Source organism: Gopherus evgoodei, chromosome 5 (assembly GCF_007399415.2).
Source record: "Gopherus evgoodei ecotype Sinaloan lineage chromosome 5, rGopEvg1_v1.p, whole genome shotgun sequence".
NCBI classification, from domain to species: domain Eukaryota; kingdom Metazoa; phylum Chordata; order Testudines; family Testudinidae; genus Gopherus; species Gopherus evgoodei.
Window position 1 is genome coordinate 48,308,329 of NC_044326.1, and position 131,025 is coordinate 48,439,353.

The following is a 131,025-nucleotide window of genomic DNA, read 5'->3' on the forward strand; positions in this document are numbered from 1 at the left end:
TCTGTCTCACTGAAGGAATTTCAGTGAAAGTCTATTACTAAGTTATTTCAAACATACTGTACTATGTTATGTATAGTATAAAACCAGTGTAAAGTTCTCAAAAACACTGAAGGAAATATAATCAGAAGTGATCACAAGAACATATCTGTGGACAGCTCCAGAAGCTAAGAGAATCCTGGTAATAAAGAAAAGTATATTACTTTAATACATAGGAACAGAAAAAGTGCTTTCCTAGTTTTTTATATTATGCATTTTTATTTTTTGAAATTGAAAACAAAAACTATTTAGAATGTTGACTCACATTTACTCTACATTGCCTATATTTTCTTTGTGGTTAACAGATAAAGAAATGTTAAAAATTAATTAAATGTAATACTTTAAATGGATTTCTACCAAAGGAGATGGTCCATTATGCGTACCTTGTTTTGGAAGAATATGATGTCAGAGTAAGGAATTAACAGTTGGGTCAAGTTATCTTATTTCTCCATTTATATGTAGGAAAGTTTCTGTAGCAGAGAATTCCTTGTGACATAATCTTATGTATTATTAATAAACCTTATATTTCTTCATTACCTTCATCTGAAATGCTTTATAAAAATAGGCCCAAATCTTGAAAGGGGATCCACTTAATGGATCCTTATTCATGTATGTACCATTTGTGGATTAAGGCCAAAATAAGCTCGCTCTTGTATAGAAGAATTTCATTCTCATTGCTGCACTAAAAATTTTACTGATGAATTTAAAGTATGATTTAACAGAGTCAAGGCATCCAGTAACATTATAACTAAAGATAGCCACATTTACTTTAAATAAATTTGTATAGAAGAAGCCTTTAATCAGTTATTTAGATTAACATACGTTTATTCAAGTATCAGAGGGGTAGCCGTATTTGTTGCTTTTTACAGATCCAGACTAAGAGTCCTGTGGCACCTTATAGACTAACAGAAGTATTGGAGCATAAGCTTTCATGGGTGAATACCCACTTCGTCAGACGCATGTAATGGAAATTTTTCACCCATGAAAGCTTATGCTTCAATACTTCTGTTAGTCTATAAGGTGCCACAGGACTCTGTCGCTTTACACATTTATTCAGATTCTTCATTTTTACATTTTTATTATTTTAGTAACAGTGAAGGATGCATTTATTTAATAGATGATTAATTTGTGCTTGTGATTTGTGTCAAGCTGCATTAGGATGGAAATAGGCTTTCAATTAAAAGTGCCACAAAAATTGCATTTTTAAATTGTTTTTCATTAGTAAACAAATCCACCTTAAGTATGCTAAACATACTTGTTTTCTTTGTATTTATCAAAACATGTTTTGCATTTAAAAATACAGATTTACTAAAAGGAATATGATCTCTAGTCAGGGAATTGGATGGGAATCCACAAATGGACTGGAGGTGCCTAACTCTCATTTAAGGCACCACTATGGTCCACGAAACTCCCACTCAGCTGACACCAAACCCTGTAGGGGCCTATGATTTTGCCTCTGTACAGGCCATGGTTAGCCTCACTCTATTGGACCATCTTAGCATGCACACTACTGCCTCATGATAGGCATCCAGATACCTATCCCCTGCCTAAGACCCACGACTGGTTCCCAAACTGGAAAAGATAGGTGTTTGGCTGCCTAAATTACACGTGGGGGCCCAATCCAATAGGAAGCTTTGCCTCCCTTGAGAGACCTGCTGCATGACCCAGATGGGAGAAGCAGCAGGGACTAGTGAACGCGGCTATGATGCGCACAGCTCCATGAGGAAAGGGTGCATACGCAGAGCAGTTATCATTCAGCCGTGGTCTACACTGCAGTTAGTTCAATGCAAGTTAGCTTATGCTGACCTGTATCAGTGAACACGCTACAGCCTTGGTCCTGCTAATGTACGTGCCCTACGTACACTGACATAACTCCACCTCCAGGAGAGGTGCAGGGCTTATGTCAGTGTACTCAGGGCAATGCAGTGTCCATGTAAGGTGCCACAAGTATGCCTGTTCAATTTGGGGATAGAGACTAACAGGGCTGCTACTCTACAACCCCTAGACACTGTGTTACTTACACCAGCTGTTGGCTGTTATTCTTTCTTGACTTTCCTGTCCAATTCCATGGAGCCCTAAAATTAACAAAGTCCCCCTGCTCCCAGCCCGGTTACTAACAGGGCCTCCCATTTGGAAGAGGGCTGCTCCCGCCTCTCTGCTCCCCGCCTGGCTGCGGAGTTGGGCCACCTCCGAGAGCCGGGGGATGCCAGGATCCCAGCAGGGAATGGGGGGCGGAAAGCAGCGTGCAGCCAGGAGCGGCGCGGGGCAGCCAGGCTCTGAGGGGGTGGGGGAGGAGCTGCTACGGACTCGAGAGCTCAGGCTCTCAGCCCCCCACACGGGGCCTCTTAGGTCAGTCCCTGGTGAGCACACGCCACGCCACGCCCCGCTGGAGCAGGATCTGTACGTTGCCTTAACGCGGGTTGCCGGAAGGGCAGAGGCTAGAGCCACCCCCAGGGACGGGACCATGAGAAAAGAGCTGTCGCTCGCGTCGCCAACTGCCCTTAAATACGACTTAGCGCATGCGCAGTGCTACAGAGGCCGCTGTCCCTCCTACTACCAGTCCCGCCCTTGCGCTTCCGGGTCAGGCTCGCACCAGCGCGCGCTGGGGTCTGTTTGGGACTGGGGCCTTGGCCGCAGGCAGCGCCTGGCTCGTGCAGCTTGGCTGCGAGACCCGCCCGCCCCGCGCGGCTCCTGCTCCTGCGGGCGCAAGCCCCAGCCGTGAGCTCTGCGGCCCGCGCCGGCCGGGCTCCGGTGCAGGGGTCAGGCAGTAACAAGCCGGTGCGGCTGGCCCGGGGGCGGGCTCGCTCTCCTGGGCCCGCGTGTGACTCTGCTCCCATCTCTCCCGCCGCTGACCGTGCGCGGGGCAGGTCCCGCTGGAGTGTCCCTGGATGGATCCCGAAGCTCCCCTGGTCCGGAGCCGGCAGGAGCGGAGGCGGCTCTGCGGAGCCCGCGGCTGAGCCCCGCGTGGCCTCTGCCTTCGTGCGAGCTGCGTGTGATTCCGGCCCCTTGGGACAGCATGTTGTCGCGTGTGACCAAGGCAGTGGGGGTCGGAGTCGGGGTCAGGTTGCGGCGCGCCTGTAACGCTGCAGCTTTGTTATGCTCTCAGCCGTGCATGGAAAAATGCCCTGCGGCTCATGTTGTGTTCTCCAGACCCTACAGTTCCCAAAAGGTGATGAGATTTTGTTTGTTTGAAATAGATACAATATTTGAAAACTTGTACTACTGTCGGGTAGGGGATGGAAATCCCTTTTAAACCCAACTGGATGTCTCTTGGCCCTTCATCTTTTAATTGTACTCTAGCAAGAAGGCCTCACTCACCCTGTTTGATCCATATCAATCATTTCCCAAAATGTTGTTTTGGTGCTTGCCTATTTTCAGTCAGTTAGATTTTCATATTGTTGCTCTGGTTCAAAATAAAGTTTGAAACTCAACTATGTCTAATGGTCTGAGCTCAAATTGGGAGCCTAGGTACTTGAGTCCTAATTATGGCTCTGCCACTTGCTATTGGGCAGATCAGTGTAACCTCATCTACGTTTCCCCAGCTGTAGGATGGGAAATCTTACTGAACTTGTGGGTATTTGAGGTGTGATTTAGAAGTATGCAAATATTGATTAAACAAGCAGAGGTGCTTGTATTACCATAACTTAAAAGGCTCCAAAATCTTTGGTAATAGATGTGGAAGGATAGCTTATCTATTTACTGTTCTGAAGTTTTTTATGCACTTTTTCCCTTGTAAAGAAGAAACAGAAGACAGGTCCCATTGTTTCTGCTGATCATAAAGTGATAGCATATATTTACTGTGATAAAAATATTGCTTTTTTGCTTCTAACGGTACTCTAATTCAGTGCAATTGGAGACTAAGCAGTCCCTAAACCAGGGATTGGCAACCTTTGGTACCCAGCCCACCAGGGTAAGCCTCCTGGTGGGCTGGGCCAGTTTGTTTACCTGCCATGTCTGAACAGTCGCTGCTCCAGCCCAATGGGGGTGGCGGGAAGCAGTGGCCAGCACATCCCTCAGCCTACACTGCTTCCTGCAGCCCCCATTTAGGGTGACCAGATGTCCCGATTTTATAGAGACAGTCCTGACTTTTTGGTTTCTCTTATATAGGCTCCTATTACCCTCCATCCTTATTTTTCACACTTGCTGTCTGGTCACTCTACTCCCATTGGCTGGAAGCAGCCAGTGGGAGCTGCGATCAGTTGAACCTGTGGATATGGCAGGTAAACAAACCTGCTGGGCCTGCTAGGGGGCTTACCCTGGCAGGCTGAAGGTTGCCCAATCTCTGCCTTAAACAGTGTATGGTTTTGTTTTTTTGGGGGGAAAATGAGTTATAGCATGCATAATATAGTGCCTGTTACATGGCCCACAAAATGCAATATAGAGGAGTCATAGGGTCTGAACCTGCAGTCCTTATACAGATAGCACCCATGGAAGTCAGTGGAAGATTTTTGCCTAAAAATTTACATAATTTGGTTCTGAGACACAGTTGCACAATCTTTGTAGCTGAAGGAAAGCTAAAAGTCAGCCACAGAGCAAGGGTTGCTTCAGAAATGTTTAACATCCTACCAAAAAGGACTTGAATGACCACTTGATGTCCTTACCTAACTTGCTGCAGAGTCATATGCTGCAGAATTTAAACTTTTATTAAGGTTAAAATAAGTTTGTCATAGTTGTAAATGTATTTTACAATTGTAAACATTTATACATTGTTTTTCCTGAGTCTGCAGACAGTTCAAAATAGTAGCTGTTAGATATTAACACCCCACAACGTCAGTTAAGCTTATTGGGATGTTAATACCAAAGACTATAACTTTTAAAAGGCAGCATTATTTTATTTTGCATGTATTAGCAGATAGGATGGGGAAAGGGTTGGGTGGGGGTTAATTGCTGCAGAAAAGCAGATGTAGATGGGAGAAAGAAGCAGAGGAGGTAGTGAACCAAAGGAGTATGGGGAAGGAGACAAAAATAGGAGGGGTCATAAAGCTGAGCATATTTTCTTGCTGAATGGGCAATAAAATATTGACTAATTAATTACAATCTTAATACGTAGAGGTAGAGTCTTGCCAGAGTCTTTGCACCATACTTGCTGATATCAGTGGGTGTTCCACTTCGGATTGTTCATAGTATGTTGACCTCAATTTATACCCTGGTTCTGACTACAGCTAAAAGTGGAATTCAGTCTGCTCCAGAACAAGTTTGACACCCTTCGACTAAAATACACAGAGGGTCATAAGCAAGGACCATGTTCAGATTTATTTTATTTTGGTTTAGGTGACTTGGTCCTCTTCCATCTGTCTCCTCTTTCTAACTTTCTCCCTCCAGTGCCTGAACTGGCAAGTTGGTGACCAATCTGTCTTTGAAAATGTGTGTGTGTCTTTTCTTTGCCCTCTAACCTTCCTTCCTCTTGGTAGTTTCAATTAATACTTAGTAATTATTGGAGGAACTGTTCCCAAAAGACTAATTGTGTAGAGGAATTAATTTTTCTCAGGTTACACTTTTGCAGCTGGAAATGAAACTTGATAGAATGAAGAGGTGAGCCATAGCCTAATCTCAGCTACCTAGTGTCTGAAACACTTGCACTAGTTACCCTTTTCCCTAGCTTGTCCTCAGAATTATTTTAGAATGCTAAAACAACCTGCAAAGCTGCTTCAAAATACTCTAATGAATATTCTATCAGGGGTCAAAAATTTAAATAGATTTAATGGTAGCTGTTCATGTACTAATCTCGCAAATGTTTGTACAAGTTACGGAAACAGATATGAGTGGCAATGCAAACATTGAGGGGAAAACAAAGGAAGAGGAGATGGGGGCGAAATAAGGATGAAACTTTTTCAAGTTCCAAAGAAATGAGGAGTTACTAGTTACATGTATTAGGGTGACCAGATAGCAAGTGTGAAAAAAATTGGGACAGGCAGTAGGGGGAGTAATAGGAGCCTGTAGAAGGGAGACCCAAAAATCAGGACTGTGCCTATAAAATTGGGACATCTGGTCACCTTATTCATGTATACAGTTATTCTGCATCCTGATTTGTGAAATTACACCCTAATCGCTTTGTGAATAGGAATCTCTACATTTTATGTTTTTCAGGAAAAACTGGATATGTCTATATTTCCTGTTGAAAATATTAGAAATTTCAGTATCATAGCTCATGTAGACCATGGCAAAAGCACTCTAGCAGACAGGCTCTTGGAAATTACAGGTAAGCATTGTGATTTTAGATGTGTTTTTAGTTACCTTTACTTGTCATGTGAGCAGGTGCTGTGCAGACTTCCTAGTACAGTTCTACCACAGCATCTCTAATACCCATGCTATTCTAATCCTGGGCTTCTCATGCACATACACCATCACTTGTACAGCAATATAGATTTTGGTGTATTGCAAACAAATCTCAATTAGACAAAATAAAACAAAAGGGGAGGGTAGAAAGAACCAAGGAAGGGATGTGTTGGGGAATGGGATGAATAGATTGTATTTAGAAATGTAATGTTCTCTGTGCAACTCTTGATACACGATAAGTAGGTCAGTACCTACAATATTTATTGTACTTATAGTCAGAGTATGAAGGGCATAAAAAATTTTGGGCAGTCAGAAGGGGACTGTTGAAACCTGGAAACTTAAGACAATGGTTTTAGGGGGTAAAACTTAACACAGGTACTTCATGGTTAGTCCTCCCATTTCGATGGAGAGAGATAGAGCTGACTTACTTTGGAGCAAAAAATCTTTTGTATGGGCTTGGGAAAATGGAATGGTCAGGGGAATGTATGCATCATACACTTTATAGCTTGGTGTGCTGGGCTGGGATGTGGGAGATCCAGGTTAATCTTTCTGCTCTGTCTGATTTAGAGCAGAGTTCTTCTCTAAGTGCCCCAGGCTCAAAAACCTTCCTGGAAAAATTGTAGAAATGCTACATCTCTACAAAACATTTAGATGTTAACCATACAACACGTTACACAGAGATTTCATTTAGATGAAAATATTTCAACCTACTCTAGTTCACATCACTCTTAAGATGAAATAGTGGACCTTGTTTCATGACTATGGAGGTGTAGCTTGTATTGAAATCAGTATGGTTATATTATATTCTGGGTGAGTCTATGCTGGGAATGCACACCCATTTGTTGACCTGGCTCTGCCATGTGCATATTAAGAATTCAGTGTGGATCCTGTGGAGTCTCTGTTATGCAGATCTGCTGACTGTTTCATGCCTCAAGTAGAAAGAGTGCAAATAGCAGAGATGCTGCTTCATTTGTGAGGTTGGATTTCTAGTAGACATGGAGGAACTGTGCTGCTATTGAGTGATCCAAGGGGGAAGGATTCCTTCAACCCCGACCCCAAAGGAACTCTCAGGCTATGATCTGGAGTATGATTTATAGGTCTTAAGCCTCCCTCAGTGTGTCTGTAGATTCAGAAAGATATTACTGCATCATTTCACGTTACAAGAAGTTATTTTTGTAATCACCAGATCGTGCAACAATTTTATTTTAATTGAAAGCTTAGATTCTGCATAAACTGATAGATAAGCCCCATCTCATGAAGGAAAGTGCCCTGTGTGCCTTTGGAAAGTGAATTTGTCGAGCTTTGCTCTTATGTAAAAAGTCACCATTTAGATCTAGATTTAAATTTTGAGGGAAGGAATCCTTTCCCCTTGGATTATTTGATAGTTTGCAATGGTCTGTATTAGAAACTAAACAGAAGCTATCATACTCCTTTTGGACAATGCAAAATGATACTTGTGTAAAATTCAATTTTTAAAACGTGTTTTTAGGAACAATTGCTAAAACTGACCAAAATAAACAAGTGCTGGATAAACTGCAAGTGGAACGGGAAAGAGGGATCACAGTTAAGGCACAGACTGCATCTCTCTTTTACAGTTATGAAGGAATGAACTACCTCTTAAATCTCATTGACACACCCGTAAGTAAAGTATAAATATTGCTAAAAATCACATGAATCTAAATGTCTTCACTTTAAAATACTCACTCTTTTGAAATGTTAGGTTTGCCCATTATTCTGTGGTATTAAATTTGTAAGTTAATCCTCAATATTTTTCCTCCTCAGAAGCTTGAGCTGATGTGTTAATATCATACAGATGAAATCAACCAGAGATTGTTACTGCAAATGACTAGTTAAAGTTGTACTTGGAGTTCTAAATACCAATTTTTCTTCACAGGGTCATGTAGATTTTAGCTATGAAGTATCACGGTCACTATCTGCCTGTCAAGGTGTCATTCTTGTAGTGGATGCAAATGAGGTAGAGTTCCAAATTCTCCTGTTCTATATAGTAAAAAGTATTACCTTACGAAGTTTCCTAAGTCATTTAAACTTGCACTTTGTTACCCTTTTACCCTTTGGAAAAAGCGCTATTGTCACCTCAGACAAAGAATAAGAAAGCGACTTGGGAAGTACCAATTAGATGTGTCTGTGGATACGCTCGTCCTCTGAAATGAACGTGAAATAAGCTTAACCAGTAATATTGCAAGATTAGTGCCCTGCTTCCTACAAAGTGCTGAACTCATCCTCTGGGCTGATGAAGGCCTTCAACTCCACAGACTTTACTGGAGTTGAAGGCACTCAGCTTCTTCCAGGAAGTGCTCAGCAGCTCACAGGATAAAGCCCTCAGAGCGAAGTTGATTCTGGAATTCTGATGCAGTAACAATGCAAATCAGACCAGTGTTAAGACGAGTATACTCATTTTGTTTAGTTTTGTGATACAGTCAGCAGCACTTCAAAATGTTGGACATTTTGAATTTAAAATTTTGCTTTGAGGAGACATTCCTCACTCTAGCTATAGTATAGTATTACTAAAAACATAAGCACAAATGTCATTAAAAGTTGTGCCTATTTAGAGGGACAGAATAGATATCTAGCAAACAGTTATTTACAGGAAAATTAATCTTGTTAAAGCAACAGGATATCAGAGAACATTAGATCTTGCTATATTTCTGAAAGTGCACCTAAGTCAGTAGTTGTAGGCAGGTAAATAGTGTTAAACTGTGTTTAATTAAACTTTAATTTCAAATAAGATGTGCAGTTGAAATCTGAAGCGCTTCCCAATAATGGAGCTATAGAACACTGAAATGAGATTGATTTGTACAAGTATGTCACACTTTATATTAAGGTTTAATTTATAAGTAGTTTATAAGGAATTAAACGATTATTAGCGGTTATAGACTCAGACTCTAGGACTGGAAGGGACCTCAAGAGGTCATCGAGTCCAGTCCCCTGCCCTCATGGCAGGACCAAATACTGTCTAGACCATCCCTGATAGATATTTATCTAACCTACTCATGGTTATAACCATGTTTCAAACACTAATATCATCTGCAAACTTTAAATGTATTCCCTATGCCATGATCCAAAACATTTATGAATATATTGCATATGTTTCCCTTCTCTTACCATTCTGTTAGCTTTTTTGACTGCATCTGAGTGGATGTTTTCAGAGAACTATCCACGATGATTCCAAGATCTTTCTTGAGTGGTTACAGCTAATTTAGACTGCATCACTTTGTATGGATAGTTGGGATTATTTTTTCCCCGTGCACATTAATTCATACTTAACACTGAATTTCATCTGCCATTTTGTTACCCAGTCACTTAGTTTAATGAAATCTCTTTTTAGGTCTTTGCAGTCAGATTTGGTCTTAACTATTTTGAGTAATTTTGTATTGTTTAATAACATTGCCACCTCACCGTTCATCTCATTTTCCAGATCATTTTTCAATATGTTGACCAACACAGGTCCCAATACAGATCCTTGGAGTACCCTGGTACTTACCTCCCTTCATTGTGAAAGCTGACCATTTATTCCTATTCTTTGTTTCCTAACTTTTAGGCAGTTTGCTAATTCATAAAAGGACCTTTCCCCTTATCACATAACTGCTTACTTTGCTTACGAGCGTTTGGTGAGGGACCTTGTCAAAAGCTATCTGAAAGTCCAAGTATGCTATATCCACTGGATCACCTTTAGCCACATATTTGTTGATCCCGCTCAAAGAATTATACAAGATTTGTAAAGCATGATTTCCCTTTATAAAAGCCATATTGACCCTTTCCCAACATATGTTCATCTAAAGTGTCTGATAATTCTGTTTTTTACTATAGTTACAATCAATTTGCCTGATGCTGAAGTTAAGCTTACCAGCCTGTAATTACCAGGATCCCCTCTGGAGCTTTTTTAAAAATAAAAATTGTGACTTAGCAACAGGGTCACTCACCACACTGGCGCCTCTTGCTGGGCATCTCAGGAATTAGCTCAGTCCCAGTGGGTACACTGTCAGGTGGCGGCAGCAGCGGCTCTCGCCTCTGCACCCATTATAGCGCCTTTCTCTTGTCATCTGCTTCATGGCACAGCCCTCCAGCCATGTCAACATCTGGTCCCCTCAGGGGGACTCCTCCAACAAGAGCTGAGCCACTTCCCACAGCAGCTTGGCAGTCCACAGCTGGGCCACTCCTTCCCTGCTAGCACCTGCCCATCCTCTGGTACTGAAGCCCTGGAGGATGCCAGTCTTCTCCGTAGGGCTCCCTGCAGTAGACTAACTCACTCTGGTCTGCCGCTTCCTTTTATATTGGCCGGCTGGGCCCTGACTGGCTGGTCCAGCCACCACCTTAATTGTCTGCAGCCACTGCCCTAATTGGCTGTTTTGCCTGCAGCCACTCCTTTGGCTGGCAGCTGCTCAGCCTGGGTATCTGGCTGGTCACAGAAGCTCATTTAAGTGATAGGCTATGTAACACAATTAGTACTTCTGCAGTATCCTATTAGTGTTCCTTCAGAGCTCTTCAGTGAATATCATCTGGTGCTAATGTCTTATTATTGTTTAAGTTATCAATTTGTTCCCACACCACCTGTATTGACACCTCAATCTATGACTGTTCCTCAGATGTGTCACCCAGGACATCAAATGGCTCGTCTGTGGGGATCTCCCCCACTTCCTTTCAGTGAAGACTGATGTAAAGAAATCATTTAACTTCTTTGCAGTGGCCTTGTCTTCCTTGAGTGCTCCTTTTGCACCTCCATCATTTGGTGACCCCACTGATTTTTGGGCAGGCTTCCTGTACTTAAAAAAAAAAATTCTGCTCTTCATTTTTCTGTCCTTAGCCAGCTGCCTCTTCAAATCCTTTCTTGGCCTGTTACCTTATACTTTTACGCTTGATTTGCCTGAGTTTATGCTCCTTTCTATTTTCCTGAGTAAAATTTGATTTCCAATTTTGAAAGGATGCCTTTTTGCCTCAGACTGCCTCTTTTAATTTGCTGTTCAACCATGGTGGCCTTTTTTGGTTATCTGACTGGGTTTTTTGTTTGGGGTATACGTTTAGTTTGAGCCTCTATTACAGTGTTTTTAAATAGTTTCCGTGCAGTTTGCTGGCATTTCACCCTTATGACTTACTTTTAATTTCTGTCTATGTAGCTTCCTCGTTTTTGTGTAATCCCCCTTTTTGAAGTTAAATGCTTCTGTGGTGAGGGTTTTTTCATCCCCTTCCTCTCCTCCCCCCCCCCCCGCCCCCAAGTATGTTTAAATTTAATTACATTATAGATGCTGTTACTGAGCAGTTCAGCTATATTCACCTTTGGATCAGATTCTCTGCTCCATTTAGGATTAAATCAGGAATTGCTGCTCCTTTTGTGGGTTGCAGGACAAGCTGTTCCAGGAAGCAGTCATTTATGGGGTCAGTATCCCTTCCTTAGGTGACATATACGGAGTCGATATGAAGATAGTTGAAATCCGTTACTGGGAAGGTTTCTGTTTTTGTAGCCCTTTGAATCTCCCTGAGCATTTTGCAGTCAGTCAGTCATCCTGGTCAAGTGGTAGGTAATATATTCCTATTGCTATGCTGTTAGTGTTCAAGCATGGAATTTCTATCCTTGGAGATGCTATGGTACAGTTTGAGTCATTTAAGATTTTTAGTTTGACTCTGTGCTTTCTTTCATACACAGTGCCACTCCTCCCCCACTCTGTCATTCATGTATATTTGGTATTTTGGGATTACCGTATGCCATAGATTATCTTCATTCCACCAAGTGTCCGGGATTCTTATTACATCAATTATTTTCATTTAATGCTAGGCACTCCAATTCACCCACTTTAGTACTTAGACTTTTAGCGTTTGTATATTATTAGTCAAATTGGAAAAGATGGGGATCAATATGAGAATTGAAAAGGGGATAAAGAACTGGTTAAAGGGGAGACTACAAGGGGTCGTACTGAAGAGTGAACTGTCAGGCTGGAAGGAGGTTACTAGTGGAGTTCCTCAAGGATCGGTTCTGGGACCAATCTTATTTAACCTTTTTATTACTGACCTTGGCACAAAAAGCAGAAATGGGCTAATAAAGGTCACGGATAACACAAAGCTGGGGGGTATTGCTAACACGGAGAAAGACCGCAATATCATACAGGAAGATCTGGATGACCTTGTAAACTGAAGTAATAGTAATAGGATGAAATTTAATAGTGAAAAGTGCAAGGTCATGCACTTAGGGATTAATAATAAGAACTTTAGATATAGATTGGGGACGCATCAGTTGGAAGCAATAGAGGAGGAGAAGGACCTTGGGGTATTGGTAGATCGCAGGATGACTATGAGCCGCCAATGTGATAAGGCCGTTAAAAAAGCTAATGCGGTTTTAGGATGCATCAGGCGAGGTATTTCCAGCAAAGATAAGGAGGTACCGTTATATAAGGCGCTGGTGAGACCCCACCTGGAATACTGTGTGCAGTTCTGGTCTCCCATGTTTAAGAAGAATGAATTCAAACTGGAACAGGTTCAGAGACGGGCTACTAGGATGATCCAAGGAATGGAAAACCTGTCATATGAAAGGAGACTCAAAGAGCTTGGCTTGTTTAGTCTAGCCAAAAGAAGGCTGAGGGGGGATATGCTTGCTCTTTATAAATATATCAGAGGGATTAATATTAGGGAGGGAGAGGAATTATTTAAGCTTAGTACCAATGTAGGTACAAGAACAAATGGGTATAAACTGGACATTAGGAAGTTTAGACTTGAAATTAGACGAAAGTTTCTAACCATTAGAGGAGTGAAGTTCTGGAACAGCCTTCCAAGGGGAGTAGTGGGGGCAAAAGACATATCTGGCTTTAAGATTAAGCTTGATAAGTTTATGGAAGGGATGGTATGATGGGATAGCCTAATTTTGGCAATTGATCTTTGATTATCGCCAGATAAGTATGCCCAGTGGTTGGTGATGGGATATTGGATGGGATGGGATCTGAGTTACTGCAGAGAATTCTGAGTGCTGGCTGGTGAGTCTTGCCTACGTGCTCAGGGTTTAGCTGATCACCATATTTGGGGTTGGGAGGGAATTTTCCTCCAGGGCAGATTGGCAGAGGCCCTGGAGGTTTTTCGCTTTCCCCTGCAGTGTGGGGCATGGGTCACTTGCTGGTGGATTCTCTGCAGCTTGAGGTCTAATTTGAAGACTTCAATAACTCAGGCATAGGTTAGGGGTTTGTTATAGAAGTGGATGGGTAGGGTTCTGTGGCCTGCTTGGTGCAAGGGGTCGGACTAGATGATCACATTGGTCCCTTCTGACCCTAGAATCTATGAATCTATATAGGCATGTAAATGGGCGTCACTCACCACCGCAGCGCATCCTACTGGTCGTCCTGGGAATTAGCTCAAATTCCAGCCCGGAGTGCCCTCTGCAGGCCAGTGATCTGCCTTTTGGCTACTGGCCCCGTGTCCCTTTTATGTGGGGTTCTGCCCCCTGGCAGTAACCCCTTCCTCTTTCTTAGGGGTTTCCCCTCCCTGGGAACCCCCCCACCCTCTATCTCCACTTTGCCTCAGTGTCTTGGCAACTGCCCAGTCATTAGCTAGCCCCACGCCCTGGGGAAGACTGCAGTATTAGCCTCTCATCATCGGCAAAGGGGGTTGGACCTGCTGCCTTGGCCTACCTCTGGGTTATAGACTCATAGACTTTAGGGTCAGAAGGGACCAATATGATCATCTAATCTGACCTCCTGCACAAAGCAGGCCACAGAACCCTACCCGTCCACTTCTATAACACACCCCTAACCTACGTCCGAGTTATTGAAGTCTTCAAATTGTGGTTTGAAGACCTCAAGCTGCAGAGAATCCACCAGCAAGTGACCCATGCCCCACGCTGCAGAGGAAGGCGAAAAACCCCCAGGGCCTCTGCCAATCTGCCCCGGAGGAAAATTCCTTCCCGACCCCAAATATGGTGATCAGCAAAACCCCGAGCATGTGGGCAAGACTCACCAGCCAGCACTCAGGAAAGAATTCTCTGTAGTAACTCAGATCCCATCCCATCCAACATCCCATCACAGACCACTGGGCATACTTATCTGCTGATAATACTGCAACCCCAGTACCTTCTGGCCTAATCCTAGGCTGCAGCCTGGGGCTTTCCAGGCAGGAGCTCACCAGCTCCTCTGCCTTTTTCCAGCTCTGCTTCACCCTAGGTCCTTATTTGGTTCTCTGCAGCCAGGCCCTTCTCTCTCTGAATCCAGAGAGAGACTGTCTGGGCACCTGGCTTCTCTGCCCTTATGTAAGGGCCTGTTGCTCTGTTTGGGGCATGGCCCCCGCTGCTGCCACTTCCCCAATCAGCCCAGCCTAAAAGGCTGCTTTCTCCAGCCCCAGCCCTTATCCAGGGCTGTTTTAACCCCTTCCGGGCTGGAGCAGAGATCCACTCTGCTACAAGGCACTTGTACATTTTGTCAATATTCAATTGCTTGCCTTCATGTGTGATGTTTAAATGGAACTGTGTTTCATTTGACTGTTCCACACTAGCACCTGTCTCTCCTTTATTAACATCTTACCTATCCTCTTTACTTGGATATAGAGTTCCCCCTTTAATAAATTCATTCTTAAGGGATGTCTTTGCCCAAATTGTACTTCTGCACCAACTAACAGATCAGTTATTTGTACAGCTCTAGTTATAAGTACATCAGTAGAAGGTGTTATAGGTGATTATTAGCAACCTATTGACCTACTGGATTCTATAACAATTGCTTTATTAAAATATCTATTACTTTTTAACCTTTTTATAAACAGAACCTTAATATTAAGTGTCATCCAATTATCTTTTAAACAAGACTAGGTTCATATAGTACTGTAGAAGGGAATTATTTTTGAGCATTAATACGTTTACTATTACATTATTTCCATGTTTTTTATATTACCATTATCTAAAAGTATATTATTGAAAGCCAATTAAAGAGAATAATACCTCCCCAAAAGAAGGGATATGTGTAATAGGAAAATAGGCTTCTTATCTGTTAATACCCTAAACACAGAACATAGTAGTAGTGGGTGATAAAATGTTGTTTATGAATGCTTTCCAGGGTATTCAAGCACAAACGATGGCTAACTTCTATCTTGCTTTTGAAGCACAACTGGCAATAATTCCTGTTGTAAACAAGGTAATAATGTTTTAGACTTATATATAGCAATTTTTACATAACCATGACAAAATTATGAAATACAAGAAATGTATCACCAAACTGAAGGATGCAACAAAAGATGGAGTGAAGTTTACTTTTGTTTTAAGCTGCCAATCTGTAATAAATATGGTATATTAGTATTTTAAGCTATTTGCAGTGAATTTTAGACACTGTGAAAGGTGTCAATTTACACAGTATGATAGGTAGAAACTTTACTTGGGTGACAGCAGTGAAAGAGTCCCCACACAGTGGGTGTTAAGTTTATACAGCCTTGTCTATGCTAGATTTTTAGGACATATCAGAGTTTTAGCTAATGTGTTTGAACAACACACCTTAAATCCTAGTCAAGGCAAAACCAAACTGAAGGGTGTACATTAAACTGTCCCCTCACCTCGTTTACTGTGCATCTTTAGCTCATTGGAGTGTAAGTTATGTTAAAGTAGGGTACTTGGGAACATGGAACTTGCATCACTTCTGAGCTTGACTCACTCTGAATCTTAGTCTGGAGAAACAAGAAAACAGCATTGTGAGTGAGATGATGTTCCCTTGCTCTATTCAGTCCTTTACCTCTGCTGAAATGATGAAGACAGGTAAAATGAATGTTAAATGTGATGGTACTTTTTCTTGATAGATTTGCTTAATAACATTGCAGCCCATCGTGATGATTTAAAACACTGTATGTCAGTCTGCTACAAAATTCTCTATCTTTATTTTAATTTCTGGTATATCACACAGCCAGCTTTCTACAAAGATCACTTAACTTCCACCGTGGTGTTCATTGTATTTGAGCATGCTTTTCATTCCCGCCCCGCCCCCCTTCTGTTTTCAAAGGTGATACATGCGTGAGAGTATTTGGCTTGTCACCTAATCAGTATTCAAGAAATATACTTTAATGAGCTTTTAAGAAAAAGACTCCACAAATGACAAGCTCTACCTGTAGGGTTGTGTGAGTGGAAAAGCAGGAGACAGGTTATTGATTATCTAGTTAAGTGAACTGAAATATGTAGATGTAAATTTTCTCAATATCTGTGCTGTAAATAAGGCTGAGTAGTGTTTTACCCTTGTGCTAGATGCAGACTTGCAATATCACATGAATTTTTCCAACTGAGGTACAAAATCTACCTCCCTTCTTTTTATTAATCATTTTTTGTTATAGTAAAGCATCCCCTTCAAAGGCACCAAAGGGAAAAAGTAAAGTCTTGCCAGAGGTTAATAAGCAAATAGAACTTTACAGTGCTGGGCTATAGCATAGTTTATAAAGCTGTTTTGAAACTTGTAACCTGTCTATATCTTACTAGCAATCTTGTTAGCAGTATTCTACAAGAATTGTTGTTATAAGCAGGTCTCTAAAAGATTCATAGACTCTAGGACTGGAAGGGACTTTGAGAGTCTAGTCCCTTGCCCTCATGACAGGATCACATACTGTCAAGACCATCCTTAATAGACATTTATCTAACCTACTCTTAAATATCTCCAGAGATGGAGATTCCACAACCTCTCTAGGCAATTTATTCCAGTGTTTAACCACCCTGACAGTTAGGAACTTTTTCCTAATGTCCAACCTAAATCTCCCTTGCTGCAGTTTAAGCCCATTGCTTCTTGTTCTATCATTAGAGGCTAAGGTGAACAAGTTTTCTCCCTCCTCCTTATGGCACCCTTTTAGATACCTGAAAACTGCTATCATGTCCCCTCTCAGTCTTCTCTTTTCCAAACTAAACAAACCCAGTTCTTTCAGCCTTCCTTCATAGGTCATGTTCTCAAGACCTTGAATCATTCTTGTTGCTCTTCTCTGGACCCTCTCCAATTTCTCCACATCTTTCTTGAAATGCGGTGCCCAGAACTGGACACAATACTCCAGTTGAGGCTGAACCAGCGCAGAGTAGAGCAGAAGAATGACTTCTCATGTCTTGCTCACAACACACCTGTTAATACATCCTAGAATTGCATTTGCTTTTTTTTGCAACAGGATCACACTGACTCATATTTAGCTTGTGGTCCACTATAACCCCTAGATCCCTTTCTGCCGTACTCCTTCCTAGACAGTTTCTTCCCATTCTGTATGTGTGAAACTGATTGTTCCTTCCTAAGTGGAGCACTTTGCATTTGTCTTTATTGAACTTCATCCGGTTTACCTCAGACCATTTCTCCAATTTGTCCAGATCATTTTGAATTATGACCCTGTCCTCCAAAGCAGTTGCAATCCCTCCCAGTTTGGTATCGTCTGCAAACTTAATAAGCATACTTTCTATGCCAACATCTAAGTCGTTGATGAAGATATTGAACAGAGCCGGTCCCAAAACAAACCCTGCGGAACCCCACTTGTTATACCTTTCCAGCATGATTGGGAACCATTAATAACTACTCTCTGAGTATGGTTATCCAGCCGGTTGTGCACCCACCTTATGGTAGCCCCATCTAAATTGTATTTGCCTAGTTTATTGATAAGAATATCATGCGAGACTGTATCAAATGCCTTACTAAAGTCTAGGTATACCAGATCCACCACTTCTCCCTTATCCACAAGACTCGTTATCCTATCAAAGAAAGCTATCAGATTGGTTTGACACGATTTGTTTTTTGCAGATCCATGCTGGCTATTCCCTATCACCTTATCACCTTCCAAGTGTTTGCAGATGATTTCTTTAATTACTTGCTCCATTATCTTCCCTGGCACAGAAGTTAAACTAACTGGTCTGTAGTTTCCTGGGTTGTTTTTTATTTCCCTTTTTATAGATGGGCACTATATTTGCCCTTTTCCAGTCTTCTGGAATCTCTCCCATCTCCCATGATTTTCCAAAGATAATAGCTAGAAGCTCAGATACCTCCTTTATTAGCTCCTTGCGTACTTTAGGATGCATTTCATCAGGCTCTGGTGACTTGCAGGCATCAACTTTTCTAAGTGATTTTTAACTTGTTCTTTTTTTATTTTATCTTCTAAACCTACCCCCTTCCCATAAGCATTCACTATGTTAGGCATTCCTTCAGACTTCTCAGTGAAGACCGAAACAAAGAAGTCAATAAGTATCTCTGCCATTTCCAAGTTTCCTGTTACTGTTTCTCCCCCTCCTCACTGAGCAGTGGGCCTACCCTGTCCTTGGTCTTCCTCTTGCTTCTAATGTATTGAGAAAAAAGTCTTCCTGTTTCCCTTTATTCCCATAGCTCGTTTGAGCTCATTTTGTGCCTTTTGCCTTTCAAATCTTGCCCCTGCACTCCTGTGTTGTTTGCCTATATTCATCCTGTGTAATCTGACCTAATTCCCATATTTTATGACTCCTTTTTATTTTGTAGGTCATGCAAGATCCCGTGGTTAAGCCAAGGTGGTCTTTTGCCACATTTTCTATCTTTCCTACCCAGCAGAATAGCTTGCTTTTGGGCCCTTAATAGTGTCCCTTTGACAAACTGCCAACTCTCCTCAGTTGTTTTTTCTCTCTGTCTTGATTCCCATGGGACCTTACCTATCATCTCTCTGAGCTTACCAAAATCCGCCTTCGTGAAATCCATTGTCTCTATTTTGCTGTACTCCCTTCTACCCTTCCTTAGAATTGCAAACTCTATGATTTCATGATCACTTTCACCCAAGCTGCCTTCTACTTTCAAATTCTCAACAAGTTCCTCCCTATTTGTTAAAATCAAGTCTAGAACTGCTTCCCCCCAATAGCTTTTTCAACCTTCTGAAATAAAAAGTTGTCCGCAGTGCAGTCCAAAAACTTATTGGATAGTCTGTGCCCTGCGGTGTTATTTTCCCAACATATATCTGGATAGTTGAAGTCCCTCATCACCACCAAGTCTTGGGCTTTGGATGATTTTGTTTAAAAAAAGCCTCATCCACCTTTTCCACCTGGTTTGGTGGCCTGTAGTAGACTCCTAGCACAACATTACTCTTGTTTTTTACCCCTTTCAGCCTAACCTAGAGACTCTCAACACTTTCGTCTCCTATGTCCATCTCCACCTCAGTCCAAGTGTGTACATTTTTTATATATAAGGCAACACCTCCTCCCTTTTTCCCCTGTCTATCCTTCTTGAGCAAGCTGTACCCATCCACAGAAACATTCCAATCGTGTATTATCCCACCAAGTTTCAGTGATGCCAACAATGTCATAGTTGTATTTATTTATTAGAATTTCCAGTTCTTCTTCGAGTGCTTGCTCATATCCATTCCAGTTAGGTGTGCAAGCACCGCGTGCACGTTCATCGGAGATTTTTACCCTAGCAACACTCGGTGGGCCGGCAGGGCGCCCCCTGGAGCGGCACCACTATGGTGCCGGATATATACCCCTGCCGGCCCCTCCGCTCCTCAGTTCCTTCTTACTGCCCGTGTCAGTCGTTGGAACAGTGGAGTGCAGTTTGCCTGACCTCCACCTCCTTAGCGATTCGCTCGTTTCTTTTCTAATTGTGTATATAGTTCGATTGCTTCTAGTATAGTTAGTGTTAGTTATTAGTTCTGTAATAGTTATTGTAGATAGTTTGGAGGGATCGGGGATTAGCCCCTTCCCTTTCCCCTGTACCGGGGCTCATGCCCGGCTCACCGGGCTTCAAACCGTGCTCGGCCTGCCATAGACCGATGCCCACAGGAGACCCGCACGACTCCTGTCTTAGGTGCTTGGGTGAGTCTCATCTTACGGACAAGTGCCGCATCTGTAAGGCGTTCAAGCCCCGGACTAAAAAAGAGTGGGACATTCGCCTAAAGCAACTGCTGATGGAGGCAGCGTTGACTCCCCAGTCCTCGGCACCGTCAGCGGCACCGGGAACAAGTATCTCCTCGGCACCGGAGCACACGCCAACGGTGAAGGCTCCTCGACATCAGCCTTCGTCGGCCCAAGCTCCCACCCGGCACCGTTCGCTCTCACCAAGGAGCAAGAAGCACAAGCCTCCTGTGGCGGCTATATCCACACTGCAGTCCGAGCGCTTAGCCAAGTCAGATCGCCCGGCACCGTCAACTGCTGCGGCACCGACGTCCTCCGCACTGTTGATTCCGACCTCGCAGGAGCTGTTGAGTCCAGTGCTTACCAGCTCCCTGGCACGCGCTGTAGTTGATCTTACCGTGCCATCCACTCCGGAGACGTTCTCCGCGGCACGAGACTTGATCGCTCTGACGGAGCCTGAGCTGCCTCGATCCCTGGTACCGCCGGTGCGGGTCCCTCAGTTTATGGGCAAGCCGGCCCTCGTGAGACCTTCTTTGCCCGGTACCACGGAGCTTCGCCGGTCCTGGTCCAGGTCCTGCAGGCACTCCCGGTCCCGCCATCGATCCCGGTCCCACGGCTGCTCGCAATCCCGGTACCGTTCTCCATCGAGGTACCGGTCGTACTCGCGGTACCACTCGAGGTCCCGGTCGCCATCCAGATACTACCAGCACCTCTCCAGATCTCGACACCACTCTCGGCACCGGGTTTCTCGCAGCCGATCTTGGCACGGCGATTCCAGGCACTGGTTGACCTCCTGGCACCACGCTAGTCGCAGGTCCCGGTCCCACTCCCAGCACCGTCATGACTCTCGGTACCGTCCTCCGGCACCGCGTAGAGACGGTCCGAATGGATGCAGAGACCCACATCAGATGGTCTCCGTCCCACTGTGGCCATCCCGCCATCCGTCAATCTCCTCTCATGCAGAATCTGCATTATGGGGATTCAGATAACCACCAGGGTCCTCATCAGTGGCCTTTTTGGACACCTTGGGCCTACCATCAGAACCATGGTGATCCGCATATTCCACCGCGCTCCTCCCCTTCTGAACATCGGGCACCAGAATCCACTGTGAGCAGACCCCCCCCCCGGCGGGTACGGAGGAATCTACAATCCACGTACCAGATCCACAAGATCCGCAGGACATCCTCCAAGACCAGGAGTCGCTCCAAGACCCGCTGGTCCCCGGGGTTTCATCCTCTTCTTCACCGGATGAAGCGGTGGCTGGGACAGCTACATCTGGACCACCCCCCATTGACCTCAGGTCGCACCAGGACCTCTTGCGTCGCGTCGCCCTCAACATTAACTTACCCGTTGAGGAAGTTCCTGAGGTGGACGACCCGGTTGTAAGCATACTGTCAGCGGAGGCTCCAATCAGGGTAGCCCTCCCCTTCATCTGCTCAATACAGGCGCGAGCGGATACCATCTGGCAATCCCCAGCATCCTTACCACCCACAGCCAAGGGGGTTGAACGCAAATATATGGTACCATCCAAGGGGTACGAGTACGTGTATGTACACCCTCCTCCTTGTTCATTGGTGGTTCAGTCCATCAATGAACGGGAGCGCCATGGCCAGCAAGCCCCTGCGCCTAAATCATGGGAGGCCAGGCACATGGATTTGCTGGGTAGGAAGATCTGTTTTGCGGGAGGCCTCCAACTCAGGGTGGCAAACCAGCAAGCCCTCCTGAGTCAGTACAACTATAACACCTGGGAGGCAGTAGGGAAGTTTGTAGAGCTCGTCCCGTAGCACTCCCGCCAGGAATTCACAGCTCTCCTGGAGAAAAGGAAGAAAGTTGCGCGGACCTCCTTCCAGACCTCGCTGGATGCCGCCGATTCGGCAGCTAGAACCATCGCCTCAGGGATTGCCATGCGGCGTATATCGTGGCTGCAGGCGTCAGGCCTACTACCTGAACTCCAGTATACCATACAGGACCTACCCTTTGATGGCCAAGGTCTCTTCTCCCAGAAGACGGACCCTCGCTTCCAGAGTCTGAAGGACAAGCGCGTAATTATGCATTTGCTGGGAATGCATACGCCACAGACTCAGAGACGATCTTTCCGGTCGCAACCTCAGCGCCCCTATCCCCCACCTCGACCAAGGCAGGACTTCATCAGAAGGCGAGGTTGTACCTCTCGCAGACGACAGTCTGGACCTCAGGGGGGTACCAACTCTGGTCCTACCAAGCCACTGGCGGGACCGAAGCCAAACTTTTGAGGGTGCGCCCGAGAGCGCCGTACCAGTTACCTCCCAGGATCCTTTTCAATTTGCCAACCGCCTTGCCGCATTCCTCCCTGCATGGTCCCAGCTGACTTCGGACCATTGGGTCCTCTGCACAATGGAGTATAGCTACCGTCTTCAGTTTATTTCAACCCCTCCTTCCCACCCTCCCTCCTCGTCCCTCTTCAGGGACCCCTCTCACGAGCAACTCCTTCTGCAGGAGGTGTTGAGGCTCCTTGCCATGGGAGCTATAGAGGAGGTTCCAGAGGAGTTCTATTCCAGATATTTCCTAATTCCCAAGTCGAAAGGAGGCCTCTGGCCTATCCCGGACCTGTGAGGACTGAACAAATTCATGCGAAAGTTTAAGTTCCACATGGTGTCCCTGGGAACCATCATCCCTTCCCTGGATCCAGGAGATTGGTACGCTGCTCTCGACATGAGGGATGCATATTTCCACAGTGCGATTTACCCTCCGCACAGAAGATTCCTACACTTTGTGGTGAATCGTCAACATTATCAATTTGCGGTCCTTCCCTTTGGCCTCTCCTCGGCCCCTCGGGTGTTCACGAAATGTATGGTGGTAGTCGCCGCCTTCCGCCGCCATCGTCGAGTACACGTCTTCCCATACCTCGACGACTGGCTCATATGAGGGACCTCCGAGGCTCAGGTCACCGCCCATGTGAACGTCATCAAGGACCTATTCACCCATTTAGGCCTGATTATCAACCTGGACAAATCCATTCTGCTTCCCATGCAGAGGTTAGAATTCATAGGGGCCTTGCTGGACTCCAATCTTGCAACAGCCAGCTTACCCCCACAGCGGTTTCAGGCTATAGTCTCCCTCATACAGAGGATACAAAGCTTCCCAACAACCTCTGTTCGCAGCTGTCTCATCCTCCTCGGGCACATGGCTGCGTGCACTTTCATTACGAAGCACGGAAGACTGCGCATGCGTCCTCTTCAGACTTGGCTCGCCTCAGCTTATCGTCCTCACAGAGATGCCCTAGACATGATAATTACGGTTCCACCAAGTGTTCTGGGCTCCCTCAACTGGTGGCTGACGCCTTCCCTGGTGTGTGCCGGTCGTCCGTTCCACCCGGCACAGCCCTCGGTGTCTCTGACAAGAGACGCTTCCTCTCTCGGCTGGGGTGAACACTTAGGGCACCTTCGTACCGAGGGCCTTTGATCCTCTCAGGAGCTGGGGCTTCACATCAATGTCTGAGAGCTGAGAGCGGTCCGACTGGCATACCAGACCTTCCAGCAAATACCTACAGGGCTGTTGTGTTGCAGTCTTCACAGACAACACAACGGCCATGTATTACATAAATAAGCAAGGAGGGACACGGTCTTCCCCCCTTTGTCTAGAGGCGATGCGACTGTGGGACTTCTGTATAGCCCACTTGATAGAACTGGTAACCTCCTTTCTCCCAGGAGTCCGGAACTCTCTCACGGATCACCTGAGCAGATCCTTCCTGTCCCACGAATGGTCCATCCGTCCGGACGTCCTCCTTTCAGTATTCCGGAACTGGGGCTTTCCCCAGATAGACCTTTTTGCCTCCAGGGAGAACAGGAAATGCCAGGTGTTCTGCTCCCTGCAGGGTCGCTCCCCAGGCTCCCTCTCGGACGCCTTCCTAATTCCCTGGGAAGGTTGTCTACTTTATCCCTTTCCGCCCTTTCCCCTTGTTCACAGAGTCCTGCTCAAGCTCCGCAGGGACAGGGCCAGGCTAATACTGATTGCTCCGGCGTGGCCAAGGCAGCACTGGTACACCATGCTGCTTGACCTATCTCTGGCGAACCCGATACCTCTGCCACTCTACCCTTACCTGATAACGCAGGACTTCGGCAGACTTCACCACCCAGACCTGCAGTCCCTCCACCTGACAGCATGGCTGCTGTCTGGCTACACCAATCCGAATTGCACTGTTCCACCTCGGTGCAACAGGTCCTCCTAGGAAGCAGGAAGCCTTCCACGCATGCGACATATCTCGCCAAATGGAAGCGCTTCTCCCATTGGTGCGCCCAGCGTAACCTTGCTCCCACAGGTGTATCGGTCCCCATTATCTTAGACTACTTATGGTACCTCAAGGAGCAGGACCTGGCGCTCTCTTCGATAAGGGTACATCTGGCCGCGATTTCCACCTTCCATCCTGGGGAATCCGGCAGTTCGATCTTCTCTCACCCGATAGTTTCCAGGTTTCTTAAGGGCTTGGAGCGGCTCTGCCCTCCAGTTAATCGCCCTTCCCCTATGTGGGATCTCAACCTTGTTCTAGCTAGGCTCACGGCCCCTCCCTTTGAGCCGTTAGCCACCTGTTCGCTGCTGTATCTGTCCTGGAAGACGGCCTTCCTCGTCGCTATCACCTCGGCCAGACGAGTATCGAAGCTTCGTGCTTTGATGGTGGACCCCCCCATCACGATCTTCCACAAGGACAAGGTACAGCTGCGACCGCACCCAGCTTTCCTCCCCAAGGTGGTCTCTGCCTTCCACGTCAATCAAGACATTTTTCTACCGGTCTTCTTCCCGAAGCCGCACGCATCACGCCGGGAACAACAACTGCATACCCTGGATGTCCGCCGGGCTCTTGCCTTTTACATTTAGAGAACCAAACCATTTAGACATTCACCTCAGCTATTTATAGCGGTCACGGAGCGTATGAAAGGCATGCCTATCTCCTCCCAGAGGCTATCATCATGGGTGACATCCTGTATCCGGACGTGCTACGACTTGGCTCGCGTCCTGATTGGCCATCTCACTGCCCACTCTACTCGGGCTCATGCCTCGTCTGCCGCTTTCCTGGCCCATGTTCGCATCCAGGAAATATGTCGTGCTGTTACCTGGTCTTCCATCCATACTTTTGCATTCCACTATGCACTGGTCGAGCAGTCTAGAGACGATGCCGCCTTTGGCTCAGCGATCTTACATTCCGCAACGTCTCGCTCCGACCCCACCACCTAGGTAAGGCTTGGGAATCACCTAACTGGAATGGATATGAGCAAGCACTCGAAGAAGAAAAGACGGTTACTCACCTTTGTAACTGTTGTTCTTCGAGATGTGTTGCTCATATCCATTCCAAACCCGCCCTCCTTCCCCACTGTCAGAGTAGCCGACAAGAAGGAGCTGAGGAGCGGAGGGGCCGGCAGGGGTATATATCCGGCACCATAGCAGCGCCACTCCAGGGCCCCACCGAGTGTTGCTAGGGTAAAAATCTCTGACGAACGTGCACGCGGCGTGTGCACACCTAACTGGAATGGATATGAGCAACACATCTCGAAGAACAACAGTTACAAAGGTGAGTAACCGTCTTTTCTTCCTGCTTATTACCCATACTTCTCGCATTTGTATATAGGCATCTAAGATACTGGTTTGATCTTGCCTCCCAGTTTTGCCCTGACCCTCCTTTCTCTCTGCCATTATAGCCCATGCTCTCTCTTGTTTCCAACCTATCTCCCAGGTCTCCATGTTCCCCACTTGCCTGTGGGCTTTGCTCACCTGTCTCCGTCGTACCTAGTTTAAAGCCCTCCTCACTAGGTTAGCCAGTCTGTGTGCAAATAGGGTCTTTCCCCGCCTCAAAAGGTGAACGCCATCTCTGCCTAGCAGTCCTTCCTCGAATAGCGTCCCGTCATCGAGGAAGCCAAAGCCCTCTTGGCGACACCATCTTCGCAACCAGGCATTCACCTCCATGATGCATCTGTCTCTGCCCGGGCCCCTTCCTTTGACAGGAAGAATCAAAGAGAATACCACCTGCGCAGCAAACTCCTTCACCCGTACTCCCAGAGCCCTGTAGTCACTCTTGATCTGCTCAGTGTCACACCTCACAGTATCATTTGTGCCCACGTGGATGAGTAGCATGGGGTAGTAGTCAGAGGGCTGGATAATTCTCGACAATGCCTCTGTAACATCTCGGATACGGGCCCCCGGCAGGCTGCATACCTCCTGAGATGAAATGTCAAGGTGACAGATGGGCACCTCCTTCCCCCTCAGCAGAGAGTCTCCGACCACCACTGCCCTACGTTTCCTGTTTGCAGTGGTGGCAGCAGACCTCCCAGCCTTAGGGGTATGAGGCTTCTTCTCCTTTACTGTAGGGGGTGATTCCTTCTCTCCTGTATTAGGTAACCGTTATGCTCTTATTACCATGGCGGGAGGGTTCGGAGCAGGGTGGAGCACTGCCCGCTGCCAGAAGTAACCAGCTGCCAGTGTCCACCCTGATCCATCTCCTCCTCCACCAGTGGTGTGTCAGCAGTCCTGTGTATTGGGACAACTACCTCAGTTGTCTGCACATGGACACTGTCCAGGAATCGCTCGTGGATTCGGATGCTCCTCAATCTAGCCACCTCCTCCTGTAGCTCTCCGACCTGCTGTCTGAGAGATTCCACCAGTAGGCACCTTTCACATTGGATGCCACCCCCCAGCCTGCATATCAGTAAGTGGAAATTGCAAGTTACAGTATCTGCAAAACCACACCAGGATCTGGGTAGAAGCATCCATGCTCAGGTGCTCTGTCTGGCTACAGGCGCACATGGAAGAGACAGAAGCAGTGCTGGCACAGGTGTTGCGAGTCTTCCTAACCATCGTAAGCCTCCCTCTGTCAAACTCCCCTGTCTGCAGCTCCCCTGGTCGCTCTGCCTCTGGCTTATAAAGCCTGCTTGCCTAGATCAGTCCCTCCCCCTCATGGGAGGACTGTTTTAAGACTCATTTTAGGGAATGCTTTAATAGGGTCCTTCTGATAAAGACAGCTGTTTATTTACTTGCTGTATTCATGATCCCTTTTTTTTTTAAATTTTTATTTCGGTGATCTAGAATTCTGATATGCAAGAAGTGTGTGTGTGTGTGTGTGAGAGAGACTTGTGTTTCAAATGTGTAACAAGAATATTGTTTTGTAGATTGACTTGAAGAATGCAGACCCTGAAAGGGTTGAGAAACAAATTGAAAAGCTATTTGATATCTCTAAGGATGAATGTATTAGGGTAAGATCTTTTAAAAAAAAATTAAAAATCTGGATGTTTAACAACTGATTGATTATTAGACTTTTTAAAATCCTGTTTGGAGCTCAAATGAAAAATGTGCACACTTCAAATAAGTAACAGACTAACACGGCTACCCCTCTGATATCTTAAAAAAGTAAATCAATTCCTGAAGTTTGTTTGTTTGATTTATTTATTTATTTATTTATTGACATGCAGTGTATAATTCTTCTTACTCTGTTAAGAAGAGGGAAAAGGTCCTTTTTGAAATTAACGTCCATCTGGAAAACAGAAGAGTAATGAAGACACTTTCAAATAAAGTATCAGATTTTTTCGGACTAATGGATAGAGGCATCACCGAAAATTTTGAAATTATTTCCTGTACTGTGTATATGCCAGATTCTGTCTTGTTCTGTTTCCCTGATGTCTTTGCCTCTGCATGAGATGTGTCTGTTTCTCTACTATGGAATGTTTGTGACACATCAGGTTTCTTTAATAGTTTAACAAAGGCTTGAGTTAATATGCCCAAAAGCTTGCCTGTTGAGTCTGTAGCTAAGCATCATACTTTTAACATGTCAAAATTAAGATGGCTTTCATTTTCAGTGTAATAGCTAATGTATATCAGCAGACTTATTCCCAATAAAACTTTTTTCTGAACTTGTTCTAGATTTCTGCTAAACTAGGAACGAATGTGGAAAAGGTGCTTCAGGAAGTTATTGAAAAGGTTCCACCGTAAGTTTTACTGTTTTATGAGTTTTATGGAGCCAGTGGTAGAGTTTTTGCTTATTTATGATGGTAACTAGCTAGATTTTTGAGCTGCCCTTTTAAATTCTTTATACCAAATCCATTCTGCATGAAATTTCTCACGTGTGATTTCCTGTTACTGGATTGGGAGGGCAGGATTCCTATTTTTGAGGTGACTAGGACAAGATTTCATTTCATTTTGACAAATGAAATTTGGGGAGAAGAGATTTTTCATTGCTTGGTAAATCCTTTCAACCATGTGTGTATTCCTCCCCTCCCATTATATGGTAATTATTAAAGATGAATATAACACAAAAAACATCAACATAGGTGATATTATATGAAGTGGAGAGAGAGAGAAAATCCATTACATTCGAACACTACTGGTGTAAGCCTACAAACAGGGCAGCAGAGAGAAAGCAAGGCAGTTTTTGTGATTGGTTATTTAAATTTCCTTTTTAGAAATGATGTACTTTCCCCAGATATTATTTTGTAAGTAACTGGAGATAAATCCAGGGAAGCACAAATATCTGAAATACTTATATTTAATCAAATGTTTTTTAGATTTTCACTCTCTCATCTGAGCATTACATTGTTTAGTTAAAATTGTTCCAGGGCCCCGAGTTACCAATACACATTTTCAACTTTTACAGCCTGAATTGCAGTTTAATCAAGACGTTTATTTGGGAATTTTGACCATTGTCAGCATGACAAGAATGGCTGCTAAATCCCAGTTCAACTTTAAATCAGCATTTTGCTTTTAATTCTATTTGTTTCTTATTAGGTAATATCTACAGTGATAAATGCCAAACAGAACCTAAATGATAATGAAGTCAGTGGGGGATAGAAGAACTGTATCAGTATGATATTCTTGATGATGAGAGAACTTTAGTGGGGAAAAAACACTTTAATGGTTTAAAATTAATTTCTGCCATCATGAAATAAAGCTCAACGACAAGAACAAAATATACGGTTAATTTGGAACATTAATATTATTAGGAGATCAGTCTTCTGGCATAGGTTTATGATCAGAAATGGAAGTGTGGAACGGCTTAAAAATCTTCTCATAATAGTCTGTATGCCCGGAATAGCAAATCTATTTCACACAGCTTCAATATTTTTGTTTTCTGCACTTAGGCTAGCATCTATTTTTGTATGAATATTTTGTTTGAACGTTTTGAAACAGATGAATTTACATTTGACTTTCAATGAAAAATAGCGTACAGTTTATCTTCTCATTTAATATATATTAAATGTATTTTTTACATTTTTCTTAATAGACCCAGTGTTAACATTAGTGACCCATTGAAAGCCTTGGTGTTTGACTCCACCTTCGACCACTACAGGGGTGTCATAGCAAACATTGCGCTCTTTGGTGGAGAGGTTCAGAAAGGACATAAGATTGTGTTTGCTTACACAAGGAAGACCTATGAAGTTAACGAAGTAGGAATTCTGACACCAAATGAACAGCCAACTCATAAATTGTAAGTAAGAAGTTCTTTGGGGGAAAAACCATAATAAATAAGTATTAGAATAATCAGATATAATATCTTGAATCTCTAGATCATCTGTTCAGTTTTAGCCTTGGATGGTTGAGACGGGGTTGGGGTACATTTTTGAAAGCACTCAGCATTGTTTCTCACTGTTCCATTTAAATTTAGGCCAATGCTGAGCATTTTGAAAATCCCACTCTGAAATTCTTTGTCTAGGAGCTTCATGGCTTGAGTTGCTATTCTCAGTCAATTCTAGTAAGCAAGTGTCCACAACACATCCATGCAGACCACCAACTTCACTGTTGGGACCCTTCTTTGCAGCGTGAGCAAAAAGAAATCAAGGACTGAATGGGTTTGGTGACAGAACTACCTTTTCATCTATAGAGTTGGTCTCCTTACCAATATAACTTAGGCACAAGTTTAGGTTAGGCGCTTACTGCATAGCTGCTGCTCATTGTATATCAGTTCTTCAACTAAAAAGATAATTTAAAAATGCTTAAGTGACTTAGGAATGAAAGGTTTCAGAGTAGCAGCCATGTTAGTCTGTATCCGTGAAAAGAACAGGAGTACTGGTGGCACCTTAGAGACTAACAAATTTATTTCAGCATAAGCTTTCGTGGGCTACAGCTGTAGCTCACAAAAGCTTATGCCGAAATAAATTTGTTAGTCTCTAAGGTGCCACAAGTACTCCTGTTCTTTTTAGGAGTGAAAAACATTGTTGACTTTCAATGGGACTTATGATCAGAAGTCAGTTAGGCACTTTTGGAAAAACACCCTCAGCCTCCTGAATTATCAATCCTGCACCTTTAATGATCAATCTGTTCACACATGGGTTGAGTGTGTAATAGATGATAAAAGCTTTACTTTCAAGGACACACTGTGCCTCTCATTTGACAACACAATGCATTGCCATCAAACCAAGAGGTTTGGCAATGTGATATCACATTAATGTAATAAAACTGGAAGAACAAAATGAAATGAGCCACCCTCTAAAAATCCTGAAGTCTGATTAATATTTTAAAATCATAAATATAGTTTTAAAAGGTTTTCAGAATGCATAACTACACCTGTGTGTGAATGACAACCCTTGAGATAAAATAATGAGAAGAGAATAAAGGCCATTTGGCTTGGGAGCCTCCTGCTAGCTTCTTTAACAATCATGGGCATCTGCTTGGTGTTAGAGACTATATACTAGGGGAAGAGAGAGTTAGAGGAATGGGCATTTTAGGTGTAAAAATAGGTAGAGGTTTTATTTATTTAAGATAGGGAAACATGATTTCTTTTTAAAGGGTGTCTAGAGCTAAATGGCCAGCCTGAGTGCTGATGGTATTTTAATTATTGTGAAAGCACTCATAACTTTGGTGCTCACACTTATTATGGAGCACAAGTAAATTGTACACTGGGTTTTTCAGGGTTTTTTTTATTTTATTTTCCTGGGGGCATTGATCTGATATCTTGGCACAAAAGCCATCAGAACAGTGTTTGAATAGCATGCTGAACATGTAGTCTGAGCCTCCAATTCACCCATGGAGGCTATCTTGGGTAAGAGTGGAAGGTGGGGACATCATCTTATAGTTGGTGCTGGGACACCCATTGAAGTTCTGTGCATAAGTGCAATGCAGAACAGCATGGAGAGTGGTCTATGATTTATGGTCAAAGCAAGTGAGGCAGGAAGCTATTTATCTACCCAAACAGGGAAGGCCTTTAGTGTAAGTCTCCAGGTGCAACTGCTGTTGGAAGCTAGTTCATCTCCCCTGCAGTGTGAGGGAAAGCAGGTAGCCGTAGTCAAAGAGTGGAGGTAAGTTCTGACAAAATTTGCAGCTGAATGCTGATTAAAGGCCCTTCTCAGAGGTTTTCAGTGAAGCTGGGGAAGGCTGAACTACCTGCTTTGCTGACTGCACAACTCTACATTTAACCATCTACCTTGGATTCCCATACTACCAGCAGCGTACGATGGTGATCCACCTGCTTCCACAACCCAAGTAGTTACTGGGATATGAGGTCAAACAGAGGGTGACATTGCTCCTTGCCCAAGCAGTCCTTTCCTTGTATCTGGAACTGGCTTTGTAGTGTGTGGATACTACTTTGCCTTCTGTGTCCTACATGTCAGAAAAGTACCTCCCAGCCCCTGCCTTGAAACAGTGTAGGACTGGAAATCCAAAAACTCAGCCTCAAATAGACATTTAACCTCGAATAGTAACTAGGTCTTAGATCCATCTGTAAAGAGAGTCTTTAGAGATGGAACAATTTGGGTTGAGTATGTGCACTTTGGGGGAGAACATGTGCTTATATTCCTGAGGGTGCTAACTGCAGAGGCAGAAACTTGAAATGTTGTTAAACAAGATAAATATTTCCACATAATGCCAATTTTATTTAGATATGCTGGACAGGTGGGCTATCTGATTGCTGGGATGAAAGAGGTTACGGAAGCCCAAATAGGAGACACGCTGTATTTACATAAGCAGCCAGTGGAGCCTTTGCCTGGCTTTAAATCAGCGAAACCAATGGTCTTTGCAGGTGAGGAGTATATTGATTCAAAAACTGGAAGCAGTTTTATGTTACATATAGGAGTAGGAGAGCTACTCAGGCAACTGAAATTTAAGAACATGCATCCACATTAAGAAAACACACTAGCAGAGTTACTCTAGAGTGGTATGTGATGCCTATATAACCTTGTAAAACTTTCCTGTATTTGACTTAAACAAGACTAAGAAAACTTGCAGATTGCTTTTAAATAAGAGGCTGACACTTATTTTCGTTATGGGAGGATCATCTTTGCTCACATAGGCCTGTCATGGCTGAAAATAGACTTGTACATCTTCAAGAATCATGTCACTAATTTGGACTTGTTCCTCCTGATAAGCAATTTCTGCAGTCTGTTGAGAACCATTTTCCATGGGAAAAGCCTTATTTTATCATTAGCAGCCCTTGTTTCACACCTTTAAAAAAAAAAAAAAAATGTGTGACCAAAATTGCTTGTCAAAATGATCCTGCAAAACATTTAAGTGTGTGCTTAACTTCAAGCATGTGAGTAGTGACGTTGACTTTCTGTCGCTGCCTGCTCTAGTAGGTTCACAGGAGGCAATATTTCTGTCTACAGAAGATGGGGAAATAATTGTAAGGAAAGGCAGCAGAAGAAAAGAGCCACATTAATTATCTTCTGAACCTGTGTTGAGAGAATGGAAAAAGTTCACGTACTTCCTCAGATGCATGATCATGTTGGAGGCTATAAAAGAAGATAATTATCTTGGGATAATTTGCAGTGTGCTTCTGCAGTCCAGATCTTGTTTGCCAAGATATGAAGCTAAAATATATCTTTATGAAATGACTGTGGATCTAATGTAAAAATAATAAAAAACAAAAAAAACCCCACAATTTCAGGGATAGGTAGTTCTCATACAAGTCTTCCTTTCTTTAAAAGCTTCAGATCAGTCTTACCTTTGTGACAATTGTTTTCCTTTGAAGTTGGAAAAAATCTGAGTGTCTTCTATTCTCACAGGCCCTTAGGCTTTTGCTAGGTTGCTGCCGCGGCAGCGCTTTGAAGTGTGTGTGTGATCAAAGCGCCAGCGCTGGGAGAGAGCTGTCCCAGCGCTGCATGTAAACCACATCCCTTATGGGTGTACCTTGCAGCGCTGGGAGCCGCGCTTCTAGCGCTGCGGCACTGATTACACTGAGGCTTTACAGCGCTGTATCTTGCAGCGCTCAGGGGGGTGTTTTTTCACACCCCTGAGCGCGAAAGTTGCAGCGCTGTAAAGCGCCAGTGTAGCCATCGCCTAAACTTTTGAGGGTTTAACTTTGAAACCTTAATGTCCTTCTAACATTTTTTTAATGGCATAATGTATAGAGTCATAGAGTTTAATGGCAAAAGGGATCACTAGATCATCTAGTCCAGGGGTTCTCAAACATCATTGCACCGCAACCCCCTTCGGACAACAAAAATTACTTCACACACCTAGGAGGGGGGACTGAAGCCTGAGCCCGCCCAAGCCCCACTACTCCGTTTGGGGGACCAAAGCCTGAACCTCGTCGCTTTGGGCACAGGGGCCAAAGCCTGAACCTCAAGGGCTTCAGCCCCAGGCAGGGGACCTGCAGCCTGAGCCACACCACACAGTGCTGAAGCCCTCGAGCTTTGGCTTCAGCTCTGGGCCCCAGCAAGTCTAGGCCAGTCCTGGTGACCCCATTTGGGGTCCTGACCCACAGTTTGAGAATTGCTGATCTAGTTTGATCTCCGGCATATCATAGGCCACCACCACCACCCAGGACCCACACATTAAATCCAACAGTGGAAATGAGACCAAAATAAATGAGACCCACAGGAAACTAGACTATTAAGTGCCAGAGGCAAGAGAATAGGACAAACCGAGTTGTACCAGTGCGTGAGGCCCCTACAGTGGCAGGGAAACAATTAAATGAGATATACCCAAATAATCCTGGTACGTGATCCACACCCACATGCTTCTGTGGAAGGCAAAAATCCCAAGGGTGCTGCCAGTCTGACCTGGGGATGGGGATTCCTTCTTGACTCCACTTCTGGTGATCAGTTAAACTGAGTATATGAGCAGGAACCAGCCAACCAAGCACCTGAGAGAGACAGAGAGAGAGAATTCTTGGTGCCACCTCAGAGCCCGGGCCCACCCTGCCAAGTATCCTGTCTCCAGCTGTGATCATCCTTGATGCTTCAGGGGAAGAAGATTAAAAATTGTCCCAGAATTTATGGACATGAGGGGCGGGGGTGGGGGGAAAAGAGGTGTTGCTTCCTGACCTGCAAGTGGCTGGCTGAATCCTGAAGCATGAGCTTTCGGAACATAAACTGGAAGTGAGCACCAGGGCTGCTGTTCTCTATTCCCCCACCATCACAGGCAAACCTGTCATACAACTGCACTCATAAATGTGTCCTGCTCTCTCAGAACTAAAGTGTTTGCCCCCACAGCTACTACTGGGAGGCTGTTCCAAAATCTCACCCTTCTGATGGTTAGAAACCTTCTAATTTCCAGTCTGAATTTGTTCATGGCCATTTTATATCATTTGTTCTTGTGCCAACGTTATCCTGTAGCTTAAATAGCTCTTCATTGTCCATAGTACTTACCCTCTTAATGTATTTATAGAGAACAATCATATACACTCTCAGCCTTCTTTCTGCGAGACTGAACAAGCCATGCTCTTTTAGTCCCATCTCATAAAATAGGCCTTCCATTTCTCTGTTCATCCTAGTAGCTCTTGTCTATATCTGTTTCAGTTTGAATTAATCTTTCTTGAGCATGGGTGACAAGAATTATACACAGTATTCCAGATAAGGTCTGACCAATGCCTTTTACAATGGCATTAATACTTCTCTATCTCTGCTGGAAATGCCTCATCTAATATGCCCTAGAATTGCATTTACCTTTTTCACAGATTCATCATGTTGGTTGCTCATCCTCTGATCAACCTACACCAGGTCTCTCCTCTGTCATTTCCAACTGATGAGCCACCAGGTTGTAGCATAAATTCTGATTATCAGACCTCAAATGCATGACCTTGCACTTTGTACTATTGAATTTCATCCCATTTCTGTCACTCCAGTCTTCAAGGTCATTCAGATAATCTTGTGTAATAATCTGATCCTCCTCTGTATGATGATGTCTCCAAACTTTATATCAACAGCAGATTTTATTAGTGCACACCTACTTTTTGTGCCAAGGTTATTAAAATTTTTTTTGAATAAGATTGGTCCCTAGACTGATCCTTGAGGAACTCCACTAGTATCGTCTCTCCAGTCCAATAATTCACCTTTCAGCACAACCCAGTGCTATTTCCACTTTGGCCAATTTCTTATTCACCTTACAATGCTTGTATCAATCCCTAGCTTGCCTAATTTAACTAATAATTTTATGTGTAGTCAAATGCTTTACTGAAGTCTAATTATTTTCAATCTTTTAGATAATCAAAATGCAGTAAAAGTTGTTATTTTCTCAAAAGATGAAATTAGGTTAGTCCAGCAATGATCTACCATTGGTAAACCCTTTACCATTAGCCTGTATAAGTTTAATTCTTCTTTCCTTCCTGATTTGTTCTGACCATTGAGGTCAGTCTAGCAGGTTTGTAATTGCTGGATCACTTTTTTCCCCCCTTTCTTAAAAATAAGTACAGTATTAGCTGTTCTCAAGTCGTGGTTCTACCCCTGAGTAGATAGATTTATTTCCTTAAATCCTTGCTACTGGACTGTCAGTCTCACGTGCCAGTTCTTTCAGTATTCTGGGAGGAAAATTACCTGTTTTTCCCTGCTCCCCTTTCACCCAACTTGAACGCATCAAGCTCTTAAGTTTTTCTTCCATCTCAATTGTGGTAATTTCCATTTCTGGACATTCATTTTCATCAGTCATGGTGCCTTCATGCACATGTTCTATATGATCATAATAATTGAAAACTGAGGCAAAGAATTCATTTAGGTTTTGGACCGTACCTAGATTATCTTCAGTCTCCTTCCTATCTACACTGCATAGCTGCCAACATCATCCTTCCTTTCTCTTTTTTTTTATTTATATAACTAAAAACCCTCTTATTTTAATTTTTTTGGCAAGAGCTAATTCAGCTTGACTTTTAGAAATTCTCACTTTATTCCTGCATTTTCTAACCTCCATTATGTATCTTTCTGTGCTGGTAATCCCTTTTCCTATCCCTATAGGCCTCCCCTTATTCTTAGTAACCTTTTTGAGGTGGTTATTCATCTAGCTGGACCTGGAGCCTTTCTCCTACAAGTTTTTTCCCCTTCCTTGGGATGCAGATTTCTCAGATAGTTTTTGTATAGTTCATTTGAAGAAATTCCAAGCCTCCATAAGTCATTGAGCTTTTCAGTCCAGTTGGCTTCTTTGGAAAATTAAGGTTATTAGTTAAAATCTGTCCTTTTACAATAAAAAAACATTGTTGACAACCTGGTTTTGATTATCCTTCTATTTAATATATCAATTTGTGATCACTTGATCCAAAGCTATTTCCTACAACCAGCTCTTCTACTTACTAAAACTAAGTCTAAATTTGCATCACCTCTTGCTGGTCCAGTGACAGTTTGATGAAGAAAACTGTAATCTATCACATCCAGGAATAACTGGTCCCTAAGAGCATTACTAGTATTTATTCTCCAATCTGTATCGGGGAAGTTAGTCTCCCATTATGATATAATTTCCAAAACTGTCGCTGATACTAAAGAGAGAGCTATCCATATCCGAGTCTGACCCTTGGTGGAGAGGAGGCTATAAAGGACCCATAACACTATACCAACACACCTCTTTTACAATCCTTTCTCAAACTGATAGATTTTGTTTTTTCCATACTATCACTTGTATTTCTTTACGGTTTATAGCTTCATTGGTGTACAGTTCCCATCATGTTTACCTTTCTTTCGTTCATTCTTTAGTTCGTTTGTTCTTTCTTTCTTTCTCTTTCTAACAGCACATTCTCTTCAATACCTATATTCCAGTCATGAATGCTATTCCACCATGTGTCTGTAATCCCTATAATTTCTGGTTTGACCTCCTGCAACAGTAGTACCAATTCCTCCATTTTATTCCCCAAACTCCTTGCATTCTTGAACAAGCATTTCAGTTGTTTCCCTTGGACCTCACCTAATTTTCTAGCTTGTGGCGTTCCATTATCCCTTACCGTGTCTTCATTTAGCTGATTTTCCTGCTTCTGTGTATTGATGCCAGACGTGGAGATTTTACGAGTCTCTCCCAGCCTTCTTCCCACATCTAATTTAAACCCAGGTAATCAAGTGGATTCCATTAGTTGAGAAGTCTTGTTTCCCTAAATGCATCCCAATGGTAGATCATCCCAAAACATTCCTTGTTGCACCAATACTTGAGCTATTTGTTGATCTTAATTGTCTTGTCATGCCTTCTCCCTCCTCTAGGGACCAGAAGTATCCCACTGAAAATCACCCAAGGTTAAACTTCTTTTAGCATCTTACTCAGCTGAGCATAGTCATACTTGATCTATTTTGATGAGAATCTAGCAGTGTCCTTCATCTTGACTTGCAGTACAGCTAGTGGATTTTTACCCACGTCTATCAGGATCCTCTTCGGCTCACAACCACATATTGTATCCTGGCTTCTGGGACATAGCACACTCTTCTGTTCTCTGGATCTGTTCTAGTTATAGGCCTGTCAATTCTTCTGAGTATAGGGACCCTGATCACATAGACCTGTCTGTTCCTGATATTAGTGTGAATACTTGTATGTTATCCTCCATTTTCCTTAGGCTCAGGTCCATCATCTCTTCCTCTTTTCTACAGGAACTGGTTACCTTTCTTTTCTTTCTTGCCACCACGTCTTCTGCCTGTTTTTAATTGTCATTCTCCAGTGCAGCAAAACTGTTACTCGACTCAATTTCACCACCTCTAGGTGGTCTCTTCCTCTGCTTTGTTTTTATAGTTACATTTTTCCATGTGTCAAAGTTAGAATCGGGACTCACAATTTGTCAGACCACTCTGTTTTATTAGCGCAGCGCTCCGGCAATATCACCCAGATAATGTGAGTGGCCATGCAAGACCCAAACAGTCTTATTTATACAGATAAAAGAGCGGCAATTAGACAAAGGGACAAAGAAAGCAAAACAGTAAAATTCACCTGGGGCACAGCGTGCATATCCTACTTCCTTACTAACTCTTATCGATCTAAGGCTAATACTTCACCAATTGCCCTTAAAAGGTGCAATTGGTATATTTTAATGTCTGTATTCCTGACACCTGGATTGCAGCATTCCAACAATTTTGCTTAAAGGTACAGACAGCATTTCTTTAATCCTTTCTATTTTCACAATATAATTCATTCTACTTTCCACATGGATCTGACAGTCTTCCCTTTAGCTCCTTTTGTTTGGCAGTTGTCCTCAGATCTTTAGTTGCTGTACCACCTTCTCTGTCCTCTTCTGCATTATACCTTTAAATCTCCTTCTAAATTCCATCATCATCTCCAGCTTCATCTCTAATCCTTGGATCCTCTCTGCCATGAGTTCTGTCAAGTGACGTTGCACGCATAAGTAGCTTCCACCAGATACTCCCTCAAGGATGATGTACGTCCCCCAGCTTCTGCATCTAACCATCTTCTTTCCTCTCCTCTCCTCAGTAGAAACCTCAGTAGCCATCATTGTTTTCTGTTCCTAGATACTGTTCACTGCTCCCAGGGCCGGCTCTGCAGTTTTCGCTGCCCCAAGCAGTGCACCGAATTGCCGCCGTGGATGGCGGGGGCAGTCCATGTGCCCTTAGGGCGGCAGGCATGTTTCCGCGGCAGCAGCAATTTGGCGGCAGATTCTATGTTTAGCTGAAACCACCATGGAAACGCGCCTGCCGCCCTAAGAGCACACGGACAGCCCCCGCCATCCACGGCAGCAATTCAGTGCGCTGCTTGGGGGCAAAACAAGGGGGACTGCCGCCACTTGCAGATTGCTGCCCCAAGCACCAGCGTGGAATGCTGGTGTCTGGAGCTGGCCCTGACTGCTCCAGTGTGTGTTAGTAACTGGTTTTTAAATCTGGCCAGACTAAGCACCCCCATTAAGGAATATTAGCAAGCACATTTAACATAAACATTCTTTAGAAGACTTGATTGTGCTTTATGAAATCTGATTATGAATACTTCCTATAAAGCTCTTATTGGAAAATACAGTAAACACTTATGGCCCAGATTGCATGTGCAGGTAAATGGAGAAATAGTACAGTGGTACTTCTGCCATGTTCAGCCTGGCAGTGTGCACCAGAGAGGGTGGGCCGTGTTATTTTCACTCCTCTGCATTGTCCTTCAGATCTGTACCAGCACTAATACCACTGAGGAGGATAGCAGTGCTAAGATATCCGCTACATTGAGAGAACTCCAGGAGGTAACCTGTGTCTAGGACGGGAGTTTCTTGGTGCAGAGCAATCTACACTGTTGCCAAGACATGGCTGTGTCATAGAGGCACAACAGATCCTGTAACTAGCACTAATTATGTGAACTGTTTGTCACTCTGACAGTTTCACTATTTAAATGTTTTCACTTTTAATGATTTGATGTGGCACATTACTTTCTTGCTTTTTGTGCTGCACATGTATTTGGAAGGAGCGTTTCATCGAAAGGCATTAATTCTGTTTGTGTGATATAAATTATATGTGTAGGGCAGGTTACAGCAGGAGTTATTTAAAACTACAGATGTTGTTTTATTGCTTGGGAGGCATTTGAGTATTAATCCCTTACAACTGATAGATGCCCTCCAGTAATGCTGCAAATGTGCTAATAGGCCAGAAATGTGTGGGTGTACCTTTCAGAGCCATTCAGTTTCCCGTAGAGTAATCTTATTTGTCGGGTTTGAATTGTAACTATTTTTCATGATATTTCTATCTCAAGGGTTCTCAAACTGCGTTCGGGACCCCTCAGGGAGTTGCGAGAATATTGCATGAGGGGTTGCGAGCTGTCAGCCTCCATCCCAAACACCGCTTTGCCTCCAGCATTTATAATGGTGTTAAATATATTAAAATGTGTTTTTAATTTATAAGGGGGGTCGCACTCAGAGACTTGCTATGTGAAAGGGGTCACCAGTACAAAAGTTTGAGAACCACTGCTCTATCTGAATTAATTCTAAAACTTTAAAGTTGCATTTGAAATGTATTCACCTCATCATGGTGAATTTCTAAGAATATGACCACCTCTGGACATTCAATTCTTTTTAACTCTTTCATATGGGATGCATATTTCTGTAGGATAGGTGAATTGGAATGGAATAAAGGTATTCCTATTAATTACATTACTTATATTTAGGTATTTAAATGAAAGATAAACTCTGTCAAGATGTAGCTAAATGGCTCAAAAGGGTTAACTTGTGCAGCTAGATCAGGTTCTTTATCATGACAAGTTTGACTGAATGTGAACAGCATAATGTGTTTCTACAGGAATGTACCCAGTAGACCAGTCAGAATATAACAACCTGAAAAGTGCTATAGAAAAACTGACACTAAATGATTCCAGTGTAACTATTCATCGGGATAACAACCTTGCCTTAGGAGCTGGATGGAGGTGAGACTACAATTACTACACTTTAATTTTAGGAAGTGTCTTTTAATATATGTGGGGACTTGTTGATGGTATAGGTCTTTTATTTCTGGGGATTTTAATTCTAATTGAGATTAGGCCTAAAGTGAGTACTTGATCTTATTTCTAGTCCATATTCATGTACAGCACACAATTTATCTTGATTGGCAGTCTTTCTTCAAGAGAAGCCCTGGAGTAGATCTGGGAGAAATTTCTCAGATGAATAGTGGATTTATGAAAAAGTACAGTGTTTGGAGGGGGAGGGCGGGAGGGGGCCTTCTCTGTCTCACTGACCACTGGGCTAAGGGTTATAACACAATTGAGCATAGAGGAGATTTGAATCCACATCTCTGACCTACCTTACCTACCACCCAGGTGAGTGTCATGATCACCAGGCTACAGAGCCATTTTCACTCTCTGGCGCAGTGAGTTTTATACAAAATGAAACAGGAGAAATTGAGATCAATCCATTCTAGAATTGCCTGTAGCCTGGTGGTTAGCATACTCATCAGGGTGGGTGGAGATGCCCTGCTCCAGAGTGGGGATTGAAACTGGTCTCTGCCACGTCTCAGGCAAGTGTCCTAACCACTGGGTTAAAGGTTATAAGGGACCACATTCATTCTCTCGCTCTCACATGCTGTTCTGAAGCTGCCTGGAATGAAACTCTTTTTTGATTTGCTGACAAATTCTAGATGCAAACAAAATTTTGGAAGGTTTTGGTCCCCTCTTCTTCCCAGTCCCTTTGCTGGCCAACAATTATTTGCTCAGCTCTATCCTGGAGTCAAAGGGCACAGATGTCATAGTCAAGATTAAGGATTGCCTTTACCATGCTTGACACTGGCAAATCATTTAGTCTCCTAGTACAGTTTTAATAATGTAAAATAATACCATAGGAATACGGTGCACATTCTGAATACCATTTTTTTTTTTTCAGGTTGGGGTTTCTTGGTCTTCTACATCTGGAAGTTTTTAATCAGCGCTTGGAGCAAGAATACAATGCATCTGTCATTTTGACTGCACCCACTGTTCCCTATAAGGCTGTTCTTTCCTCAGCAAAATTGATAAAGGTATTTAATTTATTTACAGGAGCTTGAAATGAACATCAGCCTAAAACATTTTCTAAACCAGTAAAATAAATTGTAGATCAGCATAGTCTCACTTGTTTAGGTTCCTTAGCACTATACATTAGAAGAAATCTTCAGGCTTTGGGTTCTTTCCCCCTCCCCACCCGCAAAAACTCTAGTGTCTCTATAGTTGCAGCACAGCATTGTAATTTGGCAGGGGATAGTCCTGGAAACGAGGCTCTTTTTGCTGGCTCCATGTGCACATATATGGAATTTGCTGAGTTACAAGCTCTTGAAAATTGCCATTTATGCCCTGTGTTTGTTTGTATTGCTGTGAAAAACCTTGCATGTTCTATATGTGTTTGGTAGGGCTGTCAAGCGATTAAAAAAATTAATAGCGATTAATCGTGCTGTTAAATAATAGAATATCATTTATTTAAATATTTTTGGATGTTTTCTACATTTTCAACTATATTGATTTCAATTACAACACAGTACAAAGTGTACAGTGCTTACTTTATATTTTCATTACAGATAGTTGCACTGTAAAAAAAAAAAAAAAAAAAAAGTATTTTTCAATTCATCTAATACCAGTACTGTAGTGCAATCTGTTTACTGTGACAGTTGAACTTACATCTAAAATTTTAGAGCCTAGAAGTCCACTCAGTCCTACTTCTTCAGCCAATCGCACAGATAAACAAGTTTGTTTACATTTGAAGGAGATAATGCTTCTTGTTTACAATGTCACCTGTTTTGGATCGTACAAGCAGGACCCATCATCAGCATGGATGCATGTCCTCTGGAATGGTTGTTGAAGCATGAAGGAACATATGAATTTTTAGTGCGTCTGGCACGTAAATACTTTGCAATGCTGGCTACAAACATGCCATGCAAACACCTGTTCTCACTTTCAGGTGACATTGTAAATAAGAAGCGGGCAGCAGTATCTCTCGTAAATGTAAACAAACTTGTTTGTCTTAGTGATTGGCTGAACAAGAAGTAGGACTGGGTGGACTTGTAGGCGCTAAACTTTTACATTGTTTTGTTTTTGAATGCAGTTATGTAACAGAAAAAATCTACAATTGTTAGTTATAGTTTCACGATAAAGAGATTGGCACTATAGTACTTGTTTGAGGTGAATTGCAAAATACTATTCCTTTTGTTTGTCATTCTTACAGTACAAATATTTGTAATAAAAAATAATATAAAGTGACCACTGTACATGTTGTATTCTGTGTTGTAATTGAAATCAGCATATTTGAAAATGTAGAAAAACATCCAAAAACATTTTAATACATTTCAATTTGTATTCTATTGTTTAACAGTGTGATTAATTGCAATTAATTTTTTGCGTTAATCAAGTGAGTTAACTGCAATTAATCGACAGCCCTCGTGCCTCGTCATAACTCCATAATCATGTCTGTGGGGGCAAGCGAACCTTATCCGTGGGGATGGATGCATGAAAACCTGATTGATGAGGATAAACCTTCTCCACATAGAGACATGCTCTTCTGTTAGATTTTGTACTGCAACAGAGAACCGTTCCTGTGGAGCTGCTGACAGATAAAGGATTCTCTCCCCTGCACTTTTGCCCCCCCCTTGTCTTCCCCCTCATCCAGTGTCAACTTGCAACTGAGCTTAACAAAACAAGAAACAGACTTTGTTTGGAAGCAATTAGGGTTGCTACACACCTAACGTGCCTGGTGTACAAACCCATAGAAGCATGGAAACAAAAAGTTAAGCCGCCTAACAGTACATACTATCTATCTTTGCGCCCACAGGTACATTATCACAATTACAATTACAGACCACACATCACAACTGTAACTGTTCATCTACAGATGCCAACCTTCCAGACTCCCTTTATCCACCCTTCAGCATACACTGTTCCTTGCTAAACTACTCTCTAAGCATACCAAACATCCACAACTGCTAGTGTTGGAGAAAACATCTGGAAAAGGGATGTGTGCAGAAGGCGGCAAACAGGGCAGAAATTAAGGCTGCAATATGTGGCATGTGGTGTTGCACTAGTTGTGGTAATGGTAAATTGTGTGCTTGTGGGTGGAGGGGCAAGCTATTCATATTAGGTCAAAAGTGAAGGTGTTGAGCTATTTCTCCTAGTCTGTGGCTTTACTTTGCATTTCCTTGCTTTTGTGGGTTTGTCTGGCATTTTTGTGGGTAGCAACCTTAACTCCTTCACAGACAAAAAAAAATGTATATTAATTCCGTGGGCGTGGCCCGTGTGCTCACGTGCCACACACAGAACATTACTGGGACACCGATAATATAGATTCTGCACCAATTGCTGATGGGAACCAAAGAGACATGAGCTCAAGTCTCGCTTGTTCTACTGACTTATGCCCTTCAAAATTCTTATTATTGAACAAGGCCTCCTATCCATTGAGAGTTGACACAAACTGGGGTTAAAATATAGGTCTCTGATATGGCAGGATCCTAGTGTCAGGCTGGCCGTTCAGTCACACTGTTTATAAAAAAAAAATTTCAAATCTATCTACTCAGCTAAGATGTCTGTAAAATGGGAAAACATAATTTGTGCTCATGTAACTCAAGACCCATATTATAATGCATCTGCACAAGGGGGCAGAATTAATGTTGCACAGACAGGTAACTTTAATTCTAGCACTTCCTAACTTCAGGCTATGAAATCCAGCACTCAAAATAACATTTTTATTTTTGTGTAATTAAGTTTACATTGTGCTGCCTGTGGGAGATCCTATCTCTAAGTGACTTTGGATCTTAGTGCTGAGAGACTGATATTATACGGATAGCAATTCCTCCCAGTGACAGTATTTCCCACATTTTTCTCTCCCAAAAAGCTGTAACAAGATTTGAATTGAACTATGAAAAGACTCTCTTGTGATTCATCTGTATAATTTTGTTTTGGCAGGAGACACAGAGCAGAATTATTTTAATTGGAATACAGTCAGGAATAAAATGGCAAATTTTTCAGTTGTTCATGAGTTTAGTGCTATCTCATGTAAAGTGAAGGACTTCTGCAGCATGCTGCTCAAGAGCTCATACGTTTTCCATTGACTTTAATTTAAAATTTGTGGGTACCTGTTCCATGAGAGCAATTTACTTTTCAGTACACCTCATCATGCGTTCCACAAATAATGGTTCTAGCAATACAATTATGCAAAATATAGAAATTGCTTTTCTTCTGAGCTGTAGCCTTTCAGTTACAGTTCAGCACAAACATAGCATGCAATGGGATTCCATCTCTTCTCACTTTCCTGAAAGTGACTAAAATTGGCATTCACTGGAGTTCCAAGTGAGGGGAGAAATACAGTAATGCCATGAAACAATTTCTTATCATAGTCCATGTGGTTCTATGCATCCTTTTAGATAACACACAACCCCTCTATTGAAGGGTGACTGTTTCAGAAAAGTGCAGGTCATAAGGATTCAAAGTTATGTTGGCCTGAAGTCCACAACTTGTAAGACCAATGATAAAATAACACTCCTGGAATGATGGGACTATTGACTGATTTCAGGTCCATTGTCTTGCAGACTGTTAGGGCTATAAGAATGAATGCTATGCAGTGCTGGACAGCTTGAAAATGTACCATTAATTTCTTAGCTTACTAGGTCAAGATATCTAACTTAAAAATAACATGTTCTGAGTATCATCTTGCCTTTTCCCAGCAACTTCAATTTTGAACTGATTTTGGTGGCTGCTATCTCAAATTGTTTAAAACCAGAACGAAATCTTTATACCATCTAAAAATCTGGAATCCCATCAGTCAAATGGTGTAAAGCATTAATCTGTAACTCAGCATTTGAGACTCTTGCTTCCTACTTGTTGCAGAATTTAGTCAATGGGCAGTGAATAATGAAAGTGCCATTTTTTCAGTGTGGAGATTGGATGTTATGCAGTGAAAACAAGGGGACCTCATATTGAACAACGAGGATTAAAAATATTGAGCAAATGCTTTATTCACTGATCATCTTTCAGCCTTAATGGTCTTTTAATGTAGTTTTTATGTGAAATTCTTCTTCATTGGTATTTATAATAATCTTTCTACATTATGCCTGGACAGTGCATGAATTTTCATAGTGAAAACAAGAATGGCTTTTAAAACTATCTTTTGCAGAGGTACAGTGCTCTTACATTTCAGCTGCTCCTTTAATCTAACATTCTTCTTCGAGTGATTGCTCATATCCATTCCAGTTAGGTGTACGCGCCGCGCGTGCACATTCGTCGGAAAACTTTTACCCTAGCAACTCAGTGGGCCGGCAGGTCGCCCCCTAGAGTGGCGCCACCATGGCGCTCCATATATACTCCTGCCGGCCCACCCGCTCCTCAGTTCCTTCTTACCGCCCGTGTCGGTCGTTGGAACAGTGGAGCGCGGCTTAGCTGACCTCCACTTCCCTAGCTACTCGTTTTCTCGTAACTGTGGTTGAGCCTGCTGTTCCCTGCACGCCGGAGATGTTACCAACGGCGAGGGCTCTCAGTGCCATGACAGAGTCAGTGCTGCCTGACCCGGGCACCGCCGGTACGGGTAATACAGTCTCTTCAAGGGACTGTCCCCTGTCAGTACAGCAGAGCGGCACCGTCCATGATCACGGTCCCGCAGACACTCCAAGTCCTGTCGGCACGCCGGACACCACTGGCAGTCCCGGTACTGTTTTCCTCGGTACTGGTCACACTCGCTGCACCGGTCGGTATCCCGTTCGCCGACCCGCTATCGGCACCGTTCCGACATCTGGCACCGGGGCAGGTACCTTGACTCCTGTAGCTCTTCTCCGAGCCTCGAGATCTCGGTCGACCTCCCGACACCGTTCTGGTTGCGGGTCTGGATCTCGTTCCAGGTACCGATACGCCTCCCGATGCCGGTCCCCGGTGCCGAGTTGGGCAAGGTCCGAGTGAGTCAGAGACTCGGCCCGTGCCTTCTTTTAGTACCTCCATGGCCATCCGGACACGCATCCGTGTCATCCCATATGCGCAGATTTTATGCTCAGGACCACGATCCTGATATCATGGCCAGCGGGCGCCAGCCCCGAAGCAGAAAGAGCCTTGGCGAATGCAAGGTGTACTCTGCAGGGGCCCTGCGCCTCTGGGTAGCAAAGCAACAAGCCTTGCTTAGCTGCGATAATTATAGCACCTGGGTGGAGGAGTTTCTCCCTCGAACCTCCCACCTAGAGTTCGCTGCCGTCTTGGAGGACGGGGGAAAGAATTTACCCTTTGTTGGTAAAGGCATCTTCGCGGCAGAGACAGCCCCAGACTGCGAAGCCTGCTGGACAATAGGGTCCTAATGCGTCTCAGCGTGTATACGCTTGCGACCAAACGCAGGCCTTTATGGCCCCAGCGCCATACTCTGTGCCTAGCCAGAGGCAGAACTCTGGAAAACGGCAAGGCCAAGGTGGTCGCAGACAAACGTCAGGCCCCCTAAAAAGCCAGAGTCGAGGTCCCTCGCAATTACCACTGGGACCAAAGACGGACCTTCCAAGGTTCGTCGGAGGGCGGTGTGCCAGTCGCAGGACGGGGTCCTGATCCCGCTTTCTCCTGGCATGGCCCCAGTTACTTTTAGATCGCTGGGTCCTGCGCACGATGGAGCATAGGTACCACCTTTAAATTGCTCCAGCCCTGTCCCCCTTCAGCGGACGAAAGGGGCTAGGGGTTTTACTCCCGTTATGCCCTAGTTCCCCACTCGAACACAGGTCTCAGACCTCCCTGGTCCTGCATGGACTCAACCGGTTTGGGATGAGGTTAAAGTTCTGCATGGTATCCCTGGGAACCATTATTCCATCCTTGCCTCCTGGGGGCTACTATGCCGCCCTGGATAGGAAGGACGCGTACTTTCGCAATGCCATCTTCCCTCCGCACGGGAGATGCCTCCGCTTTATAGCCAGCGGTGAATTCTCCCGGTTTACGGCCATAGTCGCCGCCTACCGTAGCTATGTCGGATATGCGTTTTTCCGTATTGGGACGATTCGCTTATCCGAGGAGACTCTGACGCACAACCCACTCAGCCGTGGGCATCGTCACGGTCTTATTCACAGATCAAGGCCTGATGATTACTATAGAGCAATCCACTCTGGTTCCCACGCAGAGGTTGGGCTTCCTAGGGGCTATCTTGGTCTCCTACCTAGCCGGAGCCTGCTTATCGCAACTGCGGTTTTAGGCGATGGCATCAATCATCTGAGGTCTGAAGGCTTTCCCAACGACCTCAGCTCGTTCTTATCTCAGTCTCCTGGGTCCATGGTTGCCCGCAAGTTTGTAACCAAGCACGCCAAGCTCCGCCTCCGTCCTCTCCAAGTCCGGCCCACCTCGGCGTACCGCTTGGACAGGGAGCCAATGGTCATGGTAGTCACCGTTCCCTCGAACGCCTTAGGCTCCCTAGAGTGGTGGCTAACCCCCTCCTTGGTGTGGACAGGATGCGGTTTCATCCGCCCCAGCCCTCACTGCCCCTGACGGCGGACGCATCATCTCTCTGCTCGAGTGCTCATGGTCACCTCCGAGCTTAAGGCCTTCGGTCTTCTAGGGAGCTGGCATTCCTCATTAATGCCCCAAAAATCAGAGTAGTCCGCCTGGCATGCCAGGGGTTCCAGCGGCAGCTGCGAGGCCGTTGTATCTCGGTGTTTACAGCCAACACAATGGCCAGGTGCTCATAAGCATTCAGGGGGGACATAGTCCTCCCCCCTTTTTTGTCAGGAGGCCATCCATTTCCGGGTCTTTTGCATGGCCCGCTCGATGGAGCTGGCGACGTCCTTTCTCCCAGGCGTTCGGAACGTCTTATCTCTTTGACTCAGCAGGTCTTTCCTGTCTTACGAGTCATCACTCTGCCCCATGTGAGGCGTCCCGCTTTCCGGAGGTGGAAATGGTTCCTCACACAGACCTGTTCGCTCACCGCGAGTGCAGGAAATGCCAGGTGTTCTGCTCCTTCCAAGGTCTCTCCTCGGAATCGATCTTGGACGCATTCCTGATACCGTGGAACGGCCAACTGCATTATGCCTTCCCGCTGTTCCCACTGGTTCGTTACGTCCTGCTCAAATTCCGCAGGGGCGGAGCGTGCGTCATCATGATCACTCCAGAGTGGTCCAGGCAGCACTGACATACCACGTTGCTCGGCCTGTCAGCCCAGACCTCATCACTCAGGGCAATGACAGGCTTCGTCACTCGGACCTGCAGCCTCTTCGCCTCACGGTGGCTCCTGCGTACCTGAGTTGGGGTGACAGGCAGCCTTCCACCTGGTCAACGTACCGAGCCAGGTGGAAGCGTTTCCTTTACAGCTGCAGTACGCTCGATCTTGCTCCTGCTGAGGTCTCGATCCCCTCTATTTGGCCTGCCTCTGGCCTTCAGCGGCAGGATCTGGCGGTATCATCGCTGAGGATACTCTCAGCAGCCGTCCCTACCTTCCAGCAGGCTAAGATGGACGTTCAGTGTCCCACGCTCTATGGGTTCGAGGTCCCTCAAGGGCTTGGAGCGCTTGCACCCTCGGGTGCGCCGCCCAGCCCCGCCCTGGGGCCTCAACCTAGTCTTGGCCAGACGGGTCTCTGAGATCAGAGCTCTTACGAAGGTTCCACAAAGACAAGGTGCAGTTGTGACCGCACCCGGCTTTCCTCCCTAAGGTGTTTTGGCCTTTCATGTTACCCACAGCTCAACGCGATGGGCATAACCGTTGCACTCCTTGGACATCTGTGGAGTGCTCGCATTATGTTGTGCTGACAGAATCATTTCCTAAGGTGCCCCAGCTCTGCCCCGGTAGCGGGCCAAAGGGAGGGCTTGCTTGTTTTCCTCTCAGAGGATCTCATCTTGGGTGATGGCGGACATCCCCACTTGTTCTGATTTGGCTCATATTTCCCCAAGCCACATCACCGTGCATTCTACCAGGGCTCAGGCTTCATCTGCCGCCTTGCTGGCTCGTGTTTCTACCCACGAGACCTGTCACGAAGCTCCATTGGTCCTCGGTCCTTACCTTTGCTTCGCAGTATGCCCTGGTTCAGCAGTCAAGAGAGGCTGTAGCCTCTGGCTCGGCAGTTTTATTCTGCCACATTTCACTCCGACCCCACCGCCTTTGTAAGGCTTGGGATTCACCTAACTGGAATGGATATGAGCAATCACTCGAAGAAGAAAAGACGGTTACTCACCTTTGTAACTGTTGTTCTTCGAGATGTGTTGCTCATATCCATTCCGCACCCGCCCTCCTTCCCCACTGTCGGAGTAACCGGCAAGAAGGAACTGAGGAGCGGGTGGGCCGGCAGGAGTATATATGGAGCGCCATGGTGGCGCCACTCTAGGGGGCGACCTGCCGGCCCACTGAGTTGCTAGGGTAAAAGTTTTCCGACGAATGTGCACGCGCGGCGCGTACACCTAACTGGAATGGATATGAGCAACACATCTCGAAGAACAACAGTTACAAAGGTGAGTAACCGTCTTTTCATATTATGATTACCATTGACGGTACACAAGACTGCATGGTTTTCAGAAGATTTTAATTACATTGTATTTTATTCCTATACTTCCGAATGGATAATAAATCAGTTTTTCAGTTCAGTATCTAAACATACTAATTTAGATGGCTGACATTTAAAAATATGCCATTCAAGTACTTCTGTGTCTTTGACTGAAATGCGATGTCCAGTAGTGCTTTAAAATCGTATTTGCGATGAATTTGGGATAATCTCATTACCCACAAGTGTTTCCCCAAACAATTGCAATAAAATTTATATAATCTCACAGCATGGAATTTTGTGACACTTTCCCCCCTTTTTCATGTATTTTAAATGGGAAAAGTCTTGTAGAAATACTCCCACTGACACATAGGGTGGGACCTAGTGATATTTGTAAGCGCAGTATAAAAAGTCATTTATATATAAGGAGGTCAGAGTAGATGATAATGATAGTCTCTTCTGACCTTAAAGTCTGTGAGTCTGTGTTTTATGTGATAATTTTTCATCCATTGTAACACCTCTGTAGATTTTTTACAGTTAAAACTAACTCAATTTAATAAATTGAAAAATTGAGCACTGATTATCCTTCCTCTTTACTTTCAGTGTATTTTAAATTAACCAGAATGAACAAAAATGATACATTAGTCTATTGTAAGCCACCACAACATTCTGAAGAGAGGTTATAGATGCTCTGCAACAATGCTTTATTGATTCAAAATAAACATTGATTTAACTTTCTGTTGACAAAGGGCTTGATTCTGGGAGTTTTGTGTGAAAAATGCTTGCAGAATTGGGATCACAGTCATGATGCCTATTTTTTAAAAAGTAAACACTCTATTTTGGTCCACTACATTTGGCACAATAGTAAGATAGAGGTAAAATTTTGTGTTTTAATCTACTTGATATTGGACATAGTTACCTGCCTTACTGTACCAAACAATCATAAATACATGAGGTTTCAAAGGTAGTTTAACATTATAATGTTGCTGCTTCCTTATACTTAATGAACATCAAAAACTTATGAAACAAGGAATAATAATGCAAATGTTCTTATTTTCATAAATATATTTCCAGAAATGTCTTTCCTCTAATCAGTGGTCAGAGAATAAAGTTCAGTAGAAGTACTTGTAAAGGGACTCTTGTGGAAGCAAGTTCTTGATTTGGTTGATGTCTTTCCTTTTGTAGGAGTACGGAAAAGAGGAGATAACTGTTATCAACCCTGCTGAGTTTCCTGATAAATCTTCAGTATCAGAATATTTGGAACCAACCATTTTGGGGACTATCATAACACCTGATGATTTTATTGGAAAAATAATAACTCTGTGTCAGGTTTGTATAGAATTTTAGTTTTGTGATTGCACTGTTAAACCACATGTGGTATCTAGATACCACAGCGATGGGCATCATAGGAATGTTTGGTAATACTCAATAAAATCAAGATTTAAAATGGTCAGGTATGAGACACATCACTTTTCTGAATTATAAGGTCATCTAGAGAGGTAATATCTCTTATTTGACTAACTTCTGAAGAAGAGCTCTGCGTAGCTCGAAACTTTGTCTCTCTCACCATCAGAAGTTGGTCCAATAAAAGATACTGCCTCACCCACTTTGCATCTCTAATGTCCTGTGATGAACACGGCTACAACACTGCATACAAGATCATCCAGTGAAAGATAGCTGCTCAAGCTCAACCCCAGAGAGTCTTTTTGAACAATTGCTCCAGCTCTTAAAAGAGAGGGGATTTTGGTAGTTTGTTTCACTGTTAAGGAGGGGAATCACCAATAGGAGATGCAGGTGGTATTAGGTACAGCATATGTAGGAGTAATTTAATGAAACATACTTTCTATCCACAGACCTGAATAACAGCAGTTTCTCTTGCTTAACTTGAGGAGTTTTGCAGTTTCTTGTCTCTCTGACAAGTGTTGTAGATTGAGGCCTGGTCTACACTACGCGTTTAAACCGATTTAACGCTGTACCCGTCCACACAACGAGGCCCTTTATATCGCTATAAAGGGCTCTTTAAATCGGTTTCTGTACTCCTCCCCAACGAGAGGAGTAGCGCTAAAATCGGTATTACCATATCGGATTAGGGTTAGCGTGGCCGCAAATTGACGGTATTGGCCTCCGGGCGGTATCCCACAGTGCACCATTGTGACCGCTCTGGACAGCAATCCGAACTCGGATTTAGTGGCCAGGTAGACAGGAAAAGCCCCGCGAACTTTTGAATTTCATTTCCTGTTTGCCCAGCGTGGAGCTCTGATCAGCACGGGTGGTGATGCAGTCCCAAATCCAAAAAGAGCTCCAGCATGGACCGTACGGGAGATACTGGATCTGATCGCTGTATGGGGAGACAAATCTGTTCTATCAGAGCTCCATTACAGAAGACAAAATGCCAAAGCATTTGAAAAAAATCTCCAGGCTATGATACAGAGTCCACAGCACAGTACTGCGTGACAAGCGTAACAGAAAGCCAAAGAATCAAATGGACACTCATGGAGGTAGGGAGAGGGTATTGAGGACTCCAGCTATCCCACAGTCCCCAGCAGTCTCCGAAAAGCATTTGCATTCTTGGCTGAGCTCCCAATGCCTGTAGGGTCAAATGCATTGTCCGGGGTGGTTCAGGGTATAGCTTATCAATTTACCACCCCCATGAAAGAAAAGGGAAAAAAATCGTTTCTTGACTTTTTTTGCTGTCACCCTATGTATACTGAATGCTGCTGGTAGACACGATGCTGCAGCAGTAAAGAGCAGTATCCGCTCCCCTCCCCTCGCCTCCCCTCCCTGGTGGCAGACGGTACAGTGCAGTAGGACTGGTAGCTGTCCTCATCAGCCCGTGAGTGCTCCTGGCTGGCCTCAGGTGAGGCCGGCCGGGGGCGCCTGGGTAAAAATAGGAATGATTCCTGGTCATTTCCAGTAGATGGTACAGAACGGCTGGTAACAGTCTTCATCATAGCAACTGGGGGCTGAGCTCCGTCAGCCCCCTCCCTTTCATGTGTAAAGAAAAGATTCTGTACTGCCTGGAGTATCGTAGCAGCAGGATGCTGGGCTCCTCTCCCCCGCACCGCTTAATGTCCTGCCTGGACTAATAGCAGCTGGAGGCTGCTTCCCCCTCATTTTATCTCACTAACAAGTCAGTGTTTCTTATTCCTGCATTCTTTATTACTTCATCACACAAATGGGGGGACACTGCAGCGGTAGCCCAGGAGGGTTGAGGGAACAGGGAAGCAACGGGTGTGGTTGTTGCAGGGGCACCCCCTAGGGTGGCATGCAGCTCATCATTTCTGCGGGATCTGACACGGAGCGACTATGCTCTCTGGTTTTCTAGTACACTTGCCCCATATTCTAGGCAGGACTGACTCTATTTTTAGATACAACATAAAGGAGGGAATGACCCGGGGAGTCATTCCCATTTTTGTCTTTGCGCCCCCAGCCGACTTCAGCCAGGGGCACCCATGACAGCAGCAGACGGCACAGAACGACAGATAACCGTCATCTCATTGCCAATTTACAATGGCACAGCAGACGGTACAGAACGACTGATAACTGTCTCTGCTACCTTGCAAAGGCAAATGAATGCTGCTGTGTAGCGCTGCAGTACCGCCTCTGTCAGCGGCATCCAGTACACATACGGTGACAGTGACAAGGCAAAACAGGCTCCATGGTTGCCATGCTATGGTGTCTGCCAGGGCAATCCAGGGAAAAAGGGCGCGAAATGATTGTCTGCCGTTGCTTTCCCGGAGGAAGTAATGAGTGACGACATTTACCCAGAACCACCCGCGACAATGATTTTTTGCCCCATCAGGCACTGGGATCTCAACCCAGAATTCCAAGGGGCGGAGGAGATTGCAGGAACTATGGGATAGTTACAGAATAGCTACCCACAGTACAACGCTCCAGAAATCGACGCTAGCCTCGGACCATGGACGCACACCGCCGAATTAATGGGCTTAGTGTGGCCGCGTGCATTCGACTTTATACAATTTGTTTTACAAAACCAGTTTATGTAAAATCGGAATAATCCTGTAGCGTAGATGTACCCATAGTATGCTTTACCTGACTGTGCCATGTACAGATGTAGAACAAAGCAGGATGATGGAAAGTCTAGTCATTGATTCAAATAATCCTATTCTGATAGAAAACAGATTGTTTTCATTGATTACATTTGCAGTGCACATTTTTAAAAGCTTAATTCTTTACCCAAACACCTCCCCCTGTGCATTTGCAATATTTTACTTGATTTTTTTTTTAAATATGGGTACATTAAAAATAAATAAAACACTGTTCCTAAATGCAGTATTTTATATGGTTTTGTATATACAGACATTGTCACAAAATGCTCTGTAGTATACAAAATTACAGTATACATAATTCAGGATAGTATACCAGTATGTCTGTTACATTAGTGCCCAAAGTATATATGGGATGAAGACATTGTATAGTAAAATAAATTAATAAAAATAAGACTATCGAAAGGAGTTGGGCGCTGATCTTACAAGCCCTCCCTGCATGGGTAGCTCTACTGTGTCTAACAACCTTGACTTTATTGGAGCTGCCTGTAGGTGTAAAGCCTACCCGCGAAGAACTGCTTGTAAGATTAGGAAATTAGGGAGCAGGAGCAGAAGCTCTTAAGATTTTCAGTGATGAGGCAAGAGGCATTAGGAAATATATACATGGGATGGATCTCTAGACCATTAGTCCAAAAATGGCCACTTCTTGAATTATGATGCTGTAATTCTCCATGAATTCTGGGAATCGAAACAAAATTAATTAATTAAAAAATACTCAAACTGTCTGATGGCTTGTTGCCAAATCCTCTCTGTGTACTAATAGCCCCATATTTGCCTGTTTGTTGTATTTGTTTGTTTGCCTGTTTGTTGTATTTGTGTTGTGAGATTTTTCTACTGAGGAGTTCATTCTTTTAAAGTCTCATATTTATTAGACTCGCAGGGCTGTTCAGAAGGACATGATGTACATTGATGAGCACAGGGTTATGCTGAAATATATCTTCCCACTGAATGAAATTGTGGTGGATTTTTATGATGCTCTGAAATCCGTCTCTTCTGGATATGCTAGGTAATTTCTTTCTTTTTCAAAATACAGTTTAAGAATTTTGGGTGAGATATTCAAAGGCACAAATGGAAGTAAGTGCTCAGCTCATTATCTTTAAACGCTGTATTCAGGGAAGCATATCCATGTGTAATAGCATTTCCTCATGAAGTTTACAATGTAGATTAAACATAACAGAGAAATGGATGACAGATGTTGGGGATGGGGATATGGCAAGGACAAGGGATACAACGCTGAAGGATTGGATAAACTGACTGTTATGTTCATGTCTGATTCAAACAAATACATCTTTGCTCAGACTGCTACCAGAAAGCTTAAAAGAAAAAAAAAAGTGGGGGTGGGAAGAAGGTTACCAGTAGATGTTGAATGTTTCAACCAAAAATAAGAATTTGTGAAATGTAGGAGATCTTGAATTGTCTGTTTATAATATTTTGTGTGTGTGTGTGTGTGTGTGCGCTATGAATATTTTGCATACTTAGTGAGGGCAACGTATAACAATGTTAGAAATAAAATTCTACTAAAACAGCTTCTTTCATAGAAGCTGTAGAACATTCCTGTGGAATAGGAAGATATTAAACCCATTTTGCAGATGAGCAAACTGAGGCATAGAGGCACGGCCATACTATACATCACTGACAGAAATGGGAATAGAAACCTGACTTATAGACTCTTTTCTTGTATATCAGTTCTGAAATAGCAATGACTAAATGACACACATATTGTAGAGAGAAACCTTGTATAAGGTGGAAGTGCAGTAGTTCCCACCCATTTTGGGTACTGTGATCATTATTGGAAATGGAATTTCCTGTTATCAGTTCTTCATTAAGTTAGACTTAGATGTGCAGGCAGGAACTTGAAAATCCCAGCCTAATAAATCAGGTTATGTTATGAAAATCAGTGGCAGTCAGCTTAGAAATCAGTTAACAAAATGTACTGTGATATATAACTATCCCCTTGCCAGCTGTACATTGTGCAAGTGTCCAGTGTACTGTAATGTGAGAAATAGCATTATCTACTTGTCAAAGGGACCCTTGACAATGTACTTTTATTCATTAGTTCTTCTTTACAGTGTGAGAAGGAAACCTTTCAAAATGTTAATTCATTAATACAAGTCTGAAACCCAGATGAAAGGGGTATATTCTCAACTTTGGTCTTGGAATTAAGCAAATAATTTTCTGCACATTGAGATGAAATTTTGTTCCTTCAGGTAAAATAATTTTTACATCTGGTAGCTATAAAAATATGCAAATACTTACCAGCAGCCTTTGGGAGTTTAGCTGAAAGAAATATGTTGCTAGATAGATGGGATTTAAGCCAACAAACACTGTGTGCCTCTTATTATTGAAATCTGCTCTCAGGAGATTTGGTAGTAAGATGCATTATGCTTTGATACTGGTCTCATGATTGGATTTTTAATATCCACAGTTGTGTTAGACACTTTACTGGCATAAGAATAACAGTTCCCTGCCTAAAAAGATTGCAGTTTAATCAAAGTTCATATAATTCAATGGGTAGCAAGAGAGAACTCTTTGATTTACAGTGACAGGATTGCAAGATTGGTGATTCTGCATGTTGTGGTGAGATTTAAGGACAAAAACATGTTTTATGAATATAGGATTATGATTGGGTGTTGTTTTTTTTCCTGTGTGTGCTGTGTGGCTGAACTGGTAGGAAGAAAGAAAACGGAATGGGAGAGGGTGGATAGAAAGAAAAATGAAGGGGAAGGAGAGCCAGAGGAGGATGGAGGGAGGTGATTAAAACGGGTGTGGTGTGGGGTGGAAATGAAGGTGAGAGATGGGGAGAAGCATGATGGCTGGGGCGGGGCGGAGGGGAATAGAGAGGGAGAGGTCTGGCAGCAAATTGAGCATTGGAACCGGACAGGAGTAGGAGGAGAGCAACTAATTAGTCAAATGGAGTGCATATAAAAACCAGTTCAGAGTTTGTTTTGAAGTTTAGGATTCTCATGACATCAGAATGTATAAAGACTCTGCTGCAGCCACTTGGAGGGGAATCTTCAAGAGCTGAGGCTTTAAGGTTGGTCCAGAGAAGCTCCTCACACTGCTGCTGTCATGTTGGCTTGGTGGGAAAGAATCTGTATCCCTAAGTGGCTCCTAGAGAATCCAGTGGGGATGGTGGGTCCTGATTAATCACGGCTGAGTAGCTAAAAGAGAAGGTGCTGCCTGCCTGCCCGTGTTTTAGAGCAAGCTTTTGCTGACAGTGTACTTACAATTCACTTTTGGAGAGAGAACGGATTTACTAAAATACAGTTAAAAATGGCAGTACCCTCCTGTAATGAAAATACAAGTGTTTTATTAAAATGTGTATACAAAACAAATTCTAAAGGCCTAAAAGATTCCTGGAGTACAGAATATAGTATCAATACAAGGTTGAAGTTGACTTTTTTTTCCCCCTATAGTTTTGATTATGAAGATGCAGGATACCAGGCAGCAGACCTTGTCAAAATGGATATTCTTTTAAATGGAAACTCTGTTGAAGAATTGGGAACTGTTGTACACAAGTAAGTAGATTAACTGGAGTATCCCAGTCAGTGAATGAAAAGGTTTCTTCTTTATATTTTCAGCATATATTGGTGAAAGAGCAATGAGAATTTCATCATTCAACCACCTTCAGGAATGATCTGCAAAGGAAAAGAGATGTTTTATAATTAGGAGAGAATTTAAGAATAAAATATTTGTGATTTTAGAAAGATTCAAATTCTTAACTAGAAAAAACAGGAAGCAGAAGTTAAAAGGAGGATAGGGTAATTGCCTATAAGCAAAAGGTTCACATTAAGGAAAAAAGTGTTAATCATTTGAAGAGAGCTTAAGATAGGGCAAAGACTAAAAGGGGGTGGGGGGCAGGTCTTGTGGAGAGGATTGTTGAAAATAAGGGAATCAAACTTACAAAAGGTACACAGTTGAAAGTTGTCAGTTGTTTCATGCTCCAGATTACGTCGTCATGTACATTTAATATTATCTCAGTTTAATTCTGTAACGAGACATTAGATGCAGCATTTTGAAGTTGCAGAGGAGTGTATAAATTGCAAAGTCAGGCATCTTGTTGCAACTTCCTGCCGTACATGATGTTTTGGTTGTGTTCCTCATGTTGAGTCTCTGTCCTGTTTTTAAGATAGTCTCTCTCACATTTGACCTTTTGTTGGTCTTGAGCTGTGAGGGGAGTAAATTCACCAATGAGACTTGGAAAATGAAAAAGTTTGAAGGCCTCAAAGGTGAGAAGAGAGGTCACAGAATACTGGGAAAATAGGAGGTCACATATAGGGTAAACATTTAGAAAATGGAGGCAGAAAGATCCCCATTATCTCAGGAAATATTATTTACTGTACTAAGTTCTAATTGACGAACCAGGTTTCTTACATGTAATTAAGACAAGAAAGCTAGTGTTTGCAGATTTCTGCATTCCTTGGTGGAATCCTACCTTTCTATTTGCTGCTGTCATTTCTGATGGAGTCTTTATAACTTTCCATTTGTTCTTCCAACTACTGTCTTTAGTAGTGTCCTTAATTCTCCTCTTCTTTTTTTTTTTCTCTTTCTTCCAGGATGTCTGAACTTTAATCTGCAGTTCTGAAATTCATATTTACACTTCAGTTATTTCTGTTACAACAAATTACAGTCTTTCCTAAATTCTTTGATTTCTTAACTTCAGAGGGTCAGAATAACAAAGCCAGACTGTCTTGCTCCAGGAAGATTGTTTCATTCATCCTTGCAATCAACTCTCTGATTTAATCTTCCGACTTTCAGAATTTTCCCTGGGTTCCCTAGTCTCTCATATTAAACCTATTCCTACTCATTTTCCCACTTGTTCACACTGTTCCTAAAAATTTGGCATTTTATCTCTCGCCTGCATCTCTTTATAGTTAGTTATTGCTTTTAAACACACACTTTTCTGTTTATTTGGGAACTTACTCCTGAACTGCTTCCTTTCATCAGAACTAACCTTGAAATCATTGTTTCTGTTAGCCTAAAACTGACACTTAAATCCCACTCAGTATCATTTCCCCTTATCGCTGCATCTTTTCAATCTCTCTCCGTGCGCTGTAACTAGATTGCATATATTATAATGGAAAGTGTTAGGTAACCTAAATATGGGGATTGCTACCAGCATCTCCTATAATAAATATACATACCCATCCACATCTTAAATGTATATATTTATAGCGCTAAACTGCAGCTATTTATTTTACTGCATCTATTGTACAGATAAAGGGAAGCCCAAATGTTGCTATTTACAGCATCAAACTCTAAAGCATATATTTTCAGCTAGTGCTTGCTATAAAATGTTTTGATACAGGATAATATAAAATTATTTTTCTTTGTTGTCAGACCATAACAAAACTGTCAACACATACCTTTGTTTTCTGGCCTTTTTGGAGCTTTTCAGTGTAAATTAGCTATCTCTGTCGTTTCGTGCCTTCAGAATCTGAAATATGTGCTAATGCAGAATGCCTTTAGATAATGTCTACTAATGAGTTAAGAGAAACATTTTAAAATGTTTCTGAATGCAACTGTTCTGTGAGTAAATGTTTTTGAGAGAACTGTACTGACCTATTAAACCTCTAATAGATAAAAATCCCCCTCCCCTTATAAAAATCTAATAAATAACTACTGAAATTATAATATTCTTAAAGCTGTGTCTGGATTATGCCTCAATCCATAGAGGCAGCCTTTCATTTCAGTTTATTAAGCTACTAGTCAAAGTTTGAGCTATACATTTTTTAAAAAAAAGATGTACAAGCATGCCAACTGAAGTTTTCCACCTTGCCCAAAAAATGTGTTCCCCTTCAACATACTATCACCCACACTTCTTATCTTCCACAAATAAAATCCTCCCATCTCAAACCACTGAGACAAGTTGAATTTCTTCCAGACATACTCTCAGGCTAGCCAGACACATTCTCTTTGCTATAACAGCATTATTAACTTTTAATGTAGAGTCCAGGATTTGAGGAAGTCAAAAAAGGACCAGAATTCTCAATTTGTATACCTTGCATCAAAATGCTGAACTATATTAAATTTATTTGGGTTAAGTCTTCAATATGATACATGTTTTATAACAGTCTACACATTTAATTACCAAAGATTATTTGAAAAGCGCTTTGTTAATGTAATCATATTATCTTGTGTGAGCTGATAGATTGCAGGTGCAATAGTCTTTCTCCTCACCTTGGATAGAGTATTACGCTATGATCAGAATATCTTTGATTTTAATAGGGAAATAAACCCTTTTTAGGAACAGTACTTACTGTCTAGAAAACCGTTAATGATAATTCTCAAGTTTATTCTCTCAGAAAATAATAGTAAATTTTCTTTTCAGAGACAAAGCATATGCTGTTGGCAAAGCCATGTGTGAACGTTTAAAAGATGCTATTCCTAGACAGTTGTTTGAAATAGCCATCCAGGCTGCTCTTGGCAGCAAAGTCATTGCAAGAGAAACGTAAGTTACATCTTTTTTTTTTTCCTAGCTTTAGCTATCTTTTTAAGATATTGTGATGAGGAAATGTTTCTTATTTACCTAAATATTTTTAAAATTTGTCCCCGCAGCCATAAACAAACAGATTTTGTTGTATAATCTAGCCTGTTTAGGGGGAAACAGCAGGAGGTACTGCCCCTCATTTGCAGCCAGTAGGAAAATTGCTTGTTGTGGCCTACATTTTTCTCTCATTTATATAATACTAGTCTCCCAAATAAAACAAATATTTGATCTTCAGATTTGAATCTAATATTCTTTTGATGTCAATAAAATTGAAGAAATAATTGTCATATTGTAATTTTATTCAGTATAAAACCAGATAAGAAAATGTTTCTTAATGAATCGAGCACAGTAAATCACAAGAGAGTGATTTCTGGGACAGGTAGAATAGTCTCCCACCAACAAAATCAGGTCACCGTGCTGAGTGCGTGGTGAACACTAGGATCCTGGGGAGTGAGCAAAGGCAATTGTTTCCATATACTCACTCCAAGGGAAGTCTAATGCAGGGTCTGCAAGCCAACTGTTCCCTGTCAGCACCTACAGTACTCCCACTCCAAACCAACCGTGGTTTCTTGGCGTGACCCCAGGGCAGTCAGCTTTTGTTGCTGCAAAGCACTGTGAGATTTGGGTAGTAGTAAGTAACCCTGTGTGGCTTTTGGGTCCCAAGTGGAAATAGATTGAGAACCACTACTGTAATATATGCTAAAATGTATGAATAGTAAAACTCATTGCACACATTTAATAAGCTAATCATACAGATGGTAGGGCATTGTCATCCATTCATTTACAGTAACACTGTGCCACTGGCTCCATTAGGTTCTGTTTTTTGCTTAGTAACAGTATTGTAAACTTTTGAGTGTTAAAGTCAATTTGAAATAAGTCACAAGTAAGATCATTAACTAGAAAAGGGATTGTACTGGGCTAGTTATTTTATATATACCCTTTAGTGGATGCTTCCAGAATTCAAAAATATCTGAGTTTGAGGCTTAGCCTCCTAGCTGACTTGGATTAGAGGATTTTAAAAGAAACACTGGTGATATGTGTAACAATATCCAAGCATCCTAGAAAAACTACCTCAAAAACATAGATTTGGGTTAGTACCGGCTACTTCTTGGACTATATTAGGGCTCGTGTGTTGGAAATGTACTGTACTGTACTGATATATATAGATAGTATATGATATCTTCTCTCTTACAGAGTGAAAGCTTACAGAAAGAATGTTCTGGCAAAATGTGTAGGTATTTTTCAATTTGGTGAGAGGGGATGTCTGATATTTGAATACAGACACTTTCAGTGGCCCAACTAGGGGGGTATGGTCCATCTCTTTACTCTCCCATGACCTTCTCCATACCACAGTTTCATTTTTGTACTTTGCTCTTCTCTGGCTCACTTGTCCCTCTCATGTTGAATCTCCAGTGACAAGGTCCTCTTATTTATAGAATTATGTTGTTTAGATTTTCATTCTAAAATACAATTTTCCCAATTCTATTGTCTGTTTGCACTATATTTACACTGTGGTTTAGAGAAACTGACAGGTTTTTTCCAAAGCTCCACATCTACTATATACCTAACAGTCTCAATTCACTATCGCCCAGTCTTTCCCAAATGACTTGGGTGAGTGAGTTTCCCTGTGGAGACTGGTTGTGACTAGGCTTGACTTTGGCTTTTTCATTGCTCAACCAAGATATTAAAGAATGTAGTGCTTAACTGTTCACAGAACTAGAGAGAACTACAGAAAAAAATTGATTATGCCTGTCTCTGAGGACACGATGAGTTACAGAAGAACCCTTTACTTTCCTTAGTCATAGTAGATATCAAACCAATATAGCCTCTCTTGACAGGCTCATGTGACAAATGAGATAATGGAAGAAACCAGCTCCTGCCTGTGTAAATGACTAAACTATGGGTTGTTCACTGGCTCCTCTTCTCCCTCTTATATATTGGTAATTTAGCATGAGTGGTGGGAGTTAGATTGACCTTAGGTTACATCTAATATAATTAGTCTTTTCAAAAACTGATGGCTAAATAGCTACTGATACTGTATAGCATAGCTCTTAATGTTTTTTACACTGTACTATCTAGATAGTATACCAAATTACCACATCTTTCCTTTTTAATAGTATGGTGGAGATATTACACGGAAAATGAAACTTTTGAAGAGGCAAGCAGAAGGAAAGAAAAAGATGAGGAAAATTGGCAATGTGGAAGTGCCAAAAGATGCCTTTATAAGTGTTCTAAAGAGACAATCTGAAAAATAATTGGAGACCAAAACTCTCCAACTCTGATGCTTCTATCTAACTTTTGCTGGGCAAATGGCAGGATGAGGTTAATGTATAACGTATTGCTGGGGGTATGTTTGCGTGACTTGTATTTAATTTTGTACAGCTGGTTACAGCTATGTGAGGAATGAATTTTAATTGGAAGAACGTACTTGAAGTCTACATTTCAGATTTTATTACCATACACTAATTTGTAATGTATACAATGAAATTCAACTAGAACGATTGATTGTGGGTAAAATGGAATCCAATCTCAGGAGGAGGTTGCTTCAAGGCACTGCAGGTGTAGCCAACCCCCAACAAATAATAGATATGGGGTAGGCAATCTATGGCACGTGTGCTGAAAGCAGCACATGAGCTGATTTTCAGTGGCACTCACAACTTGGGTCCTGGCCACTGGTCCGGGGGCTCTTCATTTTAATCTAATCTTAAATGAAACTTAAGTATTTTAAAAACCTTATTTACTTTACATACACAACAACAGTTTAGTTCTATATTATAGACTTATAGAAAGAGACCTTCTAAAAACGTTAAAACCTTATTTTTAGAGTGAATAAATGAAGGCTCGGCACACCACTTCTGAAAGGTTGCTGACCCCTGTAATAGATGGTGCACATTGGATCTAAAATTCGTGGAAGTACATTCTTTGAAGTTCAGAGCAATATAATTGATTATGTAAGTACAAGGAAAAGGGCACACCAGCTCCATATTGGTGAAACAGAAGCTAGACCGTTACTCCATCAGCAAGTGTAAAATACATTTATTTAGGAACTGACAATTAGGAGAGAAATCGTGCACCCCACCACAGCTCCTCTCTCTCAAACAGACAGTTGGCCCAGTATTAGGAGACCTTAAGGCTTCTGAAAACAGCAACTGCACAAGACTAAGTACTGGGCATTACTGATCCCATTTAACTCCCTTTCCTATCACCTACTTCATGGGTACAGGTAAGTGGCAGCTCACAGGGCATACCCTTTGTCTAGGTCAAAGTGAAGACATACACCTAAGTTATGGCAAGAATGTGAAAGACAAGTATGAGATGCTTCTGAAGGATCTGATGTCTATTTCAAAAATGTACGTGGGGCGGGGAGTTGTTTCATAATTAGTCTTTTGTTTGTTTCTAGTCCAGTCTGTAGAGGGAGCTCACTCACATTCAGCAAATGGTATGACATGCCTCATCTTAGTAACAACCTCTGAAACAGAGTTTAGAAAACTGTCATGCTTATAGGAATGAATTCCTTAATTCCAGCCTGTTGAAGGGGACAGACTTGCTTTGTAGAAGTGTTATAAAGCACATCACTACAGCAAAAAGGTTTTTGTTGTTGTTTTTTTCTGGTGAGAAGCTAACTATTCTGTACTAGGCTCCAGCTAAACTTGCTGCTGTCCAGACAAATTGAGGGACAAGTGTCCTTTGAAAAGATTCTAGGCAAACTCATTCAGTTAGAAAACTTGCTTCATGCAATGTTTTAAAGTGAACTGATTTGCAACTTACACAGGACCTCCTGTTTTAATCCAAACAATACCAAAAGAGGTATTGTGTCAATGTTTAATTACAGCCATAAAACAATCATGTTGCTATTACTGTGAGAAAGTATTCTCAGCTGGAGGACTGAAATTAATCCTTTTTCACAACATTATACAACTTGTCTTCACTGGCTGCTATTTTAGAAAAACTGTATGCATAAACCAGCAGCTGTTTGGCCAGTTTTAGATCAGTAGTTCTCAAACTTTTGTATTGGTGACCCCCCTTCACCTAGCAAGTGTCTGAGTGTGACACCCCCACCCCCTTAAAAATTAAAAACTTCATATTTCACACTATTATAAATGATGGAGGTGAAGCAGGGTTTGGGGGTGGAGGCTGATAGCTCTTGACCCCCCACATAACCTCGTGAGCTTCTTAAGGAGTCATGACCCTCTATGTTTGAGAATCCTTGTAGTAGATGAATGCTGCAATTACACAAAAAAATCTGAAGCATGTAAAATCCTCAGTGCTCTCTCTCACAGGTCAGTGTAGGGTGGATCACACTTAAGTCTTTCTGGAAGTGTTAAAGTAAAGGATTCTTCAGCCAGTTCAGCAAAGGAAAGGTTATTTTTGTATTTAGTTTCTGTGTAAAACTATAGTTAACAAGAAGTTGGTAGACTGCTCGAAGCCTGTGCAACTATAAATCTACATTTATGGCTAAAGAATAGATTTCAGTTTTTCCCCTGTAGAAAAATTACTATTTTGAAGGCCAAGACTTTTAAAATATTACAATAGATGAAGAGGAACATACAATCATATCCAGCCCATCTCTTTCAGTGGATATTTTAAAAGGGAATTTACTGCTGGTATAAAGGAGCTAGTCTGGCACAATAAGTTACCTTTGCTGATACCTACAGAAAGGCACGCTACTCTTTCACTAAACCTGTTTTTGAAACCTGAAACGTTTACTCTCAGACTACAGTTCACATCAAAAACAAAACAAACATGGTAAGGTTTTTGTGAATTTAAGCTTTACTTGGAGTAACGGTAGAAAAGAGTGGCATTCTTAGTAACAGTTCAACATTTATGGCAATCTCCAATGCAAAGTGGTTCTGTTTACAGTCAGACTTGTTTCAATACTAGCCATTTGGATTTTTAGGCTCTTACTGTAATTAACCTCCTTTTACAATGATTGGATCACAACATAATTAATGTAACTAGGCTATTCATCTCCAAAAGGAACATACTGAATGTATTCATTATCTATAGAGTTCATAATTACCAAAATACAAAATTCCTAAATAAACTTGAAACATGTAACAAAAGTGCTATGGCAGAAGTATAATATGCACATAACTGAAGAATAAGTTATTTTAAATGTTTGAGAGGGTCCTCTACATTTTTAGGCAGTTTTCATACTTTTCTTTGCCTGAGTATTGTACAGTAGGACTTAAATGCCCAGAAGCTATTGGTATAAGATTAATTTAAGGCAACCAAAGTGCAAAAGTTCAGTGTGTATTAGATATAAACAGAGCACTTCATAACCAAAGTTGTGCATCTGTTCAAGTCCATAATGTTTGACATGTGAAAGCCCAAAAGCATTTTGCCTATATAGAGAGACAAAAAAATTAGAAGTGTATTTTGCACTGGTGGAGCCATGGAATTTTGCTTAAGCTAAAGTATAATTTTCTCCCACACAGTCAAACAGTACATTGCTGTGCTAAGAATACACTTCTATTTTTGTTTCTTATAATATGTAACTGCCATTTACATTTACTCTGTTCTTGTTTACTTACTGTGGAAGCCAATGAAGTCACATCTATAAAATATTAAAACAAAATGCACAATACAACAATGTATAGAGATGGAATGTAAATGTATAGATACTGGATTTTTAAAAAAATACAGTACTTTAGATTTTCCATTTTAACCAGTTTCACATATTGCATAGCAGTAACTTTATCTGCTACCTAAAAATGTTGCTGTTTACCCACATGGAGTTCTTCAATTCCTCCTTCAGTTTTCTTCTTTCATACTGTACAGTGGGTCCACAAGTTTATTGTGAACATGCATTAAACCTTGGGGGGAAAAAGCAACAGTGCCAGTTTTACATTCGTTATCAGCACATTTTCTATCTACATTGTTTGTTTGCTGTTTTTAACTTCACAGAGGTATATACATTAATATTATGCATTGAAGTAGAGAAAAGCAGAATGGGCATTTAAGAAAAATCAGCTCTATCCTGGCACCTAGCTATTAATTCAGGTAGGCAGAAGAAGCAACATATTGTTCCTGTGTTATTCATGGACATTATACCAGTACTACATATGAATGAACCGAATAGGGACATGAATGGGGAATGTAACAATTCTGTAATCAATTATCAGATATGCATGCAGGTCCATTATTTAAGACTTGTTTCAATTTAATTTTAAGTACACACTGATAAAGATTAACAAAAGCAGTTATGTATTTGTGACCAAGTTACAGAGTGCACAATATTGCTGCATGAGTCTCAATTTCTGGCGATGAAACACTATGGATTAAGATTATACAATACTCTGATATGCTCTAACACACTGTTTTAACATGACTGGCAGAAGATGTTTATTACTACACCTTATGGTATCAAACTCTCAGAACAAAGACCAGTTATCTGAAAGATCAAGAATACACAAACATACTACATGCCTATGAAGTGGTCAATTAACTGTTGCTACAGAAAGAGTAATATGTATTTCCTTTAATGTTGAAGTATGTAACCTTATATCATGGATTACTTTGAAAAGGAACCATACTGAAAAACTTACTTATGCACCATCTGCTCATTTAATGTCATTCAGGGTCATCAATTCATTTAATGTCAAAGTGCAATTTTTACTAATTTTCACTTGTGTTAACACTTTGGCACTGGCACAATTAGGAAATCAAACTAAAGATTCAGTTCTATTTTGTGCCTGATCAAGAGAATTGATTACTAAACTTCAGTCAGTTATTTCTGTGCAAACCTAATGAAGGCAATATATGATAGTACACATTATCTGAGGATAGTGGACTTGCTCAGGTTTAGCTAAGCATATTACTTATTCTGAAGAACTTTTATTACCAGTGCTGACGTGAGAGGTGGAAAAAGCCAAGCCCAGAGCTGAGGCTGTATTTGTAGGGCTAGCAGTTTAAAAAAAAATGTAAGTATGAATATGTTACTACATATGTTTGATACAAAAGATGGTTGATAACACAGAGAAATTCACAGTGACACTTACAGCCACTCTTAGAACATAAGAATGGCCACACTGAGTCAAGACTAATGGTCTATCTAGACCCATACCTATCTTCCCAAAAGTGACCAATGCCAGGTGTTTCAGAGGGAACGAACAGAACAGGCAATCATTGAGTGATCCATCCCCTGTCATCCACTCCCAACTTCTGGCAAAGATGCTAGGGACACTCATAGCATGGCACTGCATCCTTGACCATCTTGGCTAATAGTTATTGATGGACCTATCCTCCATTAACTTATCTAATTCTTTGAATGTGGTTATACTGTGAAGGATAAAACGTATCTCCTGGCAACAAGTTCCCTGTGTGTTCTTCAGAGTGGAGTCATACTTTAAAGAGGCATCTACACTTTTTGCATTTGATTTTCTGTTTAAAAAAAAAAAAGAAGGTGGAGGGAGGGAGCATATGCCCCAATTTGTGTTTCCTGAAGGCACAAAGAGTTATTTTTTGATAAGCACTGCTGCTTTTATGAAGCATATCTAATTTTCCCATTAGATGTGCATTTCAGGAAGAGCACATTTAGAGCAGGGGTTCTCAGACCTTTGTACTGGGGACCCCTTTCACATTGCAAGCCCCTGAGTATGACCCTCCTTATATATTAAAAAAACTTTTTAATATATTTAATACCATTATAAATGCTGAAGGCAAAGCAGAGTTTGGGGTGGAGGCTGACAGTTCACGACCCCCCATGTAATAGCCTTGCAACCCCCTGAGGGGTCCTGACCCCCACTTTGAGAACCCCTGATTTAGAGGCACAAGTCTGATATTTACAAGCTCCACCTATTAGATGAGAGCAGAGTGAAGATCCATTCTTCACAGAGGCAGCAGAGTTTAGCATCAGGATCACCCTCCCAAGAGGTATCAGTTGGAGACCCACTTCCTGGTTACGAACTTCAGGTTTCCTAATTTTATAAGTCCCAGTCCATTCTGGGGTACAAAGCCCAAGGTACTTGAAAACAGATGATTCAAAAAATTATGCATTTAAAACATTACCTGGAGGAGGAGAAGAGGCATAAGTTACTGGATGGGTTGGATAAGGGCCAAGTGAAGAGAGAGCAATTGGACTGTCTACTTTCTTGTTAACCTCTTATGGAAAGTATGCACTTCCTGAGTTGCTCAGGCAACCAAAGTCCCTCTTTCCTAAAGTGTACCCTACAGATTCACAAGTTTTCAGTATTTATACATGGTACACATTTTAAACATGTAAAAGTTTAAGAACTTAAAGCATTCACTCCACTCCTGTGAGGATATTTTATATGCCACTGTTCACAGTTCAACTGTTTTTGCTGTAAGCGGATTAAGAGTCTGGTTATTTGTTTTCGGCATACATATTTTTTTGCATTCTACAACAAAGGCAGATGAAAAATTCCCCTTCCCCCCACCCATGTACTTTCAAAAAAAACATTATTAGACATCAAGTATGGAAGATTGTGGCCCAAAGGTGAGGTTTTTGGAAAGTTATGAATGAGTGAAAAGATGAGAGGCTACCATTAGAACTAGCTGCTCCAGTTGCTATTGACTACCTCTATAAACAATAATGCAGATGTTACTGTGCTAGAGTTTGATGTATAGAACCAAATTTTACAAAAATGACTCGAAGTGTTGGAGATGGTGAAAGAGTGGTAGGTAAGTGAAACAAATAGGATAGTCATTTTTGAAACATATCTGTTGAGGCCCCAAAAAGAGTTAAAAGACCAGGATTCAGGAACTCCTAATTACTAATCCTGGAAAACACTGCCTTTCCTCTGTGGCCTGAAGTGAGAAAACCACCTCTGTCTCCCCATGTATAAGTTGAGGTTGTAAGTTTAACACGATTAAGAATATTTCAAAAAGTTACACACACAAAGAAGCAGTACATTATAGTGTAACTGATCAGAGTAATCAAGAAAAAGTTTGAACACTTTCATATACACAATGCTTATATATATATATATATATATATATATATATATATATGTTTGTAAGTGACAAGATTATTAATCAAGAGCTATGCTAACTAGTGCATTGAGTCAAAGGAAGCAGTTTTAGTATTCAGTATGTCCAGGCAATCTTGACTAGAATTCTAGATTACAAAGACTAATGATAAAAACTACATTCAAAGAAGTTCAATGCTGATATTCACTAAATTTACTTTTTCAACAAATAGCCAAAACATACACATAACAGAGCAGTGAGATACTCATAATTTAAGTCAAGAAGTGAGCTACCAATGATATTGTAAAAAGAAAACCCAGTGGCTTTTGGAAATCCCAAAGTGTGGCTGGCCTTTCTTAAGTTGACAATGTCCATGGAATTGTGTGTTTGGAGGAAAAAAATACTTTCAATTCAAGTTAAAAAGCCAGCAGCCCAGATCTCATGGACACCTCAAAATAGTAAGTGTTCATGCCCTGGAGAGAAAGAGGTTCAAAAAATAAACTTCAATTTCTATCTACCATAACATTAACACTGGGAAAATAACTACATTAATTTCTTATCCTCAACATCCATAGCCTAATCAGTAAGAGAATAAAACAAACCTGATTGCTGTGAAACAACCTTTGTTTTAAGCAGCAATTTACATCATAAGTATAATTGTAAAAGTCACTCATTGAAAGTGCATTAAGGATCAAACATAAACAAGGTAGTGCAATTAGTGCTAAGAAAAGAAGCTTTAAACTAAATATACTCGATCTAATTATTGACACAAAACCAACACAGGAATCTCACTAGACTACATAGTGCAGATTCAGTTATGGAAAACACACAGTAGGCAAAATGTCTTCACAAACGATTTCAAAGGCTTGAATAATACATTTGGGCCTTAGCAACTTCAAAATTCTGGTTTACTGAACTATGCATGACAAATATATCAGATGGAAAAATACAGCAAACCATAGCAGAAGCAGCAGCTTGAAATGATTTGGGATTAATTTCCATTACTTATCAAATTTTCTATAACCTGAATTTCACTTTCCAGCGTTTCTGAAATCAATGAGTTACAGCAACAAGCTATGTCCTATTAAGGGGGGGGGGGGGGAGATAAAGCCGATCAGCAGGACTTCGGCAGCAGCTCAATTGTCGGTGGTACAGCAGGTCCTTCGCTCCCTCTCTTCCTCTTCTGCGGCAGCTCTAAGAGGAAGAGAGGGACTGAGGGACCCACTGCCAAAGTGCCGCCGAAGACCCCGACGTGCCACCCCTTTCCATTGGCCGCCTCAAGCACCTGCTTCCTTTGTTGATGCCTGGAGCCAGCCTTGCTGTAAAGTCAAGTTTCCAAGATGCTGCTGTTGAGGAACACATGGCTAATAGATTACATTGAAAGAAAGTTTACATGAGAGACATGCTAATGAAGGATTCTGTATTTTGCTTCTTGCATGAAAGGAACGCGACTAAGCCTTTTAGCCACTGTATTATATTATATTCAAATACAAAGTTCAGCATTTCATATTTGAATATGGCAACTATTTTCAATTGTTCGTGGTGCACTGGAGACTAAGATTTAACCCCCAGTCATTTTTAACTTATTAGTCAGACAACATATTCTGTTTCAATTCAGTGCTCACCTTTGAAGTATTTCACAGTTTTAACTCTTAGTTCTAAAGTAGCATCTTCATCACATACGAAGATAGTGCGGGGGTGCTGCTGGAAAGCAGAAACTGTCCACATATGATTGACCCCTTCTTCAATTGCCTTGTACAAAGCAAAAGCTTTGTGGGCACCTGTTATGAGAATCATAACCTGGAAGATGAACACAAAAAAAACCACAACACACACAAAAAAGAGTGAGTTTTCCATTTACCTTAAATTCCCAAATCAGTTTTTAATTACTAGTTAGATAATGGAAGCCTACAATATTTAAACATCTTAAGATGGACAATTCTTTAACTTACACTCTACTGAAAACCTACCACTTTTCAGAGAAAAATATACCAGCATATTTTAATGTGTCCATCATCATATCTAATATCCAAGCACTAATATGTTCCCACGTGACTCCACATTATGAGATGTCAGCCAAAAAAGGTGATATCTAACGGGCAAGAACTGCCAGAAGTGCCGCATTCAGAATGACACATCTACACACACACATCATACAACGTAACATTGATTACCCAGAGTATTCATTATTATTATTATATTATTATTATTATTATTACTGTAGTGCTTAGTGAAAGTCAGAAAGTATGACAGAAAACTCCTTTGTTTTAGACTTTCATGCAACAGTCCCTAACTACACAGTAACTAAAAGGTGACCTGTAAAAGCTAAGATATCAAGTCCTAGCAACTTTACCAGTTATTGTCTCAGTAAGCCAGTCCAAGAAGACATTCAGAACATAAACTGACAACACTTATTTCACAGTTCCACAGATGGCTGTACAAATCTTCCTTATAATAAAAATCTTACAGTATTTTTATATAAAATAAAAATAGATGGAGCTTTTAAAAAAAATGCAGAAACTATACACAGGATTAGTTTAGTCATCACTGAAATAGCCACCTCTGGGAAGAAACAGTAACAGCAGAACAGGAAACCTAAGCAACAGTTTCAGAGTGGTTAATTCTGTAACTCCCTATTAAAATTACTGGGTGAATTTAGGTGGACAATATAAATGAGAATATGGCCAAGACACTTCCATTTTTTTTAAATGAAGAATTCTACAGGTTCTATAGGTTTCAGAGTAGCAGCCATATTAGTCTGTATCTGCAAAAAGAACAGGAGTAGTTGTGGCACCTTAGAGACTAACAAAATTTATTTGAGCATAAGCTTTTGTGGGCTACAGCCCACTTCTTCAGATGCTGACACACTTCATGTTCACACACTTATTCTGCTGTAAGTATGGTACTTTTTTGTAGTACAAGTCTCTTCTAAGGCAACATACGCTAAACTGAAAAAAAACCAGAATACCATAACGTGTCACGGGATGATATAAGTATAATTATATTGGTTTAACTTCACCCTGGGATAACACACAAAACACTTTCCCCACGTACGCAAATCAGTGCTGGGGAACTGGTTCAGAAATGGTTTGGAAGAGCAGAGTATTATTGGTATTAACATTAAAAGAGTCTGACAAATCAGGCACTATTAAAAAGGATCCTTTACTCTCTATGGGCCTTCTCAATGGATCACCTAAATTCTTAGACTGATATTGTTGCCATGTTTATGCTGTAAGGAATGAACACTACATGCCACCATTAAGAAATTTATCCATTCATAGCATTCTAAAGAAGCCACAAAAACTTGTAATAATTGCTTACTACCAGATGCCCAGTTTAAGTAAACCTCTAATTAATAAAAATAATAAAAAAGTATTGAAATCTAGTTGCAGGTTCAGTAATATACTGTTAACTAGTGATTTATTCATTTCAAGATCCTTCACATTAGCTCTATGGTAACCAAATGACAAAAAGTAACATTGTGTGTAATTATACTGATGAAGCTTTGCCGTAGCATCCTGAATATAGACACATGCAAATTAAACTAACGAGTTCTTACTTCTCTAGCATCCATCACTGTACCAACACCAACAGTTAATGCCATAGTTGGCACTTTAGATAAGTCTCCGTCAAAGTATTTAGCATTTGCCAAAATGGTATCCATTGCTAAAGTCTTTAACCTTGTTCTTGAAGCCAAACTTGATCCTGGTTCATTGAAAGCAATGTGGCCATCTGGACCAATGCCTTAATAAGACAAAAAGAGTCAATTATTCAGGGTTTCTGATAAGGCTACAAATATTGTAAGACAAGATTCATGGTAGAGTTTCCTTACTTATTAATGAAAATAATAAGGCAAGAGTCAGAACTAGTATACTAGTAGTTATTAAAATGTGGACAGTAACAATTCTATAATTTCAGGTTCAAACTGATTCTCCATGTTAGTAGTAGAAGCCTCCCTTTCTTAAACTGTCTGCCTCAAAATGAAATACATTTTTAGATACGTTTTGGAAGTGCTGACATAAAGGGATTCAATACATGTATTAAAACCATGACAAGCGATCATCACTAGAGTGTTTTCTCATACCTCCAACAAACAGATCAATTCCCCCAGCTTCTTCAATTTTTTTTTCAAATGCATCACACTCTGCCTGTAGGTCTAGAGCATTCCCATCAAGGATGTGAGCATTATTAGGATCTATGTCAATATGCTTAAAGAAATTATTCCACATATAAGAATGGTAACTCTCTGGATGATTTCTTGGAAGCCCTGGAAACAACATTTAAAACAGAATGTAAACGGATTTTACTAAAATTAAACTTTCAGATTGACATAAAAACATATGGTGGACAAGAAATATGCAGTAAATTTCTTAAATTCTGTCTCACCGGATCAAATAAATTGAAGCATTTTATAGACTGGATACGATTCACCCTTTTCATGCACCTTTTCATGCACTTTTATGTATACAAGAGTGCAAAGTGGATAGTGTTTTACACTCACTTTGCACAGGCACACATGATGATACAAAATATAAGATGGGAAAATTTGGCCCAATAATCTGTTCCTAAGTACCTTTCATAAGAGAGTTTCAAAACACTTCACAAACATTGAATTTAGCCTCAACATCCACTTAAATTGTGTAACTATTATACTGATTTTGCAAATGAAGACCCTGAGGCAGGGAAGTTAAAGAGACTTGTCTAGCGTTACACAAAACTTGCAGCAGAGGCATGAATGTCATAACTCTCAGTCCTGTGCTTCATTCAAAAACAAGACCCTGATTTATATCTTTAATGCAGAAAAAAATGGGAATAGGTCGTATTTCTTAAAAATTGAGACATAACTTACCTACATATTCATCCATATTGAAAGTCTTTACATATTTAAAAGATAGATCTCCATTCTTGTGATATTCTATCAGTTTTTTGTAGCATCCCAAAGGTGTGCTCCCTGTATAAAATAAGCTTATTATTCTGATGTTTTGTATGCCCGTCAGACATTTTTAGATGTATTTGCAAAGCTATAAAGCATAAACTCTTCATAAGTCAAATTACACTACCATGTTAGTTTGTAAACCCAGTGTCATTACATATTTAAAGTTCTGATAAACCTCATCCTTCTCCCCAGGGGGAAAAAAAGGGTTTTTTCACTTTTTTAAACTATGATACACAGAAATATTTACAACATAACATTTAATGTTTGTTTGACTTACGCATGTCTGAACTTTTATGCCGTTATGTATCTATTTAATTTCTAAGACACCTATCGCTGTGGTTAACTAGGCACCAAACAGTTCTGTAGTTACTGAATTACATGAGTTTACAACAAAAAACTTATTACCTGTTGGTAAGCCAAGCGTAAAATATCTTCCCTGACTTGGTTTGAATTGGATAATACAATTACAAATGTACTTTGCTGCCCATTCACTTGCCAAATCATAGTTATCAAGAATTACCAGTCTCATTGTGATGGTGAACAGCTTACAGGAAAAAAATGAGGTTAAACCTGTGAAAAACATTGAAACAGTTTTATTAGTCTCATAACATGAAAAACAGAACAAAAATGTAGGTAGGGTTAGTATACCCTTAGATGTTATTTTAAAAGACTGTGCAGATCTAAAAATCCAGCTTTACATTTCTAGAATATAATTCAGGCTAGACAAAAAGCATGTTTTTTATGTATTTATGCACTCAGTCAATGACTTTAGCGGGGATTTCAAATCATCTGTCTTCTCTCAGGTTCCAGCTGGACAACAAATTGCAACATTTTAGGTCACTGAAAAGGCTACAGAAGACCAGGAAACAAAACTTGAACAGTAAACATAACCTACTTGGTCCATTAATTGAAAAAACCCTACTCTAAAGGGCAAAATTGTGAAAGAGTAAGAGAATGAGAGGATAGACACTTTCTTTTTTAAACATAGTACTCTAGATCCCAAAGTTTTAAAGACTTACATCTTGATCTTGCAAACACTTACACAGTTTTATGAAATAATGCTTCCAATGAACTCAAATGAGTTCAAGGGGACAACCCACACATAAATGCTTGCAGGATTAGACACCTGATCTGTCCCCCCAGTGGAAAATGGGAGCTTGGCCAGTAGCTTGTTTTATGATTATCTGAGAAAGCAAAAAAAATCAAAAGTTGCATAACATTGTCAGTACAAGGTGAGCTACCTTTAAGTAAGTTTTATGAAGAATTTTTTTTGAGAACTTCTTGTTCTTCCATAATTGGTTGAACTTGAGTGCCTGAAGTTAATTAAGAAGTGATATCAATGACAGGAAGTGGAGACAAAAGACTGGCAGGTTTAATCATAATTATATCATTAAGGTATATGATTCAGGACTATTTAGGAAAACCGGACGAGCACAAGTCCAGGGGACCAGATGCGCTGCATCTGAGGGTGCTAAATGAGTTGGCAGATGTGACTGCAGAGCCGTTGGCCATTATCTTTGAAAACTCATGGTGATCGGGGGAGGTCCTGGATGACTGGAAAAAGGCTAATGTAGTGCCCATCTTTAAAAAAGGGAAGGACGACGATCCGGGCAACTACAGGCCAGTCAGCCTCACCTCAGTCCCTGGAAAAATCATGGAGCAGGTCCTCAAGGAATCAATTCTGAAGAACTTAGAGGAGAGGAAAGTGAACAGGGACAGTCAGCATGGATTCACCAAGGGCAAGACTAACCTAATTGCCTTCTATGAGGAGATAACTGACTCTGTGGATGAGGGAAAAGCAGTGGATGTGTTATTCTTTGACTTTAGCAAAGCTTTTGATACAGTCTCCCACAGTATTCTTGCTGGCAAGTTAAAGAAGTATGGGTTGGATGAATGGACTATAAGGTGGATAGAAAGCTGGCTAGATCATTGGGCTTAACAGATAGTGAGCAATAGTTCCACGTCTAGTTGGCAGCCGGTATCAAGCGGAGTGCTCCAAGGGTCAGTCCTGGGGCCGGTTTTGTTCAATACCTTCATTAATGATCTGGAGGATGGCATGGACTGCGCCCTCAGCAAGTTTGCAGATGACACTAAATTGGGGGGAGTGGTTAGTACGCTGGAGGATAGGGATAGGATACAGAGGGACCTAGACAAATTAGAGGATTGGGCCAAAAGAAGTCTGATGAGGTTCAACAAGGACAAGTGCAGAGTCCTGCACTTAGGACGGAAGAATCCCATGCACTGCTACAGACTAGGGACCGACTGGCTAGGCAGCAGTTTTGCAGAAAAGGACCTAGGGGTTACAGTGGACGAGAAGCTGGATATGAGTCAACAGTGTACCCTTGTTGCCAAGAAGGCTAACGGCATTTTGGGCTGTATAAAGGAGGGGCATTGCCAGCAGATTGAGGGACGTGATCATTCCTCTCTATTTGACATTGGTGAGGCCTCATCTGGAGTACTGTGTCCAGTTTTGGGCCCCACATTACAAGAAGGATGTGGAAAAATTGGAAAGAGTCCAGCAGAGGGCAACAAAATGATTAGGGGGCTGGAACACAACTTATGAAGAAAGGCTGAGGGAACTGGGATTGTTTAGTCTGCAGAAGAGAAGAATGAGGGGGTATCTGACAGCTGCTTTCAACTACCTGAAAGGGCATTCCAAAGAGGATGGATCTAGACTGTTCTCAGTGGTAGTAGATGACAGAACAAGGAGTAATGGTCTCAAGTTGCAATGGAGATGGTTTAGGTTGGATATTAGGAAAAACTTTTTCACTAGGAGGGTGGTGAAGCACAGGAATGGGTTACCTAGGGAGGTGGTAGAACCTTCCTTAGAGGTTTTTAGGGTCAGGCTTGACAAAGCCTTGGCTGGGATGATTTGGTGGGGGATTGGTCCTGCTTTGAGCAGGGGGTTGGACTAGATGACCTCCTGAGGTCCCTTCCAACCTTGATATTCTATGATTCTATGAAGGTCCAATAGCAAATGACCTGCTAAAGCTAGAAAATGCTTTATCCCACTGGAAAGATAAGAAGTGAAGGTGTGTCACAAGATACTACACTTCAAAAGTATATCACCTTTTTCTCTGTAGCTGTGTTTTCTGGCATTGGTCCAGGACTGAATATAGTACACCCTGGATTTCGAACAAATGTAAGTTTTAATCCATAACTAACATACACAGGCATTTTGTCTGATTTGAGGAAGAGGTCATGCTTGGAAGAAGAGAACATGATGTAATTACACCTCTCACACTTCTGAGTAAGCGACTGTTCCTTATATATGAGGTAAGGACAAACGCCCTACCAGGCATTTTTCTTCATTTGCGAATTTTTGAATGGAGATGCAGAACCCTTTGGAAATCTTAGACATAGTCTGCAGACCCCAAGGGGTCCACAGACCACAATTTGAAAACCACTGGCCTAATTGAAAGTTCCTTGAGCTTAAGTTCCTAGATGCCTAAGTCTCCTGAAAATGAAACAGTATCCTAAATTACTTAGGCTGTCCTTCAAACTTTTAAAACTAATAGCTCTCATCCCCCTCCCCTCTCCTTGTTTTTATTCATAGACTGGAAGAGAAAGATATGTCTCCCTGCTTTTTCAAACTCCCAACTGATTTTTTAACTTAAGAGTCTTTTCTTCATTTGGACTAATTAATTCATTCTGTGCCTGGAGAAGAGGCCACTTCTGTCAAAAGCTGGTTTAGCACTTCCACAAATTCTGCTTTTTCACTGCAGTGATTTATCTGTGTAGAGACAGAAAGAGGTGGTTGACAAATTAGTGAATTTCTGTTTGTATCGCTGTGCATGTATGCAAGGAGACAGAGGAAGACCATTTACTTGAATGCCCAGAACCACCCAAAAGCAAGGAGTGGCAGTTACCGGGAAAATCAGTGTTTTCCCATGAGCTGTAAACTTTCCATGATGGGTAGAATTATAAATATTCATAACTTGATAATTGAATCAATCAGAGCTCAGGTAGTGAGAAACTATAAAATGGGAGTATGAAAACGCCAAGGTGAGCTCAGTGAATGACCCTGATGAGATACAAAATGGTCTCTTGAGTCACAGAACAGGTTCCAATGCCTGTGAGGCCTTTGCAGGTCTCTTGCACCCAGTAGTACAGTTCCTGGGTCCCCTACAGGATGAAGCCCTTTATACAGTACATGGCCTACTGTGCCATATTTATGAAGTTTGACCTCAAAATAAATGTTTTCTTCCCTCATTATTCTTCTACACAGACAGGAAGCCTTTAACTCTAAGTTTTTGATATAAACTTGTGAATTCAGACTATTTTTTTATTTAAGTGTTAAGAGATCATGAGAAGTTTAGGCCATAACATATTTTACATTAAAAATTCAGATTTCATTTTAAACAGATTTTTAACAAGAAAAAATTAGTTATTTAAATAAAAAAACCTGATTTAAATTTTAAAAGTCTATTCCCTCCACCCAAAAAAATCAGTTTACCCAAACTGGAATCTTTAGCCTCAGAGAAAAGCACATTGCCTCATTCAACAACCTTAGCTGGGTACCTAGGCCTATACTCCAATGGCACCACAGCCTCACACCCCAACTACAGCCCTCCTCCACCGACCAATATCCACCTATTACCCAACTACACCCACGCTTCCCTCGGTCCCAGACCAACACCCCCATGTCCCCTGTAACCCACTATAGTCCCCCCCCCGACCAAAGTTACCGCCCCCGCACACAACCTCCCCCACATACCTGTGACCCACCACAGCCCCCCAAGACCAAAGTTACTGCCCTTACTCACCACGCCCCCCCCAATAACTCCTTCCACTACCCACCCCAGCACGGCTCGATCTTAGACTGATCCTTCCTCCTTCTCTCCCCCACAGCCCAAGCTACCTACTGCCTCCCTCTGACCCCATCACCCGGCCCAGGCCCAGCCGCGGGGGCAGCACCCACAGGGAACAGGAACCCCGTCCCCAAAGTGACAAGAAGTGGCCCCCGGGGACAGAACTAACCGACCTGACAGTGAAATCGAACCAATTTCGGTTCAAGCTGAAGCTGGAGCGTGACCCGGAAACATATGGGAAGGACCGGAAGCGACTGAGAGAGCAGCGACGCGCATGCGCTGAAGTGACTATATTAAGGGAGACCCGCGTCTGGGCAGGCATTTGGGTTTAGTAGAGTGTGTACTGATGTCGGCCGGGTCGATGTAGCCGCAACGCAGAGGGCGGGCGGCGGTGGCTACCCCGAACTGAGCGCTCCCTGCGAGCCGTGGAGCGGGCGGGCCGGCTGCCTAGGGGCGCGGCTGCAGCGGGGAGGAGGCTGGGTCCGTATAGCCGAGATCGGGACAGGAGGGGGCCGTGTCCTGGGGGAAGGCCTAAGCCGTAGGAAAAATCCTCCCAAATAAGCTACGGCTGGAGGTCCGCGCGCGGCCCGGGGAAGCCCTGCGCTGGGGAAGGAAACCAGCCAAGGGGTGTGTGTGTCACTAGTCATAGCCAGCCGTTCTGTAGGATGCTGGGCAGGGAAACACACAGGTTTAGAGATTTGCAGTACTGTGGTAGGCCCGTTGGCCCCAGGCTATTAGACAAACTGGGTAAGGTAATATCTTGTATTGGACCAATTTATGTTGGTGAGTAATACAAGCTTTCGAGGTACATAGAACTCTGCAGTCAATCACTGATAAAAGACGCAAGCACCATATCCCCCTTGGGTAAAGAGTTTTCACAGAATGATCACCCTGTCTGATTATGCTGTCCGCAGCCTCAAAAAAAAAAAAATCTGCACAGTTCCTTCAAAAGATTATCTTGGGAGCATAAATTCACCATTAGACAATACAAATAATGAACTTTAATAAAGAGATTGTTGTAATGAGCCATAAACTCAATCTGAAACACACCAACCTTCCTTTGACTGCAGATGTGTTAACTGCTCACTTCACCTTGCATGATCTTTTAAAACCGGTTAACACCTTATGCCAAACAGTCTTTTCCACCTTGCCTTTAGGGGTGAGGGGCTGAATACCTTTCCCAGACCTGAAGAGCTCTGTGTTAGCTCAAAAGTGTGTCTCTTTCACCACAAGTTAATCCAATATAAGATACTGCCTCACCCACCTTATTTCATTCATTTAGAAGATGCATGTCAAATATCTTTTTGAAAATATAAAATGTAATTCACAATACTCTACACTATGAGTATAATTTTGCAGTTCTGATCTCAAAAAAGATAGGAAAATACTACTACATATTAAACCAGACTGGCAATTTTGTTACCTTTGGTTAGAATTTGATACATTACCAGCACAACTGACAAGTGTAGTTTCATACCTATGCATGCAATTTGTTGTGCACTCCTGACTTCTGCAACGTACTTCCTGCTAGATACACATTAACAGGATGCAGCTTTGTACCATCCATACACATAGTCTGCAGGGGCCAATATATCTTTCTTCTGTCTGGGGAGTTTAAATATGTCCTCTACTGGGGAGGTTCCGGAAAGTGTGTTTCTCCCTCTGAGGATGGCAGCATGAGCTAAGAGGTGGTGATTCAGAGATGTCAAAAGAAGTTGAATTTGCTGGTGCAGCTCAGTGGAAGAGAAGAAAATAGTTGATGAGTGGCACCAGTTTGCACAATGGCTGTTGTAGATCTAGAGACTTCATTTGGTCTGTATACATGGAAAATGCCCATGTTTCTGAGCATATGAGATGGTTGGTTTATAATGTGCAGAGACCCCAAAACACTATCATGTCTCTTTTTTTAAGAGATGGCTGTTGGGGTGTCAGGAGATATTTAGACACTTTGTTACCCAAGAACCTCTGGATGTCAATTCTCAGAAGGAACTGGAATATATAAGGGTACAGGGCTCTCCTGGTTTCACCAAAAGAATATCATACAAGGTCTCATGAAAGCATATGTCATATGGGTCCACCCTCTTAATCTCTACAAGATGTATGGATGATATTTAAGGAGTTATGTATCCGTACATAAATTATGTTTTTAAAGCATGTAAAGTGACATGCTTCAGAATGGTTTCACTAAACAGGAAGTACATGTGATGAAGTATTCTAACATTTACAGTGGAGGCACACGTAAATATTGAATCAAATGCTAACAGAAGGATATGAAATCAACTTGAAGGAAACACACAAGCAGAAACAAGTTGCTGGAAGTTTATCCTGTTTCCAAACTAAAACAAGGTTTTGGGGATTATTACTAGGGGGTGCAGGTTGAACTTCCAATTATTTCTTCAGTCTTTGAGGACAGGCTTCTGGCAGGCTTGTAATTATGAAAGGGGTATCAAACTAGGACTGTCGATTAATGGGCGTTAACTCACATGATTAACTCAAAAATATTAATTGTGATTAATCACAGTTTTAATTGCACTGTTAACAGAATACCAATTGAAATTTATTAAATATTTTGGATGTTTTTCTACATTTTCATATATATTGAATTTTATGTTGTAATTGAAATTATATATATACCTTTCTACCTCGATATAACGCTGTCCTCGGGAGGCAAAAAATCTTACCATGTTATAGGTGAAACTTCATTATATCAAACTTGCTTTGATCCACTGGAGTGCGCATCCCCCCTGACCCCCTGGAGCGCTGCTTTACTGTGTTATATCCGAATTCGTGTTATATTGGGTCGTGCTATGTCGAGGTAGATAGAGGTGTATATATTTTGATTACAAATATTTGCACTGAAAAAATGATAAAAGAAATAGCATTTTTCAATTCACCTCATGCAAGTACTGTAGTGCAATCTCTTTGTCATGAAAGTGCAACATGCAAATGTCGATTTTTTTTGTTGCATAACTGCACTCAAAAACAAAACCACGTCAAACTTCAGAGCCTACAAGTCCACTTAGTCTTACATCTTGTTCAGTCAATTGCTAAGACAAATATGTTTGTTTACATTTACAGGAGATAATGCTGCCCTCTTCTTATTTACAATGTCATCTGAAAGTGAAAACATGGCACTTTTGTAGCCAGTATTGCAAGGTATTTACATGCCAAATATGCTAAACATTCATATGCCCCTGCATGCTTCGGCTACCATTCCAGAGTAAATGCTTCCGTGCTGATGCCGCTTGTTAAAAAAATAATGTGTTAATTAAATTTGTGACAACTCCTTAGGGGAGAACTGTATGTCCCCTGCTCTGTTTTACCCGCATTCTGCTATATATTTAACATTATAGAAGTCTAGGGTGATGACCTAGCACATGTTGATCATTTTAAGAACACTTTCACTGCAGATTTAACAAAATGCAAAGAAAGTACTGATGTGAGATTTCTAAAGAGAGTTACTGCACTCGACCCAAAGTTTAAGACTCTGAAGTGCTTTCCAAAATCTGAGAGGGATGAAGTGTGGAGCATGTTTTCAGAAGTTTTAAAAGAGCAACAGTCCGATGCGGAAACTACAGAACCCAAACCACCAAAAAAGAAAATCAACCTTCTGCTGGTGGCATCTGACTCAGATAATGAAAATGAACATGTGTTGGGTCTGCACTGCTTTGGATGGTTATTGAGCAGAACCCATCATCACCTTGGATGCATGTCCCCTGGAATAGTGGTTGAAGCATGAAGAGAGATAGGAATCTTTAGCCCATCTGACATGTAAATATCTTGCAAAGTTAGCTACAACAGTGCCATGTGAACGCCTGTTTTCACTTTCAGGTGACTTAAACAAGAAGCAGGCAGCATTATCTCCTGCAAATAAACAAACTTGTTTGGCTGAGCAATTGGCTGAACAAGATGTAAGACTGAGTGAACTTGCAGGATCTAAAATTTTACATTGTTTTATTTTTGAATGCAGTTTTTTGTACATAATTCTACATTTGTAAGTTCAACTTTTATGATAAAGAGATTGCACTACAGTACTTGTATTAGGTGAATTGATTACTTTTGTTTTTTACAATGCAAATACTTGTAATCAAATATAAAGTGAGCACTGTACACTTTGTATTCTGTGTTATATTTGAAATCAATATTTGAAAATGTAGAAAACATCCAAAAATATTTAAATAAGTAGTATTCTATTATTGTTTAATAGTGCAATTAATTTTTTTTAATTGCTTGGCATCCCTAAACCAGACTGTTTGTTTGAAAATGCGGAGGAAAGAACTTGGGGTAAGCTACCTTGTAGGAGATGGGGAATGCCAAGTTAGTTAACATTAGTCTAGAGAAAGTGTTTTATGATTGTTTTATATGTAACCTTTTGATTCCAATATTTGCTATCCCTTGAATTTCTGTTCTTTGGTAATTTTTAAAAGGTTTATTGTGATAGCATCTGACAAATGAGAAACAGGAAACAATGTATTTCCTCTCATTGAAAGTGAACAGGCCTCTTCCAACCTTTTCCCAGGGTTGGGCTGGGATTTTATAAAGCTGTAGAGTCTCCTGTTGATCACAATACCCTTTGCACACAAAAGCAGCCCTCCCTTAGTCCTACCCCACAATGGCCTTTCTACTCTGACGACCCAATTGAGAGGACATGGATTCAGTCTTCCTCTCAAAGGTTTAACACTCAGGGAGTAATTTCTTCAAAAACAAAATAACCTTTATTTAACACAATATTCCCTAATACAATAAGTCTAATCCATATACTGAAAGAATAAACTAAACATAACAGCATTAATTAGAATACCAACAAACTCTATCAACATATACATATTCAAATATTCAATATTATAATACTCAAATACCCGATACTATGATACTATACAATTAACAAAGTTTTGATTGGTTACAATCTGCATGCAATGGACAGTCACATGCAGAATGCTGATAGCAAGGCATTAAACATATACACACAGACATCTAGCTTTATTAACTCAGGCATATGCATACAAATACATGCTTCAATTGAAGGCTAAACATCATTAGGCGTACTTCTTCTGATATCTTGACTCCCTCTGAAAGGATCTTTCTGATCTGTCAAAACCTGGTGTTGCTGCTACTTCTGCCTTCTTCCTTCTCTGATTTTTAGCTCTTTTAGTTGCTTTTCTTCTTCTGATCTGTTTATTCCTTTCACTCCAATGCACCTTCCTCTCATTCCAATGAGTGGTTGCCAAGTCTCACAAGATGATAAAGCTGTACTGCCTTTCAAAACAAGCCCCAAACAAGCCAATCCATGTACCAACAAACAATATTGGACATAGTTACAGTAGATAGAAATAAAAGTATTTTTTCAGTAGTATAACCCCCCTGTACCAGATCAATCAACCACCCTGTACCTACTAGTCCAGGTGGCCATGGCAGCCAGCCACATGGAGTAGTCAGGGGGGCATGCAGCACGCAGTGAGTAGCAAGCAAGCACATGCAACAGCTATCCGTACCCCCCCAAATCATAACCCCCCCGTACCAAACCAGCCAGCCCCCCTTTACATAGTAGTTGAGGCAGGAGGTCAGTGGAGAGAGAGAGTAGGCACTGCAGGGTATGCAGGAAGCAAGCACATGCAGCAATCTGACACTCAGGGGGGACAAGTTCCAAACTGCCCAAAAGCAAAAGGAAAAAAAACAAAACAGAAGCACTCAGCTATTAAAGCTTTTTGTTTTTGTTTTTGTTTTAAAGTGCTAATAAGCCAGGAGCCAATCACACTGTACTGCAGGAAATTAAAAAACAAAACAAAACAGCAGTCACCTCCCAGAAAATCCCCCAAACAAGCAACAAGCTACTTAAATAAATGATAAGGCAATTACTTCCAGAAACAAGCCAATTTCCACTTGCTTTAGGCTGACTTAGAAAGGTGTCAGCACTCTGGCTTATATACAGGTGACCCACTAATCAGCACTGAGCCCTTTCTAAAGCCCTGATTGAAAACCTGCACCTTGGACCTGTTTGAAGACGTGTGTTCTACCTGACTGTCCCCTCCCTTCAGGAGTGACCTTTGTTTCGCCCCAGTCTGTCTGCCTGTCACTGGCTGAACATTCTAAGGTCACTATTTTGGTTTTCACCACTCTGATTCCTTGTGCTTACCATTTTGTTTTCCCCACTGTGACTGCTTAAAACTATCTTTATTAATTATTTAAATTCTTATAATTACCAAACAAATTATATACTTATATACACCTTATTATGTTTCACTGTCACCACTCCCATTTTGCTAATTTACATAAGCCCAAATCTTGATCTTTTCTCTGCTTTAGTTAATGGTGACAGATCAGCACCATTGATGTTGGACAGCACCTAGTGCTGAACAGTCTTTTCGGCATACAGAAAGCAGCTGAAAAATCCTCTGTATAATTGGCTTCCTCACAGAGATCTGCTCACTACTGCTTCTCTCCCTGTCTGCTGGTTTTCTTTTAGCTTTCTGATTGCCCTCAGTCTCACACACAGCTGTAACCAATCAATGCCCCAACCCTTGTGTTTACAATTGGTTCCCAGGGAAACCCCTCAGCCCACATGGCTTAGCTTCTGTTCAGGCCTTGCTATTCTAGGTAGCGCATTGGGCAGTGGCTTGTATAGTTTCAACTGTCACTAGACAAAGGGACATTTAATTGCTCCTTCCATTTAGCCTGGTTAAAGAATGCTCAGTACACCCATCAGCTTTAACAGGTCTGTGATTGATGACAGCCATTAATACCTTCCAACATCATAATACACTTACTGGCTCATCTCAGGCCTTGTGTGAAGTGTGTATCTGTCTCATGTTGGGTCTTAAATCTGTTGGGATCGTTACCCTTTAAACAAAATTCTGTATTGCACCCACAGTTTGTATCTTGCCTGATAGTATAGGGTAACTTTCTGTGGCACTTGCTCTTTGTGTTATGGCCAACTCTGGAGTTCGTCATTTTGCTGCCTGTAGCACTTCATCCTGGTTGGTCCTTTGTTGGATTGCCTGGAGCCTCCCATCAAAGATGTGAAGGTATGGTAGCATGTTAATAGACTCTTGTCTCCTGTTTCACAGAGCTATCTGTGTTATACTCTGGCAGGTTATCTGCCACCAGTACTTTATCCTCCAATCATAGCACTAGAGTCTCAATAACATGCATTGCAGTCAGTTGGCTGTACTCAGCAGTATCTTCTTTATGATAGAATTTGATCAGACTGCACCCAAGGTGCCCAAAGGTGAACTGGTAGAATCAGTCTGTTGCAAAGAGCCCAGTGAGTAAGCGGCTTCTTTTCTCTATGAAAATATCCACTTTGTGTTTGTCAGGGATCTGTTACCAAAGGTTGTGAGCTACAGGCTTTGCATCAGTGCTGCTCCTGTTCTTCCTCCTGAAACATCACACTGTAGCTCTAGCTGCTCTGCAGAGTTATAGTACTTTAGGACCAGTGCCTCATTAATGATTTTCTTTACTCTTTCAAATGCCTATTCTTGGGTCTCTGGCCATTCCACGGCTGCATCATGGTATATGAAAAGTCTCAAAGGTTCACAGGTTTCTGATAGATGTGAGCAGAATCTGGAAAGATTCCTACAAATTACTGGACTTCCTTCACATCCTTTGCTTTGCCTAATGGCTCTGTTTTTCAGGATCAGACTGGAATCCCTTGGAGGTCAACAGATATCTGATTTAGTGGACCTCAGTTCTCTTCAGCTTATCTGCATTCATCCTCGTATCCCGCTTCTGGCACCTGTTTAGGCGTTGTTGCAGCTTGGTATATAGCCTTGGATTTTCTCTTTCTTGATATCTCCTTCACCTACAATAAGAATGTCATTAGCCTTACTGTTAATGCCTGGAAGTCCTTATAGTACCTGGTTCAGTTTACACCAAAACACCTCTGAGGCCAGGCTGATGATGCCCATAGGCATTTGTATCCAGTAGTACCTGCCAAAAGGTGTAGCAAAGGTTGTCAAATGGCTGGATGACTTATCTGGCTCAATCTATCAGAAGTTAGATCCCATTCTTGACATCACAAAGAGTGAACATGTCTGCCCTGGAAAATAGGGCTGTATGTCCCCACTTTTGGTAAAGGGTTGGGGCTTTTATTCAGTGCCCTGTTCACTGGAGATCTTCAGTTTACCTGAAGGTTTTCTTGCCACTGCAAGGCTGCTGATCCACTCTTGGCTAGTTTCAACAGGTTTAATGATGCCTCTTCTTTGCAAGCTTGCCAGTTCCTTCTTCAGTGGCTCCACCAAGGCTAATGGAATTCTACATTTTGGTAGACTCATAGGCTTCACATTGGGGTCTATTTCTAACTTTAGTTTGTCATCTGGGTGTCCATCTCCTTGAAGTATGTCTTTATAATCTGTCATAGTGTTAGCCAGAGCCCACAGTGACTGTTCTCGCGGCTCTCTCAAATTGAGGGTATTTTGGTGTTTTACTGTGATCACATCCATGACTTGCACTGCCTTCCTTCCCAACAGTTGGTGGTATCCTGTGTGTGAGCACAAGTGTAACAGAGCCAATCTATGCCCAGGCAAAATGATATTATAGGGAACTGAGCATGGATCAGGTGCATGCAGTTCCCTACATGAAGAAAGTCTCCACCACATGTGCCTTCATGTTCAAGGACCAATGTGTATCCACAGGCCCAGGCACAGATGCTTCATCCATATCATCTTCAACCTCTTCATCTGGGAAGCACTCTAGTGTCCTCAAAGAGGGATATATGATGAGATATATGGGAATCCAGAGGCAACGTTGTTTCAGAATAGGGAGAGGAAACATTTCATAACATCAGCCAGTCCCCACAATCATCATGCTAGCAATGAGGTGCCTGGACAACAAGGCTGGATATTGACTAGGTGTAGGAGACATGATATAATCCTGGGCACCTAGCCACCATGGCTGTGATTATCAGGCATGCATTGCAGACAGCCATCATGTTCAATGAATAGATCCGCTTCTATTCATGTAGGCATATGCATCTTCTCTTGAATTCCTGTGTCAACACCCATTATCAGTCAATCCCAGTACTGATGGGATGTTTGCTATTTCATAGAATTCTCTCATGCTCGTTTCTGGGTGTGTGTTTCAGTGTTTGTGTAAATCAACATATGTCTCAGGAGGACCCTTAGAAATTGGAATGGTATATATTTTCACTTCTGAGGTTTTCACTAAACAGCAATTTGTTCTTCTGTGTGCTTTCTGATTGTACCAGCACCTTCATTCCCTCCCCCCACCCTTTACAGCAAATGGAACCGGATGCAATGTGTATCAGGCAATCCCTTACTCATTATTTTTGCAATCTGATTTTTAAATTCAGGATCTGATAACCCCAATCTTGAAAGGAAATTCTTGTTTTGATTTCTTCTTAACAGTAGATGTCTCTTATGCATCCTCTTTAAACCCTGTCACCTGAACACCAATACAATTTAACTGACTGCTCTGGAATAATAATTTTCTAACGTGTGCAGCATTCTGGAAGAGAGTGGGAGTCTGAGATACTTAAATGCACATGAAATGCAAGTTTCTGTCCTAGTTCACTCTTACTTTCTTCTCCATTTTCTTCTTCCTTTAACTTTACTGTTACTGGAACATTTAGATCCAATTATATTAAGCCCATGGTGCTACCTAAAAATAATTTAAATTTTAATTTAAAATCTTAATTTACAAGTTATCTAACACGGTAACTAAGGTAGTGGCCCACCCTAAAGGAATTTCCAGGATATTACCAGGATGCTTGTCTCTGTTATACAGAAGGCTCCCCAGAACAAACTAGCCTTCTGTTCTGTCAGTAGGGTCAATGTCCGCTTCAGCCTGCTCCTTCCCTCACTGCTGCTGAGGTAGCCTCTCAGTGCTGCTGAGGTAAAAGTTGTCCTTCAGAGGCAGAGACAGAAGCCCGCTTGGCTGTTGGAGTAGCTGCTGCTGCAGCCCCCTGGGTTGCTGGAGCAGTCCTTGTCTGTGGCAATCTTGGAATTTTATGGTTGCTGCTGCTTCTGTTGCTCCTTTGCAGGTAGGTTCTCTTCTGTAGAGTTCTATTGCTGCTGCCACTGCTTCTTAGGTGGGGCTTCTTCCTTGCAGGTATCTCACAGCTTCTGCTCTCCTTCAAGGGTCCAATCCCACTACAAGGTCAGCCTGCTAGCTGTCAGCCTTATATACTGCTTGGTCTTCCAGGCTCAGTCAATCAGCTTCCAGATTTTCTTTTCTCCACCCACTAGCCCCAACCAGTCACGTGTACCTACATGTGACAGGAAGGTTCATGTATCGCTATGGAAGGGCTTTTCTGCTGAGTCATTCCCCAATGGAAGTGATGCAATAGTGTATCTCTATTGCATCATCTGGAAATGATGCAACAATGTACCTCCATTGCATCATCCTTGTAGCCGCCATTACTGGATTTTCTCATTTTAAACTGGTATTAATTCTTTTTTAATTACAACTTTAATCTTAAAATTAATGACTGTTTCATGCATTTGAAAAGGTCCTGATATTATCCCCACTCTTTAATTATCTAATTAGAAGTTTTAATTTTTTTGCCAAATTGGAAACCCCTTCTGAGGTTTTTCTGCAAGCTTTAATTTAAGGTGTTTATAAGGTAATTCAATCAGCTAGAGGCAAAAACTCTTGCTACATTACCACTAATCCCTGATGGACAGAGTGGAACCACAGTACTGCCAGATTGGATATATAACAAAAAGTCTCCCCAAATAGTACCATATGGTGGTATATTCTAAACGGTTACCTATTCCTCCAAGAAAACACTTAAAATGATCATTTCTGCTATGTTTGCTTAGGCAGATGCTGGACCCTTTTTAAAAATAGGTATTGTTCATGTGAATTATCAACAGTTTCATCAACTTGGGCCCAAGATAAAGAGCTCACCAATCTGTGGCATAAGTAGCAATAAAACGTGAATCTACACATCTTCAAACTTCTGCACCATATCCCCTGGACTATGCTTTTGTCACTTTTCCTACATTACTGTAAGGGATTTTTTCACCTAAAAGAGAATGGTATAGTGAAGATGAGTAATGATAAAATTTTATGTAAGCTTGTAAATCACTACATTCAAAAGGTTAATCTATTTAATGGTAAAATAATTCAATTTCATTGTACTTTTATATGAAAGTATGTCAAGTCAGGGAGATTTTTATTATGACAGGTGTAAGTAATTTAACAGAATTTTAAAAAGATCGATAATACCGTCTGAGAAGCAGGGATGTGATGTGAACATGTGCACTGCCATACTGGAATTAAACTAGTAGTTCCATTATATTGCACACCTTTCGGGGCAAGGGTGCTCTTTTCTTATGTTTATACAGTGACTAGCACATTTGGATTCCTTATCTCTGATGGGGCTCCTACATGCTACCACAGTACAAATAATAACCTACTGTAGTACAGTAATGTCTCTGCTATGGCTAATGCTAAATATTTCTGAGGAAGACCTATCCTCTCATAATATACCAAATTGTGCTATACCATAGTTTCTTCCTGACCACTCACAGTGATCAGTTTATGCCCTAAAGTGTGATAATTGGTAATCTTTTTGATTTTGTATTTACATTGCTATCATCATACCATTTGCTATTTTATATGCTGTAACTTTCTCATAACTTTTTTCAAACTACAGGAGATACACCTGACCATTTTGATTTGTCCAGGGTGTGAAATAATTTTGGGGAAGGAAACGTTTTCCAGAGGTGCATGCATTCTCTTTCTCACACTACTTACGGATTTGTGTAGGTCAATGCTGTTTTTCAGAGATAGTACTGTTATCGGAAGATTTGAACCCAACTCTCTTTTTAATTTAAAACTCTATTTTCAGTTTGCCTATTCCAGTATTAAAGACTGTGACCCGCCCTGTGGATTTTCCAGAGAAATGCCGCTAACCAAGGTCAGCTAACTTTCCCCTTGAAGGACACGGATACAGCCCTCTGATCAATAATAGGCAGCAAGCAGTAAATTCCTCAAAAACAAAAATAATATTTATTTAGAAGTGAGAGTTTACAATAAAATTGTGCAGAGATATTAGCAAATTTGGCAGGCGACCAATTTGGCTTAATGGTGAAATCTTCAGTGAGCTTAAACTCAAAAAGGAAGCTTACAGGAAGTGGAAATTTGGATGATGTCTAGGGAGGAGTATAAAAATATTGCTAGAGCATGCAGGGGTGTAATCAGGAAGGCCAAGGCACAATTGGAGTTGCAGCTAGCAACGGATATGAAGGGTAACAAGAAGGGGTTCTACAGGTATGTTAGCAACAAGAAGAAGGTCAGGGAAAGTGAGGGACCCTTACTGAATGGGAGAGGCAACCTACTGACAGATGATGTGTAAAAAACTGAAGTACTCAATTCGTTTTTTGCCTCAGTATTCACAGACAAGGTCAGCTCCCAGACTGCTGTGCTGGGCACATAGTATGGGGAGATGAGCAGCCCTCAGTTATGAAATAACAGGTTAAGGACTGTTTAGAAAAGATGGACATTCACACGTCCATGGGTCCAGATCTAATGCATCCAAGGGTGCTGAGGGAGTTGACTAATGTGATTGCAGAGGCATTGGCCATTATCTTTGAAAATTGGTGGTGACTGGGGCAAGTCCCAGACAACTGGAAAAAGACAAATATAGTGCCCATATTTTAAAAAGGGAAGAAAGAGAACCCGGGGAACTACAGACCAGTCAGCCTCATTTCAGTCCCTGGCAAAATCATGGAGCAGGTCCTCAAGGAGCACTTGGAGGAGAGGAAGGTGACTAGGAACAGTCAACGTGGATTCACCAAAGGCAAGTCATGCCTGACCAACCTGATTGCCTTCTATGATGAGATAACAGGCTCTGGATATGGGGAAAGAGGTGGATGTGATATATCTTGATTTTAGCAAAGCTTTTGATACGGTCTCCCACAGTATTCTTGCCAGCAAGTTAAAAAAGTATGGATTGGATGAATGAACTATAAGGTGGATAGAAAGCTGGCTAGATTGTCGGGCTCAACAGGTAGTGATCAACAGCTCGATGTCTAGTTGGCAGCCAGTATCAAGCAGAGTGCCCCAGCACTTGGTGCTGGGGCAGGTTTTATTCAACATCTTTATTAATGATGTTGATGATGGGATTAATTGCACCCTCAGCAAGTTTGCAGATGACACTAAACTGGGGGGAGAGGTAAAATAGTCAGGGGGGATTTTATAGCAGGCTTCAACTACCTGAGGGGGGTTCCAAAGAGGATGGAGCTAGGTTGTTCTCAGTGGTGGCAGATGACAGAACAAGAAGCAATGGTCTCAAGTTGCAGTGAGGGAGATCTAGGTTGGACATTAGGAAACACTATTTCACTGGGAGGGTGGTGAAGCGCTGGAATGGGTTACCTAGGGAGATGGTGGAATCTTCATCCTTGGAGTTTTTTAAGACTCGGCTTGACAAAGCCTTGGCTGGGATGATTTAGTTGGTGTTGGTCCTGCTTTGAGCAGGGAATTTGACTAGATGACCTTGTGGCGGAACGATGACTCACAGGTGCAGCGCCTCCTGCTGGTCATCCTGGGAATTAGCTCTTCCAGCCCAGAGTGCCCTATACAGGCCGGTATCTGGCCCCGTGTCCTTTCCAGACCCCGGTGCTCTTTGCCCAGGTGTTCTGACCACTGCAGTACCCCTCACTCTGGGTCTCCCCTCCCAGGGAAACCCCCAACCCCCTATCCCCACCTTGCCTCAGTGGCTACTGCCAGTCACCATTTAGTCCCCAGTCACTGGGGCAGATGGTAATCTGTAAACCATTCATCATCAGCAAGGGGGGTTGGACGCTCTGCCTATTCCTGGGCTGCCCTCTGCAGCCCTCACACCCTTTGATGGGCCCTTAACTCGGCCTGCAGCCTGAGGCTTTGCTAGGCTGGAGGTCCCCAGCTCCCTCTGCTCTTCCCCAGCACTGCTCCACCCTAGGTACCCTCCTCAGCTTCCCAGGCAGCCAGGTCCTTCTCTCTCTACTTCCCTAGAGAGAGAGAGAGTATGTCGGTCTCTCCCCCTCAGCCCTCTTATAGGGCCAACTGTGGCCTGATTGGGGCATGGCCCCACCCCTTGCTGCTTCCCCCAATCAGCCTAGCATTTCTCCCTCACAGCCCTCTCCAGGCATGCGAAACCTTAAATTAGAGTGAATAAATGAAGACTTGGCATACCAATTCTGAAAGGTTGCGCATCCCGCTATAGAGTATTAAGTGAATGTTCATGTAATAGATATTGTTAGAGTATATGCTCTGGAGTTAAAAGGAATTGTTATTGGTGTGTTGTACTTTTATTTATTGTGCTGCTTCCTTTACATTCTATCTGTAACCTTTACTGTTTTATTTTATTATTTTTATTTTTACTTCTATCTCTCCTCTTTTATCACAGAATCATAGAATATTAGGGTTGGAAGAGACCTCAAGAGGTCTGTAGCGGGGTAGTCACCCCACTTCTGCCCTGAGGGGGTTAAAGCAGCCCTGGAGAGGGTTGTGGCGGAGAAATGCTAGGCTGATTGGGGGAAGCAGCCAGAGGTGTCTCTCTATAATATATAACTAAACTATTGTATGTAAAGTAAATAAGGTTTTTAAAATGTTTATGAAGCTTCATTTAAAATTAAATTAAAATGCAGATCTTAACAGTTAGTGTGATCTTTGTCCTTGCTTTTCCTTGCTGAGTTTTCTAATGTCTGGCACGTATTTGGATACTTTAAGCTGCACACAGGCTTCTGAGTGATCAGTTGTTAACCGGCTCCCAGAGGGACAGAGGACAGATTTCATGTGTGAAAATACCTGTTTGCACAGGCATGTGGATTGAAATGCTGAAAGCATTGCAAATGCAATTTTCTTCAAACAGTTAAATTTCACTGGCAGGGATGTCCAGCAAGTCAGAATAGAGGCCTCATGATCTCTCTTGGTAGCTTCAAGTGCGCTCCTCAGATCTCCAAACTTCGATGCTCACAATTCTGAGTTTTTTTAACTGAATGAGCTTCATTTCAAAATCTTCAACACCCATCCACTGAAATACTGACAAATCCAAGCCACTTTCATTGAACTGAAAAGAAATTAGAAAAGAAAGCACTGGGCCAAATCTCTGGAAATCTTGAAATCAGTCAGAAAATTCTGATTCCAGTTCTTGCATGTACATTCCAATCTTATCGACACTGACAGTGCAACATGTCAATAGCTGTTTTATGTGTTAGAAGTAGCAGAAAGTCGAAGTTTGAATAGCTTGAGAAAAAACTGCTAGTATTACAACAAATGCCTTCCAGGTTTCATAAAGCTCCAGACCATTTGCCCTGCACTCGAGACAGGTTGAGTTTGTTTAGGTGAGCGGTAATGTCAGTTAGAAACATGAGCTTACACAGTCACTTACATTTGTCATCATCCAGTTTGGGGTAGTTTTGTCCTTTTTCTAACAAAAAGGCCTTGATTGCATCAAAACAGGTTACAAAGCACACCAAAGCCTTGCCACAACTTAGCCACCAAATGTTGCTATGAAGTGGAATGTAGTTATAAGCACTGTCCATCTCTTCTAGCAGTGCTTGAAACTGTATATGAGTCAAAGCAGATCAAGCAGCAAGGAAATGCACAATTTGCACCACGGTATTCATCACATTATTAAATTCTGAATTAGAAATTTTAGCACACAGGTTTTCTTGATTGATGATACAGTGAAATTTGACTGTCAGATGGCCAATTTGATCTTCAAGTAACTTTACAAATCCCTTCTGTTTTCCGACCATGGCAGGAGCACCATCTGTTGTCACACAAAATATTTTTGTGATGTCAACTCCTCATTCTTCAAAATGGTTTACAAAAGTTTCTGCTAATCTTCCCCTTTTGTTGTGCAATGCAGGGGTTTTAGTCAATAAAGTTCCTCTTGGGTTTAATTGGGAGCACAATATCTTGCAACAACTGCCAAACATGGAACTTCGTTTATATCCACGCTCTCATCAACTGCAGTGCCAAACGCTGCTGTGTCTTTTAAATCAGTTGTCTGCTTGTCATTAATGTTTTCTGCCATTTTGCTTATGTATCTCTCAACTGTTTTGGCAGAGACAGGCAGTTCTTTTATTCTAGATACGATTTTATCTTTATTTGGCAAATCATTGAACAAAACCACCGAACTGCTGAGAAAAGCTTTTTATATATTTCCCATCTGTAAACAGCTTTCTGTTTTTTGCAGTTCACTGTGCAATCTTGTAACTTCCTTCTGTGGCTTTATTTTTACTTACACTTAAGCATTTAAAAAAAACTGCTTTGTTTCTCATATCCTGCTACTGCCTTTTTGATCAATTCAGTCTTGTCTTCTTCGTCAAGAAAGGTTTTCTTGTGCTTCATTTGAAAATGTCATTGAACACTTGATGTGCGACAAAAAACACTTTCACAACAGAAAGCACAAACAGCACTGTCCTTCTTTTGAATAAATCCAAATATGTCTGTCCAAGAAGGCTGAAATGAATGGCCATCTAACTTTGCTTTCTTAGGAGCTGACATTTTGTCAAATGTACCCCTCAACTTACAGTGGAAAAAAAATCATGACAGACAGCACGCACAATGTCAAACGTGTGGTGTTCCACGTGATGTGATAGTGATGTAAATATCCCAGTATAGTGTTGTTGGAACAATTTTTAAGGTGCTGAGCTGTGTCCCCTCTTGCCCCTGTCTGCACCCCTCACTGCCCCCTCACTGGGGGCGGCTGCAGAGCCCCGGGCCGAGGCCAGAAGCAGAGCCCCAAGCCAGCAGCCAGGAACCTAGGATGGCAGCAGAGCCCCCAGGACTAATGTCCAGGACCCAGGTCTGGCAACATGATGAGCGTGGCTGGCAGACGGGACCCCAGGTGGCAGGGGGCTGGTGGTAGGACCCCAGGCTGGCAGCAGAGCTCCGAGGCCAGCAGCCAGGACCTGGGCAGCATGAGTGCCACTCAAAATCATATCGCATGCCGCCTTTGGCATGCATTCCATAGTTTGCCGATCCTTGGTATACAGGGAAGTTTGAGATTGCAGTGGTAGATTAATCATAGTCTTGTATAGCCTTATGCGCACACTGGCAGTGATAGGATTGATCCTCAGAAGGAAGACTAGCTTATATAGTGTGACCTGTATATGAACTACATTCACTTGAGGGACTTTGTTGTTTAGATGCATGTTGTATTAGTCATACTAGTGGGAACAATCAAGTTACAACATTTCTCAGGCTGCTTGGGCCTCCTCCATTGAGGGCTTTGAACTTTAATCTAGACCTTAAGTTAGACTCTATATTCTTGAAAATTTTAACATTTCAACATTTCGGGTAACATCTATGCAACTTAAGTAGTCAGACACATCCATCACAAGGACCGCGCATCCCATTTCAAACAAAGGCTTCTCAGGGTCATTTTCTTTATATGACTATATCCAGTTTGATTACTGATTTTTTTCATTTTGTATTTTTAATATCTCATAAATACTTATTCCAGAGGACATCACAAAGAGAATTTAATTTGTTTTAAATTAAAAGTTTACTGTTTGCTATTGCTGATATTAAGTCAAGAGGGTAAAAGTTGTTTGTTTTTGGTTAATACTGAGATGTTTGAAGATATATTTAGGCAGGCATTATAAAAGCACAGATAGTATAAAAATACCAGGAGAGTTAGGGAATTCTAAATTTAATCACATTAGAATAAAACCATCTCAAGGAAATAATCAAGAAAGCTCAGCTGGCATCATAAACTATAAGATCATAGGACTAGAGGTTTCTGGATGATAGAAGACTTCAAGATTAAATAACTGCAGAACTAGATACTAGAAGTGCATTGCTGTACTGTATATAATTTTTTTAAAAAACTGTAAGGAAAAACCAGAATATAAATAATAAAACACATTTCAAATTTAAATGGACAGAAAATCTTTAATATTTGCAACAGAAGTTGAGAAAGCTTATTGGGCAGAGGAAGGGGGAATCTTTTAAGTTGTACAAGTGGAGATGGTTGTATTGGGGAAAATAATGAAAACCTGCAATACTGTTTTCTGGTGCTAGTTAATCATATTCTAATGACAAAATATTGGTTTGATCACTGTAATATTTGGAAAAAAGCTGGACAAGAGCAGCATGTGTTGAATCAGTGCTAAACTTTTCACCCAACTACATTAACGTTCAGCTTGGTTGGTGTGATGCAGCATGCTATTCTTCACTGCGTGCAATAAACAGGCATGATGTTTCTGTCTGAAAGTAGGAGCCAAAAGCATTTACAGATATGGCTTTGTGAGAATGGGATAATGTCTTGCAATGACAGAAAAACATCAGTTCATGCCACCACTGTAAGGTACTGGAAATTTAAGTATAATACACTTAATAATAATATACCTTATGCAAAAATACAGTGTGAAATATATGAACATATTTTCATGTTATACTACTACTCTGTTATACTGTAGTTAAGGGTTTATAGGTGTTCATACTATAAAAATTGCTTTATAGGTGTGAATATATTCCAGTTGTAACAAAAGATGTCCAAGTGTCCACTTAAGGGTTGAAAGACATGTTTTCATACAATTTGAAATGATGATTTCATCAGTATTAAGATTACTTTTATTTATTGTTGGGTGTCTCATTTGCTTTTTTGTTTTTGTTCTGGAGTTCTGTTCAGATAATAAACTGGAAAATGTTACATCTGGTTTACTGAGGAGTTAGTTGGGCAAATTTTTTGCAATAAACTCTGGAATAGAGTTTTTGTATGTTCACAGAAATGCTGAGAAACACAGAATACCTTTGACTGACATTCATCCCAGTGGAGAGGGTCAGCACAAGGATCTAAACACAATATAAGCTCTATGTTAATTGTACACATGGTGTGTAAGGTCATGTGTGGTATTGTGTATTTCCATCAACCCCATAACATTTAAAAGGAGAGATTTTTTCCTCCTTATTTATGGTACACTGAAATTAATACAATAAAATTCTCTTTAGGTGAGTACATAACAGAGGGAACAAGAATGCAATCTCAACAGCAGAGGTTTTTTACATTCACAATCAGGAATTTACTTTGCAGGGGGTATCAGACTTTTTAAAAAATTCCCTACTTTAAATATTAAATAAGAACAGCTGAGAAATTTTAAGATTTTGACAAAGCAATAAAAGCCTGAAACTTAATCCTTGTGTGTTATGGTCACCACAGGTCCAAAAGCTTTGTGAATAGCAGCCATGTTCCAAAGTGGTATTCTTATTTATTTGGATTGTTGTTCTTTTTTAATCTTAAATGTCTTTCCAAAATCTTCAGGCACCTTTGATGTCACATTAAATGTTCAAACAAATTAAACAAAATAGTGCAATAATTTTCTCAACCCATAAAACTTCCTCCCCAGAAACCATTTGTCCCAGACAAAGCACGTTTATTGCAGCAGCTAATTGATATGTTATAATTCAGGCCAGTTATGCAACTAAATGGAATCTGTTTATAGGAGGGATGGCAGCTTGCAAATCAGCCTGGAGATAATTGCTAAATAAGGTAGTCTCATTTCAAAGCCATATTCCCATATAAACTAATATGGGAATTACATTTCTTAGCCTTAGGTCATAACTTATAAAAGATAAATCCATGTTTTAAAATCAACACGGCTAAAAATATGGATACAAATTTTAAAAATACAAATACTAAAAACATGAGACTAACTTGTCTCCTAAAATCACCCCTCCGCCCCTCTGAAACTATATACAAAAATAAAGTAACAAGGGTTAAATGACAATATTTCATCTAGGTCATAAGAAGTCTCTCTTTCACATACTTTTTGCTTGTTTTTGTTGCTGACCAGGAAAATACAGCCAGTATAATCAAGACATTTTCACTATGTAATAGGTATTCTGTTTTTTGAGCTGGTGCAGTAAATGGCATCTAAGCCAGGAATTGGGATGTTTATTTCTCAAGTGACAGTACAGGTTACAAAAAAAAGTATATAGTGTGGAAAATCTTCAACCAGACAGACTGCCATGAACAAAGACAATTATGTCTCTCAATACCAGCATAACTCCCTTCCAAATGGGCTGTTTGCATAAGCCCTCCTTAAAATATTATTCAAAATATTTATCATAATTATGAATACCCTTTAAATGAGAAAGCCAAGGGGACATATTTATTGTATGGACAACTGTCATGACTGGTTGTTTGCAAATATCTACTGCTCTAAGCTTGATTAGAGATTTCACACCCAAGCCAGGTCAAGTTCTAAGAAGCCCAAGGAATATGAAGAACAACGGATTTGCAAAAGCAAGGGGAATGGTAGGGAGTGTCTTGTTAAGCTGTTCCTCCAGACATAACCTTGGAAGATGCTGTAGATTCATATGCTGAATATGCAACCAATAATCAATATAAAGGTATTGAGTTTTAGTTGAAATAGCACTGTCCGCTGTCTCTGCCATAAGTAAAGCAGCTATTTGGGAGGGTGATATTCTCCTTAAAAATTTGTTTTGCATTCTAACACCCTCAGGTCTTTCCAGCCCCAAATTTGTTCACCATATAATATTTGGGCATGGACTTTAGCCTTGAAAACTCTGAGAGCCAGAGTTGTTAAATTTCCCCCATGGATCCAATGAAAAGAAGCACTATTTGAATAGAACTGAAGACTCTCTTCTTTATTTCTTCTATATACCTTCTCTTATGTCATTGGCCATTATATGTGAAATGAATACCCAGATAGGGGAAAAATCTGACCGGTTCAATATATCCACCTTCCATTTATAGAGCCTAGTCTGTGGCCAGAGGAAATTACTTTAGTTTTCTGATCGTTTATGATCAGGTGTTCCTGCTGGCAAAAAGAGCTGAAATCCTCTAACATGTGCTTCAAACCTACAGGAGTTTGGGGCAGCAAAAGCATATTGTCTGCATAAAGAACGACTGACACAAATTGGTCCAAAACTTTGGGAGGGAAATACTACATCCTTATATACTAAAATGTATATGGCAATATGATTAGGATGGGAGTCCTCCTAAAAGCAAGGTTCCTGAGACCCTAAGTGGAGAGCAGGGCTTTAGTGGAGTGGAGGGTTCGGGGGAGAGGAGAGAACGGAACACAATTTCCCTGGAATTATAAAAAGGCCTTTTTCTCTTCGAGCAGCATTTAGTTGAGACAGCCTAATGCACTTATTTACAGAGCTAGACTGTAGCTTGCTTATTACTATCAGGTTTCTAATTCCAATTTATCATAGCATGTCACTAATACATTGTAATAAGGTATGATAAAATATATCATAAACCCTGATTTAAACATGAAATTGAAATTTAAATGTTTTAATGTTAATTTTATTTACAAAACAGTGCAAAAGCACTTGGTGTTTGGTTAGTTCTTATGCTTTTGCATGGACAGTGTAGAGGCCACTGACTGCATTATGCTCCTACATGATGTTCTGTCCTGAATCAAATCTGGGATAGGATGCCTATGAGGGACAGATGTCTGTTGATGCCATCCAGTCATCACATTTTTTGATCTTCCAGGGGGTCTCTTCCATCCTGCTTTTATTGAGTCAAAGTCAAAGATGATTTTCATGGAGAAGTTGGTAGGACTGTTGAGCAGATGACCAATCACCTTAGAGAGTGCTGGGTGATCGTTTGAGAGAGCACGGGACCTGTTTAGTTAGAAAATGGATCTCTTCGTTTGACTTGAATTTGTTCCATTTGATATTTTTCAGTCATTCAGAGATGCTTCAGTTGAATGGTATCCAGCTTCCTTCTGTCTTTGAAAAGAAGGTGCCATGTTTCAGTCCATGGGTCAGAATATTGGATTCAACCCCTTTTACAGTAAGAGGAGATGGTGGCATTTCAAATATTGGAAAATTCTTGATTGGCAGCCTTTTGTAAGTCAGGTAGAAAAAACACCTCAAAAAGCACCAAACACCAAAGCATTATATATCCTCAGCTTCTTCTCTCTACCTATGGTGTTTGGTTTGTGAAAGATGTTCCTGGTGAGGCCTCCATTACTGAAGAACCTTTTGCAGTTTGGGCTTCAAGTTCTCTCTCAATGCAGCCTATGTTATTGACAACAAAGCCAAGGTAGGTGAAATCACTGATAATCTTAACTGGGTGGTCACCCATGAAGTTGCTGGAGTCTGCAACCTGTTGAAAATCTCTGACCAGAAGTTTTACCTCAATTAATGTTCAGGCCAACTTTTGCCACGGAGCTTTCCAGGGCTTCAAGTGACACAACTATCTTGTCTGCTGCTTCAACAACTAGAGCTATGGAATCTGCAAAATTGACATTGGTGAAGTTTTTATCATCAAGATATGTGTAAAATAAATCTACTTAATTTCTGGCCTCGGCCAGCACATCCCTTGGCCCGCGTCACTTCCCACAGTCCCCATTGGCTTGAAGTGACGAACCGCGGCCAGTAGGAGTCGCGATCAGCTGAACCTGTGGACGCAGCAGGTAAACAAACTGGCCCGGCCCACCAGGGTGCTTACCCTGGTTAGCCGCGTGCCAGATGTTGCTGACCCCTGGTTTAGACATTGCTCCAAAATATTGTCCCTCTGAGTTTAATTTATTAGCCAACACTTCTTCATCTATACTATTTAATATTTCCAATCTTGTACCTGTTCTTCCTAATATTGTATCCATCTACTTTTCAAGAAAAGTAGGGTTTCCATCCACCTTTTCCATCCTTGAAATAAAGTACTAACATATTTTTTACATTGCGGATTTTGATGCGAAATATCCATTTCTTACTTTAGGGAGTAGGTGGGATCTATTATTGGTTGTTTCGTGGTGTCTTCTTTTACACATATGGATCAATATCAGTTGACTCAGGTGTAGATATCCATGAAATAGTAAAAGGATAACTAAAGTGAGGTTATATTTATATTACCTTCACACCATTAGTGAAATAAGATTTGACCTGAACTTACTTCCGTGCACCCACCTCTTTCAATTACATATGCATAGCAAGGCACTTGTAGCTTCAACTGGCTTTTGAATATAACTTCAAGTCATCCTTTGCATAGAATATATATTTTAGTCCCTTACCATGAATCAATAATCTGAAATTTAGTTTCTGTTTGATTAATAATGTTGTGATACCATTGTATAAGTATCATTCTTCTACTTTTTATATTCCACTTAGGGACATACCAAGCCACAATAACACATAAAGAATTTTGGTCTGGATATATTTTAAGATTAGATGAATGTGCAATTGTTGTAGGTCCATCTATCACTATACGTTGCCATTGCCCAGCTCTTATTACTCTTCCATATATTCTACCCATGTTATCAGTAGCATCCCAATCACAGTTTGATGGTTTTGGCAAAGTATGATAATCAGGATGAGTTATTAAGTGTCCTCATCCTTGAGAGGCATATGTAATAGAACACTTCTGAGTATCATAATAACTAGTAAGTTTCTTATCGTCCCGATTCAGCTCTTCTGCTTTTATGGACCCTATCATAATTGTTATTGCTCTAGACTTATTGTTCTTTAGAATTGTAAATGCACACCCTTGAATACAGTTGACAGTAGTTCTTGTATTGCGTCTGATCCATTGTATCATCATTTTTACATCTGCGAGAAATGCTTGGGGTTGATGGTTTACTATTCTCATTAAAAGATTTGGTGAGTGTGCAATTATATTTAATCTCTCCACTAATACACACAGCCATCAGCCAATCCTTACTACTCTACTACATATAATTCCTATCCTTCATTGGATTTCCACATACAATTTGAAGGCTGTGGTGATTTCTCACCAGACCTCTGCCACATCAATACTCCTTTTCTTTGAGTTTTGACTCAATTATCATATTTGTGGGCATCATCAGTAAATAAGTACCCTACCCATATGATTTTGTGCCATGAATTCTATAATTGTGACCAGTCCCATTACTACTTTTACTGCCCTTGGTTTTTTCTCTATCGTTGGGATTGTGAAAACACATTCCTCAATATCACTGGCAAAGCCTTTATTATCAGGATGGGACTTAGCCCATTGGATTGTGGGTGTCTTGTCTGAATTCGCACCACCATAGCAGACAAATAGACATAAATATCCAAATAGACACAAAGAGCCAAGATGAATAGAACTTCATCTTCTATCATCTAGTTTCTGAAAAATAAAAAGAACGAGAGAGACCCTTTCCTTTCTACTTCTTACAAAAATAAGCAAAGAATCCTGTGGTACCTTATAGACTAACAGAAGTATTGGTGCATTAGCTTTTGTAGGTGAATACCTACTTCGTCAGATGTATTCACCCACGAAAGCTCATGCTCCAAAACTTCTGTTAGTCTATAAGCTGCCACAGGACTCTTTGCTGCTTTTACAGATCCAAACTAACACAGCTACCCCTTTGATACTTTACAAAAATTAATTTATTGTATATTTTTTTCTTTAACAATAATACTTTTAAACACATTGTTCTCCTAAACTTATCTTTATAATATTAAATTATTTCCCCCCAACTACTTTCTTCTAATTCCATCTATTTGGTCTAATAACTACTTATCTTCTCTAATATATCTTATCTATTCATATTAGTCTAACTACACTCTACTACCTTAATAATCCCACACACTTATATTGACTATATCCTATACTACTATTGTCACTAAAATTATTTTAAACAGTGATATCCATTTCCTTAAATATAAAACAAAAGAGACTTTTGTTCCACACCTCCCAAATAACTCTTTCATTAAAATCAATAACCACTTGCAAATCTCCCAAAATGCCCATCCCAACAATTCCATAGTCCTTGTGTCCCCTTTCCATTAGTGCAAATCGGTGACAGAATTGATAACATCCAATACTTTTGTTTCTCATTTGTTACTTTTCCTTAACAACTGATATTATGGGCTAGCTTTGTCTGCATAATTCTCTACAAATTCTCTTGAAAAATGAGCCATCCCTAAAAATTACCTTAAAGTAGATACATCTGTTGGAGCCAGTAACTTCTGTAATAATTCTACCCTTTGTTTGTCTGGTGATCGTCCTTCCTGTCCTAGTGTCACTCTCACGTAGTTTACTTGCTGCTGACATATCTGAGCTTTTTCTGGACTGACTTTAAACTTTGTTTCTTTTATTTTTTGTAATACTTTTTCTAATATTTCTAAACCCTCTACCAGTTTTTGTGCTGATAAGGATATCATCTACATAAGGTATGATGTTGTCCTTATTAGGCATGTTATCCCACATCTTGTTCAAATGCATATGGCAAATAGCAGGGCTATTATGAAATCCTTGGGGAGTTCTAATGAAACAGAACTGTCTTCCCTTGAGTGTAAAGGCAAACTTGTATCAGGAGTCTGGAAGTAGAGGAATTGCAAAGAATGCATTGGCTAAAACCAGAATGGTGAACTACTGTGCTCCTCCCATAATGGAAGCAATTACTTCTGAATATTTTGCTATTACTGGAGCAGTCATTGGACTTACTTTATTAAGAGGCCTAAGACTGATAGTTAACCTTCAGGTTTTACCATCTGCCTTTAAAACTGGCCAAATATCAGCGTTATTTGTGCTTCATCGTTCTACTATAACTCCCTGATCTAAAAGCCCTTGAACAGTCTTCATTAAACAGAGTTCTGTCTCCTTAGGATATTTAGACTGTCTTAGAGGTGAGGGATCTGGTACAGCAATCAATATTTCTGCTTCTATTTTTCCACATTTGGATTTATTAGTAGTCCAGACTTCCTTATACTTTTTCTCTATTTCCATTATTTCTGTTGGCCATTCAGGCCGTTTTATTTACGCAATAGTCTTGATAGCTGGTAACCTATATCCTGCTTCAATAACAATTGGTTGATCCAAAGGCATTTCCCATAATACTTTATTTACTAAATCTACTGTTACTTTAAGTTTACTTAATATATCAACACCAATTATTCCATCGTCATCTAAAGTCATCAAACCAAACTGTTCCCTTCCTTTTTTTCTCCCTAGTTGAAAATGAACTGGAGCACTAAACAGTACTTTACTTGTTGCGTCATTAAATTCTTGAAGCTTCCTGACTATTACAGCAGGTCCAAATAAATTCTTATTATTTGTACGTACTAAAAAAAATGTGGCGCTTGTATCTATTAACATGTTCTGCCCGAACACTCCCCTATTAAACTCCACATACACAGAGTCATCTTTGTGTTTTCTTTGTCAGATGAAATGTATTGACATGTCTCTGTGGCTCGGAAGAAAAACTGTGCTCCATGTAATAAGGCGTCACATCTCAGAAAACAACATATATCTGACAGATTATCCAAAAAGACACTAACTACTGTTGTTCTCCCTCTTGCCCCAAAAGATTGTTAAATCTAATGGGTTAGATTCATTGCTGGTGTAGCTCCACTGAAGCCAATAGTTACATTAGGCTTAAATATTTAATTCTGTTTTAAAAGCTTTAAAAAAAGACACATTTAGTATGGACAAAGATCACCAAAACAAAGCAGCAGGCAGCTCATGTTGGCAGAATCAGTTACAAGTGCTGATAATTACTCTCTACTCTCAGGTCCATATTCTCTTGCACACAATACTTGTGTACTATTTTGAGATTGATGGGATTGACTGAAGAGAAGAAAATGGCTATGGATGTTCCACTGTCTGCTGGTTTATTTTTCCTGCAGCCATCCATGTTGCTTCCATGTCATCTTATCTAAGAAGCAAAGAAAACTGAAAAAGCCTCCATTGTCTTCCCAGTGCCAGAGCTCTGGGACTTGGAGAGAAAACAAATGTTTTAATGTTTTGGTTTGATCCAACGGTAAATGCATTGTATTTTAGGATTTCAGTTGCTGTAAGCTCTGAGAGTTATTACTGAAATAAAAACTATATTTTATTGATAGTTGGATTTCATCCCCTAAAACTTGTTTGTTTTTATCCGGATCATTTCTACTACTGCTGGATCTGTGGCAGTATTAGCAAGTTTGAATTTTTTCACCAGAAAAATCTTGAGTCTGTGGATAGAGACAAACAACTTTCAATACATATTAAATGCCTCATTCATCTCAATGGAATGCTAACATAATTTCACTGGTAATAATTTTAGCTAAAACCTCCAGACGTTCTGGACTTATGTGTGGAAATAGAGCGCCACCAATTTTTTTTCTGCATTCTGATTCCTATGCAACAGTAAAATTTCAATCATTATAGAAATGTAGGCTTGAAAGGGATGTGAGAGGTCATCTAGTCAATTTCTCTGTGCTGAAGCAGGATCAAGTACAGTAAACCTTGATATAAAGCAGTAGTTACATTCCTAGAAAACCACATATTATATATAAATGTGTTATATAAACTGAAGAATAAATGGGAAAAATAGGGTTATGTTCCCAGATATGACACAGTTGTACATTATTATGAATTTTTTATTACCTTGAAAATTATGAATTGGTGACTTGCTGAAGACAATAATCTTGGCTGATGACTGGAATGCTGAAATTTATGAGTCTGTTGACTGATGTGTAGAGGGCCTGATGTCAGTGATGAGACTCTGCTTTGCCTGACTCAGCAATGGCTTGTACAGCTCATGATAGGGCAGTATTGATTCCTTAATACTTCATTTGCATGTTAGCCTCCTGTTTGTATTTGGATCTTTCTCCATCAAATTCCTTATGACTTTTTCTATTATATGTACATTTTCCCTTAAATATCCTGCTGTAAGTTTCTGTTCCTCTTGCTCGTCTTCGTCTTCACTTTCACTGTTGGTGGCCTCATACATCTCCATGAACTCCTCCTCAGTCAGCTCCTCCTGGTGTGAGTTTATCAATTCTTCCACTTCAGTTTCCTCCAGATCTGAGAATCCCTCACCCCCAATATTCCTGGCCATCTGCATTATCTCCATAACCTCCTTGTGTACTGTGGAGAAGCCAGTGAAATTATTCATCACTGATGGACACAACTTGTTCCAACGGGCATTGATATAGGAACAGTGATCTCATCCCAGGACTCCTTGATCCTTTCAATTGCATGAGTGATGTTATATGAATGTGAGACGTCTGGTACACTGTGTAGAGTGGAGCGGCCGCGGTTTGTCCCTAAGCGGGGCTGTGGGGTATCCCACCGCCCTCAGTGTACCACCCGCAAACCAATGGCCTGGTGGAGCGGTTCAGCCGCACCCTGAAAGCCATGCTGCGCAAGTTCTTTCCCGAGGACCTGTGCCGATGGGACCAGTTGATCCCACTGTTGCTCCTGGCCGTCCATGAAGTACCCCAAGCCTCCACCAAATTCTCCCCCTTTGAGTTGTTGTATGGTCGGCATCTGAGAGGGCTCCTGGACCTCATGAGGGAGACCCATCACCCCATCACCCGCCGTTGGTTTGTGGGTGGTACACTGAGGTGCACAGCTGCTTAATCCCGAGGAGTTCACAGACCTGCCGCAGCAACCAGGAGGTAAAATTGGTACTCTAGTCAGTAAGGATTTCCCGGGGCAGGCCCATGCGGGCAAAGACCTTGACCAGTTCCTTGGCAATGGTCCTCGCCGTGATGCTCCGGAGCAGGACAGCTTCGGGGAAATGAGTGGCATAGTCCACGATGACCAGGATGTAGAGAAACCCAGCCTGGCTTCTCGGGAGGGGTCGAACCACGTCCATCGCCACTTGCTCAAATGGCATCTCCACGATGGGCATGAGTATTAGGGGGGCCGGGGCCGTCCGTGAGGGGGCAGCCAGCTGGCACTCTGGACAGGAGCTACAATAATTCCACACCTCCTGGTGCACCCCGGGCCAGAAAAACCGGGACAGGACTCAGGCAAGGTTCTTTTGCTGGCCTAAGTGCCTGGCTGCTGGGACGTCGTGGGCAAGCCTCATTACCGCTCGTCGGTGGCACCGAGGCACCAACAGTTGTGTCTGGACCTCCCTGGTGCAGGAATCTCGATCTACCTGGTAGAGGCGGTCATGATGTAGCTCAAACGGGGCCAGCTCTTAGCCCAGGCTGGATCAATCAGGGCGCCGTTGACCGCCACAAGGTGTTCATACGCCCTGCCCAGAGTGGGGTCCTCCCTCTGGTCCCGGCAAAAATCTGTGTCGATCATGGGGCCGTCAGTGGGTGTCGGCAGGAGGTCATCCGACGCACCGTCCTGGCTCTTAGGCCCCGCCTCTTCAGCCTCCTCTGGTGGGTCCTCGGGGAAGTCCCCTTCCAAGGCAGGGGAGACCTCAGGGTTTTCCTGCATATGTGCCGTCAGGACGCCTGGAAACTCTGGCCAGTCCTCCGCAAGATCACGGGGTAGGCGAGTCGTGGGGCCAGGCCAACTACAATGGTTCGCGTGACTCCATCCACAGTAAGTGGGACCCAGACACTGGCATATGGTAGGACGTCACCATGTATACATTGCAGCTGGATAGTTCCCAGTCGAGGGTCTTCAGGGAAGCCGAGGCTTTGGCAGACTACTGTCTGCCCACAGCCAGAGTCAACCAGGGTCTGCGTCTGGCAGTCCCCGACGACTACAGGCACGGTGACTTTGGCAGCCTGCGGCAGTCGGGCACAGTTTTCTCTGGTGCAGACATGCCCACAGCTGCACTCCATCTCCATGCAGTCCTGTTGGAGGTGCCCATGCTTCCCACAGGAGAAACAGGGCCCAATTTCGGATCGTCCGGGCTGGTTCAAACCACTCTTCTGGCTTGTAGCGGGACTCCGCGAGGCGCGGCCATTTCTGGTCTCGGGTCCGTAGGGGTTTGCCATGGTGGAGCCTTGGGACACCTATAGCTGGGTTCTGGGGGAGTCCGTGGCTCAGCGCAGGTGCTCACCCGTCTTCTGGGGTTGGGGTGCTCAAGCCCTGGAGGGTGACCCCGCATACCCAGCCCGACCGGGGTTTCCGCCCCAAAGAAGTTCTCTATAAGGGTGACGGCGGCTGCCACGATCGGGAGTCGGTGACGGAGGACCCAAGCCCATCCCTGCGACGGGAGGATGTGGAAGAACTGCTCCAGGACAATTTGCTCCATGAGCTCTGCAGGGTTCCGCCTGTTGGGCTGTAGGCACTGCTTACATAGGTCTCTCAGCTCCTGAGCCACCAACCGGGGGTGGGCGCCCGCGTTGTAGGTCAGACTCTGGAACCACTGCCGGAAGGTTTCCGGGCTGACGTCTAAGGAGTCCAAAATCGTCGCCTTCACCCGTGTATTGTCGCTAGCATCTTCCGTGGATAAACCTCAGTACGCTGTTTGCGCCGTCCCCGTCAAGTATGGGGCCAGGAGGGTGGCCCACTGGTCAGGGGCCCACTCGGCAACCTGAGCCATCCTTCGAAAGTCAGCAGAAAGTCCTCGGGGTCATCCAGTGGGCCCATCTTAGTCAGTCTTACGGGCAGGGTTAGCCGAGGGGTCCCATCCGTGCCTCCTGGCTGGAGCTCCGAGGCCCGGGGCAGCGCTGTCGCTAGCTGCTGCAGACATTCCCACTGGAAATCTTGGTTCTGTACCATCAGGTCCTGGATCAGCTGCTGTTGTGCTCCCAGCTGCTCGACAAATGGTTGTTGCTGTTGGAGCTGGGCGGCCTGCTGTCACTCCTGGCTCTCCGTCAGAAAGGTGAAAAGCTTGGCCAAATCCATATCTCCTGTGGGGGATCGCTCTCCCCCAGACCCTTTTTCACAGGGGTTAAGGGCTCGTGCCCACATTCTGGGCAGAGCCCCACTTCTGGTACCATGTATAGAGCGGTGCGGCCACAGTTTGTCCCTCAGCAGGGCTGTGGGGTATCCCACCACCTCGCCCTAGTTCACCGGCCGGTGGCCCTGCTGTCCTAGGAACTAATGCACACTCAATTATGGGGGTTCAGACCCCGGAGCGGGCTGAGTCAATAGTCCGAAACCGGCTCAGGCCCTAGGTCAGGGTGGAACAGCAGACACTGAGTCCGAATGCTCAGACCCTCAGGCAGGGCTGAGCAGTAACAGTAGTTTTAAGCCCATCCCTAGGTCAGGGCGGGGCAACAAACACTGAGTCAGAATGCTCAGGCCCTCAGGCAGGGCTGAGCTGTAATAGCCTTAAGCCTGGCCCTAGGTCAGGTCAGAGTAGGGCAACAAACACTGAGTCCGTGTGCTCAGGCCCTCAGGCAGGGCTGAGCAGTAATAGCGTTAAACCTGGCCCTAGGTCAGGGCAGGGCAACAAACACTGAGTCATAATGCTCAGGTCCTCAGGCAGGGCTGAGCAATAGTCATAGGCTTCGGCCTCCTCAGGCCAGGGGAAGGGGGAGTCTGCCACCCTGGAATGGGGTGGCAGGGGGGACACAGGCCCTCGCACTCCACTGTGTCCCAGCCCGGGGCCCTAGCAGCGGCAGAGACTTGCTGCTATCAGTGGGGATCCTGGCCGCAACACACTGACATTGGCTCTGGCAGCGTTGCAGCCAGACGGGGGTCGGCTGCCCCCGGGCTACTTCCGCACTCTCCCTCATAAGATAACTGAGTCGGCATAGTGTCACCGGCGGTCTCGAACGCCATCAGCTCCTCTGGGTAAGTAGCCGATGATAGGCTCAGCAGCTCCTCGGGGTAGCGGGCAAGAGGCAGGCATGGCTCTTCCTCGGGGTAGCTGGAGCGGGTAGACTCGGCCAGTCCTCCTTGGGGTAGCTGGTGCGGGACAGGCTTGGCTCTCCCTTGGCGTAGCTGGAGTGGGGTGGTCCCAGCCAGTCCTCCTCAGGGTAGCGAGCGCAGGGCAGGCTCGGCTGGCTGGGTTTGAGCTCCGGCTGCCAGCGGCTGCAGACATCTGGCCCCTGCGGTGGCTGGGCCTTGACTGAGCTCTGCAGGTGAGTTTTTATACTTCCAGGTCTGCGCCGTGACCTCTGAGGGGCAGGCACAGGACCCAGTGGCTCCGCCCACAGTGGTGGTAGGGGAGGTTTGTCCCTCAGCGGGGCTGTGGGGTATCCCACCACCTCGCTACACACCAGTTTCTGAATTTTCCTCCAATGCCTCTAGTGTCTTCTTGACAGTGCCCCTTGTATAATAACATTTAAATGTCTTGATCACACCTTGAACTAAGGGTTGCAACAATGAGGTAATGTTAGGAGGAAGGAAAACCACCTTGACATTTTTGTTTGCACCCTGTAGAGCTTCTGCAGAGTGGCCTGGGGCATTGTCCAATAATAACAAAACCTTGAAAGATATGTTTTGTGACTTTAAATAAAGTTATACCTGAGGCACAAAACATAAAGTAAACCATTCTGTAAACAGTTTAGATGTTACCCAGGCTTTTTTGTTAGATCTCCAGTAAACTGGCAAGAAAGACTTCTGCTTGCCTTTCAAGGCACGGGGGTTCTTGGCATGTTAAGCAAGCACTGGTTTACACTTACAGTCCCCTGATGTGTTGGCGCAGAGCAACAAAATAAGTCGATCTTTTGCAGCTTTAAATCCTGGTGCTGAATACTCCTGTTGAGTGGTGTAGGTTCTGGATGGTGTTCATTTCCAGAACAAACCTGTTTCATCAGCATTAAAAACCTGCTGGGGCTTGTAATCATTGTCCTCATAGTTTTTTGCCAGCTCAGCAGGGAAGAGTCCTGCTTCTTAGTGGTCAGCTGATGCACATTCCCCTGTAAACTTCACATTATGGAGGTTAAAACGCTTCCTAAAATTATCAAACCAGCAACTACTAAAAGACATTCCTTTGGATGGTTCACCTTCCTTCTCACACACAGCTGCATACAATTTCTGTGCCTTCTCATGAATGACTGCCACAGAGTGGTGCCCATTTGAGTCTGATCTTCAATCCATGTGTTCAACAAAGTCTCTGTTTTATTTAGCTGAACATCCCACCTCATCATCCTGTTGATGGTAAGACTAATATTACCTGCAGCCCTAATGTGCTCCAATACTAGATTTGCCTTTCCTAAAGGTGCGAATCAGAGATTCATTCACACCATACTCCCAAGCAACTGTATTGACTTGGGCACCAACACGGAGCTTGTCCAATATCTCAATTTTCTTAGCTAAAATCATTGTTTCCCATTTCTTTTCGCTTCTCATTCTCTTCTCATTTTCTTTAGGACTGCTGCTCCTCTTAGGTGGCATGATGAATGCAAATGATGAGAGTGGTTGTGATATAATGTCCAAAAACTTGGTACAATGCAGTGTCAACAACACAAAGGCCATGGGTATAGCTGGACAGAGGAGGGAGCTGAGTTAATGGTTCTCACCCAACTTGAGTGGACAGGTCCATGTCACGTGAATGCTCACTATATAAAAATAGTACTTGCAACATAAAAATGGGTCATTACATGAAAGCAGAGTTATGTAAAAAAAAACGCTGTATAAACACGCATTATAAAAGGGTTTACTGTATACCTAGACCATTTCTGGCAGATATTTGCCTAATCTATTCTTAAAAACTTCCAAGAATGGGGAGGATTCCACAACATCCCTTGGTAATATATTGTTCTATTTAAATATCCTTATATTTAGAAAGATTTTCCTACTATCTCACCTAAATTTCCTTTTTTGCACATTAAGCAGATTAATTCTTGTCCTGCCCTCAGTGGACATGGAAAACAATTGATCACAGCCCTCTTTATAACAGCCCTTGCATTTTTGAAGATTATCAGGTTCCCCCTTTCTTTTCTCAAGACTAAATAGCTTTTTTAACCTTTCCTCATAGATCAGGTTTTCTAAAACATTTATCATTGTTGTTGCTGTCCTCAACTCTCTCCAATTTCTCCAGATCGTTCATAAAATATGGTACCCAGAACTGCCCACAGTTCTCCAGCTGAGGCCTCACCAGTGCCAAGTAGAGTGGGACAATTGCCTCCCATGCCTTACATATGACATTCCTAGTAACAAACCCCGGAATGATGTTAGCCTTTTTTGCGCCTGCATTACATTATTGACTCATATTCAACATGTGATTCATGATAATCCCCTAGGTCTTTTTCTACAGTTCTACTACGTACCCAGTTATAGTCCATTTTGTATTTGTACATTTGATTTTTCCTTCCTTAGTATAGTTCTCTGCATTTGTTATCATTGTATTTCACTGTATTGACTTCAGACCAATTTTCCAATTTATTGAGGATCTTCTGAATTGTAGAGCTGTCCTCCAAAGTGCTTGCAACCCATCCCACCATGGTGTCATTCACAGATTTTATAAGGATCCTCCTCAATCTGTTATCCAACTCATTAATGTGAATATTTAATAGTACTGGATCCAGGACATACTCCTATGTGTTCCCAATAGATACACCCTTGTCATAAACAGATAGCTAAGGGTTAATGTTCTTTTACCTATAAAGGGGTAACACCAGTAACCTGAAACACCTGACCAGAGGACCAATCAGGAAACATGACTTTTTCAAATCTGGGTGGAGGGAAGTTTGTGTGTGAGTTCTTTGTTCTTTGTCTTGTGTCTGACCCTCTCGGCTCTGAGAGTGATCTTTCTGTCTCCTGGCTTTCTAATCTCTGTTTCCAAGTTGTAAGTACAAGAATAGTAAGACAATAATAGGTTTATATTGTTTTCTTTTGTATTTACATGTGTGTAGTTGCTGGAATGTTTAAATTGTATTCTTTTTTGGATAAGGCTGTTTATTCATTTTTTTCTTTTAAGCAAATGACCCTGTATTTGTCACCTTAATACAGAGAGACAATTTTTATGTATTTTTCTTTCTTTTATAAAGCTTTCTTTTTAAGACCTGTTGGAGTTTTTCTTTAGTGGGGACTCCAGGGAATTGAGTCTGCAGCTCACCAGGGAATTGGTGGGAGGAAGAAGTCAGGGGGAAAATCTCTTTGTGTTAGATTTACTAAGCCTGACTTTGCATACCCTCTAGGTAAGGGGGAAGGGAGATTAGCTATCTCGGTACTTGTGTTTTCCAGGACTGGAAACAGGGAGGGTGGAGTTTAGATTCACGGAGCTTGCTTCTGTATATCTCTCCAGGAACCCAGGGAGGGAACACCTGGAGGGGAGGAGGGGAAGGGAAATGGTTTATTCCCCTTTGTTGTGAGACTCAAGGAATCTGAGTCTGAGGGTCCCCCAGGGAAGGTTTTGGGGAGACCACAGTGCACCAGGCACTGTATAGATTCCTGGCTGGTGGCAGCTTTACCAGGTCCACGTTGGTAACTAAGCTTGGAGGTTTTCATGCTAACACCCATATTTTGGACGCTAAGGTCCAGATCTGGGAAAAATGTTATGACAACCCTCTCAATATGACAGAGGACCATTGTTACATAATAGAGTGATAAGTAATAGCCAACATGGATTTCTCATGAACAGACACATTGCAGGAGGAAGAGGATATGGATGACCATGCTCTGCCCAGGGGTCCGCTATGAGAAGGTGGTCATGGAACCCCACTCCCTGTCCCTGAACTCTGCAGGGGACACAAAGTATGGGACAGGTTGCTGCAGGAGGCTTTCTAGGAAGCAAATGTAAAATATCCAGTTAGTTGGGACAAAGCCCATCCCAGCATTCCGAAACTTCCATCCCCATGAGATTGAATGATGAGCTAGGCAGCTACATAACACCTTCCTCAGTTCTGACTATTTTGCTAGGTAGCAGGCCCACTTAGAGATTTTGGCCTTGTGATGAATGGGACAGTACCTAAGTGCCTCTAAAATCTGTCCCTTTGTGATTAAATATTTAATTTTGCTTATAAAGAACAATATTAGAGATTAGAAATATTTAAGAAAAAATGAGAGAGAGCATTATAACATCAAAAATACAAAATTCTTCATGCTCTCCCAGAGTGATTATTTATAGCAATATTGTACTGAGGGTATTTGTTCTTATTGTGAGTTTTGGTAGTATATGATATTAAACTTATCTAATTATGTGAATCCACTTAACTAACAAACAAACAAATACACAAACTTTTCAGAGAGGAACTGTTGCATCCTTATGTACCATATCGTAAATTTTAGGTCAGCAGTAACTTTCATGGTGTGATTACACGATGGAGTCAAGAGATGGCAGCATTGTGTCATTTTTAAATGCTTGCTCTTCAAAAGCTTCTTGTGATTTCAGAGACCTAAAATGTAAGAATTTACATACTCCATCAGTTCAGTGGTCCATCTGCAGAGGCCAGAAGATGCTTCAGAAGAAGGTACAAGGTACAAGAGTAACCCATGACTATAAGGAAAAATTTTCTCCTACTTGTCAGTTTGTGGTTAACTTAACCCTGAAGAATGAGGGTTTATATTCCTTACATGTTTTTCTTACCTAACATAACTGTGGATGTTTTCATTATCCATCAGAGGGGTAGCCGTGTTAGTCTGGATCTGTAAAAGCAGCAAAGAATCCTGTGGCACCTTATAGACTAACAGACGTTTTGGAGCATGAGCTTTCGTGGGTGAATACCCATTTCGTCAGATGTATGTAGTGGAAATGTCCAGGGGCAGGTATATATATGCAGACAAACTAGAGATAATGAGGTAGTTCAATCAGGGAGGATGAGGCCATGTTCTAGCAGTTGAGGTGTGAAAACCAAGGGAGGAGAAACTGGTTTTGTAATTGGCAAGCCATTCAGTCTTTGTTTAATCCTGAGCTGATGGTTTCAAATTTGCAGATGAACTGAAGCTCAGCAGTTTCTCTTTGAAGTCTGGTCCTGAAGTTTTTTTGCTGCACGATGGCCACCTTAAAGTCTGCTATAGTGTGGCCAGGGAGGCTGAAGTGTTCTCCTACAGGTTTTTGTATATTGCCATTCCTAATATCTCATTTGTGTCCATTTATCCTTTTCCGTAGCGACTGTCTAGTTTGGCCGATGTACATAGCAGAGGGGCATTGCTGGCATATGATGGCGTATATTACATTGGTGGACGTGCAGGTGAATGAACCGGTGATGCTGTGGCTGATCTGGTTAGGTCCTGTGATGGTGTCGCTGGTGTAGATATGTGGGCAGAGTTGGCCTCGAGGTTTGTTGCATGGATTGGTTCCTGAGCTAGAGTTACTATGTGCGGTGTGCAGTTATCCATGCAACAAACCTCGATGCCAACTCTACATGCATCTGATGAAGTGGGTATTCACCCACGAAAGCTCATGCTCCAAAACGTCTGTTAGTCTATAAGGTGCCACAGGATTCTTTGCTGCTTTCATTATCCATGTAAATGTTAATCATTCATTGAATCCTACTCAAGCTTCAGTGATATCTGGTGGCTCATTGAGTTTCACAGATTTATGTGTTGCGTTTTTTTCTTTTTTTAAGAGCAACATTCTCTTTTCATTCCTTTAACTGCTTTTGTTGCCCATTTCTGGACCCTTTCTAGATCATCTATATATTTTTTACACATGGGTTATTACTGAAAATAGTATCTTAGATATTATGAAATTCTCAGCATTGTTTTCAAATCCATTCCTTTTGTGGCTTAAGATTTTGTTTGCTTTTCTTACTCTTGCTTTTATGAGAGGAACCAAGCATTTAGAGAGAGGATTTTAAAATAGTCTACACGTGTCTTTTTTGCCTGTAGGCTTACTATACCTAGATGGTATGAGCTGTCCAAAATAAGCTGTCCAAAATGATGCCGTCTGTAGTCTTTCTCCTGAGTAGTTATAGCAGATTTAGACGTCTGTAATATGTATAAGTAATTCAGATAATTTCTCCCAATACACATTACCTTGCATTTGTCAAAACTTATCTCATGTTTTGTCATGTTGCCCGTTGTTCATTTGAGCCAGATAAGTCTATGATTCAACTTGGAAGTTATGGATTTAGAAAACTAACTTCTTCAAAAAAAGATCCATGAAAATCAAGGAAATTTATTCCGACAGGCCTAGTCAGCACATTTCCTGTTTCTACTTTCCCAGAACTTGCCTGAAGCTGCAGGACATGTTGGAAAGTATGTACATTTGTGTCAATGAGAGACAGTAACCCAACACCCCTAGATAGGATGACCATATTTCCCAACGAGAAAATGGGACACCCCTGGCCGCTCACCTGAGGGCCCCCCTTTGCTGTTGCCTGGTTGCTGGAACCCTACCCCCCACTGCGTCAGGCTGTTGCCTGGTCGCTGGAACCCTGCAGGCCCCCTCCCTCCTGCAATCAGGCTGTTACCTGGTCTCTGGAACCCTGCAGGGGGCTCTGCATGCTGGAATGCTGCTCTCCCCTGTCTTGTCTCCCCCCTACAGGGGGCTAGCATCTCCGCTGGTCCCCTCCACATCGTACCCCACTTTTTTGATAGAAGTGGGCATTTGTCCTATTTGCTCTTGCCAACTGATCAAGGCAGCAAAAGCAAATGAGACAAATGTCTCCTTTTGGAAAAAACGTGGGGACAGGCTGGACAGGGCTTAAAAAAGGAACTCTCCTGGCCAAAATGTGATGTATTGTCACCCTGCCCCTAGATATGCCTTGGTTTGCTGTCCAAACTCAGAGCAATGTGCAGATTAAAAAGAAAAACTGACAATTTAATACATCTCAGGCCTTTATTAGCCTCATTGCTGGAATTACTGTGTCTCCTAGTGAGAGCAACCACATCTTACAATGGCTGTTATTGCAGCTGCCGTTGTCTAAGGCATTTCTATCCTATGTCATATCTCTACTTTTACGCAACTCCTTTTGTTGTACTACCTTTGGTAAGATTTCCAGCTAAGGGAAAGATTTTCCTGCTGAGATGCGTATGTGTCACATTAAACTAAGAAGTTCTTTGGACTGAAGTGATGACTGGAAATATAGTCATCGACTGCTGACCTAGTCTGTAACTGCAGCCATTTGTGCCTATACATGCCACCTGTGACTGCTTGCACTCTGTAGTCAATCTTACGCTTGTGCTGCAACAGACATCTGTTGCAGTAAATTTGCAGCCAATGTTCCCAGTGTGTTTCGATAATTGCTGCTGGCAACTGAAGCAGAGGCACTGTATATAGGAGTAGATATTCCTGCTGGCTTCAATTTAGGCAAGACATGAATCCACAAATGAGTCACCATAGAAACCGCAAAGAAAAGAAGTGAGTCAGTCCTTCGCTGATGATCACCTGCAGGTAATACAGATGTGCTGGCAATGGGCCCAAATTCACACTTTGACACGCAGAGGACCACCCTTACTTAACTAATGCATTCTCTCCTGATCTAGGAACATATTCTGCTCATAAATAATGAAAGGTTACACCCACTCTTCAGCTGCTTTTCCATAAATTACATAAACAAATTAAATTAAATAGCCCATAGAACAACAAATTCCCTTGTCCCTCATAAGTCTCATTTGCCCTTGAAAGCTCACCTCCTCAGCAGCCTGAAGGCACCTTACAGTGTAGGAAGGGAATGAGGTGGAGAGATACACAGGGGAACAATCTCCCTTGCCTGATCCCAGGGGCTGTGGCAGCAGCTGCTCTAGCCCCTCTGGGTCCCAATCTCACCTCTGTCCCCCTGGGTGTGCATACAGTTACTGCCTTCCCATTGGCAGAGGTTTGTCCTGCCCTGTCTGCTTGGACTCTCAGCTCCCAAACAATCAAGTTCTGGACAGCGCATCCTGGCCCAAGCAGCAAGAGGGGAGAATCACACCTCCACCAATGGGGAGACAGTATCTGGAGAGGGGGTGGAGTCTGAGGGGAAGAAGAGCCAAGTGTGGGTTGGAAGACAGATGTGGGGGTGGCAACATAGATTAGTCCCAGCTATATTTCCATTGTGGGGGTGTTAGCACCCCTTTGCTGTCTCATCTTGGAGGTCAACTGATCTGGGCTATTTTAGATCACAGCAGCTGATGGCTTCTCACACAAAGAATGCTCGACAACCAGCCACTCTCCCTTAAATTAAGGAGCTTCCGGCTCAAGTACCTCTGCAAATCACAACTGTGGCAGGATGGCACCGAGAGAGGTTGTCTCTAATAGGAAGGTCCCAAAACTTCAGTCTGGAATCTGACATGGAGAACCAGTGACATTATGCTGCCCCTGCAAAGGAGATGGGACATTAATAACACGCTTCAGAGTGTAGAATGCAAGCTGCAGAAGATTCAGTACGTGCTTGAGGTGTGAAGATTATTTTCAGTTCATGGTCTTGCAATTACAACAAAAGTAACTTCACTTTTGGTGCTCTTTGATCTGAGGATAGGAAATAAGAAAGGAGAGCAGACCATATATCCTATGTTTGGCTGATTATTTCATGAAGTCCTGGCCATCTGATAGGAAAATTATTTTATGATGATAAGTGTGGATTCGCATTAGTAAAGAGAGAAATTCTTTCTGACTGGGAACATGGGGAAAAGGGCTATCTCTGAGCTTCATTTTTCAACAGCCAATGACAAGGATATTACACCAAATTTTGCTGGAGATACGTGCCAGGAGACATAACTGGTTCATATTTATAATATTTAGATTTGCTTCTTTTATCTCTGTCAGGACAGAGGTTGTTTCCCAATAAGTAAGGGACCAGCATCTGATGTGAAAGCAACAAGGTTTGTAACAGGTATATTAAACTTCTGAAGTGTTTCCATTAAGCAGTTAAACATACCCTATTTGGCTGCTGATGCACATCAGGAAATGGCATTACAGCCTTTATGTTCATTCCAGAAAACCAGGAGGATAAACCAGAAGTTTCTCACCTCCCTCTGTAAATAGTGTGATTCATGTAAATACAAATAGGAACATAGCAACAGACAGTTGCCACATCATTCTGGTACCATGGCCAGGGGTCCATTGATTGCAGTGTGTTTTGTTTATAGAGTGAGCTGCACTCCCCCTTGAGTGTACTGCTCCTTCACCTCCCTCAACCACGCATTTCTAGGTCTGGATATCTGGGCCACAGCTTCCCTTCCCCCCTACTGTGTTAACACGACAGGCCCAACTGGGTTTGATACCTGTAATTCCAGTACTCTGGGAGCCTGTGACAGTGACTGATAAATGTTTCAAACAGTAGTTTCTACAAAGCAAAGCATTATTTATTCCTTCACCCAGAATTGCACAGCACACAGAAAAAAGGATTAAAACAACAAAAGGCCCAAATGCCTATTTCCCCTTACCTATACCATAATCTTTCCTTGCACACATCTATTAGTTCCCTTCAGTCTAATAGGAGTTCAGTGTCTAGGCACTTTTGAAAATCTCACTGGGCACCTATGTGCTTCTTTAGATGCCTAAATCATTGGCTTGGATGGGGTGGGGGGCAGGGTACGTGGGCCATGGCCCAATTGCCTTTTGGCCCACCCAGCCCAGCTCAGGGCAGCCAATCTAGTGCCAGGGTTCTTTCTTCTCCTTCCTGGGAGTACAGCCAATAGGAGGGAAGTTAGACCTTTCCTGCTGCTGGGCTGCATCTGGCACTGCTGAGCAGCACTTGCCTCAGGTTGAAGTGTTCTTGAAGAATTATAACATTCAAAAATCAGTCGGAGAACACTTCAGCCTCCCTGGTCACTCAGTTACAGACCTAAAAGTCACAATTCTTCAACCAAAAAAAACCTTCAAAAACAGACTCCAATGAGAAACTGCAGAACTGGAATTAATTTGCAAACTGGACACCCTTAAATTAGGCTTGAATAAAGAATGGGAATGGATAGGTCATTACACAGAGTAAACACTATTTCCCCATGATAATTTCCCTCTTTTCTTGTCAACAGTTTGAAAGTGGCCATCCTGGTTATCACTACAAAAGTATTTTTTTCTCCTGCTGATAATAGCCCACTTTAATTGATTAATCTCATTAAAGTTGGTATGGTAACACCCATTTTCCACATTCTCTGTATATATATATCTTTCTACTGTATTCTCTACTGCATGCATCCAATGAAGTGGGTTTTAGCCCATGAAAGCTTATGCCCAAATAAATTTGTTAGTCTCTAAGGTGCCACAAGTACTCCTAATTCTTTTTTCATATAAGATAAGAGCTCATCTCCGCAGTCAGAAAGGAAGCAGAATCCATTTTCAGGTCTTTCCACTTCACCAGTAGACATGATGAAGGTGATCATGATTAAGTCCTGAAAAGATGGGATGAATATTTTATTTCCTACAGGGATACACGAAAGAGCATGTTTCTATCAAGTACATCAAGATGAAGGGTAGACAGCTGAGGTTTTTGATGGACACTTTGCAAATTAGCTGAATCTTGTTTTAGCAGAAAATCTAATGTAACAGGAATAAGATCTATTTAGAAATAAGACCTATTTCCAATAAGACAATAGAAATAGCTCATCATAAAAACTGAAAGCTGAAAGTGCATGGAGGGGACTAGAGGACTGAGCTAAAATTGCATTTGTATATTTTTGATAGTTATCAGAATTCCGAAGCACAAATCTACCATCCCGATTTAAACTGATTGCTAACCTAGACAGATCATCTTCTATGCAGGATGCTTAAATTATTCTGTCCCTAGAGCTGGTTGATGCTCATTAGCTGCACTTTTGGGGAATCTTGTGCAAGTTCGGTGGATGGCTTCAGACTTCAGGGCTGTTAGTCAGGCATCTTTTCTAGAGTATGTATGGCTTTTTCTTTTAAATATTTTAATAAAAATCATTTAAACACCTAACATGCTAAATGTGTCAGGGGCTTGAATAAGATCACTCACAGTACAGGAAAGAGCCAGACAATGGCAGCATCTCATAGAGGTAGAGAACTTTTTTATTCTGATCCTCTAATGGAACAGACGCCAGTTGATGGCAATGTTACAATGGGAGTTGATGGTATAAAAGGCACTGGATACCACATTGAATTGGTCCCTAGTCTCACCAGTAACTGCACACCGCACCATAATAACTCTAACTCAGGAACCAATCCATGCAACAAACCTCGATGCCAACTCTGCCCACATATCTACATCAGCGACACCATCACAGGACCTAACCAGATCAGCCATACCATCACCGGTTCATTCACCTGCACATTCACCAATGTAATATATGCCATCATATGCCAGCAATGCCCCTCTGCTATGTACATCAGCCAAACTGGACAGTTTCTATGGAAAAGGATAAATGGACACAAATGAGATATTAGGAATGGCAATATACAAAAACCTGTAGGAGAACACTTCAACCTCCCTGGCCACACAATAGCAGATCTTAAGGTAGCCATCTTGCAGCAAAAAAACTTCGGGACCAGGCTTCAAAGAGAAACTGCTGAGCTTCAGTTCATCTGCAAATTTGACACCATCAGCTCAGGATTAAACAAAGACTGTGAATGGCTTGCCAACTACAAAACCAGTTTCTCCTCCCTTGGTTTTCACACCTCAACTGCTAGAAGAGGGCCTCATCCTCCCTGATTGAACTAACCTCGTTATCTCTAGCTTGCTTCTTGCTTGCATATATATACCTGCCCCTGGAAATTTCCACAACATTCATCTGATGAAATGGGTGTTCACCCATGAAAGCTCATGCTCCAAAACTTCTGTTAGTCTGTAGGTGCCACAGGAATCTTTGCTGCTAGCTCAATATAGATATACGTTACAGTTGTGCTAATGAAATGATTGGAAATGTACAGGAATGATGAACATATTACAAGGATGCTACATATGAAAAAGTATTAAGGAGGAATTTGCATAGGGAAGATGTTCAATATGGGAGGAGGGAAGGACTGATAAATATAAAGGGCAGCATGAAAGAAGGCATAGAACAGAAGTTGGAGAAGGATATGAAGGTGGCAGTTAGGGAGAGGGTTTGAAAAGCACAAAGCGAGAGTAGGAAGTAACTGAACTGGACATGTACGAAGCAGAGTTATATAGACTGAAAGTGGAGTAACAGAAGTTGGGCTCAGTGTAAATTGTATTTAGTAGCAGCACTTGGAGTGGATTGAAGGGGCAGCAAGGTGAAAGAGCCAAGGGTCCCCACCAGGAAGAGGCTGCAGTGGTCCAGGCAAGAGATATAGCCGATGTCTCTTGATTACTCTACTTAGGCATCTTGTGTGCAGGTGTAAATGATATCAGGAGAAATTATGTGTAGCTACTGTCACATCTTGCTTGCTGCACTTCGGCTGTCCATTTTGCTGGAGCATGGGCTAGATTTCTTTTCAGGAAGCATTATACAGAACAAAACCCAGGACCATTGCATTTAAATCCTGAATTAAGGCCGTAATACCTACTAGTTACCTACTAGTAACTGTGAGATGTATCATACAGTTACTTAGTATACAAATATTTATATTTAATGCAAAGTATTTTGAAACTAAGCTTTGGTCCAGCTGCTTTAGATAAGAATGTAAGAGCTGCCATACGGGTCAGACCATGGTCCATCTTACCCTGTATCCTGTCTCTGACAGTGGGCCATACCAGAATTTCAGAGGGAGTGTACAGAACAATGCAATTATAAAGTGATCCACCCCTGTCTTCCACTCCTGGCTTCTGACAGTTAGAGGTTTATGGTCATATTGAGCATGGGGTTGCATCCTTGACCATCCTGGCTAATTGCCATTGATGGACATATCCTTCATAAACTTATCCAATTCTTTCTTGAATTTAGTTATACCCTTGGTCTTCACAACACCTCCTGGAAATTAGTTTCACAGGTTAGGTATGCATTGTGTGAAAAAGTATTTCCTTTTGTTTCTATTAAACCTGCTGCCTATTAATTTCACAGAGTAATCTCTGGTTTTTGTATTGTGTGAAAGAGTAAATAACACTTTTCTATTCACTTTCTCCATATCACTTATGATTTTATCAGCCTCTATCATATCCCCCCTTCAGGGTCATCTCTTTTCTAAGTTGAACAACCCTAATGTTTTTAGTTTCTCTTCATATGGAAGCCAGTCCATACCTTTGATTATCATTGTTGCCCTTCTCTGAACCTTTTTATAGGTTCATATAGTGGCATTATGATGTTTTCTGTCAGATTTTCTATTCTTTTCCTAACAGATCCTAATATTCTGTTAGTCTTTTTGAATGCTGCTGCTCATTGAAAAGAAGTTCCCAGAGAACTATTCACAGTGACTCCAAGATCTCCTTCTTGGGTGACAACAGTTAATTTAGAACCCACCATTCTGTATGTATAGTTGGGATTATTTTTTCCAGTGCATTACTTTGCACTTATCAATGTTGAGTTTAATCTGCCATTTTGTTGCCCAGTTTTGTGAGATCCCTCAGTTACTCCTAGCAGTCTGTTTTGGACTTAGCAATCTTGAATAATTTTGTATCATCTGCAGACTTTGCCATTTCACTGTTCATCCCCTTTTTCCAGACCAGTAATGAATATGTTGAATAGCACACGTATCAGTACAGATCCCTCTGGTCCCCATGTTCATCTCCCCACTGTGAATGCTGTCCATTTATTTCTACCCTTTGTTTCCTATCTTTTAGCAAGTTCTCTCTTATCGTATGGCTTCTTAGTTTCCTTAACAGCCTTTGGTAAGGGACCTTGTCAAAGGCTTTCTGAAAATCCAAGTATACTATGTCACCTAGACCACCCTTATCCACGGATTTGTAGACTCCCTCAGAGAGTTCTAATAGATTGGTGAGGCATGATTTCCCTTTATCAAAGCTATCTCGACTCTTCCCCACAAATCATGTTTATCTGTGAATGTTCTTTCTCACTGCCCAGAGCTCGAGTGGTAGCTCTTGGGTGGAGCTTGTTACTGAAACAATCTTGTGCAACTAAAAGGGGGGTAAGAGGCTCCAAAAGATCCAAGCAAAGGCTTAAATTAATAAGGAGGGGAGAAAGGGGCCTATCAGGTCCTACCACTCTCCCTCTGACTGGCCAATGGGAGGCAGAGACCCATGGAGGGGGAGATGCCTACCATTGTGTTGCCCAGCGGTTGCTCCTCCCTCCTACTGGGGCTGCCCACCACATTGTGAGTCCAGGTTTTCCACCCAGTGAGACGATGAGCATATGGCAATTGAGCAATCTGGTAATGGATTCTGTGATGGGCTGGATCACAGAAACTCCCTTGGGAGCTACCAACCGATGTGCCAAGACTACTTCTATTCCTGTTTTCCCTGCCAGCTCAGGACTTCAGCACCCTGTCTTGCTGAGCCAGACACTCTTGTCTACTTCAACAAAGACCCAGAGTCTGAATTACCTGCCCCAAAGCTGCACGTTTACCTGAAAACAGCTCACAGAAGTGTGCTTGCCTTTAGCACCCAGATGCCCAACTCCCAATGGGGTCTAAACCCAAAAAAATCCGTTTTACCCTGCATAAAGCTTATGCAGAGTAAACTCATAAATTGTTCGCCCTCTAACGCTGATAGAGAGATATGCACAGTTGTTTGCTCCCCTAGGTATTAATACATATTCTGAGTTAATTAATAAGTAAAAAGTGATTTTATTAAATACAGAAAATAGGATCTAAGTGGTTCCAAGTAGTAAAAGACAGAACAAAGTAAGTTACCAAGCAAAATGAAATAAAATGCACAAATCTATGTCTAATCAAACTAAATACAGATAAGATCCTCACCAGTTCCAGAATGCTACCTTTTACAGGCTAGTTTCCTTTTAGCCTGGGTCCAGCAATCACTCACACCCCCTGTATTTACTGTCCTTTGTTCCAGTTTCCTTTAAGTATCCTGAGGGGGTGGAGAGACTTCTTCTTTAGCCAGCTGAAGACAAAATGGAGGGGTCTCTCACGGTTTAAATAGACTCTCTCTTGTGGGTAGAGACCCCCTTCCTCACTCCTATGCAAAGTCCAGCTCCAAGATGGAATTCTGGAGTCACCTGGGCAAGTCACATGTCCATGCATGACTCAGTCTTTACAGGCAGAAGCCAATTTACATATGGTATCTTGTATGTCTCCAGGAAGACATCTTATTTGGATTGGAGCCTTCCAAGCTCTTTTGTCTGTTAAGTGCCTCTGGCTTGAGCACTTAATTTGCACATTCCTTTCCCAAGAAGTGACCAAATGGTTTAACTAACGCTACTTAGAAATCAAGCAATTATACAGCCAATGTTCATAACTTTGAACACACAAATGGTGCTTGCATACAACTAGGATGAACATAACCAGTAGATCATAACCTTTACATAGATATGTTACATGGCATATGTAGCAAAACCCTATTCCAGTTATATCATACATACATCACCCCCACCCCGTGAAGCCTTATGGGGTACACTGTCACAGATTCCCTCTGAAATAGTATGACCTGTAATACTTAAGAGAGACAGGGTATGGCTACACTTACAGTTTTGCAGCGCTGGTAGTTACAGCTGTGTTCGTACAGCTGTGTAGGGCCAGCGCTGCAGTGTGGCCACACTGACAGCTACCAGCGCTGCAGTGTGGCCACATTTACAGCACTTGCAGCGCTGTTGGGAGTGGTGCATTGTGGGCAGCTATCCCACAGAGCACTTCGTCCCATTTTGGCGCTGTGGCTTGTGGGAAGGGGAAGGAAGTGTGCGGGTCTTTCCGCTTCCTGTTCCAACACCCCGTGGTGCTTTGCTACACATTCCGAGCAGTTTGGCGGCATTGTGAGTCTGCAGCGCGATTTCTGAGATTTCTGTTACAAATGGAGCCTGAGCTGCTGAGGACCTTGCTGATGAATGTTGCCAGCACATCACGCATGGCAGCAGAGCTATTCCTTCAGCTGCAAAGTGACAGTGAGGAGTCAGACGATGATATTGAAACGCCTGACGCTGAAGACACTCAATTGCTTGTGGCAGTAACAGACGTGCTCAGCACCGTGGAACGGCGCCTTTGGGCTCGGGAAACCAGCACTCAGTGGTGGGATCACATCGTCCTGCAATCCTGGGATGACGAGCAGTGGCTGCAGAACTTTTGGATGAGAAAAGCCACTTTCATGGCACTGTGTGCTGAGCTCGCCCCTACCCTGCGGCGCAGGGACACGAGATTGAGAGCTGTCCTGCTAGTGGAGAAGCAGGTGGCTATTGCAATCTGGAAGCTGGCAACTCCAGACAGCTACCGATCGGTGGCAAACCAGTTTGGAGTGGGAAAGTCCACCGTTGGAATGGTGCTGATGCAAGTTTGCACAGCCATTAATCACACCCTGCTAAGAAGAACTGTGACTCTGGGGAACGTGCAGGACATTGTGGATGGCTTTGCAGAAATGGGTTTCCCTAACTGTGGAGGGGCAATAGATGGGACGCATATTCCTATTCTGTCACCACCCCACCTGGCATCAGAGTACGTTAATCGCAAGGGGTATTTCTCTGTGGTTCTCTAAGCGCTTGTGGATCACCGTGGGCGTTTCACTGACATTTACTCAGGATGGCCTGGAAAGGTGCACGATGCACGCATCTTTCGGAACAGTTCCCTGTTCAGGAGGCTGAGGGCCGGGACTTTTTTCCCAGACCACAAGATCACAGTAGGTGACATCGAAATGCCCACTGTGATCCTTGGAGACCCCGCTTACCCCTTAATGCCATGGCTCATGAAACCGTATACAGGGAAGCTTGACAGGAGCAAGGACCGGTTCAACTACAGGCTGAGCCGGTGCAGAATGACTGTGGAGTGTGCTTTTGGCCGTTTGAAAACCCGCTGGAGGTGTCTTTATGGGAAGCTAGATTTGGGGGAAAGCAGCATCTCCGCTGTTATATCCGCGTGCTGTACCCTCCATAATATTTGTGAAGGAAAGGGTGAAAGATTCAGTGAGGAATGGACCTCCGAGGTTCAACGCCTAGAGGATGAATTTGCACAGCCAGAGAGCAGGGCTACTAGGGAGGCCCAGGAAAGGGCTTCAAGGATTAGGGATGCTTTAAGGGAGCAATTTGATGCTGAGAGCCAACAGTAATGTTTGGTGCCTTTGCTGTGCTTTGTTCTACCTTGGGGTACAATATTTACCACTTCCTGCAATAATAAAACGTATTGTAAAAGCCATAAAATCCTTTATTCAAAGTACAGTACATAAAAGGCCAGGGGTGTTAGGGTGGTGGACTGTACATTCAGAGGTTTGAATATGTCCTGTTTTGATTACTGTTCAATGTCTGCTGCACTTCAGGATTACTATGCTGCAGGGTAATGGGGGTGGAGTGCACAGGGTAAGAATTATAGTTATCAGGGCTGGTAGGTGATCGTACAGGTGTTGGGGGCAGCTGAGGGTAATAAGAAACTGGCTGCTGGAGAAAGGTGTTTTGTGCAAATACCGGGGAACAAGAAAGAGAGCTTTGGGAGGGGTGTGGGTTACCACGGTACAGATCTGCCTGCATGGCTACGAGAGACTCGAAAGACTCAGTTTGGCAAGCCAGGAGGCTTATCATCTGCTTTGAGGTTTTTTTGATAGCCAATTCCTTTCTCCTGCTTTCTGTTTGCCTCCACTCATACATTTTCTCTTTCCATTCATACATTTTCTCTCTCCATTCCTGCGTCTTCCTGCTTTCTCTGTTGTAGTGAATCATAACTGCTTTGATCAATTCTTCTTTTGATTTTCGAGAATTTTTTCTCAAGTTCTGCAACCGACGTGAGGCCGGTGATCCGGCTGCATTAGTCAAGGTCACTAAAAAAAACATAGATAGAAACATGTAATACACAGAGGCTACATTGTTTGTTATCACACAGTGAAGGAGTTTTTAGACTTTTTGTAGCATCCTTCCCACATACCTCACATAACACAGAGAGGCCAGGGAAGCGAAGGCATGGCAAGGAATGGGGTGAGTGTTTCTGCCCCAAGTGCACCTGGGAGGGGGAATTGACCGATGGGTCACTGGGGTTTATCTGCACTGGGTACAGGAGGTAGCTGGTGTCCTGCACAGGGGACAGTAGTGAACAGGAAGGTGGCGAGCTGCTGGCGGGGGGGGGGGGGGCGGTCCGCGTAATTGCCGGCCTGCTGGTGAGGGGTGGGGAAACGCACAGCTGTGCTGGCTGCCTGCTGGGAAGGGTGGGGAAAAACCGGAGGGCACCGTGGGGCTGGCTGCCTGCTGGGAAGGATGGGGGAAGACCGGAGCGCACCGCGGGGCTGTTTACGTGCTGGGAACGGGGGGGGGGGGCGGGCGGAAGACCAGAGGGCTCCGCGGGGCTGGCTGCCTGTTGGGAAGGGGGTGGGGAGACCGGAGCACACCGCAGGGCTGGATGCCTGCTGGGGGGGGGGGAAGACCGGAGCGCACCGTGGGGCTGGATGCCTGCTGGGAGGGAGGGGGGAGACCGGAGCGCACCGCGGGGCTGGCTACGTGCTGAGAAGGGGGGGGGAAGACCGGAGCGCACCGTGGGGCTGGATGCCTGCTGGGGGGGGGAGACCGGAGCGCACCACGGGGCTGGCTACGTGCTGGGAGGGGGGGGGAAGACCGGAACGCACCGCGGGGCTGGGGGGGAACGCGAACCTGGCGCCCTGCACTCAAGTATCCCTAAATTCTCAACAGGGTTTCCTACTGCCAGATATATCACTGCTGCGTGTTACCTGGGAAGAGAGGGAGGGTCTTCTACAGCAATGTGGATTCCGCCCTGGCCCCTATGCAGCTTGCCTGTGTGCAGCCATGGTCCCCCCACCCCTCACTGCACAGTGGATTGGACGAGTTAGCCTGACCGGGACAAGGACCATGGTGGCTCTCCCAATAAACTTGAGAAAGCACATTGCGCACGCTCTGGCTGCAACTTTTCAAGAGATTACCGAGGCAGATTACAGAGACGTGATAGAGCAAATCAATGGGCTATTCCATGTTTAGGCATGCATGCAGGCAGCCATAACCCAAACCCTCCTCTCCCAAAACATAAAAATCTGCTTACCCCGAGCACGCTCCTCGGTTTCTTCCTCACCAGCAACTTCTAGCTGCTGCGACTGGCTAGCCTCCTCCTGGCTTGAGAAGAGCTCCTTGCTGCATGCCTCCTGGGACTCCGGGGTGTCACCCTCCACGCCAGTAGCCTCACTGTCGGCTTCCTCTACACCCTCCCCCACTTCTCCCTGCTCTGAACTCTCCATCGTGGTCCTCGGATTGGCAGTGGGGTCACACCCAAGTATGGCATCCAGCTCCTTGTAAAAACGGCAGGTTGTGGGGGCAGCTCCTGAGTGGCGATTTCCCTCACGGGCTTTGCAGTAAGCACTCCTCAGCTATTTTATTTTGACCCTGCACTGCAACGCGTCCCGTTCATGGCCCCTTCTCAGCAAGGACTGCGATATCTGCCCATAGGTATCATAATTTCTCCTTCTGGAGCGCAGCTGTGCTTGCACAGCTTCCTCACCCCAAACACTGATGAGGTCCTGCAGCTCGGAATTGTTCCATGCTGGGGCTCATTTGGGGCGTGGAGGCATGATCACTGATTGATTGAATGATTGATTGCACTCCACACCTGGCTGAGCAAACAGGAAGGGGATTTTTAAAATTCCCAGGGCATTTAAAGGAGGGGTCAGCTGAGCCCAGGGCAGTGGAGTGTGCATGATTACCAGAGAGGCTTCTAAGGTATGCTGGGATACCTCCTTATACCCCAGAGGTCAATAAAAGTGCTGGTGGGCATCCACACTTGCTGACCAGCGCTGGATCACCAGCGCTGGAATCCCTACACCCGAGGCTCGACCGGGTGTACAGCCAGCACTGCAACCAGGGAGTTGCAGCGCTGGCCGTGCTTTGCAAGTGTGGCCACATCCTAAGTTGCAGCGTGTAACCCCCTCACCAGCGCTGCAACTCTCTAGTGTAGCCAAGCCCACAGGCTTTCACTCAGGAGAAGGCAGGTTAGGAGAAGTGTGCCATCAGCTGTTACCTGCGCAGGTCATAGGAAGATCTTGGCTAAAAGAATGTGAGCTGTTTTAGCACCATGCCTGTAGCAGAAGAGGAACACCCATCTAACTTAGCTTGTAGTGAAGTGTAAGATTAGGTGAAATTAACGATGTATGTAGGTCACTGATTGTTTTAGAATATTTTTTTCCTAATGCTTTGTTCCCCCAAATGAAGATTGCAGGAGTTGTGTGTTCTGTGCATATATAGACAAACAGCTTTACACAAATTTGTGTGTGGTTAACACTGAACCATCTAATTTAGTCAAGCAAGACAAAGCTCATTTTTCTATTTTTAACAAGATTGTAAATGGCATAACTAAAATGAGTAGTAAACAGAGTACAATATATAGAAAGTATTCAGAAGCTCTTGAGCAAAGCCTTCATCATTGTGCTGCATAAATATGTAAATTACAATTCCAAAATAGCTAATTCAATTTTTTTGCTATGATTATTTGAAGTTTTGAA

The 131,025-nt window shown here is 42.5% G+C and overlaps 2 protein-coding genes and 1 long non-coding RNA gene across 10 annotated transcripts; 1 reads left to right on the forward strand and 2 right to left on the reverse strand.

Moving 5' to 3' along the window:
- Positions 1-2,818: 2,818 nt before the first annotated feature.
- Positions 2,819-63,036, forward strand: GUF1 (GUF1 homolog, GTPase). 5 transcript variants are annotated; one of them, XM_030563122.1, is made up of 17 exons: positions 2,821-3,205; positions 6,124-6,235; positions 7,802-7,950; positions 8,207-8,287; positions 15,348-15,425; positions 27,223-27,306; positions 27,971-28,035; positions 29,328-29,531; positions 31,918-32,057; positions 40,435-40,558; positions 41,508-41,640; positions 51,238-51,381; positions 54,992-55,125; positions 57,536-57,637; positions 60,451-60,570; positions 61,804-61,840; positions 62,727-63,036. In XM_030563122.1, exons 1-17 carry the CDS (start codon positions 3,053-3,055, stop codon positions 62,862-62,864), a joined length of 1,998 nt encoding a protein of 665 aa, XP_030418982.1. In that variant the 5' UTR covers positions 2,821-3,052; the 3' UTR covers positions 62,865-63,036. The 5 variants fall into 5 exon arrangements, with proteins under 5 accessions (XP_030418985.1, XP_030418982.1, XP_030418983.1 ...); XM_030563125.1 differs by lacking the exon at positions 61,804-61,840 and having other exon boundaries at positions 2,819-3,205; positions 62,727-62,845; XM_030563123.1 differs by lacking the exon at positions 15,348-15,425 and having other exon boundaries at positions 2,825-3,205.
- Positions 57,646-60,443, reverse strand: LOC115651880. 2 transcript variants are annotated; one of them, XR_004000478.1, is made up of 4 exons: positions 59,486-60,443; positions 58,555-58,700; positions 58,024-58,286; positions 57,646-57,757 (listed from the first exon to the last, which is right to left on the reverse strand). It is a non-coding gene; the product is annotated as an uncharacterized LOC115651880 (long non-coding RNA). The 2 variants fall into 2 exon arrangements; XR_004000477.1 differs by having other exon boundaries at positions 58,555-60,443.
- A 1,642-nt stretch (positions 63,037-64,678) lies between the features above and the next one.
- GNPDA2 (glucosamine-6-phosphate deaminase 2) lies at positions 64,679-79,533 on the reverse strand. Of its 3 annotated transcripts, XM_030563734.1 has the most exons (8): positions 79,461-79,519; positions 77,546-78,209; positions 74,882-75,046; positions 74,390-74,491; positions 73,625-73,807; positions 73,100-73,284; positions 71,166-71,340; positions 64,679-66,425 (listed from the first exon to the last, which is right to left on the reverse strand). In XM_030563734.1, exons 3-8 carry the CDS (start codon positions 75,003-75,005, stop codon positions 66,364-66,366), a joined length of 831 nt encoding a protein of 276 aa, XP_030419594.1. In that variant the 5' UTR covers positions 75,006-75,046; positions 77,546-78,209; positions 79,461-79,519; the 3' UTR covers positions 64,679-66,363. The 3 variants fall into 3 exon arrangements, with proteins under 3 accessions (XP_030419594.1, XP_030419595.1, XP_030419593.1); XM_030563735.1 differs by lacking the exon at positions 77,546-78,209 and having other exon boundaries at positions 74,997-75,046; positions 79,461-79,533; XM_030563733.1 differs by lacking the exon at positions 77,546-78,209 and having other exon boundaries at positions 79,461-79,533.
- Between the last annotated feature and the right edge of the window lie 51,492 nt (positions 79,534-131,025).

What these genes read in the sequence shown, in the direction of transcription:
- GUF1 (XM_030563122.1), top strand. Translation starts at nt 3,053, where the DNA reads ATGTTGTCGCGTGTGACCAAGGCAGTGGGGGTCGGAGTCGGGGTCAGG. An exon ending in TTGGGAACTGTTGTACACAA is followed by an intron (nt 57,638 to 60,450) that starts GTAAGTAGATTA and finishes TTTTCTTTTCAG; the next exon opens with AGACAAAGCATATGCTGTTG. An exon ending in AGAATGTTCTGGCAAAATGT is followed by an intron (nt 61,841 to 62,726) that starts GTAGGTATTTTT and finishes CCTTTTTAATAG; the next exon opens with TATGGTGGAGATATTACACG.
- GNPDA2 (XM_030563733.1), bottom strand. Translation starts at nt 75,005, where the DNA reads ATGAGACTGGTAATTCTTGATAACTATGATTTGGCAAGTGAATGGGCA. An exon ending in CAATATGGATGAATATGTAG is followed by an intron (nt 73,808 to 74,389) that starts GTAAGTTATGTC and finishes TGTTGTTTCCAG; the next exon opens with GGCTTCCAAGAAATCATCCA. An exon ending in CAGTGATGGATGCTAGAGAA is followed by an intron (nt 71,341 to 73,099) that starts GTAAGAACTCGT and finishes TTCATCTTCCAG; the next exon opens with GTTATGATTCTCATAACAGG.